This window comes from Drosophila bipectinata, chromosome 2R, assembly GCF_030179905.1.
Source record: "Drosophila bipectinata strain 14024-0381.07 chromosome 2R, DbipHiC1v2, whole genome shotgun sequence".
NCBI classification, from domain to species: domain Eukaryota; kingdom Metazoa; phylum Arthropoda; class Insecta; order Diptera; family Drosophilidae; genus Drosophila; species Drosophila bipectinata.
In genome coordinates this window covers 14684297-14802376 of record NC_091737.1, presented here as the reverse complement: position 1 = coordinate 14802376, position 118080 = coordinate 14684297, and the positions used below count along the sequence as shown (strand labels likewise).

Here is a 118080-nt window from a genome sequence, read left to right as displayed (position 1 = left end):
CTTGTTGTTATTGTTGTTATTGCTGTATTTGCCATTGCGGCGGTTGTTGCAATGCCTAAAACCATCGGAAAATGTTTTTATCCGGCTAACACAACCATTTTCAAATTGGAAACAAGTTTACTGAACCCTGCCGAGTGCTCGCTAAGTTGGCTTTTCCACCAAGAGCACTGACACTCGATGTCTAATTGAAAAACACTTGTCTTTTTTGGTTGCAAGCTAAGTTTAAGACTTGCAGTAGAAGCAACAGTCCATAATACTCCAAAAGCCTATGTATAAATGCCAATAAAAGGGCATCCGTAATAGCATCTGATTTTTCAGAATCATTACCAAAATCATTGGTCTATATTTCTTCAAAACGGCTACCGACCAACCAGAACGTTACGGTTTGAAAGTCTGGCGGCTCGAGGTGCCGTGTAAGTCAAAAATAACCTCGTTAAAGAGGTAAAAAAAGAACTTACAGGTGAGAGAAAAACCTGTTTTACATTTTATTCTCACCGCCAAGATAACACTAAAGTTAAGAATATTTCACTGGCCTAATATAGATCATATAATTTTAAATAACTTCGACATACTATTCGCCGTCACATTCGGCACGTTCCAATTTTCTCTTCAAGTCGTAGTTCCTCTTGTGAAATCGCGTTTTCATAGTGTGGAACGCCGCCTTTATATCCTTAATATAATCTGTCTGGGTGTATCCACTGGTTTTTTGGATTTCTAAATTTGAGAAAAGTACTACGTTTAGCTATTGAAGAAAAATAAAGGTAAATACGCCTTGAAAACTTACCGAAAATTGTTCTGTTTATGTTTTTAAACTTTTTAAACGACTCCTTATTGCATACCCCGTCATAGTTGAAAGCTATCAGGATTTCGTAGTCAAAGAGCTTTGACCAATTCTTCTTCAGAGGCTCTACTTGGCCGTTTGGCCTCAAAATGCGTTTCATCATTAAAGCCTGCAATATAGGTTTGCTTTGATAACAAGTTAGGGAAAATGTTTGAAAAACCTACGTATATATTATCCTTGTGGGCCAATTCGGCGTCAAGGTTGTGCAGCTCCGTGGCATCTGTCAGCGGAAAGTAGTCCGACTCGTACTCTGATGGATCAACGCGTTGCTTCATTTTTGAAACCTGGTTTAGCAATGAAAGGATCTCGTCCTGATTTGCTAGGATCTCATGGAGTTTTGCCTGCAACTCCCTAACGTTGTGCTCCAAGAAATCGTCACCGGTAGAATGCAATGGATCGTTCATGTTTAGAAACTCTGACACGTCGACGTTTGCCATCGTGTCCTGCAGGAAGTATAAGCTCATATTTTATCTAATGACATTTCCTTAAAATCCAAATATTTTGTTTTAAAAGGCTACGGAAAAACAAACCTAATGTTTTTGTTGACACTAGAGATGTGTGGTAACGAGGCGCTTAAGCCGATAAATATCGAAGTGTAAATGTGTTTTGAAATTAATTTTATTTATTTACATAAACAGTATTAATATTTATTTTCAGTAAGATAATTGGTACTTATACTGACAGGAATGCTACATTTTAATATTTTTATTAATTAAGACATTTAAAATATTACTTCCGATAATCGAGAGAAGACAGGGTGATTCGCTACAAAAATAACAATCGTAGGATGTTCCATTTTTTCAACACTGATCAAATATTCCATATTTTTTCAACACTGCTAATAAGAGCATTTGAGGTACTGTGTGTGGCTCTGGTTAAAAAATTTGTTTACACCACTAAATCCCGTGATCGACATCTAGTTTTTGTGTAAAAATGTGCCTAAAGTGCCTCTGTACTAATGTGTAGTGTTTTTTTGATGGTCGTCATTCGTTTGACAGCGAAAAAATCTGTTGAAAATTCAATAGTCGGCCGCTGTCTGGAGCGGCAGTGTCGCCGTCAATATAATTGCTAGGTCCCTTGATTTACATAAGAGTGAGAGAGTCAGCTAGTGTAGTGATTGCAGAAATGGCGTCGAGTATGTGCACATGGCCAAGAACAGACTGTGATTATAGGTTGCGGATTAGAAACGTTTTGAAAGTGCTTGCCATTGTGTGAATTCGAAATACATTTAGGTCCCAAAATCGGTCAGTGATTAATCTCCATTAACTGAAGGACATACACTCCGTTCTTTGGCAAAGTGTACACCATTTTGTCCGGTTTTCCATTCCTCTTTGTGCGCTTCATTCGTTTCGGCCCTCGCATTTAGTGTTGCCAAGTTCTCAAAAGCGTGGCTAGTGATGTGAGCAGGCGGAATCCTATTGGAAATTAAGGGTTTTCCCAAAAGTGGCTTAACTATATCCGCTGACATTATCCAAGACACATGACCACATTTACTTGTCCAAGGTAGTCATCGAAAATAATGGTTAATTCGCAAAGTTCTCTTATGTCTAGCACCTGGCAACACTAAGTCTCCGGCGTTGCGGGTGCGAACGAGACGCTTGTATGTCAATTGCAGAAGAGCGAGCACAAAAGCGAAAGCGGAAAACCGAAGCGAAGAGGCCAAGGAGTTTATAAACCAATTTTTGTGTATGCCAGGTCTTTTAATTCCCATTGCAATTGTTATAATTTTTTTGAATATGCCCCGAGAGCGGTCAAGTCAGGAAATCCCATTACATTTAGTCATAGCCCTTGACAGACGTGCGAACCTTGGAGGATGAGTGTATGCGGTACAAAGCATGTGCATGTGTGCGCGCGGGTTAAAGTGTGTGCTTGTATGAATAATGTATGGAAAGGCGTTATTCACGAGAAAAAAAAATTGATAAAAGTGTTTTGACAACAAATTTGAGTGATTCAGAATGCAATTGGTATCGGGGTCGACTCACTTTGCCACCCTCCCTTCCCCTCTGACCCACCCCCGATGGAAATCGGCTTGATGCGCCTCGGTCACGTACCCCGGCGCCACCCCTGTGCCCCGGACTTACCTGTTTTGCCAATACACACGCCGCTATCACTTTGCACCCCCCCTTGCCAGCCCGCTTGCATTAATTTTGTTATTTCTGAACGGTCGCTTTGTTTGTGCGTGTGCCGCTCTCTGCTGGCCCTCTGGCCCGCCTCTCGCGCCGCCTGCACTGGTGTGCGTGTTTGTTCACGTTCTTTCATTCTCTTTTATTAAATGTACATTGAACTCTCATCTTGCCAGCTTTTCTTTTGTGGCGCTCTTCGGCCACTTGTTTTAGCAATATCCACAGATAAAATCTGTCTGGGTTTTAGGAAAAGTCCGTGGGACTCTCGCAACCACCCCAGTAACTTATGTTCGGTTTCAAGTTCTACTAAGTTCGTTACTCAAAGTGAAAAGTAAGCTAACCAAATAGTGTTCAGCTTTCATTCCTCTCTCGTAACCCAGTCAGCAGAGCATTAGAAATTATCAGTCAGAGTGTTACTATTTATCTAAGCCAGGTTCTGATTTCATTTTGCCTCCCATTATTTTCTTCTAGATTGTATATACAGTGTACATAGAGATGAGCACACAAACTCGTTCAGGCGGCGGAGGCGGAGGCGGCGGCCATAGTCGCAACCAGAAAAAGTCAAATGCCAGCAACTCCGGCGGAGGAGGGCCCGGGTCTGGGCACGATTCAGTCTCACATGCCGCAGCAGCTGGTAAGAAAGGCGGCCAGGATGCCAGCAAGACAGACAAACCAGAGAAGGCCCAGCCAAAGGCCACCACCGAACAGCTGCGCATTGCCCAGATCACCAACAGCACCATAGAGGATCCGCAGATCTTCGAGAAGGTTACCCTTCTATTGACCATGACCCAACGTTCCGAAGAAGAGGTCTGCTGCGCCCTCAATGAGTGCGACTACGACCTTGAAGCAGCTGCTAATTTCTTGATCGAGGAGCTACCCCAGGTCAGTACCACAGGTCTTAATATTCTTGCAGCTATCCAGTGCTTACTCACAATTACTTGCAGGGTGCTTTTGCCAAGTACGAGAAAAAGCGCAAGAACAAGGCTGCAGCTACGGGTGAGGGCGGCGCCGGCGACGGAGACTGGGCTGATGGCAATGGGAATGCGGACAAGCGTGAAAAGTCGCGCAACCGTAGCTCAAATCGTGGAGGAGGACGTGGCTCCACCGACAGTCGAGGCTGTAAGTCATTCCACCTATTCTTATAAGCTTCTGAAAAAGATATTATCATTGAAATAGTTCTAAGGTTCTTTAATATTTAAAGTTCTATCAAATACTAATTAAGATTTTTCGTTTAATTACAGGGCGCGGAAGAGAGACCCGTGAGAACGAGCGCAATCAGCGCGAATCTCGTGAGCCCCGAGCTGGTGGTGATCGTGGCGAGGATCGCATCAATGACAATTACCGCGGACAGCGCAACGGCGGAGGTCGCAACGGCCCCGGTGGCGGAGGACGCGGTGGTGGTTTCGTCTCACGCTCCGGCCGCGGTGGTGGACGCATGGGCGGACGAGGTGGTGGTCCACGCGGCGATCGCGGCACTGGTGGAGCTGGCTACGGTCCTGGCCGCAGCGGAAATGCCAACGATGATCACCACGAGGTCGAGCTGTGGGACAACACCATCGCTCAGAATGCCGAGAAACAGCAGCAAGCCCATGACGATGCCTGGGGAGATTGGAATAACGAGGAGTATGAGGGCTCGCTGAAGGACAGCAAGGTGTTCACCACCAGCAACCTGGGCACGCAGACTGCAGCCAGCGTTGTGAGCGCTGGAGCAGGCAACACCACGGAGTTGGCAGCGCCGCCAGGTCTCGAACACCATTTGGTGCAGCAGGGATCTCATTTGGACGACGGCCCAAGCAGTGGACCAGCGGCTGTTACGCCGCCAGCAACGCTTACCGGCTCGGCGGCCACGCCGCTGCTGCAGTACAGCGCAGCTGTTAGCAATCCACCGCCCCAGCTGCAGTCGCAGTCACAGGGCAGCACACAATCCGGAAATGGATCTGGTGCTGGTACAGCTGCCAGCGGCGGTGCCGGCAGCACTGCAACTTCGTTTGGATCCGCCGCCCCCGACACATTCTCAAGCGCCGCTTCGGCAGCCGCTACGTTGGTGCAACAAGCTCAGCAGCAGCAGCAACTCCAGCAGCAGCAGACGACGCCCATCAAGCCGTCGGCTACGCTGTCGGCGGAGCAATCTCAGTATTTCAACTCGCTGTCCAGCCAGGGTGCTAGTCCCGGAACCGCAGCGGTGCCGCCGTCATCGGCGAGCTATCCGCAGAATCCGGTGGCAGCTTATTCGCAAACGAGCTCCAGCGGGAATCTTAGTCAGTATGCAACGTACGCACACGCTTTCACTTCGGGAACGGGGACGACCAGCGAGCAGGGCCAGCAACAGCCACAGGTGCGAAGGGCTCGCGTCAAGCTGCCGCCTCCCTCGAAGATTCCCGCCAGCGCCGTGGAAATGCCTGGAGACAATGCGCTCAACAACATTGGCTATCTGGACGTGCAGTTCGGCGCTCTGGACTTTGGCACGGACGATAGCTTCGAGGCCCTGCCCGAGAAGATCAGCTCCGGCGTTAGCTTTGACGGCCAGCAGCAGCAGGCGGACGACTACCAGAGCAAGTCCCAGCAGCAACAGCAGTCGACCCTGTCCTCGAGTCTGCAGAGCTCGCAAATTGTAAGTAATCGAATCTATCTAGGACAAGTTATAAGTCTCGGTTTGCAAGTCATATTGTCTTTTCGTGTCCTTTAGGGCGACGCCTTGACGGCAGCAGCCTATGCGAGCCGGTCGACGACGCAGCAGCAGCAGCAGGGCGGCAGCTCGGCAGTTAATGTCGGAACGAACGCCCTGGACCAGCTCACCAAGAGCGATCCCTATGGCCAGACGGCTAGCGCTGGAAGTGCCTACCAAAATGCGTATCAAAGCACCGGAGCGGCCAAAGGGGCAAGTGGGTATCCCACGGCAGCACCTGGCTTCGCCAGCTCTAGCTACGCGAACGTGCAGAGCTCGGTGGCCAGCAGCTACCAACAGCAGGGCTACGGATATCAGCCGAGCGGTGTTAACTCGTACCAGCAACAGGGTAGCACGGGAGCGCAGAGTGGCTCCGGCGTGAGTGGCGGTACGGGAGCGGTAATCATTCCGGCGGGTGGCAGCAGCAGCCAAAACAGCACCAGGTGAGATCCCAGCCACCTATGAAAAATGCTTAAATGTTTCATGTTTCTTGTATGCGAATTAAGTCTAACATCTTGCACCCCTCTTGTCACCCAACTGGAATATAATATTCATCTCTTGTTATCGTTCTCTTTTCTTCTAACACGTTACGTTCAATGCTCGCTCATGCCCTAAAACCAATCCAAATGACAACTAAATCCGACTTGCCACCGCACTCCGCACTTAACAGCGGCAATGCGAGCTCTGCCTACCTCACATCCGGCTACTCGACACCACAAAGTGCTTACCAGTCCAGTCAGAGTGTCTATGGCAACACCGGGCTGTCAAACAGCAGCGGGTAAGTACTGTTTCTTGTTTCCCCATCCCCATTCCCTCCCGAATCTCTGGAGGGCAAATCCTTGCGGGAACGTAGTCCACTAAGCCTAATTGCGGAATTCTTGACCGTTCAGGTTTGCTAGCAGCGCAAGCAACGCGTCGTCACAGTACGCCAACTTTAGTGCCAGCGCCAAGCTCAAGGATGCGACAACGACCAGCGGTGCCACGCACTACGACAGGTAAGATCGATACTCAGTGCCCAGCATGCTGCTCCTCCTCCGCCCTCATTCCGTTACTACTAACGCATGCCCAGACAGGAGCCACTTGAGAGGCAGTTAAAAATTGGCATCTATTAATCTTTCAGTGTCTCCACCAGCAGCGGCGTAAGCAGCAGCAGCGGTAGCACTGGCAACGGTGCGACGGGAGCAGTGAGCGGACAAACAGGTGCTAACCAGGCGGCCGTTTCAAACAGTAAGTTGTTCTTACTGAGATTCCTTCGAGAAACTCATTACTTTGATGACCAGAAAGGATTTAGTTCTAACATTGGCTTGCTTTTCAGATAATGTGAGCGGCAGCAGCTCGGCCAGCAACGTGACGACGGGCGGTTCGAGCGGTGTCAGCCAGAGCGGCGTAAGTAGCGCCGGCGGCGTTGGCGTCGGCGTGGCCGGTGGCAGCGTCAGCGGTAGCTCCAGTGCTACCAACGTCGGTGTGAGTGTGAACAACAACAACAACAGCAGCAGCAGCAACGCCGGCTCTGTGGGAGCAGCGGCTGCCGTCGCCGCCGCCGCCGCCCAGACAGCTGCGGGAACCACCGCTGCAGTGCTGGCATCGCTGACCAGCAAGAACAGCAGCAGTAGCAGCAGCAGCGGTGGAAGCGGCAGTGTCGCCACGACGACGGGCAGCGCCGGCGGTGCAGGCACAGTTTCGGGATCGGGAACGGGCACTGGCAGCGTTGGCGCGTCGAGTGCTGGTGGTGCTGGTAGTGGTGGTGGCAGCGGCAGCGGCAGCGGCTTGGTGCCCACCAACATCCAAATGGTTAGTCAATATATTCAGACTGGATTGCCATACTATCAGCAACCAGTGTATTCCTACGAGGAATTACAAATGATGCAACAGAGAGTGCAACATGTGGTGAGTTCATGGAGAAAAGAAAAGCAAATACTCGTACCAAACCAACATCTACAAATGCAACAAAAATACGACCAATCAATCAATCAATCGAATCGAATCTAATCAATTCAATCAGTAATCGTATCCGTATCGAAATAAATATCCTCCCATAATAATGTTCGCTACAATGTTCGCTAATTCGCATAAATCAGTCTAAATTTTATTAACGCATTCGCTAACGATAACGATACCGACAACGACAACGACAACCGCAACCGCTCAGCGCATCCCAGATCGTCTCCCGCTGCTCTCTCAGGCAGGCGCTGGATCCAGATTCAGATTCAGATTCAGATCCAGATTCGGATTCAATATTAAATGCGAATCCTGGCTCGTTGACGTTGCGGCCTACCATTTCTAACCGTTTCTCAGCGTGCATTGTATATAGATAACATTCTCGCGATGGTCTGTGACCGAGTCTATCAATAACACCCGCCATCTCTGTGTGATTGTGATTGTCTGAATATAAGTTCACACCTTCTCTTGCCATTCTTGCCATTCCACCCTGCACCCATCCATCCGCTACCGACTTCATCCATACTCCAACAATGTTATATATCCTTGTGTATTGCTTATCCTCCTCCAGGCTCTGCTTTAAGTTCTAAATTAACCTTAACTACTCTTTTGTTTGGTTATCAGGAATGCAAACCTTCAAAACACGTCAATCAAATCAGCGTTTGCACTCCTGATAGGCAACCCTCTTCTCCCTCTGCCATCCTAATCCCCAGATTTGTTTCATTCCCCCCCATCAAACTAATCTCACATCCAACATTTCCACTCATATATGTGTTCTTCATTTCATTGCCTTTGAATGAAGCAGAAGCTTTACCGGATTTTGTACATTTTTGTGGTGGTTCTCGTTAACCAAAGATCTGGCAAAGCTCCGCCTCTTAATTTCACAGCCATCGCAACCACAAGCGCTGCTCCCTTGCCGGCAACTCAACATTCTCTTCTTTACAGCAAGGATACTACGATCTGAACTACCCGCCAGCCAGCCTGGGCGCCGGTCGGGACAACCTTGGCTCCGTGGCCTACTCGGCAATGACTGACGGACGCTTTGCCCGCACAGACAATAACTCCAGTCCGGTAGGCAATGTAAGTGTCCATTCCTTCGCCACCAAGGAAGCACGATTAATTGGTTTTGTGTTCAGCAGGTTTCCAACACAATGTCTCAACAGGCGGGCTCCAGTGCGCCCATGCTGAATGTTCCTTATGCCTATTTCTACGGCGGTAATGTGATGCCTGGTAGTTTCCAATATGGCACCCCGGCTATTTATCCAGTAAGTACCCTGCTGATCAACTTGAAACATATTTCTAATCTCTCTCCCTGTACTTGGAACCAATAGCAACAGATACAGACGGCAAATACTGCCTCCAGCGGACAGTTCCCGAAGCCGTCGTACAGCGCGGGCTACGGATCGACTAGCTACGACACCCTCTCGCAGACCACACAGGACTACGGCAAGGGCGGCTACTCGTCGAACGTCAACCAGCAGAACAAGACGCAGACAGTATCCAACCAGTCGCAGGCCGGCACGGGATCCGACTTGACCTCGTCCATGTACGGCAAGGGTCATGTTGCGCTGAACAAAGTGAACGTAAGTATGATCGTGCATGTCGTGCAGAACTGAACAAACATTTTGCTAGAGTTTTTTGAATGATTTGGCGCACTTGTTACATTATTATTTATATGCATCTACCCTTCCATTTACAGTCATACGACAAGCAGAGTTTCCACTCAGGCACACCGCCGCCATTCAATATGGCCAACACACAAACGGCTGGTGGCACCTCGGCCCAGCCTTACGGCATGTACCTGCCGATGCCAGCGGCCGGACACCACAACATGATCCATCAACCCATTCATCAGGTAGAGTCTGAATTACACCCGCAGGTTGTTGTAGGCAGAATAAGGGAGGCGGAGAACCGGGTCCATGTCCATGCTACCGCAACACAAGTGACATTTCGGCAGATATGGCACAATAACAACAACACCCACACCCACATCGATGATGATGATGATTATAATGATGAGCAGAGTCTGTATCAGAATCCGGTACTGGATCAGGATCAGGGTGCCGCCTCTCAAGAGGACAACTTCGAGCAGAATGTCCCCAACTATGTTAAGGACGACGTCAGCGGCATTTCCTTCTTTGCCGACTGACCAGAGGCCTAGGGCAATCATCATCTCCACCCCAAAAGAGCATAAATTTCAGTTATATACCACATTAGTAGCTCGCAACAATCGGCACGACCACCACTACCACCATCTATGCATTTGGCCTTTTATACAGTTTATTTTTGTCTCCACATATATCCACGCCTAACACCCAAATCCTGGCTGCACTTCCCCATTTACCTTGGTTTGTTACTTTGCAGCTTAAGGGCTTGTTATGTAAAAAAAATATGGCATGGATTTGTAATATTTGTAAACAGAAACCACACTCACTGTAAAAGTCTAACACGAAGCTAACTTTTTGTACCAAATAATGCTGTTCACTAACCCATAACCCACTAGAAGCCGGAAAATTATGCACCACCCTCACCCAAAAAAAAGACTAAAGTATTGTTTGTGTTAACCATTAAAGACATTTTTTTTTTTATTTTTACACCTGAAAGCCACACTAATAATTAAACATCATGCATTTTTCATGCTATTTGGAGATTGTGTTTCAAAAACCATCTGCATTTAAACGAGAGTAGACTTCTTTTGAGGTTTGAAGAGAAAAATTATAGTAGCGACTGGTAGACTGATAGAGATTTGTAAAATGCATGAAAATGTTCTATTGTTTGACTTTCTTTATAATTTCTTTTGATTTTTTTATGGGACAACAATTAGATGGACGGCAGGATTCATAGCTCATCCCGCCGGGTAAGTTCCTTTGTTGTAATCACACGTAAGAGTTGCCTTATTCTTTGGTGAATTGTTTTTCTTAACCCAAGCACGCATGCTACCTACACGTAACCTTCGATCTCATTAATTGTATCCACATGTTCATTTAGTCACTAGTTGCATGAGTTCCTCATCCATAGAGGTGGCATCGAAAGAGAAGGAATCCGCAGCATCATCATTCATGAGCCTTTAATACTTACTACTTGCCGTGTACATAATACATAATCAGCGACTATATAATATATATACATACATATATAATTGCGTGTGTGCTCTATATGTTAACCCACATTTTGTGTATGGATGGCCGAGTGGAACCGTGAGAGGCGATCTGTTCTGCTGGCAGAAGGCAGCATCAAAAGATTAAAAATGTCTTTATAGTCGTACTGATTTCCGTTTCAATCCGATTGCAGGACTCGAACAGTGCCGGACAGCGACAGCAGTCAAGCAGCCAGTCCAAGTCGGCTGGAAAGCAGGGCTACTCTCCCTCGTACTGGACCGGCCAGAACTAGCTTTTGGAGCACACGATCTGGCGGCCCCTGCAGATTGCCCGCGCCAGCGAGTTCTACAGCCTACGCAGCATCAACTCTAGCACCACAACCACCACGCCTATTCACCACATCTATAGCCGGTGCGGCAGCCATCCAAGAACGCTGCCCATCACACACACCACCACCACGATAGTAAATGCGGTGGCGGCAACCGGATCCCTGGATGCCACACCGTCACCATCATCATCATCAGCAGCAGAAGCAATAGTAACGACCACATCGGCGGCGGCCACTCCCAGCCATTTGTTGATGCTCGTAAAGGATACACCGCAACAACAGAAACTGCATCCACAGCATGCCCCACAACAAAAACCACACCCCCTCCACATTGCCGACGGGGCGGGGAGCGAGAATTCCTCGCCAGCTTCGGAGGAGGATTATCTAATATACGAAGATAAGCGATCATACTTTACTTAATAAGAAACGTTTTTACTACGAACGCACTGTAAAGGCGCCGCCCAGCAGCGTCCTGACCACGCCTCCCCTCCCCCTCACACATACGAACACAAGAACAGACACACACACACACACAGCATAGAGAGGTTTCAGGTGGTTTTCAGGAAGGAAACTTCCCCAATCCACACCAATAGACACTCTCCAACAATAAAACAAAGTAAAACATACAGCAACATCCGCATAAATATACCAAGTACCATTTTCACATTGCATACAAATAAATTTACAAAGATAAAGAGTAACAATTATTAATTATTAAAGGCGTAAAACGATTTAACAGATTAAGAGCGTAAGAATGAAACCGGAAATAGCAACAGTAAATTAAAAGAATACAAGTATATATTAAAAGGAAACAAAACCACAAACATAACGTGAATGAGAAAAAACAAAACAAACAAAATTAATTATTGTAATCGGTTTAAACTTATATGTATAATTATAACCTTAATATTTAAACTAAATACAAAAAAGAAGATACGATTAAATCCAAACAAATGCAAAAAAAAGAAACCAAAATGATTGTAGTTTTATTTTAACCTTGGGAGAACCTATTTTATTAATTAAAAAAAAAAAAACAGCAGTTTAGGCATATATAAAATTTTTTTTTAATTCGGAATATACTATTTAAATATAATGCTACATGTACACAATGAGAAACGAGTAACGGCAGCTACTGGCTGTGCAGCAGCTTGTTGAAATCAGCGTAGGACGACTCCAGGTCGAAGAGGAACTGACGGACCTGACTCTCGCTCAGCTCGTCGGAGGCCTGCATCTCGTTGAGAGTGCCCAGCCACTTCTCAACCTTCAACTTGGCGTCAAAGTCCTCGGGAATGAGCGAAAGACGGATCATGTTGTCGGCCAGATCCTTGACATCCGGCTGCAGGGCGTCCATTGTGTTGATCTGCAAGCGAAGCTTGTCCATGATAGTGATAAAAAGCGACACGATCTCGGCAATGCACTTGGAGGTGTTGCCCTTGTCGTCTCGGATGGTAATGGGTCTGTCCTCTTTGATTCGTTCCAGCGCTGCTGGGCAGTCCAGGCGGAACTTTTTCACAAAGGACTCCACTGTGGGGAACTCATCACACTGCACCTGCTTGAAGGCCACCTTGTACTGCACCAGGTACTTGGAGCAGGCTGCCGTGTATTCCTGCGGCGTAATACAATCCCTGATGTAGGCCTTCTCCAGTTGCTGGATTGTGTTCGTGATAGCGTACAGATCAGCCATGTTGTCGTACTTCTCGCGTTCCCGCGCGTTGCGAAAGAGCTTCACCTCCTCGTACAGCTCAGCGCTATTCTCCTGCATCTTGTAGTTTAATAAAACTTCTTTGTATAAAAATAAAAACGAAAATGTTTTCACAACGATTCCTATGACGAATTCGTCTATCGATAATATAGTGATGACACAGAGCCTTCGATTTTACAAGCCCAGTGTTGGTAAGGAATCCCAGTTTAACGGTAGCTATTTTTCAAATCCACATCTTGCCCGCAACAATGTTTAATCTCTATTATAATCTTTTCTCAACAAAAACCTTATCGCAGTTATAGGGCTTTGCATTTTTGGTAGTCAATAAAGATTATAACTTTATCTGATTGATCCGACATAGGTTAACTTTCCGCATTATGATAAGGAAGTTATTGAATTAAAACAGGAGGTATTCATTGATTAGAACACCCCCCTGGCCCAGAGGGAAAATTCATTAAATCAGGGACACAAAACGCCAATACACGTTCAATTAATTTGACAGTTTATGGCCCCGGAATATCAGCATATCAACCTTATCGGTACCGTTGACCGCAGCCCAGCAGAGTGCACCAAGTTCAGTTATTACCCACCCAGTTAGCAAGTCGTTCTCAATCGGCACAGACCTGGTCAAAACGAACGCGTAACATTCGTTGTGGTTATCCGGATTTAGCAAAGCGAACTGCTCTTTTAATCATTTACGAAAAGATTTGTGACTCAGTTATTTAGGACATATATTGTACAGGATATATTCCAATGGGCAGAACAAATCCACAAGATAAAGTAAGTACCAGATGTGACAAATTTGGGATGTTTAATAAATATTTTACAATAAATATAGGCTTACGTATTTCTATAGTAAATAAGCTTGGCGTCTAAGCGAGAAGCATGTTCGACCATAAAGTTATACTAAAATATATATCCTGTATGCGACACACTTGAATACCGTAGCAAAATGCGTGGCTGTATCAAATCAGTCCCCTAAAATGGCACCGCTTGTTCAACAAGCTTGTAGCCATGGCCGGAATAGCTACGCGGCGGGTAAATAACAAACAGTCCCAGCTGCAACAGGGACAATAGGCAGCCCAGAAAGTTTGGTATCTGAAATTGAGCAAATATTTGCCACCGTTAGTAATTAGCCAGTCTGATGGCGTGGGAATTAGGCACCTGGATAAACGAATCCGATATCAGTATGCCGTAGATTAGCCACTGCAGGCTGACCAAAAAGGACGTGGCAATCAGGGGCAGTGGCAGGCTCTCTGAGTTCTTGGCCCGAATGACATGCAGTAGGCTGGCGAGCGGGGCGGCGAAGAAGCACACGGTTACAACACAACAAACGATTCCTGAAAACAATTTTCATATATTATGATTTATGAGCCTTATGAATGATTTATTTTTTTACCCGTCACGTGTATCATCTGTTCCCGCTTATCTTCCAGTCCATTGGTGTACCAGATGACCGAAATCAGTACGGTCAGCGCAAAGCCAAACTGTTTTATAAAGGCACGTTTGTTCACGGTGAACACATAGTATACCAGCGTGTAGATCAGAAACAGCGTTGAGCCAATTATGTTGACCAAGACAATGCTCTGCTCGTTCGTTAAAACCCCGTAGCGCAGCCAAAAGCTACAGCTGTTTAAATAAAATAAAAAAGTTGTTGTTTAAGCGGTTTCAGTAAATGCCAACCAGGCAGGAGGATCCTTTTGGAAATTTTAGCCTTGAAATAAAGTTTCTACTAAGCATGGATAACCGAGGGTACATATGTCAACCAAGTTTGCTAATATCTGCAACACATGTTGAAGGGCTTTATCATTCTACTATTTATCAGAAGTCGCAAGCCCAACACCCCACCAAGACCAATTCAAACTTATCTTGGGAGAAGTGTCACGTCGGCAGTTTGTACTTACGATAAAAAGCCGCATACGAATGGAACTCCAGATGAGTCGCCGGTGCTCTTCTTTTGGATGTACTTTCGGCAAATCATACTATTAACAAAAATGTTCAAAATTTAATTTACCGGACCAGATCAGTTTTGGGAGTACTTACGCGCCAGACAGGAACTGGAAGACGGTGCTTATCACCGCCGTCGTTGACAGCAGGGAATCGTAGGCCACCGTCGACATAGCGCTTTCTTAGTTCCTAGTACCTATTCTAAAGTATAATTAACTAACGGTGGTAAATAAATACGCTTCTTAATACGACGTCAACAAAAATTGAACAGCTGGCGATGCACGTAGTGGTGCCACAACGACACTCGATATGTATCGATAAGTTTATTGCGTGCGCGGTAGGTTTGAAAGCTGAGAGAAAGAAGAGAGAGCTTTCTAGCGCCAAAAATTTACCGGCAAATAAAAATACCTCGTTATTTCTCGAAAGTATTTTCAATTTCTTTTCACATTATTAATCTGCAGATTTAAATGCTAAACTAAAGTGTTTTTCATTCACACTTAAATTAATGATTTATTTAATAAGAAGACTCGTTTTAGTACAAGGTATCTTAAGGTCGGGTGACTCGACCATACTTAAGGAGAGCTTTTTCCCATAGCAGCGAGCGCCAACCGTGCTCTTGGCTCCAACACATTTCGGTCCCCACACATTTCGGCGTGCACTGCTGGCGGTGCGCATTGTTTTTACTCAGTTTTTATTCTAAAATTGTTGAATCGGAAATGTAAGAATTAGCATTTTAGTACTGATTACTAAGACCGGAATTGTGTTATACAACACTGCTTAAACGATCGCCGGCATCCGAATCCGAATTCGGTTAATGGTTTCAAGTTGTTAACACGCACAGTGCCTTAAAAGTGTTCTGACATTATTGTTAGTACGTGCAAAGTTCAGCTAAGCATACGCTCCATAAATATGGCCAGCAAAAGTCACCAGGCGGAGGCCCAGCAGTTGTACCCCCAACCAACAAGAGTGGAACTGCTAGCAGTTCAAACGGAAAGCAACCAGGTGAGGCGAGAGCGTTAAAGATCACCCAACTCAACCACCCAACCCAACCAGTCTTGATGCTATTGTTCTTGTCCAGCTGTATCGGCATGCACATTTTCTTTGTTTTGATTTGACGCAGTTTCTCTTTCTTCTCGGATGCTGTTTTTCTGAATTTTATCTTTTATTTTACTGCCAAGAGTGTGTCTGGTGTACGCATTTTATTTTTATTTTCCTCTCTGCTATTTATTTTTGTTTATATATGCACAAGTTTTTTATGTTAAATATATACTTAGAAATGCTACTCTGTGCGACATTGGGTGCGACAGTATTTACATACAGTCCCGATCACAAATATAATGGCGTGCCCTAACAGTAGCCATAATTTATATCTAAAGAAATTCCCTTTATGAATCATCGATTCAGTCCAGTTTTATATATACTTTTTTCAGTATTCAAGTTTAGGGTTTATATCTTTATTGCTTATACTGTGGAAATAGTCTGATAAGATAAGTCAGCTAGTTGAATATTTAGCCAAATAAATGGATAAATAAATATATATGATTCTTGCTTTATAATATTTGTATTGTTTTGATGATTCTATTAAAAATCGTCGAATTTTGTTCCTCACTGTACTCAAGAGCTATAGAATGTTTTAGTTCCTCTACATATTTTTGGCAAACAAACCGATCTCATTGGGTTTACTATCAGCTGAATTTTTCGGTCAAAAGCTTATCAGCTTTAAAGAGACACCGCCTGAGGGCGTTTAAAGATAAGACCAATCCAACTAAGTAATCTCTTAGTTAATAAATAGTTTAAAATACTTAATCGCAGCTGACCCACACTGCCCCTGAAAACGAAATGGAAAGTTTTGACCCTGTGTCAAGATTCGCCATAATTAGCGCCAATTATTCAGATTCATTCTAAAAGTTGCGATAATCCAGCCCCCAAACGAATCAAAATGTGACGCACTCAACTGTAAACAGAGTCCAACTTTCGAAACACGCAGAAAGCAAATGATTTTTGAAATACAAACTGTTAATTACGCTTTAAATGCCTACTTTTTAGAAACCAAAATGGACCTATCTCTTGTTACTGGTGTCCCTGGCAACGACATTTGGCGGAGCAGTGTCGACGGGCTACTGCATAGGCGTTATCAACGCCCCCTCCAAGGTGAGAATCAGCGATTCGGCGCTAAGATTGTCGATCGATTTCGGTTAAATAATCCGGACGCCTCTGCCCTTATCTTTACAGCTGATGAAGGTCTGGTGCAATCAGACCCTGCACGACACCTATGGCAGCAACCTGAGCGAGAGCGGCTTGGATCTGTTGTGGTCGTGCGTGGTTTCTGTGTTCCTGGTCGGTGGCGCCATCGGCTCGCTGGGCGGTGCCGGAGCAGCCAATAAGTTTGGCCGGTAAGTTATTAATCAAGGCGATAAGCTCAGTCGAGTGCTTCTAATCCGCAAGCTAATTCGCATATCTTGGAAACCACTAAATTTTATAGTACTTTCCGTTTGGTTTATCATCATTTATAAATCATTTTAAACGTTTAGAATTTAAAAGAAAATTTTAATACTAAGATGACATTACACTACTACCTTGCAGGAAAGCATGTTTCCTCATTTGTGGCGCCTTGTTCACCATTGGAGCCGTGCTCTTCTTTTTCTGCCGCGCCGCAGGCTCAGTGGAGATGCTGATCATTGGCCGTTTCATCGTGGGCCTGGCCTCTGGCCTCGTCACCGCCACCCTGCCCATGTACCTGTCCGAAGTGGCTCCCATGGCGCTGCGTGGTACTCTGGGTGTGTTCTGTGCCGTTGGCGTCACAGGTGGAGTGGTCGTGGGTCAAGTGTGCAGTCTAGGCGATGCCTTTGGAACTGAGGATCTCTGGCACTATGCTCTGACCGCGTACATGGGTCTCATCCTGATTTGCTATCTGCCATCGTACCTGTATCCCGAGAGCCCGAAATTCTTGTACATCGTCAAGGGTAACCATGCGGCGGCCAGGCGGGAGCTGCAGCGCCTGAGGGGTGAGAATTCCGAGGACTTGATTGCCCAGGAGATTGCCGAGATGGAGGCGGAGGCCAATGCCAAAGTGCAGACGAGCAGCTTCTGCGATGTTCTTCGCGATCCGCGTCTGACTCTTCCTCTGATCATTGTCTGCTGCTTCCATGGAGGTCAGCAGCTCTCAGGAATCAATGCGGTTGGTATAGACTTTTATGTTTTTAAATGGAATTTTAATGATGTTTTGTTTTTTAGATATTCTACTACTCGGTGTCCATCTTCGAGAAGGCTGGTCTGTCCACAGTGAACGCCCAATGGGCTAATTTGGGTGCTGGTTGCCTGAACTTGTGCATCTCCTTGTTGGGACCCTGGCTAATGGCTTATTGCAAGAGACGCACCCTGATGATGTTCTCCTGCGCCCTCTGCTCTGTCTTCCTGTTCACCATCGCCTTTGTATTGTACTATATTGTAAGTCCTAAAGGGATTCTGTAGTGTACCCCCTCTTACTAAGATTATTTCTTCCTTCAGGACTTTGTCAGCTGGTTCGCCATTGCCTGCATCTTCTGCATCATGGGCTACATATTCTTCTACCAGTTCGGGCTGGGCCCCATCCCCTACTTTATTGGAGCAGGTAATTGGAAGTCGCGTGACTATTATTTATACGCATTCTTTGGGCTCCAGTGCTCGTGACTGGCCCAGCTGATCAAGTTTCGGCGAAGTGGGTCTGCAACTGGACCCGATATAGAATGGGGTTCATTGGCACGCCGTCTCCAGACAGACTGTCGTATTGCTGACGCAATATAATTGGACGATTGGCTCTATTTATATCACACAAACTAACTTTGATTATGCTTTTCAATTTGCAGAACTTTTCGAAGTGGCCCCCCGCTCCGTGGCCATGTCGATGGGCAGTCTGTCCTCGTGGACGTGCAATTTCATAATTGGCATCTCGTTCCCCAGCCTGCAGAACGCCTGGGGCGCCTTTGTCTTCCTGCCATTCTCCATTACCTGTGTGCTGCTCTGCCTGCTAACGAAATTCTATCTGCCGGAAACCCACGGACGAGATCCGTCCGAGGTGGCGCCCCTCGTATCGAAGGGCTTCCGCTCGAAGGTCAAATAGGACCTGGGCTCCTCTTACAATTAGATTTAAGTAATTGCCAATGTGAGGCGGGCATCTTACCTCGTCCAAAAGTGTGCCTTTCTCGACAATAAGCCGAGGGCAAGTTGTAATTTCTTTTTTAGTTTGTAAGTGCTTTTTGTATAAATCCAATAAATGATAAAATGAAAGTATTTTTAAGGCGGGACACCCTGTAAGAGAGCTTTGAGAACTCTGTTCTATTATCACGCCTGCACAAGTTCAATTAAAAAGCCTTTTGGGGGACAAAGCGGCAACTAATACTCGGTTAATTAGATTTATTGTTGTAGACACTAGGTCTCAGAATAGATGATACTTCCCTGAATGCTCTTTCCATTGAAATGCCTTCAAGACACAATTAATAAATAAACTATGGTATGCTATAAAAAGCTTTATTGTTATATGACTGATGGATAAGAAATATTTTTAAGATGTTTTCCATTTTAAATCTTATGTTTTTTTGCACAACTTTAGAAGAGTATAAAAGCGAAGAAGTAACCCCAACGCAAACAAGCGCTCCCCGTGTCAATGATAAGAAAACAAGCACTCGACAGACAAATACGTTAATTTTATCTACGCCGGGTTCTGGGCTGTAAACGTAGTATGTGGCTGCTTCTCCTCATGTAACTAGAGAGTGTGTATGTGATTGATATATTTACGGCTCTTTGATGAATCACTGACTTGTTTGATGGCCCTCTGTTTTTACGGCTGGATGCGAATCACTTTCGGTTTGGCTCTTGGCTCGACAGCATCGTCGATCCCATCGATTCCACCATGGTTGTCGTTATGGTAATATTTCTGCTCTCGACGCACGTTTTTTTCGCAATCACTTTCTCGCTCGGACTCCAAAACAAGTTTGTTGCTTAAGTCTTTTGTTTTTATCGAGAAATTCGTGGTAATTGTGTGTCTTCCTGTGCTATCGTTGCAGCATGTGAATCCGGGTAGAAGCAATGGTTGGACGCCGCTCCTCCTACTTGTGTGTCTAACAGTTACGCTGGGCACAACGATTCCCGTGGGTTACTTCTTCGGCGTCCTCAACGCCCCGGCCGAGATTATCAAGAAATGGTGCCAGGACATCCTGGCCAGTGAGTACGACACTATCGTCACGAGTGGCCAGTTGGACATCCTCTGGACTAGTATAGTGTCCATCTACCTGATCGGTGGCATATGCGGATCCTGCTTCAGTGCTTTGTGCAGCGACAAATATGGCCGGTAATGGATGCCTGACTTTCTAAATTATTTAAAAATATTTCTTATCAGAAGCCTCTCAAACCCCCAGCAAGGGCTGTCTCTTGATAAGCTGTGTGATTCTGGTGATCTCTGGCATTCTGTTCAACTGGTGCCGTGCCGCCAAATCCCTGGAGATGATAATGGTGGGCCGCTTCCTAGGCGGCATAGCTTCCGCTTTAATCTTCACTGCCCAGCCCATGTATCTCCTGGAGGCCGCTCCTTCGGAACTGAGCGGCAGCGTTGGCGTCTTCACCTGCATTGGAGTGACGGGTGGCATATTGCTGGCTCAAGTCTTCACCTTGTCCCATTTACTGGGTAACGAGCGGCTATGGCCATACGCTCTGAGTGCCTACTCCTTGCTGGTGATGGCATCGATGGTGCTCATTTGGTGGTTCCCGGAGAGTCCTCGCTGGCTTTACCTCCAGAAAGGGGACACGTCAGGCAGTGAGAATGCTCTGCGTCGTCTGAGGGGTAACGATGCCGAGGAGGAAGTGCAGCGGGAACTGCAGGAGCTGAAAGCCACGCTGGAGGCCAAGGACACCAACAAAGCCAGTTCCCTATGTTGTGTTCTAAAGAACAGGGAGCTGTGGATGCCTCTCATACTGGTGTGCTCCTTCCAGGCCACTCAACAACTCAGTGGAATCAACGCGGTAAACTATATGACTTTTATCTTTGGGATGTGACTTTAACATCCTTTTTTTCTTGCAGATCTTTTTCTACTCCCTGGCGATCCTGACGGATGCTGGGTTCTCCTCGGGAGCAGCCACTTGGTTGAATCTGGGAATAGGTGGCTTCAATCTGTGCACCTCGCTCCTGGGACCCTTCCTCATACGGCGTTACCCCCGTCGTCCTCTGATGATGCTTTCGTGCTCCGTTTGTGGAATTTCCCTGTTTGCCATGTCCTTTGGCCTCTTTTACCTAAGTTCCTCAGGCAGTACGGTGTTGACCTATTTCTGTGCCGGCTTCATCCTGACCTTCATTCTGGGCTTTCAGCTTGGTCTGGGCCCTATAGCGTACTTTATTGGATCTGGTAAGTATAAGAATTATTCTTATTATATGAAAATTATTAACACATCTGTTACAGAGCTTTTAGAGGATCAGCCTCGTCCTGTGGCCATGTCAATGGGCAGTCTCTTTTCCTGGATTGGTAATTTCCTGGTTGGGATGTGCTTTCCCCTACTCCAGAGTGTCTGGAGCTCCTTTGCCTTTATTCCGTGCATGTGTGTGTGCTTCTACTGCCTATTCCTCACGTGGCGATATCTACCGGAAACCCGAGGACGAGATCCAAAGGACGTAAAGCCTCTAATGAGCCAAGGATTCGCCTCGAAGTTGAAGTAAATTTTTTCAATTTATAATGTCAAAATAAAGTTAATAAAATATTAACGAAAATTATTCTAAAAAAGGTTTGCATTTAACTTTTAATAACTTTTTTTTTAATATCATTTTAGATGTTATAAATAATTTTTATTCAAAATTAACCAATTTTCTGCGTTAACTGTTTGAGTTTAACGGTGGTCTTCCTAAAAATATAAACAGAATTTTCAACGCTGTTTGCGTAGCCATTTAAAGCTTATTCTTATCAAGGAAAAAACACACAAGTAATTTATTATTTTTAAATTATGAAAACACTCACTGTGGCAGTTCCAGATAAAATTCTTTAAGTCCCATTTATTAATGCCGATTAACCCAGTTTATTTTCAAAAGTATTTTATTTTTAAACATGGAGATACAAATATACGAATCGTTTCAGGAATACCTTCAGTGGCGGATTTAACAGGTGGGCAAAGGCGCGCTTGCCCACTGGGCCCCCCTCCCGACGAAGGGCTATCAGGGCCCCCCGAGCTGAAAGTTACACCTTCGATTTCTTTTCCACAAATTTGCCTCAAAATCTGGGAACAAAATATTTTTAAGATATTTTGTCAAATGTTCTGGGCTGTCCCCTTCAAAATGTGCAAAATGCATGGGGAGCCCCATATGACCCACTGCGAAGGCCATATCTTAGGAAATATTCATCCGATTCTTGAACGGAATACCTTTAACGATTTGTGGATCGATTCTCCATAAATCTGCATCAAAATCTGGGAACAAAATATTTTTAAGATTTTTTGTCAAATTTTCTGGGCTGTCCCCTTCAAAATGTGCAGAATGCATGGGGAGCCCCATATGACCCACTGCGAAGGCCATATCTTAGGAAATATTCATCCGATTCTTGAACGGAATACCTTAAACGATTTGTGGATCGATTCTTCATAAATCTGCATCAAAATCTGGGAACAAAATATTTTTAAGATTTTTTGTCAAATTTTCTGGGCTGTCCCCTTCAAAATGTGCAAAATGCATGGGGAGCCCCATATGACCCACTGCGAAGGCCATATCTTAGGAAATATTCATCCGATTCTTGAACGGAATACCTTAAACGATTTGTGGATCGATTCTTCATAAATCTGCATCAAAATCTGGGAACAAAATATTTTTAAGATATTTAGTCAAATTTTCTGGGCTGTCTCCTTCAAAATGTGCAAAATGCATGGGGAACCCCATATGACCCACTGCGAAGGCCATATCTTAGGAAATATTCATCCGATTCTTGAATGGAATACCTTTAACGATTTGTGGATCGATTCTCCATAAATCTGCATCAAAATCTGGGAACAAAATATTTTTAAGATTTTTTGTCAAATTTTCTGGGCTGTCCCTTCAAAATGTGCAGAATGCATGGGGAGCCCCATATGACCCACTGCGAAGGCCATATCTTAGGAAATATTCATCCGATTCTTGAACGGAATACCTTAAACGATTTGTGGATCGATTCTTCATAAATCTGCATCAAAATCTGGGAACAAAATATTTTTAAGATTTTTTGTCAAATTTTCTGGGCTGTCCCCTTCAAAATGTGCAAAATGCATGGGGAGCCCCATATGACCCACTGCGAAGGCCATATCTTAGGAAATATTCATCCGATTCTTGAACGGAATACCTTAAACGATTTGTGAATCGATTCTTCATAAATCTGCATCAAAATCTGGGAACAAAATATTTTTAAGATTTTTTGTCAAATTTTCTGGGCTGTCCCCTTCAAAATGTGCAAAATGCATGGGGAGCCCCATATGACCCACTGCGAAGGCCATATCTTAGGAAATATTCATCCGATTCTTGAACGGAATACCTTAAACGATTTGTGGATCGATTCTCCATAAATCTGCAGCAAAATCTGGGAACAAAATTTTTTTAAGATTTTTTGTTAAATTTTCTGGGCCCTTCAAAATATTCTTCAATGTACCCTGAAAAAATTTTGCCAACTGGGCCTTTTTCCTTAAATCCGCCACTGAATACCTTATATGAATAAGATGATTATTGGAATTAAACAATCCTCCCCATTCTTTCTACAACATTTTAAGAGAATCTTAAAAAGATTTTAAGGGGAAATCGTGTTTCAATAATGCTCAAGGATCGAATGGAAATTGGGCAAGATATGGGCTTAAAAATAGTCAGAGAAAAATTTAAAAATCCGGATCGAAAATTTTAATTTAAGATTTTAATGCAGATTTAAGATAATGCAGTTGTTTCGCGCAAAGATTGAATAGAAATTGGCAAAGATATGGATTTATGTTAGTTTGGGAGGGAAATCAACATCCTGGATTTCCATCAGAAGGGGTTCCATCAGAAAAATTTAAATAAAAAAGCGGGTCGAAATTTTTGACCAATTGAAGGGGAATGGAAAAGGTGTTTCGATATGGGCTTGGTTTGGGGCTGAAATAGAAATCATGGGTATTCATAAATCACAAAAACAACTAAACTTCTCCAAAAATGTCAGTTTTAATTATAAAAAATTAATATCTATCAAGATAACAAGTCAGGAAAGACCAACATGGCTGAGGGCCGACAGGGATGGACTCTCATGCTGATGTGCATCTGCATTTGCGTCACCCTGGGCAGCGTCATTCCCGTTGGCTACGCATTTGGAGTCATCAATGCCCCAGCGGCGGTGGGTGGTTGGATCATAGGATTAAATAGTATATCTTCCTGTATTGATTTAACGGTTTCCTAGTTTATAAGAAAATGGGTGGAAGGTTCCTTCCAAAGACGATACTCCTCTTCTCCGGGCGAATCTCAGCTCACGGCTGTTATGGCCACCGTGGTGTCCATGTTCGTGATAGGGGGCACATTGGGCACCCCCTTCGCTCCAATGTTCAATTCGTGGCTGGGTCGCCGTAACTGCCTGGTGCTCAGTGGCGTTATCATGGTGGTGGCCGCTCTTTTGCAGATGGGCTGCAAGCTACTTGACTCCATTGAGATGCTGATGGTGGGCCGGCTGCTAGGTGGTATAGCTGCCGCCCTGGTCTACGCCACGCAACCGATGTACCTCGTGGAACTGGCACCCGCGGAGCTAAGCGGCAGTGTGGGCGTATTCACCTGCATCGGCATCACTGGCGGCATTGTGGTGGGCCAGATCTTTAGCTTTGACTTTGCTTTGGGCACCGACAGTCTCTGGCCTTATGCTCTGGCCGGATCGGGTATCTTTGTCGTCCTTGGACTTGTGACTATTGTGTTCTTCCCGGAAAGTCCCCGGTTCCTGATCGCCAAGGGCAGGAAGGAGCAGGCCAAGAGCGCTCTGATGCGGCTGCGTGGCGATGAGGCTCGGGTCAATATGGAGCTGGCCCAGATTGAGGCTGCCGCCAATTCCGAGGGTCCTCTTACCATGAAGCAGGTGATCTGCGAAAAGAAGTACTTGCTGCCACTATTCATAGTGGGTTCTTTTCATTTCGTCCAGCAAATGAGTGGAATCAACGCGGTGAGTGTAAGAGATCCTCGGCATCGGCCTCAAACTAATCCTTTCCCTCTCATCCAGATCTGGTTCTATTCCGTGGGCATATTTACTGATGCCGGGTTCACTCTCCAAGTGGCCCTTTGGTTAAACTTTATCGAGGGTTTCCTCAATTTTGTAGTCGCCCTAATGGGTCCCTTTCTAATGGCCAGATTCAACCGAAGAATAATGATGATGTTGTCTTGTTTGGGATCATACATCTTCCTTACACTGCTCGTTGTGGGTCTGATATTTATGGTGAGTTGGGCGACTTCCTCGGGCTCTAACTAATATTCCCATATCCCAGAAATCCTTCAAGGAAGCATCCTATGGCTGCATTGCTTTTTTGTCCTTGTATATCATTGCCTTCAACCTGGCTCTGGGACCTTTGCCGTATTTCATTGGTGCAGGTTAGTTCACTTATTTAATACTCTATCCAGATTTAAGATTTAAAGACCCTCCACCTCTAGAGATCTTCGAGTCGGCTCCACGTCCTGCCGGGATGGCGTTCGGCAGCTTCTTCAATTGGCTGGCTAATGTCATCCTGAGCATGGGCTTCCCCAGTGTCAACGAAGCAATCGGACCATATGCCTTCTTGTTTTGTGCTTTTATCTGCATCTGTGGTTTCTTCATAACCCTCTGCTACTTGCCAGAGACAAGGAATCGACAGCCGCAGGAAGTGGCTCCCTTGATGGAGAACGGCTTCAAATCCAAAGTAAAGTCTTCCCCATAGTGGCCTTTTTAGAGGGGAGTTTTTTACGTGCCATTCTTGGTCAGTCAGGCATTCTGAAATCCTAATAAAACTAAAATTATTCACAGAGTATAGATGCGCCGGTGTGGAGATGCTCCTGGGCTCTTGGGAGAGCGGCATTCCCGCGATTATGGCTCTCGCAGCCTCCCATGTATTCCGAGTCCAACAATGGAGGCGGCGACGTCACAGGTAGAGCGTCAAGATTAGCGCAGTGCTTTGTGTACGCCGTCTATAAATACGGGCCGCCAGTGGGCAGCAGAACGTCGAGCAGCGCACACGTCGAGGCGAACGAGGATGCGGCACTTGCTCTGGGATCGGAATAGGAATCGGTAACGGTAGCGGGGCATAGTGTCGGGAGTGGAGTGATGCGAATCGTGGAACCGCGGCCAGAGGTGAACAAGTGAGATGAAGTGAAGTGTGGTGTTGTGCGGTTAAAAATAAACAAGGCACACAAGCCAAAAAGGCAAATAAAGGCAAGAAGTTCTTCGGTGCCTTTAGCCGGAATCCGAAATATTCGAAAAACTCGGACAAAAATCTAAAAAACTCTTTCGAGACGCGACGGAGGAGTTAGGGCGTGTGTCGTGGCGTGCGTTGAATAATACTGATAAAAACAATATACAGAGCGCGCAGCGCAAACATAAATAATATTCCACATGCATAGTTCGGAAATACATCAGCTGCTAAAATAAACGGAGCAACCGAAGCACCAAAAACAACACCAACAAAAACTATCCAGTCAGCCAGCCAGCCAGCCGATCCAATCCGATCTGATACGATTTGGAATAAAACATACCCCTTCTACCCTGGGCTACAGTCTCCCGTCTCCGTTCATGACGTCACGGGTGAGCATCTGGCAAGGAGCATCAGTATCAGCCACACAATAACAAATCTCTTGGGGGCAACTAATATACGAAATAAAGGTTTGTTTTTCTTTCAAAAGAACCATATAGGAATAGAATATTTTGTTGAAAAACTCTTCAAAGAAATATATTCCTAAAATATGCGTTTGGAAAATGAAATACTTTCAGTATCCAATTCCTAAAATCATTGAAAAATATGAATATTAAAAAAATTAACTAATATAAGTAATAGTTTTTAGTTTTTTGTAGTTTTTAGTAATAGTTTTTTTTTTCTTTCAAAAAGGATCATAGTTGTTGGAAGTTTTTCAAAACTATTGAAAGTGTGTGGTTTAACTCCAACATATTTTTAAAAAAGGAAATAAAATAAAATTATCCAAAAGTATGGGTACAAATTAGTTATGTTATTCATTTAAAAAAGTATAAAAAAATCGGGAAAAGTTTAGAAATCTAAAAAAGAAATTCAAATATCACTCATACGCCACATAGGCCAGCAATTTTTTGCTTAAAGAGTATGTAGAAACTTTTATAGAACTCTAAGAACCAAAACAATATAGAATCTATAAACAAACTTCAATAAACTATAGCCTATATAGATACATATATAGTTTTCATTGACAAATTGTATATTTTTAACCCGAACCTGTACAGGTGTGGAAACAGCAACTCGATACGCAACCAATTCACTCGTCTGCGGTCAATGCACGAAAATTAGTTTTTGGCTCACACACGTTCCCGAGTAGTGTGTCCGTCCGTATGACTATACATCCGTACTGCTCCGCCCGACCTCCGGTCCTCCCTCTCCGTACGGATCTGTCATTTCAGCTGGGCCGCTGACCACGGACTCTGGCCATCAATTGTGTGTTGATGTCGTCGCCGTAATTTCTTATTTTCCATGCCACGTTGCCGCGTCCTCCTGCCCCGGCAGCTAGTTTGGCCCCGAATTGTCACCGAATTTTCACTGTAATTAAATTTTAAAGTCTCCTCTCGTGTAGCCGCTGACACTTAACATTCTGTGGCTGTCAGTCATATTTAAGCAATGCCTGCTCTCTCCTCCATGCCAAGCCTCTTGGCGTGGCAAATTAAATGTTGAAAATTAATTGTGCATGTGTGCTGGCCGAAGGACCTGCCCGAAAGCCAGGTGCCTCCTTGCGATGACGAATGATTGACAAATGCCACTTCAGATCGGGCAACTATATATGTGTATATATATTTAAAAAGGGGTCTATCCACCTGAAACCGATGTAAACATAGACGGCAAGCACATTTCAAAAGAATCATCTCACGGATAAACAATCTTTCCCCTCAGGTATGACGCAATTTAGTTGCTAACTAAAAAGCATTCTCAATTGGCCAAGTTAAAAAATATAAAAGCCAAAAGAGCCACTTCTGTGAATTTTTTGGGGATTGCTCGACCTGTGAGAATTCCGATTATATTGTGAAATATATGGAATTATTGGCAAATTTTCGCTAGTCTTGTATACCCTGGCCAAAGCCAAATGGGAATAATATACATTAGTAATTCCTGTGCCTGTTGCTTTGATCTTTTCGGTAATCTTCGGATTTGGGTTAACATAAATGCTTTTGGAAATTTTCAGAGCAATTATAATTAAAATTTTTATGCTTTGAGAAACAGACATTTCGGTCGAAATGATGAGTGTGTACGGACGAAAAGAAAAATTGCTTTATGGCCAATTCCTGCCAAAAATATCTCGACAAACTCACCATAATTGCATTTTAATTGCCGGCCGCCAAGTGCAGCCAAAAAAAAGCTCGTTATTCTGCCCAAACACTCAATGATTGCTTAATTGCACCCTAGAACTGGCCAGGAGGGGGTCATGTTTTTAATATCATCCCCTCCGAATCACCCTGCAACAACTAACCATCCACTAATGTGTTTTCCTTCCGCGGCCTGTGTGTATTTTCATTGGAAACACATTTTTGGCCAAGCTGGCGGGCATCGTCATCGCCATCTCCATCGGCAGCAGTTTTTAGTTTGGTGTTTGTTTTGTGTTTGGATTTTTTAATTAGGTATGTACACAATATGTTTCGGCTTGTAAATAAGGCAGACATCAATTGCAAATTGATTTTAATTTATGCCCCCCTCGACCATCACTCTCACCAGCCGAGTGCCTCCAACTTTTGTGCTGATCAATAAAAATATACAAATTCTAGAAATGCGTAAGGTGGTGGTGTTGTTGCGATATGTTCCAAGGCTATGTACCAGAGATATCTTGGCCAGTGCCGCCACAAATCAACCAAATGACTGCCGGACCCGTCCAGAACAGAAGTTTATAAAAATAATCCCCAATGAACTCGTATTTCACACCCACTAAATAAAACCCTAAAAAAAGATTGAAAACCAAACAAATACAGACAGCCAGTGGCAAAGGCTGTGGCAGGGGCGTGGACCGAGGGGGATCCCGCATTTGGCAACCGCAGACAGCGCATCGCATCGTTAGGAACTCTCCAATTTGACGCCACGGCTACGCCATCAATTCTCGAATCTAGACGAGTGTCATCCGCCGGCCACGCGAGAAAATTGAAATACCACACACAAGCGGCGCATCCATGGGGAGAGATCGGTCGAGATGAGATGCGGATGATGTGACTGTTCCATAGGCCAGCTGCCAAGATTGTAGTCTAATAATTCATGTTCATGTTGGTCATTTATTTGAAAGCATATAGAACACACGGCATTAAAAATAAAATCCCATTCATGCTGCCTGCCGAATGTATTCGAATTCTCTCTAAAAACTATCCGAAAACTGTCAAGCCGAATGAGTTACATGCAGTTCTTAATTTTAAAGCATCCAAGTGCGAAATCGGATTCAATCTGGCTGAAAAATAAATATAATCAATTATCTTAATGGGCTAGAAATGACATAAAATATTTACATTTGTGTGAAAATTGGTTTTTCGAATATTTATTCATTTGCGGTTTCTGATTCTGCCCACAAATTTGTCAAATGAATAAATAGTTTAAATAAATTAGTTTGTTTTTTAAATTTGATTAGATTATTGTTTGGCGTATCTCTCTGAATTTAGAATATCTATTGCAGCAACATTGTAGCCATAGTAAAGAATCGTATATTCCGCGATAATCCCAAACCATGAAAATAAACCACCCACACACATCACCGCAAAAGCACATCCATTTCCCGGCAAGATTTATGCCGCCAAACACTTTGATAAAGTAGAGATGGTTTTGTTTATTTGGGAATGATTCCACACTATTGGGGAAGCAACTAATCACGTATATTTTTAGCCAGAAAGGTAGCTGCAAGTCCTTCGAGTCGTCCATCTATGCGAGTGTTCAAAATTAGAGGACCCGAGCATGTCCAGGCGAACGCCAGTGGAACGCCAACCGAACCCGAAACGGAAGAAAGCTTCTAAGTCATGTCCTCGCGACGAAGCTCCTTCCGCCGGAAGGAGAAGCCGGCCTTCGACCGATTCAAGGATCACTGCCGCCACTTCACGGCCTTTATGTTCAGCAATGTGGGCATTATCCTGCTAGTCACCTTCTACACCATCGGGGGAGCCTTCATTTTCCAGGCCATTGAGATCTTTGAATACGAGCGACTCAAGTTGGAGAAACCACATCGGTTTATAGCCCGAAATTTCAGTGGAGAAGCTCTCACACGCATCTGGGATCTGACGTCTGAGAATATTAGCTTTTTTGACCGCAGGGTGTACAGAAGACGGTTAGTATATAAACTCATTTATTTTATTCTAAAATGTTTAATAAATTCTCGATTTTAGGGTCAACGATGTACTGCTCGAGTATCAGAGAGCTATTGTAAAGAAACAACTGAAAGGACCCGACGTGGAGCAGTGGAGCTTCTCCGGCGCCTTTCTCTACTCCCTGACAGTGATCACCACCATCGGTTACGGCAACATTACACCCCAATCCGAGTGGGGCAAGCTGGTCACCATTCTGTACGCCATAATCGGCATGCCCTTGTTCTTGCTCTATCTGTCCAACATTGGTGATGTGCTGGCCAAGTCCTTCAAGTGGATATACTCCAAGGTGTGCCTGTGCCGCATATGTCCTGGTGTGGCCAAGCGTCGCATTATCCGGGAAAGGCGCAAGATGCGCCAGCTGGCCAGAGCAGTGAGTAGGAGCTACAATTGGCTGGGATCGCAAATAATTAAATTTTTATACAAATTACAGCTGCAGTTGCATGACATGGAGAACGCCCGTGGCAGCAGCAGCTACTCCAGCAGCAATAGCACCAGCACCTCCAACAGCAGCAGCAGCGGAGACTACAGCAGGAGTTCGAAGCACAGCTCCAGCCTGGTGGATGTTCCCTTTAGTGGCTCGGACTCCGATATCGAGCGGGAGATTCGTGGCAGCACTGACGAAATTACGGTTCCAGTAACAGTCTGCATATTCGTTATGGTTGGGTAAGATATAGCTTTCCAGATATGAAACCATAACTTATACAAGTATTTGCCTCCTTCAGTTACATCCTCTGGGGTGCCCTGCTGTTTGGAAGATGGGAGGATTGGAACTATCTCGATGGGAGCTACTTCTGTCTTATATCGCTGAGCAGCATTGGTTTCGGGGATCTGGTGCCAGGTGATCGTGTGGTGAGAAAGATGCCCTTCTATATTCTAAACTAATATGTAAAAATAATTAAAATTTTTTTCATTCAGATAACCGCCGATAGGGATAAGGTTGAAGTTAGTTTCATTCTCTGCGCCGTGTATTTGCTGCTTGGCATGGCCGTGATTGCCATGTGCTTTAACCTCATGCAGGTAAATATCTATCTAAATAAATAGTCCCCGCATACAAGTAACTTCCTGTTCCATTACAGGAGCAAGTCGTCCACAATATTCGAGCTGTCAAGCGCGGATTCAAGGCCTGTTTTCGATGCAGAAGCTCCTAGGAGCTGCCACCAACTACAAACATGTTTTGTCGTACAAAAGAAACTTATTACTATTCACTGTTGTAGGAGTCTAGCTTAAGGTAGAATTGTAAATATGTATAAATAGGCAGAATGTGTTCCTTTTTGTTAAAAGTATGATTGTAAACATAAACATTAAATTCGACTAGCAGAAATTGTATATAAAAGTGGCATTTCATTGATAGAGTTTTATATTTAATGGACTACAATAAGTAGTTCATTTGACGATTGTAAATATTACACTTTCAAGTACATTGCATGTGCCAGCATAATTAAATTCAGAGAATCACGCCTCTTAAAGAAATCCGCTGCAGGTACACCTTAAATTAGTTTGCCTATCATGGACGTCATACTCTTGGGAATCCGCTCTTTCCGATCCAATCGCTTTTGCTTGGCCATCAGCGACTTCACCTGACGGTCTAGTTCCAGCGGGGAGGTTACAGCCACCTCGGCGTAGTTGGGCAGCGTGGTGGCGCACTTGTCCATACATGCCAACTGAAACTGTTTGCGCAGATCCAAGGACATATGATTTAGTGATGGATTCGTCAATAAATCATATGCAGTCGCCTTGAGAGCCTCAAACTGTTTCCGCGTCTTCCCCGTCACCTGCTTGCGGATGATTTTCTTTTTTGAGATCGGCATAGAAAGCATCTTATTGGAATCGTGAGGGGCTATTGTTTTCTTGGCGTCCACTATAAGTTTACGCTTTGGCTTCAACTCAACTTTCATGGTGGGACTAGGTGCCTTAGTTAAAGATACCTTTTCCTTCTTTTTCATGTGTAGAGGGGACCAGACAGTGGGCTTGGTTTTCCCAGGTGATCCCCCTTTTTTGCGGGAGTAAGTGCGCAGCGTATGCTCCTTTTTGGGGCTGTTGCTGATAGACTCTTTTAGCTGGGCCGCGACAATATTGTAGCTGGGAGCAGCTGGCGGGGATAGCCTTGATTCGGGTAGGCTAGGGCTTTGGTATGTAGATGGCAACCCAGCCTCAGGGGACGGCAAGCTGGCGGTGGACACTTCCAAGTCCGGCGGCATATGCATCACTCCCAAATCCAGATCGACCTCGCCCAGCGAGGTAAGCTGTATGGGACGACATCGTACTAGCTCCGGCGTCGCATGAAGACTTTTTTCTCGGCTGGCTCGTGTGTTCAGACTTGTTACACTAGACGGCGTACTCCTTGCCAGCGGTGAGGCAATATTGGATGCCTGGGAGGAACGCAGGGGAGTGCCGGCCAATTGCCTGGTCCCGGCGCCCACTTCGCCACGAAGGACGAATTGATCAGATAGTAGGATGCTCTCCGGGCAACATCTGCGGTTCGGTATGATGTTTTGGAAGGTGATGCGCCCCTTGACAATCTGCGGCATGAAAAGTTCACTCTCGTAGCCAGGACATTCGACCATCACAACGGTCTTGCCGGACAGCAGCTTGATATCGAACTTCACCTCTGGTCTTGGTTCGGACGCCATGGTATGTGACGAATTTCTGAGATTTATTAAGATTTGGTACCGAAAATGCAGAAAAAACGTATTTGAAATATGTGAACAAATTGTGTGTTGAGGCTGTGAAAATCAATGTTACAAACTAGAGAGGAAGTTTTGAAAAAGTTTTGACATACCTTATACAAACCGTCAACTACTCCTTCGTATATAGTTCGGATGCATTTTCCTAATGGATTTATACTCCGCTATTTAAATAAGGCGTCTTATTTGTGCATAAACTTACCAACACTAAACAGTATTTCGAATAAAATCCTGAGGGAGAAAATTCAATTTTTCCATCACTAGAAAGAGAGCGTGAAGAGAAGGCGTGTAAGGTCCACCCTTTAAATTTTATTCATATCATCTAGGGCTTAAAAAAAATAGTTACACTAGACTTAAAAAAATATCAAATAACTCTTTAAAATATGCTTATCATGTAGGTAAAATTTGTATATTTTTTTTAAATTAGGTACTTCATATATTTGAAACCAATAAAACATGGTTTAGAACAGTGTGATTTTGGTATTGAAAAATAAAAAATGGAATCGATAATAGCCATTAAAAGGAAGATCAATAACAACTTAGTAGCTATTATTCCCCAGACTTTTATTAAATTAAGATATTTTTAAATCTACGCGGACTGCGGTATTTTTTAGTGAATTTTCACGCCCGCTGAGGAGGTTGGTTTAAATTCCAATTCAATCATCTGGTAACACTTAATTTTTACGACACACACAAAAGCTGTTTTGATTGATGTAATTTTGAAATAATTTAGATTGAAAAGGTGTAGTTTAATTTAATGCAGACGTAAAAGGAGGCCAACTGGGATTACACATTTCAACCGACAAGGTATGAACCCTAGCAAACCGTGGTGAAAGTTTTTTTCTAAGCCAAAGAAAGTGGACTGCAATACCAGCACACAAAAAAGACTGCTGTTTAAACTCTGAAAATTAATTAAATAAGTACACTGGCTAGCAGTCATCCAGTGCAGTATGGCTATTGTAATGGATTGGCCAATTTGCCACGCGACAGGCCAAGGTGGAAATGAATTCGATGATTCATGGCCCAAACCAAACGTAGAGGAAGAGAAATGGTGTCCAATCTGACGTACTACGTCTCGGACACCCCCTAACGCCTCTCCACATCCACCCCTTTCTAGTTTGCTTAGCTCATGCCCATTAAAACATGTTTGAAGCAACCATTATCTCATTTTTAAAATCCCCTTTCAATGGCGTTCGTAGATTTCGACTTATTTTTGCTTGTCTTATTTATTTTTGCAAATAAAGATAAAAGTAGTCACACTTTTTATTAGACAGGCAGCTATGTCGCCCAGCATAATTAATTCATTCTCTGTGGTTATCTTATGTCGCGGACTTTGCTTAGACTAACCGACTGACCCAGAAAGATGTATTTGTCTGGGCCCCAGACTCTGGGGCATGGAAAGTCACCCGAGATCTGTTGCCCCCGGGGAAATGCTTGCTCAGTTAGAACCTTATCAGCTTAGTGGTTTTGGTTTTCACACAAGCGCAGAACAGAAGCCTTATCAATTCAGAAAAACCACAATAACTCCAGAAAATGAGTTACGACTTTCTTTGTGTTTTTCAGTGATTCACCTGGCAACCATGTCGGATCCGAACAATTCCTACTGTCTGGTGGTGGGGAACCGGACTTCGTTCTTCACAAGCGCCTATAATGGCATACCGGAAACTCTAATTCTGAACACAATCTTTTGGGTGCTTCTTATTATGTTATTCACGACGCTGCGTCACCAGGCCGGAGACTTTGGACGCCTGGCACTTGTTAATAGCAACGGAAATAAGAAGCGCTGGACGGAGATCTTCTACTCGCGGGCAGCCAGTGTGGTGGAACCTCAACCGAGCACGAGTCAAGTTTCGCCTCGGCCCAGCACCGCCTCACAGCCCTCCGCCGACTCGACACCTCTCTCGCCAGTCCAGCCTCCCGAGGAAAGTATCTTCGGGTGGATCAAGATCACGCTTAAGCTGCGCAAGGAGACGATACTGCTGCACACAGGCCCTGATGCAGTCCACTACCTTTCCTTCCAGCAGCATCTGATGGCTGTTATGGCTCTTGTTACCCTCATTTCGCTGGCAATCATCTTACCGGTGAACTTTTTAAACGGACCCACTTCAACGGCGTTTGATGTCAACTCATTTGGCCGGACCACAATGGCGAACCTCGCGGTCGACTCCCCATGGCTGTGGGTGCATACGATAATAACCATTTTATACGTGCCGCTCGTGGTACTTATTATGCGACGGTCTTCTGGTCGGAATGCTTTCAAAAAGGCCGCCACCCGCACTATCATGATATCAAATATTTCGTCTAGCGATCGCAACAAGACGGTGGTGCGGAACTATATGCAAGAGCTTTTCCCCGATGTGACCATCGAGAACGTTACCATAGCCTATAACATTTCCCGATTGCACGTTAGAAACGCTGAGTTTGAGAGGGTTCACGAAGCTCGACTCTACTGCGAACATCACAGGGACAAGGACACATTGATGGTAAGTACCAAGAATACCATTTTAAATCCTTCATTAATGTCAAATCTACTTCCAGGCCAAACCCGAAATGTGTTCCTGTAAAAAGGAAAACGCGTATGAGTACTATCAGCGAGAGGAGCGCAAGCTATCCGGCGATGTGGCTCGCCTCCGCGCTTCAACCATGAACGAGCCACTAGACATTGCCTTTTTGACCGTTTCCACTGTCCAGGAGGCGCAGAACATCGTGACACACTTCACACCGGGCACCTACCGGCAATGGCACATGATGTTTGCTCCCTCGCCCGACGACATCTTCTGGGAAAATCTGAATGTCAATAAGAGCCACTGGTACCTGAAGTTTTTCTGCGTAAACGTGGTACTATTCCTGTTTCTGTTTTTCCTCACCACTCCGGCCATTGTGGTAAACCTACTAAACAACAAGCCCTGGCTAAAGGATACGGAGGGAAAAATCTCCCCCTTGATTTCTGAATTTTTGCCCACCCTAATGCTGTGGACGTTGTCAGCTCTGATGCCCGTGATAGTGGCCGTTTCGGACAAGTGGATGGGTCACTACACAAGATCGAAACAAAACTATTCGATCATGACCAAGTGCTTTGGATATCTGCTGTTGATGATCCTTATTCTTCCATCCTTGGGATTGACCTCAGCGCAAGCTTTACTGGAATGGGGATTCAAGAATGAGACTGGACGATGGCAATGCATCTTCCTACCGGAACGCGGCTCTTTCTACGTAAACTACATAATCACTGCTGCCTTCATTGGTACCGCTCTGGAGCTCCTGCGGTTCCCAGAACTGATTGTCTACATATGGCAGCTACTAAAAGCCAACTCGAAGGCGGAGACGCCCTATATCCGAAAATCAATCCTGATCGAGTTTCCTTTCGGCACGCACTACGCCTGGACTACCCTCGTTTTTACAATCTCTATTGTGTACAGCGTGTTCTGCCCGATGATTATGCCCTTCGCCATGATCTACATCTGCCTCAAGCACTTTGTGGATCGTCACAACCTGTACTTCGCCTATGGACCCTCGAATATGATTTCTCGAAAAGGAGGCAAGATCCACTCGACAGCTGTCACAATGACCAAGTTCTCCGTTGTGATTCTAGTAATTGTCATGAGCGTGTTTGCATATTTCCGCGGCGAATCTGGAGTGCCCCGTTTCATTCTGCTGATCATCACCCTGGCCATTACCCTGACGCTTTTCACTTTTATGTCGCCCATAAAGCGGTGTGCTGCCACTCGACGACCCAGCATAGTGGAGATTGCTGGCCCGGCGCCAATCTATGTGCCCGACGTTCTTCGGGATCATGCGGTGCGGAACAGCAGCACTGTGAGGCCTTCGGTAGCTGGGTTTGGTGGCTACGGATCAGACAGCGTGTCTGACTACGATAGCTCGCAGTACAGCGTGAACAGCGTGGAGGCGTAGATGGTATTACCGGTCTCTGACGGTCTGAGACATCGATTAACATTTTGAAAATGTATTTTTAAGAGCCAATGAGAACTTTGCAAGTTAATGGCTTTGATTTGCATATGAGAGAGACGAACGGGGATACCGGAGGAAGAAATTGTGATACCTAAACCAGCCTCATTGTCGTTTTTGATATTAAATTGCACGGAATCGCGACCGAAATATTTATTACCAAATTGTAAATAGAACTAATTTTATCTGTAACAACTGTATATAAACTATTCATTTGCTGAATGCTATTCTTTCTGGGCATCTATGCTTGTATAATTTTATAATTAAGGCAATGAAACAGTGTGCATTATTATATTTTCACGTAATTTTTTTTTTATTTATGGTAAATAAAAAAACTATTTAGTTTATGCGTATCCGTTTTACATACAGAGTTACGAGTACGATTTATAATTATTTAAATATTTCCATTAAAAAATTAGCCTGCAAGTGTCTCTTCTATTGTTAATTGAACGCGAATTATTATCAATTACAAATAAACGAGATACGATTAGTCCAATCGGTTCATTGAACTTTTGGTTCTTTATATACGACGTTTTTGCTCAAGGACCTCCATATTGCTGCCGATTTTCTATTTCCAATGATAATGACATCGTCGATGTGGCATGGCTTGTAAATAAAACGCTTAATTTATTGGTTGATAAGGTAACTTACAAAAAAGAATTGTAGCATCTAGACTACCATTAGCTGGGGCGTGTACAACGGATCTAGTTATAAAAGTTATAGTAACGCAACTAGCGCCGACTAACTCGCAGACCAATACCAACCGGCCAAGAAATACTTCCAAACATTTCATTGGACTCTTAGTAAGTATGCATATGGTAATTGAAAAGAAAATTACAATCGGTGTTCACAGAGTCTGGGGCAGCTTATGCCACATAGTTGTATTGATTTTGATTATCCTTATCCCGCTCCATGTAGTCGCGATCGATGAGCGACTCGATGCGTTTCTTTAAGTCAGCAGGCTACAAGTAGAGAATGTATTTTTAATCCAAAATCCAAGTATTTTAAATGAAAAAGTTACTCACCTTAACAGGGAAGGTCAGCTGGTTGAACAATTCGGTGATGAGTAGGTTGTGGCTCAGCGTTTTGCGCATTTTCATAATGCGCACAATGGCAGCATCAATTTGATACTGGCGATCTTGGAAAACACGCTCCTCCGTTGCCTTTTGTTCCTCGTTCTGCGCAGTAAAAATAAATCATTGGAATAGAAGTCACCCGATTACACTATCATCTACTTACCGTTTCCTTCATCTGAATTTGGTTGATCTTGATTCTGAACAACTTGTTGGTGAACTCGTTGTTGAAATCAAATTGATCACCATCCTCAATATCCCGACCTTTCGGTGTTTTCGTTATAACGCGGGCACGACCGCACGCCAGCGACTGCAATGTCCGACGGAGCTCTCCATCCTCGATGCTGGTGGCGGCCAATATCTCTTCGTAGCTTAAAGCTTTCTTGTCGTTGAACAGAAGAAGGACCAGAGCTTGAAACAGCGACACCAGTAACTCTTTTGAACCCTATTGTAAATAAATATTTAAAATTCGAAATAATCCATCAAGTTATATATTTCGTTATAATTACCGCATCAAACTGTGCCCGCAGCATGCAATTTCCCAACGTTGGCTGCCACTGCAGCTTGCGACCGCTGTGCTTTTCCAGATAGAACTTATTGAAGATCTGCTGGGGATTGATAAACTGTGGCGGCATAGTGACTTCTGTGGGCGCATACGTTGGCCAATAGCCCATGGTCAGAATGCTGACGGACAAGTCTAGGTTGTGGACGTCGCGATTATTGCTCAGCGCATGTCCACGGAACGCTATATTGATGTCTCGACTCAGCTCCATGTCCTTGAACATGCCCTCCAACTTCGAGGTGAACCCTCCACCACACTCCTGCTTCAGTTTGGATAGCATACTCTTTTCAGAGTCTACAGAAGCAGATTTTCCCACCAGCAAACGCTTGGCCAAATCCTGCGAAAAACAAAAAGCATTTCTTTAATGCGAAAAAAGGAAACCTTAAATTAATTCTCACCTTTTTGTAGAAGGCTTCGAACACATCCTTGCCGTGAATGAAGCGAAACAGAACCATGATCTTGTCCAAAGTCTTTTCCAGCTCCTCGTCGGTGGTGCCCTTGTTGCCGGATCGAAGTTTCATGTCAACATATTTGGCTAATGGAGAATGGATATTAGAGAGCGAACTTTGATCAGTTGGAAGCAAGATCGAGTACTTACCAATGAGTTCGGCCGGCTTGTTGGCGCGCTGATTGATAAAGAACTCGAAGGCCTCGCGCAACGAATTTGTGAACTTTTCATTGTGCTCAAAGCAATTACGGACGATGATGTCCATTTTGTCTTTGAAATCAAGCAGGTCTTGGACCATGCTCTTATCCTTCTCGGGATCGATGACAATGGTGCGTCCCTTTTTCTAAAGTGCATGCGAATAAATAATTATGTCAGTTAACTCCTAAAATATTGTTTAAATGTATTAATGATACCTTTATGTATCCGTTGAAGTTTCCACACAGCTCGGAAGTACCGTTCTTGACGCGGCTTAAAAGACCATACAACAGTGTAAGGTCGTTCAGTCTGTTATCCTCAAGCAGAGCATCTAACCCCTTCTGCAAAATGGTCGTTAGATGCTCTGCTAACAACTCTTTCTCCACATTGTATATCAGGGGGTGTCTGTCGAAAAAAAAAATAGTTTCTGTTTGGAAGAGCAATGCTACAAATCATATTCATTAAACCTACTTTGTGCTTGAGTCCAAATAGTGCAACAACCGTTCGTTCTCCTCGGCCAGCCGCTTGTTGACGTGCTGCAAGTACTCGGGCACTTCCAACTCTTGCATCTTTCGTTGACTTTCAGCCTTGTACAACTGATTGGTGGCGTCGAGAAACTTTTCTTCAAACGAGCTGGTATAGATCTGTAAGTCGCATAGCATGCGCACCAGGCTCTTTAGAAGTCCGCGGTCTACGGTCGAGCCCTGGCGCTCCTTCTCTATCAAGGTCAGCAGACCGTCGACAGTCCGCTTCTGGACGACATTGTTCTGAGCAAAGTGAATGCGGAAGAGGTCCAGCCCCATGTCCCAGATCGAGTGGATGGAGGAGTTCTGCAGCACATAGGTGCGATCCATGTAAAGAAAAATGCTACGAATCATGATCATTTGCTGGCAAAATGACAGCCACCAGTGGTTTATCTTTTCCAGCAATACCTGAAAAACGATAGTATTTAATATTAGGAATTAATATCATTCAATCCTATTTTTTCACTCACCAGCTTGTCCAAGCTGCCGCCGGTTAGTTCCTTGAGTTTAATATTGCGCTTCACATGCTGTTCTGTCAATTCCTTGAGCTTCGCATACAACTGCGCGTCCATCTTATGGCTACACATGTTCACCACGGCTTGGTAGAGTTCCTCCAGCGAATATTTGATGGGTTTTGACAGTTGAATGGCAATAACCGCTTCCTCGAGCTTCACATAAGTGTCCTCGGAGTAGTTATCGGGCAGTGTAGGCTTAGCTATGAATATTAAAAAAATTTATAAGTAACAATGAAGATTCGGAACAACTTCTCATTAGACCCAACTTACCCTTAAAGTTCTTAATCACTATTTTCTTAACATCGCCTGGCTTGCTGTTGTGAATGGCTCCCATGCGATTAAGGAGGTTTGAGGTAGTTGATGCTGTTCGAATCTCCCCATGGTGGCCGCCAAGCTTGGAGAAGTTTGGCAAGCGCTCGCCATTTGTAGATGCGGCCGAGTTCATGTTCTGGGCGGCGAAGGCGCTGCGTCCCTGGGTCGAGGCGGCGGCAGCGGCTGCGGTTTCCGCCTTTTTCAAGCAGGCGGTAATGTTCTCAGTGTTTTCGTTCGGCTCTGTTGTGTCCATGGGCTTATACTTCTTTGCAGCACTCATAGCTCGGGCCAAGGCAGCCTGTAGCCGTTACTGCTTCCTGCTCCTGCTGGTGCCGGTCTGTCCTTTTTCTGCCCGCAGATACACGAGGTTATTTCTTGCCGAAGTCAAATATATAAGCTAGCATCAAATTTATTACTTACCTTCGCAGGGACTTTTCAAAATCAGCAGAGGTGTTTTTTTTCGACTTTCGCACACGGCTGACACAAATTTTGCAGGGCTCAGCCAAAGTCAAAGGCACTGTTTGACTTCTATCGTTCGTGACGGAGGCGGAGAGGGCTTCTCCGAACAGTTGTGGATCCTGCTGCTACTGTGGGGCTACCCAAATAGAATCGGCTTGGCAATTATAAGTTCTATGCTTGCATTTTTTGGTTGCATGCGGAAAATATTGCCTTGTAGTAGGAATTAGTGGTGGAGAAGCATCGATATCACCATCGATGGTAGGTGGTTTACAAATTTCACAAACAACAATCGATCTTTACAATGTAACAAGAATTCGATAAATTCATGCGTTGAAAGCCAAATTTCACAAAATTGTAATATTTGAAGTAGAGAATTCTGAATTGAATGTACATACAAATTAACTTGTTTTTCTGTGAGCTGTTTTTGACATCTAAGTCTAAGTTTTCTTTGGCTGGGATCTTTCATCCAATACCTTAATATAACTTTTTGAACAAAATTAATTATTAATTTATATTGATATTATCATTAAAATTGAATTTAGAATACGACTTTTATATTTTTAAATTTGTTTTGTTTGTTGATATCGAATATCGTAAAATTTTAATTTCCTCCCCACATATATCGATATTCCAAAAGAAAAAACTATCGATTGTCTCACAGCTAGAACATATGTTAAAATAACGCTTAAATTTTGGTAAATGCAATTTTAAAATATTCTTTTAAATTCTTTACAATAAAATAAGTTTCAGGATAGACGTACAAAATGAAGACCAAAACAAAGGAGTCGAAGAAGAAGGCTCGTCAACTAGCCCAACGAAAAGTATCCGCCAAATCAAAGGAAGTGAAGAAGATGCCTAAAGAAGTTGGAGGAAAATTATCCGCCCAACACTTTCCCCCAGCCAGGATACCAAAAAATGTCCTGCAGCGAACTCTGACCATCGCCAACGACTCCACTGACGCTTTTTGGCTGAACATAAATGTGGGGTGTACTCCCTCGGTCAGCTATGAGATGACGGTCGAGTCTGAATTTAGGCGTTCCCTCACCTACGACAAGTTGCACCTGGCCCGAAGTTGTCTACTGCAACGGGACTACAAGAACCTGGCCAAGCTGCTCACCTCAAATCTTTACGGCGAAACCGCTCTGCAAAAAAATGGATACCAGGTTTTCTCCGAATACGCGTCTCTGCTACAAAAATTCACCAAAATTAAACAATCAGCGCAGGGCATAACGCCATCACCCGACATCTTTAAGGACTTGGAATAATAAAAGAGCACTGCTTATTTTTTTGGTAAAAACACAACCTTATAATATGTATATATGTAATAAGCGTTATGTTTTTCCTTTTATTCGACTTAAATATAATATCAATATGTTTTAAGGTTTTGCTAAATAAATACTGAAACGTGTGTACAAAATGTGTGAAAAGAAAAAAAAGGTGTGTGGTGTGGTGTCTTAAAAAAATTATGTACAGTTCAGAATTTGTATGACCATAAGTGTGTTCTTGTAATACATATGTATGTATGTACGTATACAACGTAATCGATCAAGTCTAAATAAGTGGGTATACCTTGGTTAGTTCTTCGACAGGGCGATATCTTGTAATATGCATATAAGTTAATATATTGGGTACTTAATTGGTAACAACTCTAGGTACAAAGGGGCTTATATATGTTGTTCTATTTGCAGAATTTTGCGCGAATTCCTTTATAATAGCATTGGGGCTCGTCATTATTACGTTCGCCATTGGTTTTGTTTTGTTTTTTTTTTTTTGGGTATTTCGTTCAACGTTGTTTTATAAACTTTCTCGTCAATCTATCAACAACAGATTTAGAATACTTGAGTACGAGTGTAAGCTAAGAAGCCGACCAGGTCGGCCATCTCATGGATATCGTTAGTATCTGTATATGGCAGCATATAGTATAAGCAATCATTACATAATTTCATGTTGAGTAACTTTTGTTACGCTAAGTTAAGGATAGATTTAGTTATGGTACGAATTACAGCATTTTCAGGACATTCTCGTTATTAAAGCAAGTCATTAAGTCATTAAGGAGCTAACTTTTGAACATGGAAAGGAAGCTATCGGGATATGCACAGCAAAACCATCATCTACTTTCTGATTCTGATAAAAGTCGAAATAATTAGAGTAGTAGTTCAAATTCGAAGCCAAAAGTAGCTTTACTTGTGACGGTCACGTTTAGTCTTAGGCAAATAAATAGTCGCACGCTTTGTGATAAAATGGTTGTAATAAATTAAAAACTTATGCTTCAATTATGTTTAAAAGACGCATGCACACACACAAATATATATAGCTATATACAATCACGCGCAGCCCATACATTCAGGCCGGATATTTATGGATAGAATCTTAATCGGGCAGCATGTGCACGAAGCTGACGGGAAACATGCCCCTCCTAGCGGGCTGGCCCTCGATAATGCCCTCCATCCAGTTCTCGTCGTCAGTGCGCTCGTTCAGCACAATCAGGATCTCGCCCTCCTTGAACTCCAGCTCGTCATCATTGTCCGCAACGCAGTCATACAGGGCTCGGCACCGCCGCTGACCGTTCTGCAAAATACAAAAAGCAATAAGTCGCTTCTGTCTCCTAGAGGAACTCCAACTTACATAGTGAAACTTGCCACCAGGGCCTGGTCCTCCGCTTTTTGATGGATTGTCTGGCGAAGAGTTAAGTCGATCATTGTCACTGGAGGAGACATTCGACTCAGCGGAATGATCCAAGCCTCCACCGGAGCTGTCCATGTCTGTGTGCCAGGACTCGTACTCGGTGAAGTTGGCCGACTGGTTGATCAACTAAAACAATTCGAAAATTAAGCAAAGTGAAGGCCAAACATAGATGCAAGTGTAATCGATTTAGAGAAACAAAAGTCAACACATAGAAATTGGATTCGAAAGAGTTTTGGAGTATTTTGTGGGTGAGTGAGGCGCATAGGGGTTAGAGCTGTTGGGAGATGCACAGAACGAGACACTTAGTAGAGGAACGACAACAGCAACAGCAATGACAACCACAACAATAGTCTGGTGCAGTTCGCTTGTCAAAATAATGAAAATGCAAACGAGCAGTGTGCTAGCCATTTACCGTCTCCTCGCTGGACTGACATCTGAGTGCGTTTTTTTGTTGCTTGCGCTGCAAATTGTGCACCGAGTGCGGATCAGATCAAATACATAGAGATCGGGTACAGGGTTTGAGTTACAGGTCCTTACAATCCCCAATAATCGGTTTGACAAGACTTACCTTGCGAGGAGGTGCCACTGGGCCCTCGTCCATGGAGCTAATGCTCTCGTTCGACTGCCCGTTGGATATCTCCCGCTCTGGAAAAAGGATTAGGATTCAAAATAAACACTTTAATAAAGCTGTCAGAGTACAAACCTGATGGCGGTCCTGGTGGTGGAATCTTTGGTCGCGTCAACGCTGATTTGTCCACATGCTTCAGCGTGGGCAGCTCCCCTGTAGGTGGTAGTACCAGCTTGGCTCCAGCCAAGTGGATGTTTCGATTCAGCGACTCGCCGCTGGGTGAACGCTTGTGCCCGAAAGTGGTCATGGCAGGCATGAGGCTGTTGCTGCTGCCGTTGCCTGACCCGCCAGGATCCTGCGAAACACCGTATCCATATCCCCCACCGCCTCGCGGGCTGTTATCAACGCTGCGCAGGTGCGGCAGAGTTCCGTAGGCCACGTCCAGGGACTGGTTCTTGTGGTTGATGGCGCGTATGTCGTTGGCATCAAAGTTTTGTGAGTGCCGCGGCGGGTGGGGCAAGGTGCCGTAAAATGAGCTGGACGAGGCGTTGCCCAAAGTACCTGGCGGCGGTGCCGGAGCTGTGCGCTTCTTCAAAGAGTTCATATTGGCCGTGGACGTTGACTTCCGGGCGCCGGTAACATGCCCGCTGAGTTCGTTCTGCATGTTAAGGCTGTTTCGCGCGGCCCGCACGCTCTGGCTGGACACGGAGCTGGGGCTGGAGCCTCCGTTTCCGGCGGACGATCCACCCACGTTGCTGGCACTTCCCAGGTACTGGCCCACACTAATGTGCTGCTTGGGCGAAGTGCCCGCCGACTGGGTGTAGCTGGGCAAGCCCGAGGGCAGGGTGAACTGACGACTGGGGCAGTTCGCGATTGGACTAGAACTGGACTGAATGGAGTCGCATGTGGAGGAACGAGAGCGCAGAACGGGCGAGTCCCCGCCAGCAAAACTGGGGGGACGCGAACGGGATTTCTGCAACAAGCCAAGCGGGAATCAGTATGGGAAATGGTTGGAGTTGAAGCCTAACTTACGCGTTCGTCGATGACAGTGTCGTCGTCGCTGAAGTCCGTTGATCCGTCCTCGTTGGGAAGGTTCCAATCGGTGTTGATGTGGTCGAAGGCGCTCTTCTCTCGCTTTATGGCACATTCAATCTTCAAAGAACCGAGTGGGTCAGTATGAGGGTTTAGGAAACCAGACTAAGGCAATCTTACCAGCTCCTTGCAGCCATTGTGTCCCATCTCTTTGGCAATATCCAGTGCTGTTTTATTTTGTGAGTTCTTCAGCTCGTAGTCTGCTCCGGAGCGAAGCAGCAGCTTCATGCACTCTCGGCGATCGTGGAGAGCACACAGATGCAGCGCCGTATTCTTTCCGGTCACATCCAGCAGGCCCGCCGGATTCGTCGCCTTGTTGAGTCCCTTGGGCGGCATGTTCTGAATAAGGAAGTCGACTATATGCAGCGTGGAGCCCATCTCGCGGAGCACGGCCAAGTGCAGAGCAGTCTCGCCGTCGTCCGAGCTGGGCAGGCAGCAGGTGAGGTCCGCTCCCTCGGCCCAGACTTGTAGCAGTTGGCTCATATCCGCGTTCACCACCGCCTGTTCCAAATCGCACCTCAAGTCGTTATCGTCCGCGCAAGTACGCATCACATAGCGCTTTGCCACATATTTGGCGCGAATGAACTCGTAACGATCCTCCCTGAAAAGCCAGCAAGACAATCAGTTGCAGCCCCTTTACACTTGGAAGGATAACTTACATGGAGCTCTCATGCTGGAGCCTTCCCCTTCCCAGCTTTGCCTCCATAATGTCGTTTAACGTGCTGTTGCCCATGGCACGTGCTATCAGCAGATTAGCTGTAGTAAGATTGTCTAGCGTGAGACTTTGGATACGCGAATGGTGTACGCCGAGGTCGCGATGAACGCCCGAGCACTGGATGCACACGAGAATGCCAAAGTTGAGGCTGATCCAGGTCACATCGTTGCGCGATCCACAATCGCAGCAGCGATCATTGCCCGGCAGCTGTTGGACGTAGCGGATCACAGTCTTCTGCAGCTCCACGAGGCTGGGGCTCATCTGCGGATTGACATGCTGGAATGCCTTTGTTAAAGCCTTCTCCTTGCAGTTGACCAGCACGGCCATCCAGGCCTTCTGATCGCCCTCGTCTTCCGCCTGAAAATGATACGGACGATTGTCTGAAAGAAAGGATATTGAATATCAGAATACTATTGCTTTTTAGGGATATATTCAAGCTTACAGCTTATCAGATCGAAGCCGCGCTTGTCATCCGGCACTGGCTTAATCTGGCAGGTGAGCAAGTTGACGCGCGTCGGCGGCTTGGACTCATCCGCGTGAAAAATATCCAGAAAGCCATCGCTAGTAACCCGGCAGCGCCGCTTCTGCCAAACGCGGCGAACCTTGCCCTCGCTCTTCTTGAGAAGATGGCCCTGCCTGGTGACGCCGTGATGCTTGTCGCCTTGCAGCTGGTGCAGCGAGTAGCCAGCTCCCGCTCCGGCGCTGCGGTTCTCCGAGGCAGAAGCATTGTCCAATCGCTCAAAGTCCGGGGTGCTGCGCAGCAGGGTTCGGAGCTCCAGCAAGCTGCGACGGTCGTCATCCTGCTTCTGCTTGATTTCATGCAGCTTCTCACTGAGGTCGCCGATGTAGTTGCCAAAGTGCTCGATTGTCTGCAAGCCGTCCTTAAAGTAGCTGGAGAGAAAAATAAAGATTTTAAGATTCTATCCAGCATATCAATGGAGGAGGGTTCACTCACTTGCTCAGGGCGTGGTAATACTCGATAAAGTGCTGCAGCAGCTCGATGCCCGTCTTGGTCTTGATGTCCTTGTACTTGAGCAAGTACTCGCATGTCTGGAGCTGGTAGAGCCGTCGCTCCTTCTCCATTTCGTCGGCCACCACGGCGGCGTCGATCTCCGTTCGCACCATGCCCGCCTCCTTGGCCTGGGCCTTCTTCTCCTTCTCGATCTTTATGAACTTTGCCTCATAGTCCTTGGCCGCCTTGTCGAACGGCCGCTTCATATCGCCCTTCACGCCCCGCAGCTCGCTCTTCAGCATCGAGTCCACCGGAAACATGACGATGTTGTTAATGTTTTGCATCTGTGGGTGGGTTATCAAGTAAACAATGTGATAACGTTTTATCGTAAAAGCCAGCGATAGTTACCAATGTCTTCATCAGGGCACTGAGCTCCTTGGTCACCACACTGAACTTGAGGAAGGCGGCCCCAATGTCCGGCTCATCCTGGTCGATAACCTTGCCGCCCAGCCGCTCCAGGGCCCGCACCATGAACATCTCATTGTCGACATGAGCTGAAAGATAATGGAAGTTGGAGGCGAATCTGAGGCGAATCTATATCCAGAGCTGGAACTTACTGTTTCCGGAGTTGTGAATGGCCTTGACCGCCTTTTTCAGCTTGGTGAGTCCCTCGCGATCGAATTCCAGACGCTGCAAGTGATAAAGTCCATTAAAGTCATGCTATTCTTTGTTATTATAGATATAGGAATAATAAAAGGCAATGCAGGGGCGGCACCTTCTCGTTCTCTGTAGAGCCAGAACATCCACAATGCATTCCGCGGATGAGCCAAAAAGGGGAAACCAAATAGAGGAAACGCCTTGCTTGGGCGCCGAATGAACAATATTCTCTGATTGAGTCCGCGTCAATACCGGCATTAGGTATTCCGTGCGCCTCTCCGCCCACCCTCCACCCCTCCAGCTAATTGAAAATGTACGACAAGGTCACTTCTATTATTAAACTTAATAACTGAACCAGCCCCATTCCGAATGCAGTCCAGCCATCGTCGCATGCAACAAAAATCCAAAAAGACTCTAGAGTCTAGCCCCCCTTTTCCGGGTATAGGTGATTTGGAAACCGGCTCCAATCCGGGTCTGGGTCTGGAGTTCGTCTCCCCCATTGACCCATTGACTCTGCCCAATTGCTTCCAATTCAAAAGGTTGTTCGGGAAATTGAATTACCCGACAAGAAGTAAGGGTGGCGCATAGGAACTTCACTCCTGGCTGCACATCTTCCAGCTAATTTTGAAATATGAACTACATAGAGTGCCGGGCAGGCACTGGCCAATAAATACTGTAGATTAGATTGGGCGCAAATAATTTACAATCGATTCGGGGTAACCAGAACCGTAACCAGCTAGAAGGAAATCCGAATATTTTCGCTATTGCAACTCGATACCAGCCACTAGGCAAACATCTGCGGATCATTGGCTCGCGGGGATTAGTCATGACGGAGTCGGGGCAGGAGCAGTACGCCTAGAAAAAATAAACAAATACACGAACTGGCCCAAAGTTGGATCAACTTGTTTGGCTGGTGAGTCTGTTGTTTCGGCTTTGATAACAAAAGATGCTAATTTATAAACAAGTCAAAGCCCGAAACCGCAACACTTTGTTCCAGAAGCGAATTGCCGAGAAACTCATACATATCTGTATCTGTATCTCTGTATCTGTATCTGAATCACTTAGAGTTGGCTTTAGAAACAGTTTACAGTTGCTCCAAATATGGCTACCAAAACACGCAATGGGAGAGGCAGGCGGCAGCAGGCCAAAAAGAAATAAAACTAATTTAACTGGCCGGAATGGAGGTCACTGGGCTGGTGTCCGTCCGCCGGCTACACCAAAAATCCATCAGCGAAATTAAATATTAAACTTTTGATGGGAGTCCAAGAAGGCGGTGTGTGTGAATGACGTGAGTCTCGTGGTCTCCCGGTCTCGCGGTCTCTTGGATCCAATAAATTGTCTAATTTTGTGTGTTTCTTTGGGAGCTGCATTTGGGTAGCAAGGGACGCCACTGCGGGAATTGGAGCGCATATATGTACATTGCATAATTATAGTCTAAAAGGAGGCCCCATCGAGGGGTTGTCAAATGACAGAATAGATGATCTTTCCAAAATTTTCCTTTTCCCGACTGACTAAATGTCACTCTAGTAAAGCACATTCCATGCGGGACTAGCTGGAGCTTTTGATTCTCTTATCACGGGCCTTTTCCGGCCCCAACACTATGTTCTTTGTGTGTTTTATCGGCGGTGGCAAAGGGTGGGCAGGGGGCGTGTATTAGTAGAGGGTGACATAGCCACAGCTGCTACCGTGACTAAAAATAAAAATTTCAGCATGTTAGTGTGGCAACTCCCCACTCCCAGCTACCAGCTACCAGCTCCCAGCTCCATTCTCCCCGCATTTGCATTGATTTAGCCAAGAATGCACTTTGTGGAACCACAGAAACCACCTTGCATTCGGCTGGGGAGATCTCGCAATGGGAGAGTGAGTAAGTGGCAGGCGGTGGCTCATTTTTGGCGTCGGGCCAATTTTTGAATCTTTCAGATGCTTTCCCAATGGAAGAAATCTTTGCTTGCGCCGGGGGCGTAGCCTAACCAACCACGTTTACTGCAGTGCAAATATCGCACCTTGAACTTTTGTTTTGGTCATCGACAGAGTATAGATAAGTGTATAGATACAGCCTGCGAAAAATGGTATAAAATGGTTGCAGGTATAGGTTTACCTACAGCAAACCCTCGCTGATAGGTAGAACCCGGCTACCTGACCTGGACCTGGGGCGCAAAACTCACCTCTTCCAGTATGGCTATCGTCTGGCGGCAATCGGGCATCCGGGAGGCGAAAGTGGAGGTGGTGGGCGAGTTGTAATCGGAGCGTGTCTCCTCCACGAACTCGGATACGGCTATCAAAGCTGGCGGCATTTTGCCCAGGACACGAATACCTCACTTACACTGGCACACTTACAGACACACTCACAACACAAACACACACACACACACCAGCTCGCGCCCAAGGCCGTACGAGTGGGAGAGGGAGCAGGAGCAGGAGAGCAGGGGCAAGCGTATAGAAACGAAGCAAGGATAACGCCTCTGCACTGTACGTGTCTGTGGTTGTGGTGCACTTTTATATGGCCCCGATCCGGATCGGGTTGTTATTGTTGCTCGTCGCACTGCAATCCGCACACTTAATTCCACGCACTAACGTTCTCATCCTCTCGCGATTATTTGGGGTTTTTTGTTCCACCTTTTTTTTTCACTTTTTATTTGTTGGTTCTGCGAGCAGCGCAATTAACGCTGGCAGAGGGAAGTAGAAGTGCGCAATGCCCGGGCTGCAGATAAATAGCGGACCGCATCACCGTCACTTTAGGCACAGGAGCAAGCATTCAGTTCCGCGCACGATCTCGGATTCCCGGACACGGTCATCTCCAGTTAGGCGTGATTAAATACTTTTTGTTTTATTGCGATTTTGTGCTGCTGGCGTCGCTGTACAGTGGATTGTTGTTGCGCTATCGATAACTAATCGTGCCGATAGGTCCATCGATAATGCAGCTCATAAGTGCGCGTGATGTAGGAATCCGATAACACCAAAGCGGCGAGGTTGCAACGCGGTGTGAGATTTTATTCGTTTTCACCTTGGTGCATTTTTCCATTTGCTATTGAATTAAGGATACCATGGCTGGCAAGCGGCAAGCGACCTCTAACCTAAACCACGACAACTGGGACCATGAAGAGGAGCCCGAGGAGCGTGGCACCTTCCGCACGGCCACCGAGGACGAGCTGAAGACACGCGTTATCAAGAAGGCGCGCCGTAAGGCTGCCGGCACCTCCGCCTCCTCTACCGCTGCTGAGACTGGCGAAGAAGACTCCTCAAAGTCGAAGAGCCTATTTTCGGGATTTTCAGGTGAGCTGTAATGTCTGTTATAAGCCCAGGATCTTTTTTTAAAGAGTTTGTTTACTTGCAGGTTTTGGTAAGCCGGCTACCAGTACAGCGGCAGCTGGATCCCCTTTCGCATTTCTGGCCAAGATACCAAAAGCATCTACTGATACTGCAGCCACATCCCCCCCAAGTGCATCCACTTTTTCGTTCCTGCCGAGTTCTACTAGTGTGGGAGACAAGCCGGCTGCTAAGAGTGCACCAGAAAGTGCTTTTCCAAAGCCGACCACCTCGATATTTGGCTCCAGTTCTGTCAGCAGCACAGAAACGATTCCAAAAGCATCTACTTCTGTTTTCGGTACAAGTTTGGCCGACGGTGCCATCCCAAAACTATCCCCGTCGATATTCGGCAACACAGCAGCCGACAAAAAAGAAAGCGTCAAGTCGCCCATCTCTTTGAAGACGCCGGCGACTAGCAGCTCAAGTTCTGGCTCCAAGCCAGGCAATGCCAGCGTTTCAGCCGAGCCTCGTGAGACCGTTTCAGCCGATTTTCGTGAGGGCGTTGCTGAGCTTAACCGCGCCATCATGAAATTCCTTCAGGAGCATATGGATAAGAACCCCTACGTCATATTTACGCCCGTGTTCAAACACTATGATAAGCATTTGAAGGATCTACGCACCGAAGATGCGGCGAATGCCACGAAGCCCACACCATCCACGCCACCGACAGTACCCAAGTTACCGACATTGCCTACTTTCTCCCCGCCACCAGTAGCTCCGGCTGCTGCACCAACTTTTTCATTGGGAACCGAAACGCGAGACGTTGCAGCTTCCACAGCTAAGCCGGCCGCTACATTTTCTTTCGGCAAGCCCAACACTCCCATCGGCGGCACCTCGACGCTGTTCGCCAAAAAGCCCAACTGCACCGTGACCAGCGGTGGGACGACCACCACCACCACCACACCGCTGTTCGCCGCTTCAACCAGCACCAGCAGCTTCGTTGGATTCGGCTCTGTGCCAGAGCCTTCGGCTAGTTCCGAAGCTAAGACTGATGATGCCATTAAGCCGGGTTTCTTTTCGTTTGGAACCAGTAAAAAGGATGAGCCCGTGTCATCACCTCCGAAGACAAATGGCTTCAGTTTTGGGACGAAGACCGATGAGAAACCTAGTGGCTCACTGTTTACTGGTTTTGGCAAAGCATCCGAAGGAGCGGCACCTTCAACAGGATTCAGCTTCACCCCGGGCAGCACACCTTTCTCTTTCGGGAACATACAGCCTCCAGCGGCCGCACCATCAGCAGCCACTGGTGCTGGTGAAGACGCGGAGGAGTCTGACGAACCACCCAAAGTGGAGTTCACACAGGTACGCTGGTCATATATCTATTCCCATTGAGTCTATCGAAGTTTATCCCCCATTGTAGGTAGTTGAGGATGGAGCAGTGTATTCCAAGCGCTGCAAGGTGTTCGTAAAGAAAGATAAGGACTATGCTGATCGCGGCGTGGGCACAATATATTTGAAGCCAGTCAAGGAGTCGGGAAAAACACAGTTGCTGGTTCGCGCCGACACAAACCTCGGAAACATTCTGGTAAACCTCATCCTGAGCGATGGCATTCCTTGCCAGCGATTGGGGAAGAACAACGTAATGATGGTCTGCATCCCCACGCCAGAGGAGAAGAAGGCCACCACGATGCTGTTGCGTGTTAAGACGAGCGAAGAGGCCGATGAACTGCTCAAGGAAGTACAGAAGCACATCAAGTAGGAGAGGAAGAAGCTGGAGAGCGGAAATGGAAATTACTCGTACATCTGAATGTTGTTTAATCGTTTATAATCTTTACAATCTACAAAGTGTGGAAATAGAAGAATCAAAAGCGTCCACAAATTTAATCGACTGGGGATATAACTAGTTTGGCTTCGCCTAGGTCAGGAAAATGAATGTTTATGGATTGGACTGGACTGGTAGAGTCGTCCAAGCTGTTTGCATACTGGCGCAGGACGCGGTTAAGGTCGGACGGGGATGCTGTAACAAAATCATTATATCATTTCTTTTCACCAAACATAAGGCTATAGCTTCTCACATAAGATATCCACTGTGATCATTTTGGTGCGGCGGTTGACGTATTTGCACTGGGCGGCGATGTACTCAGTATAACCAGAGCTTGCTTGTCCCTTGACCTTTGGCAACTTAAAGACGATGGTATCTCCCTTGACCGGTAGACTGTCAAGTTTTTTGGCGGTAGACAACAAGTCCGAAATGATTTCAGACTCTTGGGCGGATTCGACTTCTGTAAAAAGTATAGTATAAGTAAGAGTATAGTTTAAACGATATTTTTAAATGTCTATTAAGATCTGACCGATAATGGGAACTGCCTCCACATCGGAGTCCGACTCATCAATAGTATCATCCACCACCATAACGTCATCATCGGAATCGGAGTTTGAGCTATCGTCGCAAACAACTGAATTTTCTTGAAGTTTCTTTCCTTTTTTGTCCTCAACAGTCTTTTGATTTTTAGTTTTTCGAGTGCTAGTTTCAAGCTTCTCTACATTTTCTCCTCCCAGGATATCTTCCTCCGAAGATTCGGCATCAAGTTTCTTATCCAAGGATTTGCTTGGCTCAGGTTCCTTGCCCTTATTAATATCAGTAGGCTCTATAATCTTTTCACCTTTCTTCCTTGATTTATTTTCCTCGCACTCGACCAACTGAATATTTGTTTGAGATTCTTGAGCAGCGACTAAGTCAGTTTCTTCTGATGTTTCATCTTTCATCTCAATAGCTTCCTCTGCAACTAAATCCTTGTTTGTGTCTTCAGGAGCCAATGGAGCTCCCTTAACAGCATCACTCAAGTTGTCCAGCACAGATTCTTCTTTATTTTCTAGGGTTTCCTCTCCTGGATTAGGAGGTGGGTCTAGAATTTTATGGGGCGTTTTGATTGTAATATTTTCCAGTATTTGAATCTTATTTTTCTTAGGAGGAAGTTCAAAAATGCGCGGCGTATTGGAGTCCAGCTCCAGGAGAGGGGCGCGAAACACGGTCTCTTGCATTTCCTCTGGAACGCTTTGGTCCAAATCCATCTCCAACGTAGAGACAATTGTTTTCTTGGAATTTCTTGTCGATTTTCGTTCGTGTGGCTTTTCCACATCCTTATGTTTTGGAGAGTTGGATTTTCCATTCAGAGATTGAGAGAAAGAAGACTCTTCTCGCGAGAGGGTTACAGATTTCGTGCTCAAATCTGAAGAAAAATCTTCAACTAATGGCAGGTGTATGGTCTCGCATTGTTCTTCTGTTTCCTGGTTAGATCCAGAGGGTCCTGCATCAGTTGCATTGGTGCTCTTTGATTTGGAACGCTTCAAGGGGCGACATGGTGTGGAATGCGAGCTGATTTCGCCTTCTTCGGATCGGTTTTTACGCTTTTTGCTTGACTTGGAAACTGGAGCCGGGGCCAAAAACGAATCCTCGTCAACCGGCTGGAACCGAAACGCCCTGGAATATACCAATTGTTAAAATAAAGGCATCCTTCAACTCAGAAAACTCACTTCAATCCTTTGGCAGCCCTTAGAACCTCTATAGATTCCCTAGGAGGCAGGAAGCACCCATCTTCAGTTAGTAAGCTAATACCCCTCTAAAAGTATAAGATTTAAGTAAAATATTTATTTTAATGAAAGGCGGACCTATGTTTTAATTTGCGTACCAGCTCGAATAGGCTTTGAATGTGATCCTGGACATCCTTGATGTTACTCCACTCTGCATTGATTAATACTAATGCCTGACTTCGTTGGTCTTTGAAGAAGTTAGAAAGGTCCAATTTCATTGAGAAATTGTTCATTTTGGAAACACTACGGAAACGTCGTCAAGCATTAAAAAAATAATTTAAGTTTAATAATAAGTGTGTCGAACTGTAAATGTGCCGGCAAAAGAGGTCCTAACGCGTGGACTGTAATCGTGCTAAAGCGTTCGCCGTGCACTCACGCTCACGCTCACGGGCGTGCGTGATAGTCAGGTCTATCGTTTCATGTACACAAAAAAACAACGAAAACAAATACTTCTTATCATTAAAGTTGGTAGCATTAATCACGGCTCCGATTTAGACCAATGATGTGATACCGCCACGCGGAGCCCGCACTAATCCCAATCCAATATGAGCTACGGCGACCAGAGCAGCCGGAGGAACCAGGAGCAGCGAGGTGCTGGAGATCCCTCAAAGGAGAGGGAGAAGAAGGGTTGGTTCCACTCTCTGACCAGGCACAAAAAGTCCAACTCGTCGCTGGCGATCTCCTCCAGCAGCAGTGGCGGCCAAAACAACAACAACGAGGTGTGCGTCCTTGAGGCATCTGCCATGGACTCCTCCATGGCCAGCTGCAGCAACGGGTCAGGGACATTGGGCGCGGGGGGCACGCTGCGCAGGAGACGTGAGAAGCGGGACAGGAACGTGTTCGCACGACTGCGCCGGAAGGTGGGCCAGGGCCTCAGCTCGCTCCGCAACTGGCACTCCATGGGTGACAACGACTGCGATGGTGGTACCACGGACGCCACCTATGAATTCCTCACACCACCCATCCGCAGCGAACCCACGCTGCCGTTCACCCATGACTACTTGCGATTTATCCGGAAGAAGTGGCTGGAACGCGAGGACGCCCACTGCCCCAACCAGGTCATGTTCAAGGCCTGTTCGGAGATGCTCAAGTAAGCGATCAGTTCGATCAGTCATCAATCGATGACTCATGACCCCGTTTGTCTTTGTTTGCAGCCAAGTCTGGTACTGGGGTGAGATCTCCAGGCGCGACTCACAGCGCCAGCTGAGTGACAAGCCGACGGGCTCTTTCCTTGTTCGCGACTCGGAAACGAGTGGATCCCAGTTTACCCTTAGCTTCCGGATTGTGAATGTGACTCTACACTATCGGCTAGAGTTCCGCGACGATTTCTGGCACTTCGAGGAACTAAAGTACGAGTCCATTGTGGATATGATAGAGGACATCCTGCACCGCTGCACCAACGACAACTTTGTATGCTTCGTAAAGGTACCCAACGAGATGCAACCGCCGTTCCCGGTGATTCTCAAGTACCCGTTGAGTCGATACGCGCAAATGCCCAAGCTGCAAGATCTATGCCGCCGAGTGCTGCAGCGGCAGATGACTCGCGAGCAGCTGGCCCATCTGCCGGTTCCGGCCCAAATGCTGGAGTATTTGTCAGTGGAGCGGGAATTGGTCTTCCAGAGTTAAACAACGCCTATTGCCCGAGTCCCGCTGCGGAGCATCCGCTGGTCAAAGCTTTAATAAGGAAGTAATCGTAAGCACGTACACCAAAGAGGTCCCTGTTGATATTTGTTAGACTACGGGCCCTGCCAAAGTGTGGCCATAAGTATGTTTTCGATGCCCCAGTAACTAAACGCACAGTTTCTCACCACGTACTCGCCTATGTGTACGTTTTTACTGTATTCTATCGCTAAGTACCATTAGTACTAGTTTTTTGTCTAGGATGAATAACTGTTATTATTAGCCAGAGTTGACCGCTGGCCCTTGGCGTGTTTTCCAAAGGCACTGGTCAAGTCTATATCCTTAAATTTTTTGTAAAAAATCAAAGTATTGCATATATGTACTAACGCTAGTCCTAAGCCAGATGTATTGTACGACTATTTACGTTGTTCGCATTTTGTATTCCTAACTTGAACACTAACTTTTGCTAACCTAGATTGCATGAAATTACGCAGCTTTACGGCAAACGAAACTGTTCAATGCCAATTACTCTTGTTGCAATGTGTATGTATTTTATTTAAATTTATCTCAAAATATTTTACAATAAAATACGAGGGTCGTTCAATAGGTATTTTACCTAAACTATATGATATAAAATGTTTTTTTTTTTCTGAGAAGTGGTTGGTGTCTTTCGAAGCCCAATTCAGTTCAAAAGGATCCCATTGTCGTTGTCATTTTCATCAACTTCATTTCCAGATACATGCTCCTCCTTGTCGTCCTCACTTTTCTCTTCGGAATGATCATATATACGATAAGCCTTGAAGTGACCCACTTTTTGTCCATCCACATAGTGAAAACTGAGAAAGCAGCTGCGACACAGGTAGGAGGGATCGTGCAGCTGTCGTCGCGACTGTTCGACAATGAAGTGGTAGCTTCGTAAGCCGCACATGTAGCAGGTCCGTCGGTTGAACACGTTAATGGAACGCGGATAAGGATAAGCACTGCGATCCGGACGTTTTCTGCTTGGCGTTAGTACTTCCACCTGCGACACAACAAAGAGATGTTCGCAGTTTCCGTGATGCAGGTAGTGGAGTGGAGATCCAGGAGTCACGGTCAGATCGATGAAACGCTTTCCCTCCATATGCTCTACTTTGAAAGGTTCGCGCTGAACGACATCTGCCACGCCTGCCCAGTTTATCACCGCAGCCGAGTAGTCGCAGTTTTCGGGATTTCGCATGTCATTGTAGAAAGTGTTGTTGATAAAGAAGTACCCGGAATTCGTTGTGATGGTTGGAAGCGGAGCGTCGGGATTACTGCTGATGTCCACGAAGCGTTTGCCATTACAAATGCAGCTTATTTTGTCGCGAAACTCAGTTAAGAAATTACTCCCCAGGCATACGTACTCCTCTGCGAAGACGGGACTTTCCACCTTATAGCCCCTGTGAGAAGCCCGCGGTGGTCTGTACAGGCGAATCGTAAGCTCTAGCTCCCAGTTATTTTCCTGGCCAAGATCACTTTCCCCCATAGGTACGGTGTTTAACTTGTATGTGTAGGGTGTGCGGCCAAAAGCGCATTTCCTAGTTCTACATTTTTGCTGGGCCAGTGCAGTATATGTTCTTGGCAACTTTTGACCCTCTTGGGGTTGAAAGGTGGGACGTGAAAACTCGGCACCCGGTTGAAATATGGAAATGGCGGTATCCTCCGGTGATGCAATCTGATCCAGAGAACAACTTTCGCTTACGTCTATGAGCACAGGATGAGATTCCAGGAAGAAAGGCGTTTCGGTTGCTGTGCCTGACAAAGTCTTTTGGTAATCCTCTAGAAAATTGTGAAGATTTATGGGTGTTTTTGCTACCGAAAATTCACCTTCCATGACGCTGAAAGAATCATATTATACCATGATTTTATTTATGTTGATAGACATTTGATTTACCAGCTTAAGTCTCCTCCCCAAACTTGTTGATAGCTTCTTTGTAGTTTATGTTCAACTTGAGAGATTGTTTTTCTGCGTTTGTCTGATCACCTTCCTCGGGTTTAGACGGTTTGCCGGCCTCCAAGGGCCAGTTCTCGATGTATATACGTTCAAAGGTTATAATCTTTGTAGACTTGTCGACGTATTTGAACCGCTGGCGACAAGTGGACTCGTACAAAGGATCACTGACCACGTTATCCTTTTCTTTATCGAAAAATAATAGAGTTCCCACAGACTGCTCGTAGTGACCCTTGTAAAAGTTTCCATTTACTTCCGCCATGGGAGTGTCGCTCTCGATGCCAATGACCTTTATAGCCGCATTCTCATGCTTGAGCTGCTGCGACGGAATGTTGTTTTTGAAGTCTCCATAAACCAGATATTCCGTATCCTCGTATTCCGAATCAGAGGAGTCGTTCATGGCTAGTCTTTCACGTTTTTAAAACATCGCAAATCGATAAAGCCTAGTACTGAGTTGACGAAAATCCGCTGTCCAACGAGTGACAGCTGTCAAACTCCATATAAAAAAAACGGTGGAAAAAAGGAAAGAAGAAGAAATTTTTGCCTTCTAGATTTTGCGGGTACTGAGTTGACGAAAATTTTTGTTATCGATGTTTATCGTGTTGCCGGATCAAAAAAAATAAACAGCTGCTCTCGGGGAGGTAAAATAAATAGTTCAAATTATTTGTATAGGAGCGACATGGAGGGTCAATTGACCAAACAAAAAAATAGTCGGCCCGAAAAATTTTCGGCGCGCCAGGACAAATTAAAATGAATTTCTGCGGTCAAAACGAAGCCCATAATATGAGATTTGACCCACAAGGGGCATTTTTTTTTTTTTTTTTTTTGTATTAAGTTACTTCTATCCAGGAAATTGGGGAAGATTTATTTGGCCGTCCCGAAGGGGCATTTTAATGCCATAAAATGGCATTGAAATGATTTGTGATTGATTTGGATTTTGATTTTGACCCAGTTTTCTATTTCTTAATCAGCTCCTTAGCGGCGAAATACATAAACAAAACACCAACATCCAATCGTTTTGAATTCATTTTTGCTTATTTGTTTTTTGTTTACAAACAACAGCTGTTCAGTATTACCTTATTTCTTCATTGTTTTGGTCACACTACCTCGGCAGCCGAATAAAGTGCAATTTCGCAAGCGGAATTTCAAGAGCGGATTTTCGTCAACTCAGTACTAGGCTTTAGAAAAAAAAACATTACCGTGTTTACCAGCACTGTTTTGCTATCGTCTCTAATAGAAATATTGAGGGGGGGATTACTGTCTGTCTGGCAACACTGGGAGAGTACAATTTTCTTTTCGGTGGCAAAATTTACGAGCATATTCGTAATTTTCTAAATATTAGCTTAGAATACGCACTTTAATTAAGTGATATTAATAAGAAGTGTGCGAGTTAACCCAGCACTCTAGGTTACGGCTGTCGTTAGGGCAGGAAAGTCAAATTCAAAAACTAGTATCGGCGTGGCTGAGCAGCGGCCATTTTGAGCAAAGGCGAAAACGTCAGCACCCCTCTATTCTGTACATATTTTAAGGTGAGCTCTTGCAAATTCTGCGTGAATTCAAATATGGATACTGTGTACTATTTTTGGAATATAAATAACTGCAGTCGTTTTCGTTTATTTTAAATTTAAATGCTTTGTGTTTTTTCCTCATTTTTATTCCCCTTTTATCTACCATCGCTTTTAACCGCTCTCTCTCTTTGTCCTCGTTTTTGCCGCGCTCTCTCAATGACAGATATCTACCGTACTTCGGACTTCGGTGGAAGCTTTTACTACAAAACCCAAGCTTTAGCGGTAAACCCAAACGTAAACAAAACCATCCACAATAATGGCCGATGAAGATATCACACTGAATGAGGATCAGCTCTTGGAGTCGTTGGAGGAGACAAACGGCGAGCAGGAGACAGAGATCATCACAGAGACCGAGGTGAGTAGCAAACCAGTTTAACCTCCCCAATGCCGCCAAAGCTTACTGAGTTCCCTGGAAAAGCTCGCGAGTGCTAAGCTTGCGCCATACACAAAGCGGCAGCCATTTTCAAAGCGTCGCTTCACATCGCCGCCAATACTTGGGGCGTCGTTTCCTACCAATTTAAACATCTTAATTCCTATTTCAAGGAGGAGGGCAGCATGCAAATCGATCCCGAACTGGAGGCCATCAAGGCGCGCGTCAAGGAGATGGAGGAGGAGGCCGAGAAGATAAAGCAAATGCAGTCAGAGGTGGACAAACAAATGGCCGGCGGCTCCACCACCGGCTTGGCCACAGTCCCTCTGTCGCTAGAGGAGAAACAGGAAATAGACACAAGGTCCGTTTATGTGGGCAACGTGGACTACGGAGCCTCCGCTGAGGAGCTAGAGGCCCACTTCCACGGCTGCGGCACCATCAACCGCGTCACCATTCTCTGCAACAAGGCTGACGGCCATCCCAAGGGCTTCGCATACATCGAGTTCGGATCAAAGGAGTTTGTCGAGACTGCTCTGGCCATGAACGAAACCCTCTTCCGCGGACGGCAAATAAAGGTAGGAAGTGGTTTTGAATCTTAAAAGCAGCAAGCTTTAAATGTATTCTCTGACGATTCCAGGTGATGTCGAAACGCACAAACCGACCCGGCCTGTCTACCACAAACCGCTTTGCCCGCGGCACCTTCCGCGGCCGAGGGGCACGAGTATCCCGGGCGTGCTGTCACTCCACCTTCCGTGGCGCCAGACGCGCAATGTACGTAGCTTAAAGACCAATCTCTGTCGGGTAGGCCTAATCCCGGTCTGTTTTTCGTTTCAGCAGGGGTTACCGTGGACGCGCCAATTACTACGCTCCCTACTGATTATTGTTTTATTAAAAGATTAGTAAGGTAAGTTCGTAAAGTCAGAGGTATTTTGACTTTTTTCGGACGTGACTGATTAGATCTCTGTCTGCAAAGACTTGAGTCTAGCAACGAAAAGACTGACCCATTTTGGATATGATCTAGAGATTATTTTGTCCTCCGTGCCTAGCTCTGGGACCAAAAATAATGCCTTCATTTCATTTGGCGACACTTTTCTTTAATCCAATAACTATTTGATTTCAGATTTTTTTACAATATTATTTCAAAAAACATTATTTTATTGCCAAACTTCTTTAATAAATAAAAGAACAAAAAAAAATAGAAAAAAAAAACAAGTAACAAGGAAACCGCCAGAAAAATTATCGTTTTTTAAAAAAAATTATATCATCCAGAAGAAATAAAAAAACAGGCGAAAAAACAAGAGAACTTCAAAATAAATACAAAAAAAAATCATCATGGAAAATAACGAGTATCTTGGCTATAATGTTTTTTGAAGCACCCAACACCAAACACCCCTCTTTTCACACATTTTAAGTTTCAAATAAAAAATCAATAAAAAATAATATTTGAAAAAGAAGAAGAGTAGAAAAACAAGAGTATATTAAATAAAATATATGAAAAGAAACGCAAAAGGAAAAAAGCCTAAAAAAAAAAAGAAGTTAAAAGATGGCAAAATCGATTAAAAGAAGGATGAAAATAATATTTAAAAAACTTAAAAAAGAAGACAGAGCTCTTGGAAAAGAAGTAAAGCAACAAAACTAGATAAAAAAAAAAGAAAACAAATGAACTGTGCGTAATTTATATATATTCAAAAAAAAATATATAGAGTGAAGAAAAGAAGTTGAATTTTACTGAACTGAAAAGATGACAAATATAATCGAATTAAATAAGCGTTCAATGCCTTTCCTTTGGGCGGGACGAGGTTGGGAATGACGGCAGGAAGAGCAGACGGCAGGCGGAACCTCCTCCCCATTGGTCATCGGATCCGGTCCAGCAGGTCCAGCACTTTCCAGTGCGAATCCCCTCCACCCATACTAGGTCTTTTTTACTTATGATGTGGCACATGTGACAGCGAAATAAATGGAACACCTTCCTTCAAGCACTATTATATGGTTTTATTTTCAATTTTAGGAATGCAGAGCCATAGCGGTGTTTTCTCTAAAAGAATATTCCGCACTGCCCGGTGGCGACATGTTCTTGCGGTTCTAGAATTGATTCAACCGGAACTGGGAGGCCGGACAGCGCCTAGTTCGGCTTCTGGATGGCCGACTGGACGAGGGGCAGGTTCTTGCCGAGGATGCACTTGAAACCGCGGAAGGCCCAGGCGTCGGCAGCTGTCTTCTGCTCGTTCTTGTCCGCGCACTTTTCGATGTCGGCCTTCACGGCGGCCTTGTCCTCGGCGGCCTGGCCCAGCTGGGCCACCAGGTTGTCGATGTTGAATCCCTTGGCGTCGTCGAAGAGCTCGAACTTGAGGAAGATGCAGTGGATGTAGCTGCGGGTGATCTCATCGTCCGGATACTCGAAGGTCCTGTACTTGGCGATCAGAGCTTCGGTCACCTTGCTGGAGGCTCCACACTCCTTGCGAGCGGTCTGCAGGTCTTCGACGGAGCGAATCTTGTACTCGGCAGCGGAGGCCTATGATCATTAGTGGATGGAGTGGGGGTTACTAGATGGTCTCAGGCCTGTCCTGTGGATGAACACTCACCAGGCCGAGGAGGGCGCACAGCAGGATGGCGACGGCGTTCTTCATACTGAGAGAGTAGATTTGTTTAGCACTTGGACTTGGATTGCTAGCTCGGTGAATGCCCGGAGGAAACTGTTGGCTCTGGGCTGGGATACTTCTGCTTTTATACGCTTCTGCTCCGAGCTCGGCTCAATGTGAATGCGAATGCGAAGCACTCAATTGTGGGGCGATTCCGAGTGTCGCCCAATTGAGTTGCACTCGGCGGGTGTAATTTAAGCCTCATTATGGAATCGCTTGACGAGATTATGTGAATAGGAATGTTATCCTTTTTGTTTTTTATTTAACGGAGATGCTCAAATAAATCAAACTGAACTTTAGTTGAAATTATTTAATATTTTCATCACTTATAAGGTAGACTATGCTCTAAAGCAGGGGTCTGTTTTGAATTTTCTATTAAAAGTTCTTAATAATCTCGCTTGAGTGGAGGGTACTTGGCTTGAAAATATATCTCAGGTTATCAGGGAAGTTTTAAAAGATAAGGCTAAATAGTAATAATAAATAGAAAAACTTCAAAACCACTTAAATGTCCTAGTCAGGCATCTACTAAGAGAGTGCAGGTATCCATAAGACCCGAGAAGGTACCCAGAAGACTGAGAAGATGTCACCCCAAAGATCCTCAAAAAGATATATTTAATGTAAATATGATACCAGGAAATAATTTAAAAAAACCTTATATTTATATTAGAAATGTCTGTATAGAACTAGTAACATCCAAAATCCTTAAATTAATGTAACAGATTAACTTTAACAGATCATAGGTAGTGCTCGAGCGAGGGCAGAGATTTCAGATATATCCCCACTTCATTATCTGATATTTTTTAGTTTTATTTTTCAGATAAATGGCCAAGGTTTATAGGAATATTTTAAAATCTGAAATAGGCTTCAATTAAAATCGGTGGTGGTGCTCCCCCTCATTTGGGAGAGTTTCAGAAAGCACAGCCCCTAGAGAAAGCAATTGTGGTCCGACCTGCCACTGAGTTTGGACGGCAGACCCCCGACCATTTGTGGTCACTTAAGCTGACCACTTCGTTGTCGTGGGCCTTTGTATGCCAATGTGTATGGTGTATGGTGTTCTGAGGCTGGGCTGAGGCCCGTCTGCTCTGCATTAAATGAGCATTAATTGAATTGGCAAAATTACGTTGACAAATGAAATGCCCCGCCAACGCACAGCCCACCGGTGGCAGGTCATAGATGTGCCCCCTCATCAGATGGGCCCACCGCGATCGCAAAATTTTCCACTGTAACATGGGAATCCGAATCCGAATCCGAATCCGAATCCGAGTGTACCACAACACCAGTGTCTCGCCCCGATGTCGTCAGTTAGAAGAGCCGGTGACTTTCCATTGTAAACAAAACACAAGATCGGATTTTATTTCAGCTTTCGTTGAATTTCTAAGCATTTAATTTTATTGAAAAACTATGAATTAAGTAAACATAGGTCTAGAGCACAGATTTCAGAATAACTTCAAATAAAACCTCAATCACATTAAACTAAATTTAAATGATCACATACTATACGAAATCGAAAAGTAATTAAATCGAAATACGAAAAATCACAACATCCTTGCATGGTCCAGCTTCTGCTTCTTCTAAGAACATGCAGGAGTCTCAAAGGAACTAACTACTACCAGTAGTACTAACTCAATTTTGATTATAACTAAAAAGGTCCGCCCATTTAACTACAAGATGTTACGATATAAGGAAACGAAATGAAATGAAACCAAGGCTAAGAATGGAATCCTGGCTAAGCTATGCACGTTACAGATATTGCATTTTTGGTAAGCACATCTAGATGGTTCAAAAGCTAAGCAACCAAGTCTGGAAAGCTCTAACCGCTATATGTATATATAGAGAGGGAGGGGGGGCTGCATATCCGTGTTAATATGTGGTTATAGTACGCGAGAGGTAGCTTCACTTCTCGGGAATGGGGCGCAGGGTGGCCACGTCCGTTTTGTTGCTCGGCGGCACCAGGGCCGTCTCCAGTTCGGGTATGTCCAGGTCCGGGATGGGGTCGCGCCAGTAGTTGAAGTTGGAGAACTCGGCGGAGGCTTCGTCGTGCTTCACCGGCGGGAACAGTTGATCCACAATGTACGTCATGCTGCAGTATCTAAATAAAGAAAAAAAACAATTATTATGGAAGTTCAATATCTAAAGGGCTGCGCCTTTGAGGTAGGCTATGATCTCGGCCCCCCTAGGGTATGCAACACAATTTGTAGGACCATGAAAAGACGCCCTGCAGTATGCTACATGATTGAATGGAGGGATACCAGGGTACTACTCCAATAAATAGATCATTCTACTTAATAATACTATAGAATACCGCTCAGAACTCATGCCACATTCGGGGATTATAGGATTATAGATCAAGAAATAAAACACCCACATAACAGCGAATCGATCTGTACTTTATTAGGACTCAGGTATAAAATGTGGGGAGCCTTGCTCCCATCGGAGGTCTCTAACCCCCTGCACCATGTGCTCTTCTCACTATCGACTTAAAGCTAACAACATGAAGACCTGCTCGGAGCAGAATACTTTTCAAACATAACTGATCGGCACAGACAACAACAAACAGGACATACTCCTCCTAACTAACTTATCACATTTCACTTGTCAGCTGCACAACCTTCTTGGGCTGGGGAGACTTGCTTGGGCTGGAACTGGGCCTAGGAATTTGACCATTTGGGGGGCGAGGCGAGGACCACCTCGGTCTTGGTCGAGACCCTCCGGACGGGCATTATGAGGCCCTCATCGTCGGAGGTGTCCTCCGCCTGGACTTGGTCATCATTGTAAAAATCATCATTGTAGACGGCGTCATCGTCGTCGTCGTCGTCGTCGCTGTTCCCACTGCCCTCGTGCTGCACATCCACGTCGTAGTCGTCGCTGAACTGCAGCTCCTCCTCCGACTCCTCGTCGTCATAGACGTCGGTCCGGTAGTCGTAATCTTCGTGGTGGGTCAGCAGGGGAAAGTACTCGTCGACCTCGAGCGACTGATTGATGTAGCCACTGTGTAAATTTGACAACCATTGATAGAGTGCTTGAATTGGATTGGCGGGCTAACTAGTTTGGTTCGGTGAGGTGCGATTGGGTAGTACAATGGACAGGTACTATCCACAGAAGGAAGTACCATACATTCAGCGCGACTTGATAACACGACACCTAGCGTTACGTGATGAAGTTAATTCGACTTGGGCCAATTAGCGTTTGTTTATTTGGTTGCTTGGTTGGATTGGTTTGGTTTGGTTTGGTTTGGCTTGGTTAACGTTGACGTTAATCGGAGGATGTGGCATGAGTTCAGTAATGAGCGACACCGGAACCATTGACATGGGCGATACATGGGTGCGGATACAGCTAAGACACTAGGATACAAAATAGAGAGGCTACTTACGAGGACTGGAATGTTTGGGTCAGCTCGTGCTTCAGTTCGCCCTTCGTGTTGATGGTGAAGATGCGCATGATGGGAATGCCCACGGCACGATAGGCCCACACATCCTGCAAGACAAAGACATATATATTTCAAAGGAGGAATTAATGAGCCACTGTGGAGATGCTCACATTGATCCGATTGCCGTAGCCGGCGTAGAAGGGCTCCTTGTCGGGGAACAGATCCCTGATGTCCGACAGACAGGCAATCTTGAACTGTTCCGGCTTCTTCTCGATCACCTCGCGATGGAAGGCCGAGATCAGGGACGTGGGGTTAAGCAGCAGTGGCCCGTCCGGCAGCATCACATTGCCTTGCCGAATGGAGCGCAGATACTCCCGGGTCACCCGGCTCTGGCCGATGGCGCGGGCCGATAGATACAACAGCTTGTAGCCGTTCTGCTCGATCTTCGAGAACAGCTGAGCCACGCCCAGCTGGGCCCAGTCCTTGCCCACCATGGGCAGGATGTGGCCCAGGACGTCGGACTTGGTGATGGTGCCGTCAATGTCCGAGATCACCACCTTGTCGTTGTGCTTCCAGCGGAACAGATAGCACTTGCAGCGCGTTGTGCCCTGGTAGGCGGTGGTTACGCTGAACTCGATTTCGTTCATGCCCTCCTTCAGGTTCAGTTTTTTCTGTCCAAGCGAGAGAATCGTTAAAGTCTCGACTATTTTTTACAGTGTACTCATAGCACTACTTACAATGGCAGCGGAGCTGAGGCGCAGTGACTTCTTGTAGCGCTCCTTGGGCTCATCGCTCTTGTTGGATGCCATGGTCAGCTCTTCCAGATTGTCCACCAGGGCCGAGGTGTTCTCCGCATTCGCCAGCGAGTCGCTCTTGCTCAGTGTGGGATCCGTGATGTCTGGAGAGGTGGGGCGCGAGGTTTGTGTGGCCACAGCCGCCTGGTCACCATCTGAAATGGCCACATGGATGGATGGATGAGAACAACAGCTTGAAGGAAGGTTTGAGTTTGCAACTATACCTTTTTCATCCTTGCCCGTTGGTATTCCATGGGCATTGGCCACATGGCTGGGGGCAGCATCCTGCGAACGCCGCCAGCTCCACCAGTAGCGCTTGGTCTGACCAGCATTGTCCGCTTGGGCGGCTGTTTCCGGCTTGTTGCCGCCCTCCACGTTCTGCGACATCAGCTGCTCAATGGCATCCTATACAGAGAGTGGACACAATTCGAAGATTAGGACACTTCTGGCAATGTGGACTGGCGGCAGAAAACACAAGGGCCTGTACAGAACAGTGTACACTTGGTGGCCAACTTACATGGGTTAGTGGCTTCTGGAAGGTTATCATTGTCATGACAATGGGGCATGCAGCCATCCAGGTGTAGTATTTGCCATTCAGCCGTACGACTAGGTTAGGCGATGAGAATATGCTGGGGCTTTTGCACACCTGAGCGATCGAGGGGCGAACAGGCGCAACAATGAGGGCGTGGCATGAGCGAAAGAGACTGGTTAACAAGGCGGGATGCAGTGCATTGAGGTGCAGTAAGGTGCGTGGGACTCAAACATACACAGAGCACAGCGCTAGACCGTGTGCGGCAATACTTACGTCCGGATAGCTGACCAGGTTGCGGTCGAACTCCTCGTCCGATGGGGCGGCTCCATGCTCGGGCATTCCACACGTCGACATGGCCACAAAGTCCAAATACCTTCGGAATCGATTCAGATTAGGATTACCAGGATGGGAGGACTTCTCCGAGATACTCACTTGGCTCCGCCTGGCTGCTGCTTGCTCTCATCAAAGTCCGAGTCGATACTCTTCTGACCCTCCTCCAGGGAGCTGGGCGAGTGGGGCAGGCTGGTCCCGTTTCCGCTCTCCCGATCCTCCTCCGGCTGGACGAACTTCTTGGGCTTGGGCGTGGGGAAGTAGAGGGCCGCCATTTCCGGGTCCATGCTGCCGGCCTCCAAGTCGGACAGGTAGATGTCGCCGGCCTTGTCGTTGAACACCTTGCGCATCTTCATGAAGCTGAACATGTTGCTGAGCATGGAGTGGCGCTCACTCTGCTGGGCCTCCGCGGCGCTCATGGCCTCGTTCTTGGCCTGCTCCGGCGTGGGCAGCTCGCCCCACTTCCAGGATGCGGCATTGTCGTCGTCGGTCACATGGCGCTTATCCCGCATAGTCGTCTCCAGCTCGCTGTCGCTCTGGATGGGGGTCGAGGGGCGTCCGCCGGCGGCGCGTCCCGATCCCCTGACTCCACCGCCCACTGGGCTGGTGATCTCCGTGTCGCTGAAGAAATGGATGTCCAAGTCCAGGCGTTGGTTTGTCGTGGGAGTGTGGGGCAGCTCGCTCAGCGGACTGTCGTCTCCGGTGTGAGCGGTTAGCAGGGGAGCAGAGGGCTGTTCGTCGTTGGACGAGGAGGTGTTGTTGTTGTTAGTGGCACTGGACAAGGGAGCTTCGCCCTCATCGATATTGGTCACACCCAGGGAGGGGGTTTCGCCCGATGCCAAGTCCGCGCCACCAGCACTGCCCACCGAGCTGCTGGAGGAAGTCTTGCGCTGGACATTCTTCTTCATCTGGGACTTCTTACGGCGCTTCTTGGTCTTGCTCTTGGACACATCCTTGGTGGCCTCACTGTTGGTCGTGACAGGGGTCATGATTACCTCCAGCTTTGGCGGCTCCTTGGCCGCCGATTTGGCCTGCCGATCTGCCTCCTTTACCTTTTCCGGCTCAGTCTCGGTCACCGACTTGCTTTGGCTCTCCAGCTCCGACTCTGTTGGCTTCTTCTCGCCCTGGAAGAGCTCTTCGTGCTCGGCCCACTCTTGGCGAATCTTCTGGGTGGTGAACTCCTTGAGCTTGTCGCTCAAGTTGCGCCGCTCCAGGGTGTTGTCCGTGTGCCTAAAAATTACCAAAAATAATGGGTCAGCAAGGACTAGATGGGAAGATGGAGGTGGGTACTGGGTACCTGCGCTGTGTATAGTCCGAAACCTGGTTCTCGAACTTGCCGCCCTCGACAGCGGCTTCCTTGGGCTCCTCCTTGGAGAAGTCGATGGAGTTGCGACGCGGCAACGGCAATGAAATTGGCAAATCCTCACTAGCGTTTCTAAAATGATCGAGCCAAGCGAAAGGGATGAGTGTCGGCTGGAGTTGGGATCTGACGACATAACTTACTTGTCGGCGGCCACTCCACTGATGTCCTCCATGGTGTCGTTGGCCTTGTCACGCGACTGCAGGAAGCTATTGGGGATCGGCGAGGTGGCCAAGTTGGCCGGCAACTCCTCGTCCTCGTCGTCCAGGCACTCCTCCACAAAGAAGGCCTCGCCGGAGTCGCCCAACTTCATCTGTATGTCCACCGGGGCGCCATTGATTTCAATATCAACCTAACGAGATACGAATTATGATTAATCCAAGTGACTACTAAGTGTAAGTGACTACTTACCACCTTCTCCCGACTGCGCAGCACTCCCAGCTTCCCGAAGCGGACGTGGAAGGGCGAGCACTGGAACTCGCCGTCCTTCTGCTCCACCACGATGACATCGATGGCGCCCGTGAGCGTGGCCGCGTTGATGTCGTTGTAGAAGTCGCGGAAGTTACTGAAGACACGCGCCAGGCTGTTCATCTTTGGTCTGTTTTGGGTACTCCTTGTGGGAATAGTTACTTGCTAGTGTGCTTGTCTAATCGCAATACCAGTGCGAGGTGCTCGTATCCGCCGTGGCTGGTTATATGGCGGCCATGTTTATTGGCAGGCGGTCAAATGCGCCGCTTATTGGCGGCGAAGAATCGTCGAAATTGTGGGCTCCGGTCTACAACTTGGGACCCGTGCGTCTCAGATACGGGGGGAACTGTAACGGGGCAGAACGGAAATGGGTATGAGTAATCTGTATGGGCCATAAACCATCGATGTTTTCGGGGCTGGCAACGGAAAAATGGGCAACGGTTATGCAGAAAATAGACGAATTGCATCAGTGGGCACGTCCTGTGCTTCGAAGCCCCAACAATGCCCATGTCCACTTATTTTTAACCTTTTCCCCATAGCTCTTTGTGTTCTCTTCTGAAAGTCAAGGTGGGTTGTTGCCCAGCGCCCCTCTTGTGTTGCTGGCCACCGGCAACATCCCCGCGCCAGCAACATGGCAACGGCAACGGGAATGTTGCCAAGCGGCGGACGTGACGTCGAAAATTATAAACAAAGCCAGCTGGCTATATATGCGGTATATACTGCAGTTGAGGTCGGAATAGCACAGCAATCTAGAATAATTCTCGACAAAAATAACAAGCCAAGGAGGTTGGCTTTGAGGTTTTCGGCCAGTTAGTGAAAGATTATTGGTGTGAAAGTCATATTATCATGCCCTGATAGCGGTTGGCAGGTTCAAGGCGCCTTTTGAGAGATTTATCTGGGGGATAAAACTATTTACGAGTGTTCCCAATAAATTACGGCGATAAAATCATCGAACGCAGCTTATCAAAGGCGGCCTGCCTCGGCCAGTGGCGTGTTCTACTGTTTGTGAATGATAAAACACGGTATCACCCACACACCACCATCGCAATACCCCCCGAATTAATCGTAGAGCCCCGAAAGACATCACGCGATATCGTCCGAGAGTCGTGCTCTTTACAACTCGCTGGACACACAACAGCAACAAAAACAAAAATAAAAAATAAAATAAAACTCAAACAAATGAACAAGTTCGCCAATAAATAGCCCCCCGAGTTCAATGTCCAACATTGCACAATAATTAAGCGTTTATAGATTCTTGTTTTTCGGCCACAATATCTACACTTTATGTACTCCATGTACTCCACTATCTGGCTAGATTAGTTGGAATTCCAAGTAATCGATCTGCATAACCAAATAACATTATCAGCCTCCTCCTATCACTTGTGATTAGAAAAGTGGAATTTCATTTTCGATTTTTGGCAATAAATACCTATTCTAAATATTTACAATCAAGGCCCTTCTAATCTGAGAGTTTATGGCATTTGATAGAGGATGATTAGTTAGTTATACTAGCTTGTAACTAAATCAAGTTTTCATTTTGGGCTCTGAGAGAAGACCTAATCAGGAGCTAAACAATTACACTCGAATCACACCACACATCACGCCATCTGTCACGCGTTCCGGCCACGCCGCTCTGCCCTCCACTTCACTTCACTTTCACCTGCGAAGCTGCGAATCAGCTGGCCCGGGTGGTATAACAGGGGGCGGGGCGGTGGCTTGGGAGTATCAGTATCAGGCCATTACAATGACATTACAAAGAAACCCCAGAATGGGGCCAACTTCGCTTGGAAGCGACATATCGAGACAAAGGCACAAAGATCATGGATAAGTCGGGTTTCCAAACACCCAACCAACCACACAGCGATAAGGTTTCTTGAAACCGTCACCCGCACAACATTATAGAATATAAAATAAAAATCGGGTTTGGACTCTGATTCGCGACGAGTTTAGTGGGGGGGTGGTCTGGGGGCAGCAGATTGTGTGCATTTTAATAGGTCTGGCTGGCTGGCTGGCTGGCTGACTGGCTGGATGGTTGCCCATTACTGTTGAGTCACGATCAAAGTCCAGACAGGGAATGGGGGGAATGCGAATGAAAAATAAACCAAACGGCCGAACAAACAATTAAAAACCCGGGGCACAAAGTCTAACCAAAATGCTTGCCAAAAAGTGAATAGATAGAGAGACTGTGCAGACGACGGATCTCGACAGATCTCAACAGATCTCCCTCTAGTATAATGGAAATTTTCAATTCGAATATAATTCGGTTGGGTCCACTACCTGGCACTGAATCTTGCACTGCTTCCGTTCGTCCGGGTTGGGGTTGGGGTTCGCCCTTGAAAACACTAGCGAAACTATCGCGCCTCACTCTGTTTCTCCGGCACTCGATCGCTGGTCTTTATTGTTAGTTTTCTGTATTTTCACAATGTTGGCAAAGTGTGTTCTTGCTTGGCTCTGTATATGGCTTGGCCGTTTTAGTTTTTTAGTTTCTTGCGTTGCGTTCCGTTCGGCACTTGTTGTTCCGTCGAGTTCTCTTTGAAAACTGAGCGTCGCGCTGGCTCGAAGAAGCGATTCAGCTAATCGCATTAAGCACCTGTCCCTGTGTGTGTGTGCCACTCTCTCTCTCTCAGATCGCAAAGAGAGAGTGAAAAAAGCTTGGCAACAACAAAACCTGTAAAACCGGAAAGTCATGTAACTTTTAGTTGTTGCCATGGCACACACATACACATGTCCTATATATGTGTGTATGCATTAGTATGCATGCAATGCATGTGCCTTTTGCAGCTGCCCCATTCACTCTCTCCCTTCGGTGGCGTGCCCACTCTCTCCTTAACTGTGCTTATCAGCTGCTCGCTCTCAAGTAGCAGCTGTTTATGCGCAATCGAAAGCTCTATTTTTTTTGCATGTAATAAATGAATTAACGGTGTTTGGACACGATCTGATCGTCAGAAGAGTCGGATGTTGCGATCTACATACGTCACTGGAGTGAGGGAGACGTGTTCTGGGTGATTCTTTCGCTACAGGAAGCCACTACATACGTACAGTCTATCGTCCATGGCAAATTGTAGAAGAAAAAACAATAAAAACGAGGGGGGAGGCGGGGCTAGAGGGGACTAATGTAGTCCCCAGGCGAAAGATTCGTCACACTTTCAGGGGGACTGTGGAATATTTTCCGAATGCCACTCGAAAAATGCCAATGGGTGCCAACAAAAGATAACGACGCCTACGAACTAAACAGATCGTATTTATGAATCAAATAGCAAATAGCACTTTTAGGACCTGAACAAATAAACAAAAAAAAAACTTACCAAATTATATAAGAAATCAAAAGAAAACAAGCGTGTTTTTAAATAATTTAAGTGTGTATTATCGTTTAAATAGTAAAACTAAAGAAATACATTAGATATATATTTGTATGTATGTACATCGAACAAATTGTACCAAAATATGTATGTAGCTGGGATGCCTCATCGCTTCCGCTCCCGTCTATAGAGACGGTTCAAATAAATATGTATGTATGTAGGTAGGTCCACCGTGAAGGATACAAATAACTAAATAATTGGCAAAGTCGACATACGCTTGTAGAGATAGTGTATAAGTATGGTAGGAATATAGGCTAATCTAAAACAAAACATAATGAAATAATAGACAGTAGCAGTTACTACGAACAACTCATCAATGCCGAACTTTTATTTGTCTCTCCGACGAATGCCTCGGGGGTAACGGGGTTCTGGGGAAGGCTACTCCAACTACTGGGATGGGAGCCAACTACTTGGGACTGGTGGCGGTCTTGCGCCGGGCATCCGTTATGGCACCCCACAGCTCGATAATGAAGTCGTCCGTGAACCCAAACGACTCCAGATCAGAGTTGTCAATGGCCTCGGCAAAGTCCATCGAGTTGGTCTTGTTGTCGCCCAGTTCCCAGATCTGCGACGCCAGCTCCGTGTCGTTGATGCCCATGAAGGACTCTAGCAGGTTGTTGATGGCCTCGATACCGGCCTCGGTCGCCTCGTCGAACTGCGGCTCGATCTGGGCATTGCCGTTGGCCTTGAACCGCAGCGTCTCCTTGCCGCTGCCGTAGTTCCGTCCTCCAGCCCCACCGCTGCCGGAGGCTCGCGACTGGCTGCGCGGTCCGATGCCCTGGAAGCCGCTCCTGACCGGCTCCACCAGACGCAGGGTGAAGGTGCCGCCCGTCGGAATGTCCTTGAGCATGCGCGCCACCTCGTAGTGCCGCTTGCCCACCATGTTCTGGCCGTTCAGCTTCTCGATGTGATCGCCCACGCAGATGTGCTCGATGTGGTCGATGATCGAGTCCTCCTTGATCCGCTTGATGAACGCGTAGCCGGCTCCGTTGTCCGTGATGGTCAGGCCCAGGGCGTCCTGCGACTTGATGATCTCGATCTCCTTGGGCCGGCCCTTGCGGTGGGCGAAGATGAAGTCGTCCAGGCCGATCTGGCCGCCCAGCAGGCGCGTCATGTCCACCTTGTGCGAGTTGAGGGTACAGAAGAGGATGTCCTTCTCGGAGATGTCGAAGCACTCGGCTATCTTCTGGTACAGCTCTCGCACGCTGGAGAAGTCGTGGATCAGTCCGGTGGGACTTCCATGCGCCAGCTGGCAGTGGAAGACGAGCGGTGGCTTTGACTTTTCTGGCACACCATTGTTATTGTTGTTGTTGTTGTTATTGGTAAGGTGACTGCCCTGGGAGGAGGCGGAGTTCATGGAGGAGCGACTGCCGAACTGACCGGCGTCCGTGGTGGGTCCCTGCTTGTTGTTCTTCCTCGTGAAGAGCGGCATGATGGTGGGATGATGAAGACCGGATGGAGGTGCGACGTCTAGTTGTGGGTCATGTAGCAACAGTGACCGCCGGTTACCTTGCTCTTGATCCCGATCTGTATGCGTAGAAGAAATGGGGATGCTCTTGCGATTAGGAGGCGATTACACTCGGGGTTAGGCGTGGCGTTTAGTAGAAGATCGTGGGGTTATTACATTGAGTTATGGGGTGTTCTTTGGTTGGGATGGTGAGTGAGTTAATAGCTGGACTTGGGGAGGTACAGAGGGTGAAGTGAGTCCGCCACCAGCCTACGGCTTTATCTAATCGGCCAGTCGGTTCAAATCGGTCGTAAATTGCCAACGGGAAATGGAAATACCAATTCTGAAGGCTAACTCTGGTGATTCAGAAGTCAATCTGGGCAGATTCGGATTATGGGCGATCTGAGGTACCCTTCGATTACACCTTATCACCACGGGGGTCGCTTTTTTAGGCTTTTTCCTAAGAACTTTGGGTCTTTTTTGAGGTTAGACACGAGACGGAGCTACACATATAGACATAGGAGCTCTTTCTAGGGTCCCGGGTCTGCAAACTAAGTAAACACTCTTACTAACCACTAGTTAATTAAACAGCTGATCGAACGATGAGCTAATTAGCCTACTAACGAAAACAGAGCACCGAAGAGCGCGGAAAAACACATTGAATTCAAACCAATTTTTGTCACACTGAGCTGGCTGCTTTCCACGACTTTTTCCGCCGAGTTTCTGGGGTTTCTGGTGGCACAGCGATAAGATTGACGGTTGCCTGATAAGACAGCTCCGGAAGATAAGAGCCGCGGTCGGCAGGAGATAGGGGTGGTTGGGCGGCCGAGGGTTTATCGTAGAGTTCCGCCCGGAGGACTGAATTCTGGAGGACTACGTACATGGATGCAGTTTCCCTGGCAGATTGATGATGGTTTGGTTTCGAATCTGGTAGCACGATCTCTCACACACTGACAATTTTGATAAACTAAAGGAGAAAGTTCTTCAAATGAAAGACAAATAAAAGCCGGAGACAGGCATGCTCTGTTCTCACATTGTAGATCATCTAACATAGTTTATTTAATTAAATCTAATAGAGGGCATCATAAGTTGATTGAATTAAGCAATCTGAACAGAATACCTCCCTCCCCCCAGTCTGAAGAAATCTTCAGCAAACAGGTTTCTGAAAACAAGTTACATCAATGAAGAAAAACATCATGAGACGAGCCCCTTCATTCCCATATACATATATGTATCTCCAATCCCATATTCGAGCATGTGCGGTTCTAGATACATACATATAGACATTGTAATATATTCAGTGCTGATCAGAAAAAGCAAAACAACTGCCCTGCCGAGTGGTCGGATGGATGATAATGCCGCTCCGCTGCTAGTCCCCCCCATCAAGGTCGAAATAGTTGAGAGCGCGTGTGGTGCTCGCGCCTTAACCAAGCATACATATAAATATATATATCTGAGAACATACTATTATATATATTATAGAGGTTTATGGCACCGGTAAGTGGAATTACGACGCAGTTGGGGTGTAGCATAGAAATCTTAAGAGGCGGAAACCGGCAGAGAGTCAGGCCCCCTTGGAAAGAACCGGTGCGATCAATGAATCTTTCTATGTGTGTATCTCTGACCAGCTAATAAAAAAGATACATATTTAGCAAAAGATACATAGCTACGTCCAAATGGCATCGTAAATTATCACAACCAGGGTCGTTCTTTGGCTAGGAAGAGTGAACTTCCCTCCAAGCCAGTTAATCTCTGAACTTTCCTATATGGTAAGGAACTCCTATATAGTTTACTGATGTTGGTCCGATCTCTAATTGCTGCTTGGGATAAAGACGTAAACAAATTCGCTTCCGCGTTGATGTTGTTGTTGTTTTTTGGTTTAGCCCGCAGCTTGTTTACTTGCCTCCCATTGGCCACAATCTGTGGGCTCGACACTCCGAGCTAGCTGGTGGGTGTGGGTGTGGGTGTGGATGTGGGGTTGGGGTATGGGTAGTGGGATATGTAAAAGAGCTTAAATTGGTTGTAAACAACACACAGTGCACATGGCTTTTTTTTCAGAAATTACAGAATGTGCTTTTGAAAACAAAAACAGCAAGTGCTTGGGATATGCCAGAAGGTGTAAACAACAATACGTGCAATTTGTTTACTGCAACTGGTAATGGATACCTGCGATGCAGGTTATATGAGGGCAGGGAATTATGATCAAAGTATGTTCCATATATCACGGCTATGGGGAGGGTATTTTATCGTTAAGAACCCTACTCGCTTGTAAGGGGGTCTATTGTTTTCGTTTCGGTTTTATTTTATTTTTGTTTATCAATTAATGAACTTACAAAAAAAACAACGTCCCACAAACACACTCGCATGGCTGACACGCGCGTGGGGAATTGGATAGCTCCCCAGATAGTTCCCCAGAGAACTGCCAAGTTTTCAGTTTCTATTTTTTACACCCCAAGCGAGATAACACGCCGATTAGAAAGTACTACTAATGGATCATTCAAGCCATTTTACTTAGAAAACAATAATAGGAAGTATTCTTTCATTTATTCAGTATTCTTTCAACGATATTGGAGAAGATGTAGATATAGAAAGGATTCCTTCAAAAAAAAAAAACAAGAATATGAACTAGGACAAAGATTAAATCGATAGGTTTTAGACAACACAGATATCATAGATCTATAGATCGATAGATTACAACAATTTTAAAGCTGATTAAATCAAACTTTAAAAGTAATCCGTTCACGGATCTTAAGAAAATTGGAATAGATATAGGCATTATCTATAGGCATCTATATATCTATAGGATATAAGCATTTCTGAACAGGCATGTTATAACATTTCAAGACTTTAAGGATGTTTCGAATAAGAAACCAACCGCCAAATCAAATAAATTAAGGACTTTCGTTTGAAAATTAAAAATATTGTTTAAATCCTAAATGTAATAGGTATTTTCAGGATTTTACAAATATTTGAAAGTAGTAGTCATGGCTCAAAATAGGTTTTTAGATAGGTTTCGGTTAGGTTAGAGCTGCCGCAAGGGGAAGAGCCTTTCCGACCTGCCCTTTGAATCAGCCCTTTGAAGTAGCCTTGGTTGACCAAGTCCTTATAACAATCCCTTAAAGAAAGGTTTCCTTTAGAAAAATGTTGAATCAGAAACTGTTAACAATGTTTTTTATGAACATTGATAGGGAATCGAATCAAATAAATCTGTTAATATTTCGAAGTATTTCTTTCAAAAGTCGGGTGCCTATTGGCCAAATCAGATACAATTTTAGGAACCATGCGTATATAATAATGATCATACTACAGGTTCCTTTACGAGTTATACCAAAAAGATCTGTATTAAAAGATCGACAGGGAATCGATCCATGAAATGGTAGGCTTTTTAGATGATATTTGCCATTGGTGCATTATAAGGATTATAATAAAATCATGTTTTAAGGGATTCCCTAACATATTTTGGGAAAAATTGTATATCTCATTTTTTTTTTAAATATCTTACTATTTATCGATGGGGAATGGATCTTTAAAGGTATTCCTTTCCTAATGTAAACAAGCCCAAGAGCCCCAAGTCTGTTTCGGATTACAAACCATAAACATTTTGTTTAAAAACAATCGCGTCATCAAACCCCAACAGTTTTGATAAGAATTTGAAATCAAGGCTTCATATTTTCCATTACGCCTTTCCCTCGATGCGATTCCTACTATCAGGCTAGTTCTATTCCCTTCTTTTCCAATTATTACACATTGTGGTGATCTGAAGGTACTGTCACCTAGACATTGTATGGAAATATTGTGCTGTTTACTTGCGCAAGTCTGTTTACAGCCTAAGTACTACTACTAGTGGTAGTTAATGAGACATTTGGATGGCGAGGGAACCAAATCGCAGGTGGGGGGAAACAACAGGTGAGACAACAGGTGAGCTGGCACTGACACAAAGGTGAACTTTAATTGAAATTCACTTGTCTATTCCAATTACGTGAAAATCGTACTTTGGACATTATCTAGTTTGGCAGGGTTTTGGGTTCGAATCGTATTCCCTCGGGCCTGGATGGAGGAACCTTGAAAGCCCAAAGGTTAGGTGTTGTTTTTCTTTTTTTTTTTTTTGAAATGTTTATAATATCAACAATACCCCAAGTCAATGCCAAAAACAAAAGGTTTGAGAAGAGAAAACGCCTCCATGTTCTAAGAGAGCCTACTCTTAAGGAAGAGAACACAAAAAGCTTTCTCGCAAAGCTCATTGAAAGCTTTGGAAAACTAGTTTTCCTCTCCCAGAGAGAGAGAGATCGGGGATCTCGCATTTCGTTGACTAGGTCAATTTTTGTTGCCCCAACTGAAATGCGAAAATCGCCGGCAACGGTCGCCGCCAGGGGAGACCATAGCATCTCGGCATCTCGAATGCGGCCCCCGATCTGTGCTAACGGTGAAACTTAATGCGAAAAGTCAACATTTTGTGGGCAAAGGCAGACGGAGACGGAGACGTAGACAGAGACAGCCAGAAAATTGAGTTGCCGTATCTGTCAGAGTGCACATCCAAAATACTTACATTGTGAGAAAAGTTTATAAATTATGGTTATCTAAGACTTTTTTCTCAGTGTAAGAGATGCTAACAAACTAAACCAACCCTGTGGGCGGTTAGTTTCTGAGAAAAGCAAAAGGCTATCTCTTTCCAGAGATATCATATCATATGATTCATTTTCTCAAACCGCTCAACTGAAAAAGTCTTAAATGTCGTTTCACCCTGACTGATAATACATATAATTTATACACTCGGTTTTTTTTTTTTGCGGCCTTCTCTGATCACGTTTTTCTGTAGTTCCTGTATTTTTCACTACATTATTCATAATTTGCTGACATTTTCCATTTTCCATTGGTTATGGGCGGTTTTTTTTTTGTTTGTGTTTTCGGACCTGCACTAGGGTTTAAAACACGACGAATGTCGTTGATCTATAAGTACTGCTGGGGTGATCCAGTGCAATGAACCCGCACTTTGAAACCCGATGCAAATGCAGCCCTGGAGGGAATATATCGAATGGGGCCTCTTTATGGAGAAAAGCGTATACGATGCGATACGCTAATGTAGAGCACTCGAAACACAGCACAGGCCCACCGACATTAGGGTCTAGTTAGCATAATATAATGCACACCGCCACCGGAGGGCGGCACACCAAAATAACAATGAACACACACGCAAGGGGGATACATACATATACATACATACTTATTTTGGGGAAAGGAAAGGAAAACAGTGGGGGCAGTTTTGAAAACATTTAACCGTTTCACCTCGCTGAACCCTGAGCACGAAAAAGGCAAATTAAGCAAACGAATTAAAGCCGAAATACCGTGGCAGAATGTTTGTTTTGGGCCACAAAATAAACCCAAATATGTATGAGCTTTATAGGAATATACTTTAAACAAGAGCAGGCGATACTACATATATGCAGATTCATTAACGCTAATTCAAAGTACATCGAGGCATACTTATTGGAAAAACGCTATTGCAATGATATTGCACATGTGCGACCATGAGTGCGCATAAAAAACGAGCCAAGTGCGGCCATAAAAAAGCACAGTTAAGCTGATTGGCGGCCGGGGGGGGGGAATAGACGCCCTGACAACCCTGGCGCATGATGGCATGGCGGAGATCTGCTGGTCCACGTCCGTCCACGACCAACAATGGAGTCGGTTCTTTGGCTCTAGCTTTTCATAAAACGCCCGACGTATTGAAATGTCACGCAAGCAATTTACATAAATGGAGTTGCTTCCGCTTGGATAGAAGAGAGGAGAAAGGAGAGAGCAGAGAGGAGAAGAAAAAAAAATAGCAAACAACAATGCATCTGAGAAAAGTATCTGTATCTGCGTATCTGAGCGCAGCACACGTACGAAAACAACTGTTAGCAAGTGGCGAATGGCAGGGCAAAAGCTACCAGCCGATAGCTGGCTGAGCGGAAGCAGACGAAGGAATCGAATCGATCAAACAATTTCCGAGCTGCTCGTCTGCCGAAACAACAAACTACACAGAAAAAAAAATAGATAATCTTTTTTTTTTATTAAATAAAAATAATAATAAACAGTTATAAAGAGAGTATCTTTAGAAAAGATCTTTAAAGATAGGGCCATTTTAAGTTTAAATTCAAAACATTTCGGCTGGATCTCCCACTGACCAACTTCACGGTTAGTTAACACCTTAATTTGGCTACAAATGGCTCAAGTTTTGAATTTCTTCTGCTTCTTTCTTTGGAGGGCGAGCTGGGTGGGAAAAGCCGACGAGACGAAAACCCCAATGCGTGGACGCACGTGGTGGCCGCCAAGCATGCTCTTGCAAGAAAAAAAACAGTTATAATTATTGCGATGTGCGTGCTGGCTGCGAAAATGAAAAGGCGCTTTTATTATCGTCATTGCTGTGTGAAATATTTTGTAATGTTTCGAGTTCGAGTTGGAAAATCAATTTGGCCGTGAAATTGGGCGCACTACGAAAAACGTGCTTTCCGCACACCCCAAAACATGATACTTTGCGACGACGCAAAGGAAATCCTGACATTGAGCAGGACCCCTGTACCTAACCTCAATAGCCCGAAAACCCAAAACTGTCGAAAAACGAGGAAAACTCTGTCAGACAACTTGGGGCAGGCAATGGCCAGTGAGCACGGCCTCCGACGGTGGTGGGTTCCGAGGTATGAAATCATTTCCGCTAACGCTTTTCCTCCGCTGACATAAGTGGGTGTGGTGCCTGGGGACTGTGGCAACACTTGTCGCACACTCTCGAAAAATAATAATTAACGGCGGCAGGCTGAGCCCGGGCTGAGCAGCTGCACAAAATCAATAAAATATTCGTTGGGAGTGCACCGATTTATGGAGTATGTTGATTCTAAGCCTGTTGCCAGGCGGGCAGGAGAGGGCTCTTCCGACTGAACCACCCCCTGAAAATCCCGATGACTAAGAACGATTTCGCTTTCCTTGGCGGAGACATAAATGAATTCAAGAGGAGCACAAAAGATGGGAAAACGCGTGCCCGACACCTTTCACTTTATTTGTTAGCCGCTGAAAAATATGTGTGTTAAGCTAATGAATGAGTGACTGAATGCCAAAGATGCTGCACGACTTTAACAATAACCCATACTATAAGTTGTGTGTGTCCACGCACCAGAGGGAGACAGATAATAGCCAAGACCAGACACGGGGACCAAACACATATGTATATCGACGATATCGAAAGTTGGCAAGGAAAGGCGTACGCACCTGATTTTTAGCCAAGATGCTGTCGGTGCACTTGCATACACTATATTAATATCAATTTGCGGGCAAAGCCAAGTGATGTAGCCCGGTTATAGGTCTCCCCGCCGATTTCCAGTCGCTGGCTGGCTGAAGGAAAGCGCCGCTAATGAGTGAGGAAAGGAAAGCGGACTCGTATCACCAACTGGTTGTTGCTGTTGCTGTTGGCGTTGCACACACTCCAAAACAATTTGTTCTTTTTTTCCCCAACAACACGTTATTGAATCTCTTTCACTAACTGGTTTTCACTGCTCGCCAATACACACACACAGACACACACACCGACCACTTTCCAGGGTTCTCTTTTTCGGCGATTACTGCGATTGCACCAAATCCGTGTCCGGCGCTAGAAATGGAATGTAAGGGCCACTCGACGGCGAACAATTGGCTAACTAAGCTAGACGCGGCGTTTAACTAACTCCCGGGCACGACAACACAGAGCAAGACTAATTTTCTAGTTGTTTCCTCTCCACGGCTCTACTGCGTTATGTTCAAAATTTCGACTCAGCTGGTCTCTGTAGGCTCCCAGCTGCCTGGTCTCACTCTTTTCAGTGTAACCAGGCTTGGATATAGATAGTGATACCGTTAAATTAAGCAGCGAAAAATTTACTTTTTTCTGTAATTATGATTTTTAAATATTTAAATTATTTATTAAATATAAATTTTAGAAAAGATTCGCCTTTAAGCAATTGACATTAAATAAAATTAATCAAAATTAAAAAACATATTTATGTATTTAATAAAAGTAGAAAACCCGGTTTTATTTGTAAAATTTTTATTTGAAAAACTTAAACTATTACAGATCCTGAAACTTTCAAAATGGCGCAATATACGTTTTTCGTTTATTAAAAATAGACATATTTATTGGTATTATTATCATTAATTTCAACCGCTGGGCAACTTGCTCACGCTGCTCTGCATGGGGAGCGACTTAACATATCAGTAGACAAAAATTAACAGCAGATATAACGGAAGAAAACATAGAAATCGGAATCAATGTGTCCACAGAGAAGTTAGCATAGAGAAATAAACGTGGCCCGCCTAGCAATGGAGCGCGCCTAATCAATCGGCCGCGCCCGCGACATCACAGATGGATCGGTGACATGGCCAACCAGGGTGTGATCCTCCACAAGATCATCGTCGTCCTGATCAATATTCTCGAGCTGCTTCTGGCGCTTGAGCCGCAACTCGAATACCTTGCTAATGGCATCACGGAAGCAGATAAAGTTGTAGTCGATCACGCCCTGACGGTTAAAGTTCTCCTCTCGCAGGATACAGACCAATGCCAGAAACTTATTCACCTCTCGCAAGTATAGTATCGTGTTGTTGTTCAGCTTTATGAGACTAGAACTGCCGCTGTCGAATGCGGTTTCCTCAGAGCTGTAAAACCCCTTATCAGTTTAACGGAATATTTTAATAAAAAGCATATTTGACTTGCCTATATATGCTGGACAGATCGATGACTACGTCAATCATGTCGCAGCACAGCTCGTAGGTCTGCATATCCACCGGCGAGGAGTCTGTGGCTATGTAAATCTTGGAGACAACATCAAACAAGAAAGCCTTTTCTATACCAGAGTTCTGTGGGGAGTAACTGATTAATTTTATGCTCAAATTAGGAAATACTATTGGAACTTACTGGTATAAAAATGTTTAGGAGGTTCTCAAGCGTGGGCAGCTGGGGAATGAGTTTCTGCACCACTTTGGAGAATGCCTCGAAGATCGAGTGGTCATATATGGAGGTGAGGTGAAAACTCAGGTGGATCTGGTTGAGGCCTGCCTCGCTGAGGTCGTCCGACGTCCTCTGATGAATGTCGCGCTGCGATTCCATTTTAGAGTCGTCGCTGATTCCATCAACCTGTGTGGGAAACCGCCAGATGCACGATTAGTTCAGATAAACAATTCTGGCCCTATGAAACCTACCTTATGGATAAACACTTCAAACTTGATGCGCTGGTTTACCTTGTACGCTTTTATCACTGTATTTTTGAACTTGGTCAGAGCTTCATTATAATCATCCTTCGCATCTATAACAAAAACCAGCGCTCCGCAGCCACCAAAGATCATGTCAGAGTCAAAGGTCGGCTCGATAAAGTCAATCTGACCCGGAAAATCCCATATCTGAAACTGCACAAAGCTGGAATTGTTTATGTCGTCCTTGACGATCTTGCTAGTGGACTCCAGAAAGAGTGTTTCGTTCGGCGACATCTTGTGGAAGACCACCTTTTGGATGGAACTCTTGCCCGATCTGCGCAGTCCCATCAGCAAGATCCTGGGCTTGGTCTCGCTGCTGCCTGTGGCATTCGGCTCCATTTCAAGACCATCCTGGTTGTACGCTCTGTAGCCAAAGTCCTTGGGGAACGTGTCCGCCGGATAGTCATCGTCATCGTAGCTCTACATCGTATAAATGCAAATCAGTTAGCTGCATGGCGCATCATGGGCGGGGACGGAAGCGATATGGCTTCTTTGTTTGCATACCATTGTACTGTTCTTGCTCAGATTTCGCTGGTGTCCAATTATGAATAGTCTACCGGCACGATATAGGCGGGTAGGTGCATAAAACGCACAAATAATGAATAAAGCAGATGGTTAGTTTACTTTTTAGACTTTTGCTGCAGGTTTCCGTGGGTGGGTCATCAGCTGACTATCGATAGCGAACAGCTGGGGCGATTGTTTGCTGCTTGATGCGGTGATGACAACTTAGCTTTTTTTTATAAATTATAATTTTGCGAATGGTATTTAAAACTACTATGATTAGTTGCTAAGAATATTGTTTAATCAATGTCAACTTATGAAACAAAACACGTAAAGATAACCAATTCTATGACTATTGAGCGGCCAATTTAGCGTTCAACTGGCCCAAGTCCACGCCCAGTTCTACGAGTCGCTTCTCCTGCTCTTTAGTATCCAGACCGTGTTCCTTGTTGTATTTGTAGTTGACTGTCAGTTGGACTTCTTCCAGGCCGCTCACATGGTCGTAAAGGTTTCCCTCCAGCCGCTGGTCGATGTCACTCTCCTCCCGCAAGCAGCAGAAGTACAGGAGGAATATGGCCAAGCTGGCCGAGATCACGTAGGGCTGGTACCAAAGCGACTCATCGCTTCCGCCACTTCGCGTATCCTTAGCTCTCCAGGAGGCTGCCTGGCTTCCAAAGAACTGAATCGGCTCGTTGTTGATAACTTCCTCGTCCAACTTTTTGTTTTCCTTTTTCTGTTGTGCAAAAAAGCGTGGCGAAGAGGAGGAAATTCCTGTGGCTGGCACAATTTGCCTGCAATTCATATTTTCTTAATTGTCGTTTCTTTAATATCTTATAGTGTTTGCTTACCTGACGAGCCGAGTTTTTGTCATTAAACGCAGCATTTTTAATGAGAACCTTCCGAAAATTTCATAACAAAATGTACAAACAGCTGTATGAGAAATGCGAGATGAGCGATAAACGTTGCCGGCACTAAGCTATCGAATACTTGTAGTTGTTTTAATCAGAATATTTTGATTTGTGAGAAGTTTAATGTACTTTAATTATGTTGTTAACTATGCGAAAATAGCAACTTCAAATGAAAATTTAATTTTTTTCATCCTTATGGAAACTTAATTTATTCTATTTAAATTTCGTTATTATCGAATTTCGATTACTTAAATAGCTACCACCACTAACCGCTGCTGCACACGTGCGTTTGATTTGTAAACACGCGCTGCATTTGATCATTGATTTTTGAAGATAAAATGGGTGCAACCAAGAATCTGGACTTGATTGGCACCATCGAGGATGATGCAGAGGTTGAGAACCTATCCGAGGACTCCGATGCCGAAGTGGAGGTGAGACAAATCATCTGTTACAAATCAAAACTCATTACCACTTGTTGTTCATCTTTTACATATTTTATTTGCAGTACCAACCCACTAAATTGAGGCATAAAAAAGTCACAGAGTTCGAGAAGGGCTTTGAGTTTGTGTCCTCTGTAAAGGAATACAACCAAGACACATGGGACGATTTGATGAAGTATGTGAAGAGGAAGGCACGCACCAAGACCGATGACAAGATTGCTGCGCGTCTTCAAAAAAGAGGTGGCGCAGAGGTTGTAGCTGCCGAGCAGAGCGACGGAAGCGAAATTGACCTTTCAGAGGATGAACTGAAGCACGACAACTTACGGCTACGTGAAAAGAAACTGTCTAAAAACAAAAAGAAAAAGGCTGCAGAGGAGGACGAGGAGGATGAAGGCGAAAAGATGCAATTTGACGACTCGATTGAAGCCAATGACCAGATTACCTCGTTCTACCAGATGAATCTGTCCCGTCCTCTGATGCGGGCCATCGGCGTGCTCGGTTACATATATCCCACGCCTATCCAGGCATCCACTATTCCAGTGGCCTTATTGGGTCGTGATATTTGTGGCTGTGCTGCAACTGGTACAGGAAAAACTGCTGCTTACATGCTACCCACTCTGGAACGACTTCTTTACCGACCGCTTAACAACAAGGCTATAACCAGAGTCTTGGTTTTGGTGCCCACTCGTGAGCTGGGTGCTCAGGTCTATCAGGTTACCAAGCAACTGTGTCAGTTCACAAGCATCGACGTTGGTCTGGCCATCGGTGGTTTGGATGTAAAGGCCCAGGAGGCGGTACTGCGTCAAAATCCAGATATAGTTATTGCCACTCCCGGTCGTCTAATTGACCACATTAAGAACACTCCGAGCTTTACCCTGGATTCGATTGAGGTAAGTGAATCGTGAGGAATTTCGTTATCCTTCGATTGAAAGTGATGATTCTCCATCCTTGCGCTCCGAGTTCTTTTCTAGAGCAAAGACGAAACTCTTGGTACTTGTCTCTGCGAGGCAGAGGCAAGCTGATTTTAGAAATATAAAAATAAAAATTTCGTGGTATTCCAAAATTTCGAAATGAAGCTATTTACATTTTTAGGTTCTCATCCTTGACGAGGCTGACAGGATGTTGGACGAGTACTTTGCGGAACAGATGAAAGAGATTATCAACTCTTGCTGCAAGACGCGCCAGACTATGCTCTTCTCCGCCACGATGAGCGAGCAAGTCAAAGATCTAGCTGCCGTTTCTTTGGACAAGCCTGTAAAGGTGTTCGTAAACAACAACCAACAGGTGGCTTTCAACCTCCGTCAGGAATTCATTCGTATTCGGGAAGATAAGGAAGGTGATAGGGAGCCCATTTTGGCCAGCTTGATCTGCCGCACGTTCCACGACCACTGCATGGTATTTGTGCAGACCAAAAAACAGGCCCATCGCCTCCACATTCTGTTGGGCCTTCTTGGCGTCCGGGCAGGCGAACTTCATGGAAATCTTACCCAGCAACAGCGCCTTGAATCGCTCAAGAAGTTCAAGGAAGAACAGATCGACGTGCTAATAGCCACCGACGTGGCCGCTCGAGGTCTGGATATCGTTGGCGTCAAGACGGTCATCAATTTTGTAATGCCCATTACAACAGAGCATTACATCCATCGTGTGGGTCGTACAGCTCGTGCCGGACGTGCTGGTATTTCCGTGTCGCTTGCTGGAGAAAAGGAGCGAAAGATAGTCAAGGATATCATAAAGAATGCAGAAAGCACAATCAAGAATCGGATTATACCTCCAGAGATTATTGAAAAGTACCGAAACAAACTAACTGCTTTGGAACCAGAAATTCGTAAGTGCTGTTAAATTAATTTTTAATCAATTAAGTATACTAATTTTTATATTTCAATAGAAAACATTCTTGAAGAAGAACAGGCAGAACGTCAGTTGGCCAAGACCGAGCAGCAGTTGTCCAAAACGGAGCGGAAACTGCTGGGCCAGTCTAACGAGCGACGTGGCTGGTTCCAAACCAAAAAGCAGCGCGAGGATGAGAAGGCACGCTTGGCACTGACGCCGGCAGATGAGGAAAAGCCGGCCGGTGCCAAGGGTAAGGGAAAAGCAGCAGTCAAGCGGAAGAGGCCTGAGTATGGTGGCGATGGCGAAGATGGACCGCCAGTAAAGGAGCTTGAGGCAAAGCGCAACAAAAAGAAGAAAGAGGAGCCGAAAAAGAAAACGCCCGAACAACTGGCCAAAGAGCGGGCAATGAAGGAGATCGAGAAAGTGTCCCTGGTGCGGGCAAAGATGGCCAAGCTGCGCAAACGCCCTGGCAAGCTGGGAGCAGCCACCGAAAATCATAAAGGTAGTGCAGCCAGCAGCCGGCAGCCCAAGCGGCGTGGCCCTCAGTCGGCGTTTACCAATGATCTAACAGACGTTAGTCGCAGTGGTGCCCTACGTCTAAGATCTGAAGCTAATCGTCATAAGAAACTGACTAAGATTGCCGCCAAGAAGAAGGCCAGCAACGTTAAAATAACAAACAAGGCGGGCAAAAACAAGTTCAACAAGGGAAAGAGTTTCGGAGGCCCAAGATTCGCCAAGAAGGATAAAAAGAAATAAATTTTGATGAATAGTTATATGCAATGTTAATTTTTAATTTTGTAAAATAAATAATTTACTCTTCCAAAGTATTTATTTTTTGTAGAGCTTTTAAAAAGGTCGAAAGCGCGCCAATAATTTATCGGCTTAAGCTTGCAGTGCTGTAAGTTTCGCGAAAATCCCTGTTTGACGTTTTTCATCACTGATTACCTCCTGCGCATTTTGTTTTCACAACACAATGTGCTAGAATCTTATCAAATCCTCACAAGAAATCCAACCCTTTTCCAGAAAGATGAGCAACTGCACCTATGGTCCTCCCATGGATTCCGATGATTCGGACAGTAGCTACGATGGCTTTTACTTCTCAGATAAGGTAAACGGTTTTGGTTGTCTTCCCATATCCTTGGCTTTCATTATGATTATTTTACTGTAGATGAACCGCCCAAAACCAGCCCCATATGTGCACCCCGAGCAGAAGCTCTACGATGCAGTTTTGGATGGTGATTTCGAGGCTGTGGTTAGGGAGATAAAAGCTTTGCTATTTCATGTTGACGATAGCCTTAAGGACGGCCCCACCATCTTGATGTACGCTTGTATGAACGGACAATATGAACTAGCCGAGTATCTTGTAGAGAAGTTATCCGCCAATGTCAATAGACATGTAGACTCTGTGATGCCTTTGATGCTGGCATGTGATTGCCAAAAAAAAGACGCTCATTTGGTGGACAAATTGGTGCGTCTACTCCTAAGGAATGGAGCCGTCATCAACGTGTCAGACAAGTACGGCATGACGCCTTTTATGTTCGCCTGCCGGAACGGCTTTACGAGCGTTGTTCGCATGATGATCAAGGAAGTGAGCTTCGACGCCGTAGATAATAAAGGGTGTACACCAATCTTCCACGCCATCGAGCACAACCATATTGAGGTGGTCAAGATTTTGGTGGAAGCTGGCGTCAATGTCACAATAGCCAATAACAAAGGATACACTCCAACTCAGGTAGCTGAATGTCATGGCTACTATGATCTCATACAGCTTTTGCCCCAAGCACCATCTGCGTACCTAGTGCCATCCCATTTCTTGGGCTACAGTACCCTACGAGATCAGATACCGCGCCTTTTCTTAAAAAGCGATTGCCCGGAGTACTTTCAGGAATTGAACTGCATTCTCCAATCAATGGAAGTGCAAAACACGCTGCGGTACTTTGCCGAGGCGAGAATATCATTGGCTGAGTTTCTGGTCATGGATGAGCAATCTCTTAAAGAAATAGGCATTGAATTTCCAATTTACCGAAACAAAATCATGAAGGGCATTCTGGAGTGAGTTATTTTCAAAACATGGTTAAAACTTGCCTTAAAAATGTGTTTTCTTCCAGCTTTCATCTTCATCACTGGTCCAAGAAGTCTATAGCTCGCGTAAAAAAGGATGGCATGGACAAGTACGTTTTCTACTTGGCTTGAACTTAATTTTTAATATTTTTTGTCATTAATTTCTCTTTAGCTTTTATGAGATTCTGATGATTGCCGCTAATCATCTGCAGCAGTTGGTTATCCTTCAGGCTTCTCTGCAATTCGTTTTAAAGAATCAGAAGGCACAAAAACTGGGACAGCCTTCCGAGACGCAGCTAACTATTTTGCAGAGCAACCTCCAAGGCTACAGGGATGTGATCAACGAAATGTCAAGAACTGTTAAATATGTAAGTTTTTACAGACCCCATTTATGATATTTTCTTACACTTTTTTTTTCTCCAAATTTTTAGTTGGGTTCTTTTAGTCCTCACAAAAATCCACTGTACATCGATTTCAACGATATCATCGCCGAACGAAAGCGCAAAAAAGTGCGGAACTACTTCAAGTATACTACTATTTTACTTGGAATCTCTGTTTTCATTTGCCTAAAGTGCAAATGGTTCCAATAGTATTAATTTTACATATCATTGAGGTACACATTCCCAATTTTGGAATATAGCTTCGTTTTTGTAGAGAGCTTTGAATCAAATCGTTTATGTTGGAAAATCTAAAGAGATATTTAGAAATCTCATGTAAAATATACCAGACTTCTCTATGTTTAACTGTTACTAAATTAACTGTTGAATACTTTCAAGTATAATTAAGTTAAAAAGTTCACAAAATATATTAAATAAATCTAAAGACAATATGTAAGGAAAAAACGAATAAACGAGAATACCTGAATCTCATGAGGTTACCTGATGAAGAATATCAAATATAATACTATATATTAAAGAATATTACAAACTATTATCTATATAAAAGTTATAAAAATTGAAACCACTTAGAGAAACATTGTTAACATGTATATTTTCTAAATAAACAAATCGTTTGATTGAATTAAATCTTTTATTTTTTTTTATTACTATTTCTATGGCTAACATCATAATTTCTATCAGACTTTCAGGCTAGTTTTGGGGAATAAACTAAGAGGTTTGTAGGAAGAAAATAAATTTAAATTGTTATGACTTAAAATTTAAATATAGGCCTCCAAGTATGTGACCATATCGACTATCTTATATAAAAAACCCGGCCACACTAAACTATTATTTACCATTGAATTAAGATAAAACCTTCCCGCCATGTCCGACCTGGAGCCTGGGGTCATCCGGAAATTGGATGAAGTGGTGGTCAATCGAATCGCTGCCGGTGAGATTATCCAGCGACCTGCCAACGCACTCAAGGAGCTGCTGGAGAACAGCCTGGACGCACAGTCAAGCCACATTCAAGTCCAGGTCAAAGCGGGAGGCCTGAAACTACTCCAAATCCAGGACAACGGCACTGGCATACGAAAAGAAGATCTTGGCATTGTCTGTGAACGCTTTACCACATCGAAGCTATCGAAGTTTGAGGACCTTACTCATATAGCAACGTTCGGCTTCAGGGGTGAAGCTCTGGCCAGTATCAGCCATGTTGCTCACTTGAGTATCCAAACTAAGACAGCGAAGGAGAGGTGTGGCTATAAGGCCACCTATGCGGATGGCAAGCTCCAAGGGCAGCCGAAACCCTGCGCCGGTAACCAGGGCACTATCATATCCATCGAGGATCTCTTTTACAATATGCCGCAACGTCGCCAGGCCCTGAGGTCGCCGGCAGAAGAGTTCCAGAAGCTATCGGAAGTGTTGGCGAGGTACGCCGTCCATAATCCTCGGGTCGGTTTCACTCTTCGCAAGCAGGGAGAAGCTCAGCCAAGTCTAAGAACTCCAGTCGACAGCTCTCGTTCCGAGAACATTCGAATCATCTATGGCGCAGCAATATCCAAAGAGCTGTTGGAATTCAGCCATCGGGACGAAGTATTTAAGTTCGACGCCGAATGCTTGGTTACCCAAGTCAACTACTCTGCCAAAAAGAGTCAGATGCTTTTGTTCATCAATCATCGGTTAGTAGAATCTACTTGTAAGTGTGTCCATATCCACCACCTTTCGGTTTCTAAAAAATCCATTTTTAGCATTAAAGACCGCCGTTGAGTCCGTATACTCGACATATCTGCCGCGGGGCCAACATCCCTTCATATACATGAGCCTCACCTTGCCAGCCCAAAATGTGGACGTCAATGTACATCCCACGAAACACGAGGTGCACTTCCTCTATCAGGACGAGATTGTGGAGCGGCTAAAAGAGCAGTTGGAAGCCAGGCTCTTGGGAAGCAACTCGACACGAACCTTTTATAAGCAACTTCGCTTACCAGGCGCTCCGGACTTGGATGAAACGCAGCCAGGTGATAAAACACAGCGAATCTATCCCAAGGAACTGGTCCGCACCGATGCTAGCGAACAGAAGCTGGAGAAGTTCTTCACTTCTTTGGTTAAAAGCGACTCTGGGATTTCGTCCACCTCCTCCGAGGGAGCTCCACCATTGCCAGAAGAAAGTTTTCGACAGACAGCAGCACGAAAGTCGCGCGAAGTGCGGTTGAGCAGCGTACTGGACATGCGTCAACGAGTGGAGAGAAATTGCAGTGTCCAGCTTCGGGGCATTCTCAAGAACCTAGTATATGTGGGTTGTGTGGACGAGCGAAGAGCTCTTTTTCAATATGAAACGCATCTGTACCTATGCAACACGCGCGCTTTTGCTGAGGAACTATTCTATCAGCGGCTATTGTACGAATTTCAAAATTGTCCAGAAATAAGCTTGAATCCACCGCTTTCTGTCCAGGAACTAATAATGTTGGCACTGGAGAGCGAGGCAGCTGGTTGGACCCCTGAGGACGGTCCTAAAAAAGAATTAGCTGAAAGCGCCGTGGAAATTCTTCAGCAAAAGGCCCCGATTATGCGCGAATATTTTAGCCTTCGGATTTCTGACGACGGACTTTTGGAATCGCTGCCTACTTTGGTACCGCAACACCAACCCAATGTGGCCCATCTGCCAGTCTATTTGCTACGTTTGGCCACCGAAGTAGACTGGGAAGAAGAGGTTCGCTGCTTTAAGACTTTTTGCCGGGAAACAGCTCGGTTTTACTCGCAGATGGAGTGTCAAAGTGGCTCAATGTCGGGACATCCGAGGTGGATCATGGAACATGTTCTTTTTCCAGCCTTTAAAAAATATCTGCTGCCACCTCCGCGCCTTAAGGAACAAATCTACGAGTTAACCAACTTGCCCACACTTTATAAAGTATTTGAAAGATGTTAATAGGGCTTGCATTTTATTTTTTTGTTTTCTAAAAACTAAATACTACATAATATTTAAAGCTTTGAATAAGGTTTTTCATTGGTTTTTTATTCTTTTGGAATTATTGAAAGAGAAAGATGTTTAAACTTCTTTGGGAGTATATTTTTCCCATTTTTGTGTTTCAAAAAAATATATGTGTTAAGTTGCCAACAGAGATCATATTCCGAATCAATGGGAAATTTTGGTTAAGCATTATATCTAGGATTCACTGGAGTACAAATCCGGCTGACGAATGCGAGTGACTCGCTCCGCGTTCTTCACATGCTCTTTGAGCAGCTTCATAATCTCGGTATCGTATTCCTTAGGCGTGGGCTTTACATCGGTGGCCCAGTAGTAGATGTCCCAGTCATTGCTCACTCCGTTGATTAGTTGGTCATACAGGGCTGTCTGCTCGGCGTTAAAGTTCTCTAGGTATTTAGCTGCAAATGTGCTAAGAAGCAAGTCGTTCTCCAACATACCCCGCTTGCGCGATTGGTACAAAAGTCTGTAGAGGATTAGAGTATTACTACTATTTAGTTAAACTATTCACTCAAACCCACCGCTGCTTGCGAGTGTCCAGGGGTTCATTTGGTCGTACAGGATACTCCGGCAGAGGCAAATAATCCGGATCGTCGTAGTCCACAATCACGTCATTAATAGTGCTGGTCAGCGGCGGTGCCGGAGGACTCTGCTTATTGCAGAGGTTGCGTCTCCATGGCATAAAGATCCAACCCGAAATATCCAGTGTCATCTTACGAAATTTAAAAATAGAAGGAAGAAATGCAGTCAGGTGCATCTTACGCAACCAAGTGGGATGAAACTATTTAACTTACTCGCAGTTGTCGAAACATTTTGAAGCCAAAAACCTATAAATATAAAATTTTTTAAGACTATTTTTGAAGTATGTCTTGGAACCTTTCTATTAGGTTTCAAGACAATTTAAAAACCGAAATGTTTTGACAACGGTTGCAAATGGATTTGTGACTAAAAAACACTAAACGCTCTAACAGGGCAGGACTCGGTGAAAGTAATGATTTTTAAAGCTAATCTCTCGATATTTATTTAATGTTAATTATGAAAAAAATAATATCAAAGATTATTTTATTAAACATTATCCAAAACTCTTAATACATATAAGAAATGTATTTTTGAAATTTTAATTTTTAGAAGAATTTTTTAATAATTCTCAAATAATAATTTTTTGTATTAAACAATTAAGTGAATAAAGTTTAATAATTTAATGTGGAAGTAATTTTAAGAAACAAGAAAAAGAAGGGCTCCAAAAACTTGGTTATATAAAAAAACTTGGATATATAGTAAATAATTTCACATTATATAAATAATTATTTTTAATTAAAAAAACATATATAGAAGAATAAAAAACAAAGTAATTCCAATGATTGGTAGTGCTTAAATTTAAAAACCCCACCAATAGACACTACACCAGTGTTGGAAAATCCTGAGCATGATCGGCTTCCCGCCAAAACAAAAAAAACAGGCGGCAAGCTGATCGTTGAAGAGCAAGAGAACAAATATAAGTAGAACACCCAAATTGAGATTAACTGCTGACTTTGGAGAATTGTTGAATTAACAGGCCAATCATTTGGCTTTGCAATGGTTAATAAAGAAAATGAATTCAGTGCGGGACAGCAGGTGAAATGGATCGGCGGCCACGATTCATCTAAAAGTGTTAAAGGCTTGGAGCACAAAAACGTGTACTTCTACGAAAAGTGTATCTACGGACCTTTGACTCTGACGGTAGGTGACTACATCTTGGTGTCGAATGCCGATGCAGCTGAACCCGATACTGTGGACGGATGCGACGTGGCCAAGATCCTGCATATGTACGATCTCCGCGAACAAACTGATCGTGATCCCTGCCGCGCCGTTGTCCAGTGGTACTCCCGCCCCCAGGCTATCCCACAACAGAATTACGACGACGACAGCATCGCTATTGATTTCGACCTAGAGGTCATCGAGGAACATAGGCCGTACGACAACGACGTCGCTCTAGGAGCCATCTATCGCAAGTGCATTGTTTTAGAGGGTACCTCTCAAAAATCAGCGCAGGAGATTATCAGTAGTAAGGCCCACAAACTGAAGACCACGGCCTGCCCCATGTTTGTGAGCCGCTACAAGTTCGTCAAGGTGAAGCGGCGTTATTGCCTGATTCCCTTGGAGATACACCTGGAACAACCTGAACCAAAGTCTGCTTCACGCTCTGCGCGCAAAAGCAAGGCTTCCAATGAGTCAACTGTGGAGAAGAAAAGACGCTCCGTGGTGGCGGCCAACTCTCTGGAATTCGTCGACGTCAACTACTTTAACTGCGAGAACAAGGTGTCGCCCATTAAGATTGTGGGCGGGCGCAGTGTGGTGCGCCTTTCGGAGAAGAAGAAGTCGGCCCACAAGGACGAGGAGATCAATGCTAACTATCTACCAGCCTCGCCGCTAACAGAAAAAAATGCGAAGGTGGAAACGCCTAAGTCGCGTGCCTCAGCTGCGCGACGCAATCTTAATCTCAGCCTGGACAGAGGAGCTGACTCCACGGCCGATTCGGAATGTCTAAACTACTCTATTGTCCAGCAAACGCCGGATCCAAAGACGCCGTCCAATGACATGAAAATAAAGCTGCGCCTATCGGAGAGACGGCGTTCTGTAAGATTGGCTTCCATGGATCACGATCCTCTGGCTATTGAGGAGCCAACAGAGACAACCAAAACCCCGTCGCGCAAACGCTTAGGTGTGACCAATGGAGATATTTACCACACGCCTACTAAGAAGGTTAAGGAACCAGTTGCTGGGGCGGAACTAACGCCATCGACAAGACGCAAGAGCATCTTGAAGTCAACCACCAGTAGATTAGGTAGGTATACTTAGTAAATTAATAAAAATAAAACTGATAATGGTCCTTTCCAGCTGAGGGAACCCCCAGAAGAAGTATTCAACTATCCAATATTGTGGAGAAACGCGTCTTCAAGGAGGACGAAATCATATCCACGCCGAAAAGAAGCCGCGCCAAGAAAGTCTCAGAAGATGAGCGCGAGGATGAAGACTACACACCTAAGAAAGCGACCCAAAAAACTCCCACCCGGCCACGCCGAATGAGCACCACTACAAAGACTTCAACTACTCCTAGCAAAGCAACAGCCACTCCAAGTAAGGGAGCTGCTGCCCCCATGACACCCTCACAGAAAATGAATAAAATCCGTTCCGGCGAATTGAGTCCTAGTATGCAGCAGCGCACAGATCGTCCGATGGAAGACTCCAGTAAGTCACAGCTGCAGTTGGCCCGGGAACAGCTCCACGTTTCCGTGGTGCCCACGAGCCTGCCCTGCCGCGAACGGGAGTTTGAGAACATTTACGCTTTCCTTGAGGGAAAGATCCAGGACCAGTGCGGCGGATGCATGTATGTGTCTGGTGTGCCGGGCACAGGTAAAACTGCTACTGTCACTGGAGTTATACGTACACTACAGCGCCTGGCCAAGAAGAACGAGCTTCCAGCTTTCGAGTTTTTGGAGATTAATGGAATGCGCCTAACAGAACCGCGTCAGGCTTACGTTCAGATTTACAAGCAGCTGACTGGAAAGACCGTGTCCTGGGAGCACGCCCACTCGCTGCTGGAGAAGCGATTTACCACACCTGCTCCACGCAGAGTTACTACCGTTTTGTTGGTGGACGAGCTGGATATTCTATGCAACCGTCGGCAGGACGTGGTCTACAATCTGCTAGACTGGCCCACAAAGTCGGCTGCCAAGCTTGTGGTAGTAACGATTGCCAACACCATGGATCTGCCAGAGAGGTTGCTAATGGGTAAGATTGTTTTTAAACCATCCCTCTGCAAAAATGTTACCTATATATTTTATTTCAGGCAAGGTTACCTCACGTCTTGGGCTAACCCGACTCACGTTCCAGCCGTACTCACACAAGCAGCTACAGGAGATTGTTACTGCTCGACTGGGTGGCTCGCAGGCGTTCAAGGGTGAGGCCGTGCAGTTAGTGGCGCGTAAGGTGGCTGCTGTGTCCGGAGATGCCCGCCGAGCCCTTGACATTTGCAGGAGATCCACAGAAATCGCTGACGCCGACAGTGCAACTGTTAAGTGCGTGACCATGCTGCATGTGCAGCAAGCCCTGGCGGAAATGATTGCCAGTGCCAAGGTGCAAGCTATTAAGAACTGTTCCCGCTTAGAGCAGATCTTCCTACAGGCGGTGGCTGCAGAGGTCACGCGTACTGGCGTCGAGGAGACTACTTTCATGGGCGTCTACACGCAGGTGGAGACGATTGCTGCCTTCATGGGCGCAGCCGTCCCAGCGCCAGGCCGCGCCTTACGACTGTGCGCCAAGTTAGGTGCTGAGCGTCTCATTATCAGCGAACACTCTCGCAATGATCTTTTCCAGAAAATCTTACTAAACGTCAGCGCCGATGACATTCATTACGCTCTTCGCGTCGGCGAAGTAGCATCCTAAATTTAAGTTAAAGATAATAGTTAATTTTAAAATAATCTACATTTATCTAAACCAATTCAAACTACTAACCACATTTCTGTATTAGCTTAAGCGTTTTTAAATTATTTCTTATTTAAGCGTCATTTTTAAACAATTTAAAGTACAAACTCGTTACTAAAAATACCAAATAAAAAACCAGTACAGTGTAACAGTCGTAGAGGACCTTTGGGGAAAATACGGAATATATAAATAGATGGTAGCGGAATCCCACCATCAGACAGAGGTAGAAGGCTGCTGGTAGCATAACGAGAGCAGCGTAGAGTGGAACTATAAGCGAGTCCGCTGCAATTGAGTACGGCGGCTGTAATTGCATGATACCCACGTTGCGGAGATCCGCACGCAGAGTGTGAACGATTAGGTAAAGAAATGCGTGAATTTCGGCACTATAGGTATTTAAAGTTACAAAGAGTCCTACGATCACAGGGTTGTAGCTTGTTTGTCCGATATATCCGGGCGTTAGATCGATGGTGGATAGGCTGTTTGAATTGCCTTGGTAAAAATAGAACATCCTGGCCAAAAATATGGTCAGGATGATTTTATACACGTGCACCAATCGCACGGAAAACTTGCGCGCACTAGTCGCAAATACATCGCATAGTTTGTAGGACTGCTGCAGGGCTACAAGAAGAACCGGCAGCAGGATTATGTTTTGCACCTTTTGCAATAGGGCTGACAGTATCAAGGAACAGGTGAGGTTTGTCTGCAGCAGCTGAAGTAACACTTGCCTTGGCGGCAAATCCCCAAACCTTTTCGTCTGAGGAAATGCCGCTGAATATCCTAAGACAAGAACCAGAGCCAAGCAGCACCAGAACATCACCAGAGTGGGCACCATGATTCGAGATCTATAAATATATTAAGATTCTTTATCTTTAAAAGTTTGGGGTGCTAAACAGATACTCACATTAAATAGGGAGCCAATTCAAAGAACTGCACCTGACCATTAAGACCTCTATAGCAGTACACCAAAAACAAAGCTGCTCCACTGGCCACAGACTGCAGACGCTGATTGTGATGATGCAGACGCGCCCAAAGTAGCAGAAGCGAAAATATTGTGATTGTGCTCCGAATGGCCTGAAGCCTGTGAAGGTATCGCATCAAAGTAAGCAGCATAAGCATGACAAAAACCTTGCGGAGCTGCCAGAGACATGTCGAGGCAACGGTGTACAGATGTCGGCCATCCAGCTCTACATTAGCCTTAGTAATACGACGACGAAGGGTCCGGAAGGCTGTTAACAGGATAAGGCTATTTCCCAAGTAATACCACGTCTTGTACTCGGTCTCAATAAACGAGGAAGACCCAAGAGTCAATGTCCGTATAGCAAAACAGGCCAGCAGCGGTAGCGGTAATGGAATAGAAAGTTTCAAACGGCGGGTGTATATAGGTGGAAGGGCAATCTTAAGTAGCGCCTGCGCCACATCGATAGTTAGATAAACCGCCACACTTATTGGAATGGTTAGGAAAATACTGTGCCAAATGGAGCTGATTAGAATTAGATCCAATCCATGACTAGTTAAGTTTAGGAGGATACCCGTGGCCACGGAAATGAACAGCTGTCCCGCATTGATGCTTTCCAACTTAAGTTGTTTCGTGAGATCCAGGTACAAGACACTAATAACAATGTGAAGAGAAGTCTAGGGAATAAAATCAGTAAAATATTACTGTGACAATTACACATCTTTAAAGAAGACCTCACCACTGTGGTTAAAGCAAGTCCCAGAGCAATGAAACCATAGTCAAACTTGACCAGTGACTCTGAGAGTAAACTGGAAATTTCGCGCGCCACCCGCATATAGTTAAGCTTGGCATTTTGGTAGTGCACCTTGCTGGCTCCACTGCCGTCTCCTTCTCTTAAAGGATGCAGCAATTTTTTATGGAGTAGTGTGGCGTTTTGATACCATGTATAGTAATCTAGAAACAAGAATTTATTAAAATAAATAAGTTAAAAACAAAACTGTAACATAATTACCACTTCGTCGGACTCGGTCGTGGCCAAACTTTACGCGTGCCTTGTTAAGCAAATGGTGGGCATTGTAAAAGTAAGCATACATCTGGTGCTCCAACGACATTGATTCGAGCATTTCTGGTATAAGGCACCCAATGGAAGGCGTAGGAATTTCCACGGACATGAGCACCGAAAGCGTAGGTGTTAAATCAATTTGATTGTAGCGTTTCGTACCAGCTCTAAAAATAAAAGAACTCAGTAAAAAGCCATGTGAAATATTTAAGAGCCTACGTGGGTTTGCTGCAATTCCTTGAATAAAGATAAAGGGGGACCACAGTTTCGGCTGGAGTGTTTCCGCCATGTCCACCTCCATCGGCCATCCCATGATCACCAGATAACATGAGCAGATAGTTTGAAGTTTTCTATAAAAAAGTATTGCTATAAAAACATAAATAAAAATAAAAAAGCACCACTACTTTATGCTCCAATATCTTTTGCACAGCTTCGTCCATTTCCCTCAGCTTAAGCTGTACCCTTGGACTGGTATTCCCTTCGACATGGCCGATGTGATCAAGTCCCAGATAGTGTAGAATCAACAGAAACCAATCATCCTGCACTAGCTCTGAGTCCAATACTTTTGAGACACTTTTGTCACCCTGAAAAATCAAAACAATTTGTTATGTTTTCTTTTGCGGAAATTATTTTGTTTACCTCATAAAAATCATTTACGAAAAAGGAATCATTATTAGCTGCATGGCGTGTGAACTCACTGGGGAACAGTTGTACCCAAGTATGGTCACCAGCAAAGGAAACCACCCTATTCTGTTTTTTTAGGCGGTGCAGCAAGGAATCCTCTACTTGCTCTGTGTGTCCAATGTTTAGAGCAATGTCTATAAAGTTTGAGAGCGTGCCAGTGGTTAGGCTTTTCAGACGCGGCATTGTCACAGTGGGAATGTCTACATGAAGGCTTAGCTTCTCACAGGCAGTGGAATGTGATATGGGCATTGACGTGGCATTCGGGAAATCATCACGCAAGGCATCGACTAGAAACAGTATGAAGGAATCATAGCTCGGCGGTGGAGGCTCCAATCTAAAAGTTGTACAATTATTATCAATGTCTTATCGAACAACTGCTGAACTTACTTGACGCCATGGAGCAAAGTGGGACGTCCACCTGGAACGCTACTGTCTTCCTCCGCCACCGAGTACGAGGCCGGAAAGAAACCGATTAGAAAGAAGACGGCGCCACAGAGGAAGAGACTCAGCATGCCTAGGGTGTACCCCAGCCGACTCTTGTGCTGTTCCATGGTCGCGATCTCATCGAAATTTACCTATTCCACTAACAACACCTTTCCAAAAAGTGCGGCCCTGTCAGCTGTGTTTACATTTAGAAACATTTGCTTAACAGTTTATTTAACAGCTGGTTAACATCGATTTATCGATATTTGTCAGAGGTGTAGATAAGGGGAACTTCTTAGGGGGGCTAGGCAAAAACCAAAAATAAAAGCCACATACAATTTTAAAAATATTTAAAGATGCTTGTAATAGTGGATTCATAATAGTGGATTTTTTTTTCAATCTATTTTTTGATCCCCTTTAAGAATTTTAACTGTGCCCGTGTATTCAGCTGATCTGGACATAAACAAACTTTGGGGATTTTGTATTCAGTTCCTTTTCACTAAAAATGGAGACTTGCGGACTTATTTATGTTAGTAACGACTACGATAAATTCCTAATGCGATGTTCCTTCTGCCCCAAGGACGTGGAGATGGCCCAGTGGCAGCAGTTTGTACTCCACTTTAGGAACATGCACACACCCCAGGAGAAGGGACAATATGATGAAACCTTCAACAATGATATGGGTTTTGCAGAGAAATGCGCTGTTGAAGAAGCTAAAGAAGAAAATAATCATTCGGCAATGGAAGGTCAGATTGATGTAGAGCTGGAGATCGAGACAGTTGAATCTCTACTCAGCGAGGCTGAGGAGGATGATGTGACTGATCAGGAAGCTGAGCTGGAACCAGGACAGGAGCAAGCGTCAGAAGAACAACCTGCAGATGATGTGAATGTCCTAGCTACACCTATATACAAAGTATACTCTCATCCGCCATCTAAGCGTACTTTTATATACACATTTATATTTTTTAGTTCCAACCTTCCTTTTTTCGAAGAGACCCACGAACACCAAAGTTTATTGAGATCTATAAGGCATATCCGTGCCTCTGGAATCCGAGCCACAGCCAATACAAAGATCCCAGTGCTTGCCAGGAAGCTCTTAAACAGATGGTCGTTGAACTGGAGGCAAAGGTTGCAGTCTTTCTTAACGAAAGAAGCCTTAGGGGAGCCATTAAGAAGATTCACCAACAATATAACACCGTCCACAAGCGAGTGCTTTTTGGCAACCAAAAACCGCATTCATTAGCATTTAACAACTACACTCTATGCAGCTTTCTTAAGGCCATTAAGGATTATGACCCATCTAAAACAAGGGATAAAATTCAGGTTTTAAAACAATTTGAGTTTCTTAGTTCAGTATTTTCATTTATACAATTCCACAGCTGGATTTCTCGAGGAAGAATAAGCTGACCACCGAGTTGATAGAGCTGTATGCCAATTTTCCGCAACTCTACGATCCCATGCACAAGGAGTTCTCCAATATGCATTCCCGCAAACAGGCCTATGAAAGTTTGGCAGCGGAAATTTCAATACCCAATACAGATATTAGCAGTGATGACATCTACCGTGCAATCCAGAATCTGCGACAATGGTATTACAAAAGCACCAAGCACGCAATAAACGCTGGAAAGGGTGCCGAAAAGTTTTATCAGGACGTGTGCCGTTTTATGCCCCCAAAAATGTTCAAGCAGCGTCTCGTCTGCGAGATCTGTCAGCAAGTGACGTCCTCTGATCACGTCCTCCAATCGCACATCTTTAAGGTCCACAACATCGGTGACCTGCCATTCAAATGTACCTTGTGCGAGCGCAGTTTTATAGGTCGCGGAGAACTGGCTAATCATACCCAGAGAGTTCACATTGGCAAAACGCTTAAATGTGACCATTGCGAGCGGACTTTTGCGGTGATCGCCGATTTGGAGCTTCACAATCGCACCCACACGGGGCATAAGCCCTATGTTTGTGAACATTGTGGAAAAGCGTTTCGCCTTCGTTCTCAAATGAAGCTCCACGTTACTGCAATCCACACAAAGATAAGAGCCTTCAAGTGCGACATGTGCCCCAAGGACTTTGTGAAAAAGGTCGACTTAACAGACCACATCAAGAGCCACCTCAACATTCGCGACAAGATCTGTAACGACTGTGGCAAGGGTTTCACGAGCTGTCATTCCCTCATCCGCCATCGTCAGATTCACTCCGAAGTGAAAAAGTTCGTGTGCAAACTCTGCGAGGCCAGGTTTTCTCAGTTTGTAGGATTAAATTCGCATATGAAGCGTACCCACAATATAGTTCGTAACCATGGGCAAAAAGGTACCACATCCCTTCCTGCAGAGAACTAAATAAATTGTAATAATATATATAATTGTGTCTTGCCTTTAATTACGAATAAGTAATGAATTTATTTCTGAAGGGTAAGCCCTTAAAAATTGTACAACCCTAAGTTAATTTATAAAAATCGGTAGGTCTACAATATTTATTTTCAATATGTAAATTGTACCGCCGATAACTAGTTTCGATAGCTTTTGTTATCGATAGACCTTGAACAGCTCTGGTTATTGAGCAGTGCTAAATGGCGTATACAAAATTAAAGCAACGATTGGGAAACATTATATATTTTTAAAGAAAAATGGAAGTTTGCGGCAGCGTGCTGGTGAATACGAATTACCAGCAGTTCCGGCTGAAGTGCATTTACTGCCCGACAGAGAGCGAACTTCATGATTGGAAGCTGTTCATAAACCATGTGCGGACATCACATTATTCCGAGGAGGACGAAGCCTCTGCCAATGCCCCAATCAAAGAAACCACAGATTCATTAGATCCTGAAATCGAATACGATGGAAATGATTTTTATGATATCATTGAAACGGTTGAGGAAGAGGACCAATGGCTAAAATCTGAAAACATGGAAGTGAGTATTTTGACAGTTCGCTTTTTTTTTAATTATGAAACCCCTTTAATTCTATTTCGGCCAAAATCAGGAGGATGACGGTGAATACCTTCCTGAATCCAATGAAGTGTCAGCTACATCAGAAGGTGATGCAGTCAGCTCCCACAATGACTTGGCTGATGTAAAGCCAGAAGGTTCTACGAGGTATGATAGTGGTAGCGAATATGATTCCTATGAGGAAGGAGCACCGCAACGACGGCGTCCAGGACGCCCACCAATACGTACCAGACCGGATCAAGTTTTCAAAGTATGTGCGAATTGCAAGGTCCTGAGTCATTTTTGTTTCACTATTGTTTCAACTATTTTAGTTCAAAGTGTCGTTTATACGAAGCAATCCCCGTGTGCTGCATTTGATCCAGGTGTATAGGGAACACCCTTGTCTATGGAATCCATCAGATGATTTTTATGAAGATGAGAACGTGCGGAAACAGGCGTACCAATCGATAATAAGTCGTATGGAACTAAAAACTGACGTCCTTTTGACTGTGGCCGAGCTAAAACGCACTCTTGTGCAGCTGCACACGCAATATGCCCTTGCAGGAGAAATGAAAGCAAAGGGTAAGCTGGTCGGACTCGCATCACGTTACTATGCCAAATGCGAATTCCTCAGCGTGTCGCCTCCCGTAAAAGTAAGGCGAATTGAAGAGGACAGTAACATTATTACAATTAAGGTAATCTAACATTGTGTGGACTATGGAATCAGTAATGAAATGATTTTGTTCCAGCTCGATTTTAAGGAGGATAATTTAGTGACTAGCTCTTTTATTGAGACGTATGCCAACTACCCGATGCTATACAATCCTTCACATCCCGATTTCTCTTCGATAGATATACGAGCCGACGCCTATGTTAAGTTTGCGGAGGAGTTCCAGCCTGTCGTGAAGGCGAATGAAACGGACGTCTACATAGCCGTGAATAAGCTAAGGCGTTGGGCTTATGAGGCTATGAGACGTCTCAAAGCCAAAGAGCTCATTGAGTCTTGCAATAAGCAAGAGGTGCAGTACTTGCGTATGTGTAGTTTCTTACCCGCTAAAGGATCGGAAAGTGCTGTATTATATTGCGATACCTGCAACAGGCGATTTCATGGCGATTACAACCTGCGCGTGCATATGTTTAAAGCGCACATGTTGGGCGATCTACCTTATCTGTGTTCTATGTGCCCAAGGCGCTTTGACAGGCAAGTGGACATGGAACGACACAAACAACGCTCCCATTTCGATAAAGGGTTGAAGTGCGAATATTGCGAAAAAACCTTTGCTGTTGCCCATGATTTAAAAGTGCACACCCTTATCCATACCGGCGAGAGGCCGCATGTGTGCGAAGTTTGTGGAAAATCGTTCCGTCTGAAACTGCTTTTGGATCATCACATAAACGGCGTTCACCTAAACATTCGGCCCCATGCCTGCCACTTGTGTGATAAAAGTTTCCGCAAAAAGTTCGAGTTGTCCAACCACATTAAAGGACATTATAATATTCGTGATAAAAAATGCGAGATATGTGGAGCTTCTTTTTACGACCATTCTTCCCTGTCCAGACATCGTCGAGGGCATAGAGAAAAACAATAAATTTTTAATTGATAATACAACGATTTTTGACGATGCAAGAGAAAAAATTATGTTTTCATTTAAGACTCTACCAGTCAGCTACAAGAATTTGTTTTCAAACTTTCGGTCAAAAGATTACCGCTTCAGATAGTCTTATTATTGCGTCAACTTTTAATTGCGTTAAATAGGGCTCTGTTATTAAAGAAATTAACTATAATTTAATTAACGAAATGTATCATATCGGTGATAAGTAATTTCGTAATAAATAGAAATATATTTTAAAGAAAAGAGTCTAAACTATTACATTTTATGGAATCGTTTTGTAGAAGATAAACACGTTTGTATTTCGCGGTTGGGGGCTTAAACCTCTTTGGATCTTGTTTGCCTTTACAACACTGGTCAACAGCTGCGGGTTTTTGTTTTGTCTGTTCGGTTTAGTTTGTTATTATGGTAATCTGCGGAAATATATTGGTTCGGAGCGACTACGAGCACTTTGTGCTGACCTGTGCTGTGGACAATGACTGCTCCGTGGAGATGGAAATAGAGCGATGGCAGGACTTCATCCGACACATCAAAGAGCACAATTTTATAAAGCCCGAATCATTAGACACCGAAGACGAGAAGGTAGATATCAGGAGTGACTGTGGAGAGAATTTGTCAGCATCTGTGAAGGAAGAGGAGTCTCAGAATGAGGAGCTGGAAGACTGCTTAGCTGAGGCCATGTTCGTCGACTTCCCAGTTTCCTCGGAAGAAGACGACATCGAAGATGAAGACGAGGTTGACAATCCATCAATACCGTTCGACTATGAAGTGGAAAGCAGCAATACCAATGACTTTCCGGCCCTTACAAAAGTATAGTTATATCCTGAACATTCGATTTGTATGTAAATCTATATTTTTAATAGTTCAATCCAACTTTTTACCGCCGAAGTCCTCGGATCACCAAGTTTATCGAGCTCTATAAACAGCACACTTGCCTGTGGGATCCAGCTGATGACGAGTACAAGAACAAAGAGAAACGCTCTGCTGCCTACGTGGAACTGGCTCAGCAGCTAAAGGGCTCGGTTAATATCCATCTTACTTTATACAAACTGAAAAAATGCATAGCTAGCCTGCATACCCAGTACGCGGCCATCACCAGACAGAAAAAGACCCAGCGGTTGTCCAAGGTACCTCTCTACTACCATGCCAAATACAGTTTTCTATCGCATCGGGGAAATGTGGAGGAGGTCGAGAGCGACGACGACGAAGGAGACTGCAAAATTAAGGTGGGTTGTATATTAGGGCTAAGCTAAAAGTTGATTTCTGACTGTTTTCTGACACGCAGCTGGTGTTTACGGAGGAGAACCGGCTAACCACCCTTTTTATAGAACTTTACTCGAAGTTTCCCCATTTATACGACCCGAAGCACAAGAATTTTGCGAATTTAAGCGAACGGAAATCGGCATTTATGGAGATGACAGATCTGATTACGTCTGAAATTCCTATGGGTATCATCACACACTACGATGTGTACGACAGTATTCTAAGCCTACGGCGCTGGTATTCACGCAGAATTAAGACGCTCACCGATGTCCAGACAGTTGGCCTCTCTCTAGCCGAGAATTTGTATATCGAAAGGTGCAAGAAATTCATGCCTACAAAGACATTCCGGCAGAAGTTGAAATGCGAGGTTTGTGACCAGGCATACAGCACGGATCACGCTTTGCAGGCCCACCAGTTTCGGGATCATAAGATGGGCGAAGGCGGTTGGTTTCGGTGCACGCTATGCGAGCTAAACTTTGACCGGCGATGCCACCTGCAGCAGCACATACAGAGGGTGCACATGAGCAAGGCTTTCGCCTGTGACCTCTGCACGCGGACCTTCGCTTTTTCCAGCCAGTTGGCCATACACAAGCAAACGCACGACGAGAAGCACGTAGCCAAGCCGTTTGTGTGTGAGTTCTGCGGTAAATCGTTCAAGCAAAAGATCCAAATGACGACCCATGTGACAGCTGTGCACACCAAGATCCGGGCGTTTAAATGCCACATCTGCCCAAAAGACTTTTTGACCAAGCGTGATCTCAAAGATCATGTAAAGGCCCACCTAAATATTCGCGACAAGGTTTGTGAGATCTGTCAGAAGGCTTTTACCAATGCCAACGCCCTAGTCAAACACCGGCACATCCACAAGGAGAAGACTCTGCAGTGCTCGCTCTGCACAACCCGTTTTGCGGAGAGGGTCAGCCTCGGCGTTCATATGCGACGAACCCATAAAATCATCAAGAGTACAGCGAAAGTGGCCGAGACGGTGGGAGATCCGATTTTTAGCTCCACGTTTCCAGAACACCAAGACATTTCCAAGCAATGAAGACTTCAAAAGACAAGTATTGATATTATTATTAGTATTAATTAGTATTAAACTTAAAATCATTCTATTTCTAAGGTAAAAATAATGTCTAAATAAAGTTCATTATTATTAAAATGATAATATACAATATTAGATCCAGGCTGATCCTGAGAACAGTGGACTTTGCGTTAACAATATTTATGGTGCATTTGAAAAATAAGAAAGGTTAATATTTGAATATTAAAATCTTAGAAAATCAAACTTTTCTGGAGTATTTTTTAAACTTTTTATCTTTAAATTTCGAAGAAAAGTTTAATTTAAAATTCTTTTTGACTCTTCAATCAGCTATTTAAAACGAAAATTATCAAAATTATGTTCACTTTTTTAAAATTATTTTAAATATTAAACCACAACATATTAAAGATATTTGAATTTATAAATTAAGTTTTAAACTGAAAGACTCTTTCACAAAGCTTTCTCCACAAAATTGACAGACAGCTGAGAAACAAAAATTTTTTATTAGTTTGAATCGTTTGCTACAAATTTTAAATAAAACAACGAAAACCGAAATCTTTTTTCGGCTTGAGAGACTCTTGAAGTCAATATTTCTTCGGCTGAGAGACTCTTGCAGTCAAAATTTCAGTTGGAGCTTTGCGCTTAGGTGGACGTTGTGCAGCACTGGTGGATCAGCTGTTCTTGTTGTGGTTTTTTACGGCGTGAGCTGCGTTACGTGCTATCCTCCGGGTTGAGGATTGGAAGAGATGCAGGGAGCTAGAGTTCTGAGAGGTTTGCTTCCTAAGTTATGGTCCCACGGTGAAGTACTGCTCCGCCAAAGGGTCACGCGGGCAACAGCCAGTGCCGGAATAGTACCAAGATTTTTGGCCACCAGTCCAGACAAAAAGCCGGAGAGTGGATTGCGTGAACTGCCGCACTGCAATGTAGGCACCATCGGCCATGTGGACCATGGGAAGACCACTCTCACTGCCGCCATCACCAAGATTCAGTCGAAGAAGGGTATGGCGGAGTACCTGTCCTACGATCAAATTGACAGGGCTCCTGAGGAAAAGGCACGGGGTATAACCATAAACGCTTGCCATATCGGCTATGCCACAAGCCAGCGCACCTACGCCCACACCGATTGCCCAGGGCATGCGGATTATATAAAGGTGAGCAGTTGGAGGAAACTACAGAGGGATAATCTAATTTTTTTATTCTTCAATATTACAGAACATGATTTCGGGTGCATCGCAAATGGATGGTGCTATCCTGGTTGTGGCAGCCACCGACGGGCAAATGCCTCAGACACGAGAGCATCTTTTGCTGGCCAAACAAGTGGGCATCCAACGTATTGTCGTCTTTATCAACAAAGCCGATCTGGTCGACCAGGAGGTTCTTGAACTGGTAGAGATTGAGATGCGCGAGATGCTCAGCGACTTTGGCTTTGATGGTGTTAATAGTCCGGTCATTTGTGGATCAGCTTTGTTAGCCCTTCGAGAGGACCCATCGGTGTTCGGTGTACCAGCTATCGAAAAGCTTTTGGAGCAATGTGATTCCTACATACCAACGCCACAAAGGGATTTCACGGCGCCGTTCATTCTGCCCATCGACAATGCCTTTACTGTTCCCGGACGAGGTACAGTAGTTGTGGGTACCATTAAGCGGGGTACCATTCCCCGGAATGCAGAGGCCGATCTTCTGGGCTTTAACCAGAACCTAAAGACTAGCATAAGCGACATTCAGATCTTCCGCAAAAGCGTACCCCAGGCGATTGCCGGAGAGAATGTGGGTGCTCTATTACGCGGAATTAAGATTTCCGCTGTGGAGCGTGGCATGCTGCTCTGTGCCACGGGTTCGGAGGATATTTCAAACCATTTTGAAGCCTCAATGTACCTACTGTCGCGCGCCGAAGGTGGTCGCGTGAAACCTATGCTTTCCAAGTATATTCAGCAGCTTTTTAGTCAAACATGGAATGTTCCGGCTCGTATCGATATTGGTAAGTATATCTCTTAATAAAACAATTCAACTATTAAGGTAAACTATTTTTTAGATCCCAGTGAAGCTATGCTTATGCCTGGCGAGCATGGTCAGGTGCGCGTCACTCTGTTGAGAAAAATGGTGATGACCCCAGGCCAGGCTTTCACGATACGAGAGAATGGAGCCACGGTGGCCACGGGAATGGTAACACAACGACTGCCGTCGCTGGACCTGCCCAAAAACAAGCTCTCCAAAGCGCTGGTGGATTGTTAACGTCTGGCAATTATATTTGTACAAAACTCATAAATTGCTGCTCATTATACATTCTTGTTTCGTTAATATATATTTATACGTGTGTATTTCATAGGTATTTTGTATCGGAATACTTAAATTGTTTTTAACAAATGCCAACGTATATTGGGTTTGCTCACTTTTTTCTTGATTACTTTTTACGTCTGAGACAAACAAATAGGTAACAAACTAGACAGACAATGATAATACATAAATATGTCGATGAAAAGCAATGCTTCTTGATTCTTAATCTTAATCTATACGCCGCAAGAAGCAGGCACAAGCTTTACTTTAAGGCAACAAATCGGCCTTCGTGAAATACATCCATTGTATATAATATATTATATGATCTAAGGTACAAGGTTCAGGCAAGGAATGATCGTTTTCATTGTCGGAGTTTCACTCCCGGCACTTATTGCATCTCACATTACAAGGTTGGTTCAAAACCTTCAAAAAATTTAACTACAAACTATTTCGCACAACAGAAAGCTAAACTTGACAACTTGGTATAGTTGCCACTGGACACGAGAGGAATGTTAAAGGTGGGTAATTAAACTAAACAGGAACTACATACATTTTAACCACTTCTTAAGCATCGTTTCATTAGCTAATAGATTTTCTAAAAATCTGAACAATAATTTCTACAATCGTTATACTCGTATAATACACAAAAAGAAAACGTTCTCATGTCATCCCCAATGACAAGGTACTTCGGCCAAAAATGGACAATGGTTTAGATTTTTTCAAGAAACTCGTCGAGATTTAGATGCGATGGTAGGTCAATATCCTCCAGTTTTATGTCGCTATATCGAAAAACCACTTTGAAAGGCTGGATGAACTTCTGGTCGATAGTAAATTCGTCGCTGTTGCTCGCCGGCTGAAAGGAAAATGGAAAATATGGTAGGAAGTTTATAAGTTTTTAAAAATCCCACGCTTACCATTTGTCTGGCGTTAAGTTCCTTGGTTAACTTGTCCAGGAAAACGTTTGTAATCTCACTCTCGTAGTCATCCAGTTTGTAGGACTTCATCACCTTCAAGACCTGTGCGGTGCTCAGTGAAGTGCACAGATCGCAAATGGTTTGGACATCCTGCTCGCTCTTCCGCGACTGGAGCAGTTGGGATACTTGGTTAAGCGGCGCCAATGGCAGCAGAACATCATTTGACTAAAAGAAACCAACATTACTTTGTGAACTTTCCGATGAGGCTCATAACGTACCATTTTCTTGCTTCGCACCCAATCCTCGATACAGCCAAGGTTGTATCGGATTATCATACCAGTCTCCCACATGCATATATCCCCACGAAGCATCAGATAATTTAGGGCCACGGCACACACAAAGTAGAGCAGCTGCCGGAATATTTGTTCCGCATAGCAGCTGTCCAGACCGAAGTGTTGGAACTGCTTGTAAAAGTGCTCAAACTGCCCAATGAGTTGCTTCCACGCTGGTCCACCTCCGTGCTCCGGTGAGGAGCTGGCTCCAATCGAGGTGGCCCTACTGCGCATTCCGTGGGCTGAGCGGCCGCGTTGAATTTCATCATTGCTCAGGATTGCCGGCACTATTTTGGCGTCAAGCAGGCCCTGGATCTGCATGATCAGAGCCTGGTACAGATTTACAATCAGGTCGAGGATAACCCGCCGATACTCAAAGAGATTAAAGTTTTTCAACTGCTGCTGCTTCTGTTTCTCACTGTTGAACTGGACATACTCCTCGACATCGCCATACTGCTTTAGGAGATTCAGCAAACTGAAATAGAGGGAAACTATAGTAGAACCACAAAGTAGTGTTTCATGGACCTACGTTATGGAGTTAACGAGCCAAATGACGCGATTTTCAATAGGATGAGGGGTTCTGTGCATTTTCTTGACCTGGATCACGAACTTGCTCAACAGTTCGCGAACGTCATCGTCGGCATTGGTCAGATCAGTGTAACTAAAGAGAAGAAAGGTTAGTCCAAGCTTAAATATAATACCAGGAGGAAGCTTACCGGATGCACATAAAAATGAGATACGCAGGGAAACCGGGGAGGAGTCCAACCACAGTTCGAGGTGTCAATGCATTTAGGAGGCGCTGGAGGATCTTGTCCAAATCGCTACTATGGAACTTCATAAGCCCTTGTGGGTTTTGAGACTTTTGCTTAGTCACATTGGCGCCAACGTCGCTCGTCGGGCCGTTCGCCTTGTTGCGAATCATTTCTTCTTCCAACTTGTGTTCTAGTTGACCACCATCCTGGCGATAGGCCTTGAGCTTAGCATTGGCCAGTTTGAGCTCCTCCTGGACTATCAGGTATTGCGAGACGGCCTTCTGCAGTTCCCGTCGCAGGTAGCGGTCGTTCTGCCTGAGAGCTTCCATGTTGGCAGACTCCTCTGGCTCGTCGATGCTTTCGAAGATCACCTTTTGAAGCTCTTCTTTTTCGTTGTTGAGTCGCTCGATGTCCTGCGTCATCTCCACCAGCTTGCTGTTGTGCTCCTCCGTTATGGCCTTGAGTTCTGACTCCAGTTGTCTGAACATTTTTAGTTTTATGTAAGCTTCGTTCTGATTATAAAAGCAAGACTACTGCTTACCGATTTATTAATTTCTGAGAATGGAACGCCTCCATGAGCTCGTTGACATCATTTCCACGCAGTTGTAGGCTCTCAGGCTCGAGAGATCGCATGCTCTGGCTTTGCTGCAGCAGCACTGCCTTCAACTGGATGCACTCTTCGCGCCTCCTACGCACCTCTTCCTGTAGAGCGGCATGCTGAGCTGCAATGGCAAAGAGGGATGGAAGGAAAAGTGGGGAAGTGGGTCAGTAGGACGTCTGCGGGGTTCGCTCTGCGTGTGCAGCGGTTACCATTGAGTTCGTTGATCTCAACACCGTGTTTAATGCTCGTTCGCAGCTGATCGTACTCGCTGCGCAGCTTCTCGTTTTCTACCTCTAGCTCGGAGACGCTGTGTGAGTGGAGTGGCAAGCAGTGTGTGGCAAACAATACATAGATGTAGACATAGACGTAGTTCTTGTTGTAGTGACGTAAGTAGTAGGAGTTGTGGTGGTGGTGGAGACGATCTTGGAGGAGAGCGATCTCGGCACTCATACGAAGGGAATTAGATACTTACCGGAATGAGTCCTCGGTGGGCTTGTTACGGCTGGCCAACTTAAGGTACTGCTCCTGTAAGTACTTGTGCTTCTGCTTCTCCTCCTCGAGTATAGCGCGCAGCTTTACAACCAAACTGGTACAGTCAGTGTAGGAATCTATGGAGAGGCAACCTATTCGTTTAGAATTCATAGAATCCAGTCCAAAAACCTACAGTTCTTGTTCAACAGATCCGGTGGGCGATTTATATCCAGCGTGTTCTTGGCCGAGGCGTAGCCGACGTCCTCCTCATTTTGGCTGGAGGCATTACTCGCAGTCCTCCCATGTAAGCTGAAGTTTCCGGCCGTTATGCGGCTTAACTCCTCCTTCAAGGTGAAGTTTTCGTTTTCAATGACTTCCTTGTCCTTGATGGCTCGCTGGTAGGCCTCGTTGAGCTCCTTGTTGTCGATCTCGGCCAGCATTCGATCCTCCTGCGTGCGCTGGCTAACCTCAGCGTTCTTGGCCAGCTCGATCATTTGATCGATTTGTCGGCGCAGTTCCTCGTTCTCTCCAAGCCATTGCTGCTTTTGGCTCACCCACTCCTCCTGGGCATGGCCGTTTTCTTCTAGCAGCTGCATCTTTTCGTCGCGCTCCGCTTCCAGTTGTTTGTTGAGAGCCTCTATCAGTTTATCCTTGTCTTGGCAGGCTGCTTTCACGTTTTTGAACTCGCCTTCCAAATTCTTCTTCAACTCCAGTTTCATTCTGAAAACAATATATGTTAAATTTTTGAATATTAAAAAATAAGTCATAAATACTTACTTAAGAACGCTGATCTCGCTTGTCTTATGCTTCAGATTGCTGTTGTCCCGGTTCAGTTCATCGATTCGCTGCTGCATAGAGATGATCTTGTTTTCCAGGCCCATGTACTTCTTCTCCATGTGCGAGATGGTCTTCGCCTCGGTCTTCATCTTCCTGAACTTGCGGCGAGCAAGGAACCGACGAACAGCTGCCTGGCAAATGATGATGTCTCGCCTACGCTTCTGGTAGGCTCTTCGTGCGAGAACTCCACGAACGAAACGTTGGATCTGCACCGCCCGGTAATGATCGCGCATAGCGTGGAACTTGGTTCGAGCCATCATGCCGCGAGCATAGGTCTGTATGCCGGAAATAGAGTGGCGCAGGCGCAAATATCGACGACGACACAGCCATCCTTTGGCATACTTCGAAAGGATCAGCGCGGCCCGGTCCTCACGCATTTTCTGGACGCGCTGGCGGGCTAGGAAGCCGCGCGCATGACGCTGGATTCCACTAATAACCATCTGGAGACGCAAGAAGCGGCGGCGATGAATGAATCGCCTCACTACCGACTGCACCACCGTTATGTACTTCTTGCGCAGATTGGCCCGCACCTGTTCGAGGAAGGCCACCTGGCCGGCGCGAAAGAATATTTGGGTATTGCCAAAACGATACTTGTCCTCGTCCTGAATCCATTTCGTTACGATGTTGCGACACGATTGCTTCATATCGTTTTTGTCTATCTTGGAGCGATGGGCCAGAAGCTGGTAGCGCATATAGAAGTCCAGATACAGCCAACGCGAAGGGAATCCTGCCGCAGAAATGCGCACTGTTTCTAAGACACCGCAAGCCCGCAGTTGCTGAATTATCTTGGCAGTCTCCCATTTGAATGCGATCTTGTCGTCGTTTGGCTGGAAAAGATTAAACCATTATAGTGAATGCTACAAAGTTAATATAGTTGATTCCTACCTTGATGCAACGCACATAGTGCGGGGTTGTGGCATGCAACGTTGAGATTAGCGAGGCCAAGCTCTCCTGGAACTGCGAGCCCACAGTTTTCTTATGTTGCTTCGATGGCACCACCTGGTACAGGGCATATTCATTATTAAAACACATTTAAAATTATATCAAAATAACATTTACACAAATAGGTATTATAAAATTAATGATTTTTTATAACTACGGTTATTAAAAGCAACAAAGCAAAAAACTGAATGGTAAAACCCAACTTCCCACTTAATTCCGGTGTGAAAAAAACGTTAAGGCGGGTTTCAAATTAGGGCGCCAAACTAAAGGTAAACATAAATGTCTGTAGGTTAGTTGTTTGCACAGAAGTTATGATCAAAATATGTTGGTAACTAACTCTTCGACGTGTCTCATTCAATTGCTGTTTGGGCATTCCGAGCGAAGTTGGCGGTTCACGGACCATAAGCGTATGGAAAATACAAATTAGCAATAAGACAAAGGTTTACAAATGGAAAAGTCTGGAAATGTTTTAAAATTCTGGCTCCATTTGGGTAACCACAAACCTGTTTACGACCAGCACTGATTACAACACGGCCGCCCAAGGTGGAGGCTTTGGCGGAATCCACACTCAAGGTGTCAATCTCCTCTAGAACCATCACCTGTTTTACCAGCTGCATATTGGACTCGCAGAGCACCTGAGTTAGCTCCTTGGAGACTGTGTCACGATTCTTTTCCAAGAATCCGTTCACGTCATACTCAACCGTATCTGAAAAATGTTTTATGAAAAAGCCTAAAAATGTGAGATAGTTATTTTGGATCTGACAACAAAATATGCAAATGAGGTACTTGTGGTGCCAAAGCGTGGCTTCTCGAAATGCGGAAATTTACTGCACTTTCCGATGAGTTTTCCCGCCCAGCTTTCGTCCGAACCTCTGGGCATCTGTGGTAATAAAATATAGATTTTAAAAAAGAACAAAGAATATAAATATTTAACTCACTCGACACTCTTCGTCGAGAAGATCCAGCACACCCAATCGAGATTCAATCAAATCGATACACGGTTGGTTGTCGTAAAAGTCAATCATCGTCCAAGTGATACCCTCTTTGAGGTACTCCTCCTGCTCCAACTTGAAGACATGCTGGTTGAACTGCTGCTGTAGCTTTTCGTTCGCATAGTTTATGCAAAACTGCTCGAACGAGTTCACTTCAAACGTTTCGAAGCCGTAGATATCGAGGACGCCAATGAAGCTGCACTGCTTGCTACCGTTGTTGAGGCTCTTGTTCAGCACACCCACGATGTACTGAAATAGCTTCGCATAAATATGCTTGGCCAGGGCGTCACGTGCCGCCTCCGCCGCCTCAATGCTGTTCGGTATCAGCACATATTCATTGACCGACTCTATCTTACGCATCAATAGCCACCGACGCAGATCCTCGGCTTTCAACCGTAGCAGATCGCCGGTAATCTGCAGGTGGATGTCATTAGGCTGAAAGATTGTTAATTGAAACAATTAATTAAAAAGAGCAAACCAAATTGGGAAATAGCCTTAGACATACGAAAATTTCACAGGAATCTGTGTCCTCCTCCTCGGTACCCTCATTGTATTTTTTGGACACATTGATATTCCCCAGATGGAGAATACCCGCCAGAATCTTAACAATGTCGGCTATTTGATTTATGGAGAATCCCAGGACAGTCATTGCTTGCACCGTCTCATTGAATTGGTCCGCGTCCGAAACGCGATCAATGTCTGGGGCTCCACCCATGTTCAGGAACTGGAACTTGTCCTGGTGATCTAAAACGAAAATATATTTGTAATTATGTGGCCAAACAAGAATATCCACTGCTTCCACTTACCCAGCACCAGTTCCGGGTATTTAGCCCTCGCTGCGCAAAGTTGGTAGAATATGTGGTAGTTACGTTCGCCCTGCGCCTGATACACCACACGCGACTTTTCCAGCAGATAGGTGTGCATGGTGGCCCCTTGCAGGTACATGACCCCCATCTGGTTGCGGAATAGAAGCTTGGTAAACTTGCCGAAACGGGAGCTGTTGTCGTTGCGGGTTGTTTTGGCGTTGCCGAACGCCTCCATGATTGGTGAAGATGCCAGCACCTTGCGCTCGACTTGCGTCTCCGACTCGGATCCACCGACAGCGGCAAAGTATCGCATCGCATACTTGGCGGAAACAGTCTTTCCGGCACCCGACTCGCCACTGACGATAATGCTTAGATTGCAGTTCTCGCGCTCCAGCTTGGTGTAGGCCTCCTCTGCCAGGGCGAATATGTGGGGCTCCAGATCACCCATGGCGTGGCCCCGGTACGCCCGTATGATGCTCGGCCCGTACAGCGGCATTTCCGCGTATGGGTTAATGGCCACCAGGATGATGCCGCAATAGGTGTAGATAATCTGACGCTCGCAAAAGCGGACACGTAGATTGTACAACACCCCCGGCTCATGCAGGTAGGACAGGGTGGTCAGGTCGTTCTGTCCCACCAGAATAGCCGGATTACGTAGGGGTGGGAGGTCGCTGCCGTCGGCTTTTAGCTTGACCTCCCTGAGACTCCCCGATTCGGTGACAATCTTGAGAAATCCGGCACCCTTGCGGTAGCTCTCCTCCAGGGTGGCACTCTCCCAAACCTGCTCCGTGTGCGGCACCCATATTTTTGCGCCCTATATTGGAATATGTAAAGCGGATTAGCAATCAATGACATGACCTGGGCCACACGCCAATTGGCATTTAAGCCGATTCCCTGACTCGTAAATGGGAAATCTTTCACCCACTCCCATTTCTTATCAGTCGCGCTTATCAGACACCCCGTTCCGATAAGAACCGTGATTCATTTCCAAACACTTTGGGACTGTGATGCAGTCATCAATGGGTAATCACCTGCCATGGGCCAAGCTAAGCCAGGGCTAACAACTAAAAGAAGAATCGGAGAAATGCAGAAGTGGCGCAAATAAAAATGACCAGCAGCGGCGGAGGGAAATTTTAAAAGGGGGCTTAATCAATGGGGTTGTACACCACTTGACATATTTGTAATAATATTTTTAGTGGTTCAACGTATTCTGTTTCCTAATCGCGATAATGGCTTGTTTTAACTGATGATATTTTTAGCCCCAAGGAACCCTTTTGCGATCTGCCTCTGTCCCAGCCCACATACACCCACAATAACACGTACACCGACACCAATCACGCTATGGGTGCACTTTATATTGGCACCATTGCTGGCGTCCAAGAGCGCGACACCGACACCGCCGCAATCTGCCAACGATGCACTTGTGGGGCATCCGCAGCAATATATCATTAAAGATGTGGAATACCTGCGCGTACAACATCTCCTCGCTCGACATGGTTTCTCCTCCTGGGCTACTCCTGATCTTCCGCTACTCCACACAACAACTGTTAACAGCGGGCATAAATCCCGTTGGCTTTTATCCCTTCGATGTCCACCGACAATATTCTCCTTATCTTTTATTCGTTGTTTTTTGTTTTCCTCCAGCGGAATGTCCCTAAATGACCATTTTTGCAATTCTTTTTGTGTGGTTTACTCTAAAATTTTGGTCCGAAAGTAGTTAAAATAACGTGGCCTAATTCACAACTTCTTCATTGGTAATTTAGGAACACAACTTTTTTGTGTGAAAAAACAAACAAAACCGTATTTGCCTTTCGTCTGTCACTGTTCTGACTGTTGTTTTGTTGCTGCCAAAAGGGCAGGGTTGCCAAAGGGTTCGCAGTTATAGCCAATTAATAAGTGTATTTTTTAAAGCCATATTTTTAATTTAAAATAAAAACAGCCGCCTAAAAGGTACCCTAAAATTACTATTTTTGTTTATTTTAATTTAAAACTGTGTCTATTACAGCACATAAATTTGGGGCGCTTGTTTGGCGCGCAGTGCTGAAACGAGAGTTTACCAACACTAGTACATACCCAATGGTGTTTGACAACACTCTGGGTGGCATCTGTCATAATTTCCCGCGCTTTTCTGGAGCAGCGATCCAGCGAGGCATCGTTTATATACACAAATATTTTAGTACTCATCG

At 45.2% G+C, this 118080-nt stretch overlaps 35 protein-coding genes across 64 annotated transcripts; 18 read left to right on the top strand and 17 right to left on the bottom strand.

The window, feature by feature from the left end:
* Nucleotides 1-461: 461 nt before the first annotated feature.
* On the bottom strand, nt 462-1512 carry LOC138926122 (uncharacterized). 2 transcript variants are annotated; one of them, XM_070278924.1, is made up of 4 exons: nt 1372-1512; nt 1006-1284; nt 785-950; nt 462-714 (listed from the first exon to the last, which is right to left on the bottom strand). In XM_070278924.1, the coding sequence occupies exons 2-4, from the start codon at nt 1276-1278 to the stop codon at nt 572-574; spliced, it is 582 nt and encodes a 193-aa protein (XP_070135025.1). In that variant the 5' UTR covers nt 1279-1284; nt 1372-1512; the 3' UTR covers nt 462-571. The 2 variants fall into 2 exon arrangements, with proteins under 2 accessions (XP_070135025.1, XP_070135024.1); XM_070278923.1 differs by having other exon boundaries at nt 1006-1408.
* Nucleotides 1513-1659: 147 nt separating this feature from the next.
* On the top strand, nt 1660-11968 carry lig (ubiquitin-associated protein-like lingerer). Of its 10 annotated transcripts, none has more exons than XM_017232255.3 (15): nt 1660-1697; nt 3436-3846; nt 3909-4083; nt 4206-5575; nt 5651-6072; nt 6300-6407; nt 6520-6624; nt 6765-6856; nt 6945-7516; nt 8513-8647; nt 8704-8832; nt 8899-9150; nt 9267-9422; nt 10392-10424; nt 10859-11968. In XM_017232255.3, the coding sequence occupies exons 2-15, from the start codon at nt 3460-3462 to the stop codon at nt 10955-10957; spliced, it is 4035 nt and encodes a 1344-aa protein (XP_017087744.2). In that variant the 5' UTR covers nt 1660-1697; nt 3436-3459; the 3' UTR covers nt 10958-11968. The 10 variants fall into 10 exon arrangements, with proteins under 10 accessions (XP_017087744.2, XP_017087743.2, XP_017087747.2 ...); XM_017232254.3 differs by having other exon boundaries at nt 6762-6856; XM_017232258.3 differs by having other exon boundaries at nt 6750-6856; nt 6945-7420.
* Nucleotides 11969-12033: 65 nt separating this feature from the next.
* On the bottom strand, nt 12034-12846 carry Vps28 (vacuolar protein sorting 28). Its single transcript, XM_017232263.3, has one exon. The coding sequence runs from the start codon at nt 12753-12755 to the stop codon at nt 12123-12125; it is 633 nt and encodes a 210-aa protein (XP_017087752.1). The 5' UTR covers nt 12756-12846; the 3' UTR covers nt 12034-12122.
* A 445-nt stretch (nt 12847-13291) lies between these two features.
* Nucleotides 13292-18911, top strand: sut1 (sugar transporter 1). 2 transcript variants are annotated; one of them, XM_070278279.1, is made up of 7 exons: nt 13292-13475; nt 16689-16793; nt 16875-17035; nt 17226-17820; nt 17877-18089; nt 18150-18252; nt 18488-18911. In XM_070278279.1, the coding sequence occupies exons 1-7, from the start codon at nt 13449-13451 to the stop codon at nt 18739-18741; spliced, it is 1458 nt and encodes a 485-aa protein (XP_070134380.1). In that variant the 5' UTR covers nt 13292-13448; the 3' UTR covers nt 18742-18911. The 2 variants fall into 2 exon arrangements, with proteins under 2 accessions (XP_070134380.1, XP_017087757.1); XM_017232268.3 differs by lacking the exon at nt 13292-13475 and adding an exon at nt 15266-15644.
* Nucleotides 13481-14926, bottom strand: slv (sugar transporter SWEET1). The gene is made up of 5 exons (XM_017232277.3): nt 14739-14926; nt 14600-14677; nt 14095-14324; nt 13860-14035; nt 13481-13793 (listed from the first exon to the last, which is right to left on the bottom strand). Exons 1-5 carry the CDS (start codon nt 14813-14815, stop codon nt 13674-13676), a joined length of 681 nt encoding a protein of 226 aa, XP_017087766.2. The 5' UTR covers nt 14816-14926; the 3' UTR covers nt 13481-13673.
* A 385-nt stretch (nt 18912-19296) lies between the features above and the next one.
* sut2 (sugar transporter 2) lies at nt 19297-21324 on the top strand. Its single transcript, XM_017232226.3, has 5 exons — nt 19297-19545; nt 19685-19968; nt 20036-20636; nt 20695-21016; nt 21071-21324. The coding sequence occupies exons 1-5, from the start codon at nt 19531-19533 to the stop codon at nt 21322-21324; spliced, it is 1476 nt and encodes a 491-aa protein (XP_017087715.2). The 5' UTR covers nt 19297-19530.
* A 2450-nt stretch (nt 21325-23774) lies between these two features.
* sut3 (sugar transporter 3) lies at nt 23775-25623 on the top strand. 2 transcript variants are annotated; one of them, XM_017232269.3, is made up of 5 exons: nt 23775-23971; nt 24035-24778; nt 24836-25048; nt 25098-25200; nt 25261-25615. In XM_017232269.3, the coding sequence occupies exons 1-5, from the start codon at nt 23855-23857 to the stop codon at nt 25521-25523; spliced, it is 1440 nt and encodes a 479-aa protein (XP_017087758.2). In that variant the 5' UTR covers nt 23775-23854; the 3' UTR covers nt 25524-25615. The 2 variants fall into 2 exon arrangements, with proteins under 2 accessions (XP_017087758.2, XP_017087759.2); XM_017232270.3 differs by having other exon boundaries at nt 23806-23978; nt 25261-25623.
* Nucleotides 25624-25644: 21 nt separating this feature from the next.
* On the top strand, nt 25645-31454 carry sand (sandman). The gene is made up of 7 exons (XM_070278499.1): nt 25645-26461; nt 29667-30102; nt 30161-30512; nt 30573-30805; nt 30865-30991; nt 31058-31159; nt 31219-31454. The coding sequence occupies exons 2-7, from the start codon at nt 29798-29800 to the stop codon at nt 31288-31290; spliced, it is 1191 nt and encodes a 396-aa protein (XP_070134600.1). The 5' UTR covers nt 25645-26461; nt 29667-29797; the 3' UTR covers nt 31291-31454.
* A 27-nt stretch (nt 31455-31481) lies between these two features.
* uno (univalents only) lies at nt 31482-32999 on the bottom strand. Its single transcript, XM_017232276.3, has 2 exons — nt 32922-32999; nt 31482-32788 (listed from the first exon to the last, which is right to left on the bottom strand). Exon 2 carries the CDS (start codon nt 32770-32772, stop codon nt 31630-31632), a length of 1143 nt encoding a protein of 380 aa, XP_017087765.2. The 5' UTR covers nt 32773-32788; nt 32922-32999; the 3' UTR covers nt 31482-31629.
* Nucleotides 33000-33499: 500 nt separating this feature from the next.
* Nucleotides 33500-37139, top strand: Tmem63 (transmembrane protein 63). The gene is made up of 3 exons (XM_017232288.3): nt 33500-33633; nt 34390-35309; nt 35365-37139. The coding sequence occupies exons 2-3, from the start codon at nt 34407-34409 to the stop codon at nt 36736-36738; spliced, it is 2277 nt and encodes a 758-aa protein (XP_017087777.2). The 5' UTR covers nt 33500-33633; nt 34390-34406; the 3' UTR covers nt 36739-37139.
* Nucleotides 37140-37395: 256 nt separating this feature from the next.
* On the bottom strand, nt 37396-41171 carry Cul4 (cullin 4). The gene is made up of 11 exons (XM_017232287.3): nt 40842-41171; nt 40380-40769; nt 40065-40309; nt 39542-40002; nt 39289-39475; nt 39026-39218; nt 38826-38962; nt 38375-38764; nt 38032-38310; nt 37818-37970; nt 37396-37754 (listed from the first exon to the last, which is right to left on the bottom strand). The coding sequence occupies exons 2-11, from the start codon at nt 40699-40701 to the stop codon at nt 37659-37661; spliced, it is 2463 nt and encodes an 820-aa protein (XP_017087776.2). The 5' UTR covers nt 40702-40769; nt 40842-41171; the 3' UTR covers nt 37396-37658.
* Nucleotides 41172-41436: 265 nt separating this feature from the next.
* On the top strand, nt 41437-42297 carry udd (under-developed). Of its 3 annotated transcripts, none has more exons than XM_017232240.3 (2): nt 41437-41575; nt 41636-42297. In XM_017232240.3, the coding sequence occupies exon 2, from the start codon at nt 41645-41647 to the stop codon at nt 42143-42145; it is 501 nt and encodes a 166-aa protein (XP_017087729.2). In that variant the 5' UTR covers nt 41437-41575; nt 41636-41644; the 3' UTR covers nt 42146-42297. The 3 variants fall into 3 exon arrangements, with proteins under 3 accessions (XP_017087729.2, XP_017087728.2, XP_017087727.2); XM_017232239.3 differs by having other exon boundaries at nt 41451-41575; nt 41631-42297; XM_017232238.3 differs by having other exon boundaries at nt 41464-41575; nt 41625-42297.
* Asap (ArfGAP domain of ASAP) lies at nt 42160-49849 on the bottom strand. Of its 4 annotated transcripts, XM_017232230.3 has the most exons (13): nt 49715-49849; nt 47510-47582; nt 47301-47446; nt 46896-47236; nt 46383-46831; nt 45885-46320; nt 45346-45826; nt 45166-45285; nt 44269-45022; nt 44134-44210; nt 43978-44025; nt 43506-43691; nt 42160-43448 (listed from the first exon to the last, which is right to left on the bottom strand). In XM_017232230.3, the coding sequence occupies exons 1-13, from the start codon at nt 49841-49843 to the stop codon at nt 43251-43253; spliced, it is 3438 nt and encodes a 1145-aa protein (XP_017087719.1). In that variant the 5' UTR covers nt 49844-49849; the 3' UTR covers nt 42160-43250. The 4 variants fall into 4 exon arrangements, with proteins under 4 accessions (XP_017087719.1, XP_017087718.1, XP_017087721.1 ...); XM_017232229.3 differs by lacking the exon at nt 43978-44025 and having other exon boundaries at nt 44269-45106; XM_017232232.3 differs by lacking the exon at nt 43978-44025.
* A 702-nt stretch (nt 49850-50551) lies between these two features.
* Nup50 (nuclear pore complex protein Nup50) lies at nt 50552-52554 on the top strand. Its single transcript, XM_017232233.3, has 3 exons — nt 50552-50822; nt 50884-52157; nt 52216-52554. The coding sequence occupies exons 1-3, from the start codon at nt 50594-50596 to the stop codon at nt 52552-52554; spliced, it is 1842 nt and encodes a 613-aa protein (XP_017087722.2). The 5' UTR covers nt 50552-50593.
* A 39-nt stretch (nt 52555-52593) lies between these two features.
* Nucleotides 52594-54623, bottom strand: coil (coilin). The gene is made up of 5 exons (XM_017232234.3): nt 54485-54623; nt 54330-54415; nt 53147-54276; nt 52871-53077; nt 52594-52812 (listed from the first exon to the last, which is right to left on the bottom strand). Exons 1-5 carry the CDS (start codon nt 54617-54619, stop codon nt 52676-52678), a joined length of 1695 nt encoding a protein of 564 aa, XP_017087723.2. The 5' UTR covers nt 54620-54623; the 3' UTR covers nt 52594-52675.
* Nucleotides 54624-54789: 166 nt separating this feature from the next.
* Socs44A (Suppressor of Cytokine Signaling at 44A) lies at nt 54790-56642 on the top strand. Its single transcript, XM_017232236.3, has 2 exons — nt 54790-55476; nt 55541-56642. Exons 1-2 carry the CDS (start codon nt 54932-54934, stop codon nt 56010-56012), a joined length of 1017 nt encoding a protein of 338 aa, XP_017087725.1. The 5' UTR covers nt 54790-54931; the 3' UTR covers nt 56013-56642.
* On the bottom strand, nt 56538-57858 carry Pbp49 (proximal sequence element A Pbp49). The gene has a single exon (XM_017232235.3). It carries the CDS (start codon nt 57856-57858, stop codon nt 56689-56691), a length of 1170 nt encoding a protein of 389 aa, XP_017087724.2. The 3' UTR covers nt 56538-56688.
* A 64-nt stretch (nt 57859-57922) lies between these two features.
* Nucleotides 57923-58480, bottom strand: LOC108119187 (uncharacterized). The gene has a single exon (XM_017232241.3). It carries the CDS (start codon nt 58373-58375, stop codon nt 57923-57925), a length of 453 nt encoding a protein of 150 aa, XP_017087730.2. The 5' UTR covers nt 58376-58480.
* A 737-nt stretch (nt 58481-59217) lies between these two features.
* Nucleotides 59218-61109, top strand: Pabp2 (poly(A) binding protein nuclear 1). Its single transcript, XM_017232237.3, has 6 exons — nt 59218-59504; nt 59707-59898; nt 60087-60488; nt 60551-60684; nt 60751-60817; nt 61034-61109. The coding sequence occupies exons 2-5, from the start codon at nt 59800-59802 to the stop codon at nt 60788-60790; spliced, it is 675 nt and encodes a 224-aa protein (XP_017087726.1). The 5' UTR covers nt 59218-59504; nt 59707-59799; the 3' UTR covers nt 60791-60817; nt 61034-61109.
* A 775-nt stretch (nt 61110-61884) lies between these two features.
* On the bottom strand, nt 61885-62654 carry Obp44a (Odorant-binding protein 44a). The gene is made up of 2 exons (XM_017232242.3): nt 62496-62654; nt 61885-62425 (listed from the first exon to the last, which is right to left on the bottom strand). The coding sequence occupies exons 1-2, from the start codon at nt 62538-62540 to the stop codon at nt 62036-62038; spliced, it is 435 nt and encodes a 144-aa protein (XP_017087731.2). The 5' UTR covers nt 62541-62654; the 3' UTR covers nt 61885-62035.
* A 1247-nt stretch (nt 62655-63901) lies between these two features.
* On the bottom strand, nt 63902-81589 carry Lpin (phosphatidate phosphatase LPIN). Of its 5 annotated transcripts, none has more exons than XM_017232247.3 (12): nt 71681-71939; nt 69347-69749; nt 69079-69287; nt 68873-69010; nt 67678-68805; nt 67519-67618; nt 67231-67359; nt 66938-67118; nt 66657-66868; nt 66090-66590; nt 65923-66026; nt 63902-64641 (listed from the first exon to the last, which is right to left on the bottom strand). In XM_017232247.3, the coding sequence occupies exons 2-12, from the start codon at nt 69524-69526 to the stop codon at nt 64446-64448; spliced, it is 3078 nt and encodes a 1025-aa protein (XP_017087736.2). In that variant the 5' UTR covers nt 69527-69749; nt 71681-71939; the 3' UTR covers nt 63902-64445. The 5 variants fall into 5 exon arrangements, with proteins under 5 accessions (XP_017087736.2, XP_017087737.2, XP_017087733.2 ...); XM_017232244.3 differs by lacking the exons at nt 63902-64641; nt 71681-71939 and adding exons at nt 64919-65540; nt 81449-81589; XM_017232243.3 differs by lacking the exon at nt 63902-64641 and adding an exon at nt 64919-65540.
* Nucleotides 72744-81590, bottom strand: kermit (PDZ domain-containing protein GIPC-like protein kermit). 4 transcript variants are annotated; one of them, XM_017232249.3, is made up of 2 exons: nt 81449-81590; nt 72744-74289 (listed from the first exon to the last, which is right to left on the bottom strand). In XM_017232249.3, exon 2 carries the CDS (start codon nt 74192-74194, stop codon nt 73169-73171), a length of 1026 nt encoding a protein of 341 aa, XP_017087738.2. In that variant the 5' UTR covers nt 74195-74289; nt 81449-81590; the 3' UTR covers nt 72744-73168. The 4 variants fall into 4 exon arrangements, with proteins under 4 accessions (XP_017087738.2, XP_070135188.1, XP_070135187.1 ...); XM_070279087.1 differs by lacking the exon at nt 81449-81590 and adding an exon at nt 76543-76627; XM_070279086.1 differs by lacking the exon at nt 81449-81590 and adding an exon at nt 75091-75249.
* Nucleotides 81591-82311: 721 nt separating this feature from the next.
* On the bottom strand, nt 82312-84131 carry RagC-D (Ras-related GTP binding C/D). The gene is made up of 5 exons (XM_017232292.3): nt 83960-84131; nt 83405-83875; nt 83121-83339; nt 82920-83062; nt 82312-82861 (listed from the first exon to the last, which is right to left on the bottom strand). The coding sequence occupies exons 1-5, from the start codon at nt 83960-83962 to the stop codon at nt 82540-82542; spliced, it is 1158 nt and encodes a 385-aa protein (XP_017087781.1). The 5' UTR covers nt 83963-84131; the 3' UTR covers nt 82312-82539.
* Nucleotides 84132-84235: 104 nt separating this feature from the next.
* LOC108119214 (uncharacterized) lies at nt 84236-84959 on the bottom strand. The gene is made up of 2 exons (XM_017232293.3): nt 84805-84959; nt 84236-84747 (listed from the first exon to the last, which is right to left on the bottom strand). The coding sequence occupies exons 1-2, from the start codon at nt 84837-84839 to the stop codon at nt 84309-84311; spliced, it is 474 nt and encodes a 157-aa protein (XP_017087782.2). The 5' UTR covers nt 84840-84959; the 3' UTR covers nt 84236-84308.
* Nucleotides 84960-85117: 158 nt separating this feature from the next.
* Rs1 (Dead-box helicase Rs1) lies at nt 85118-87961 on the top strand. Its single transcript, XM_017232291.3, has 4 exons — nt 85118-85295; nt 85370-86194; nt 86397-87129; nt 87190-87961. Exons 1-4 carry the CDS (start codon nt 85203-85205, stop codon nt 87888-87890), a joined length of 2352 nt encoding a protein of 783 aa, XP_017087780.2. The 5' UTR covers nt 85118-85202; the 3' UTR covers nt 87891-87961.
* Nucleotides 87962-88076: 115 nt separating this feature from the next.
* Nucleotides 88077-90220, top strand: Gasz (ankyrin repeat, SAM and basic leucine zipper domain-containing protein 1). The gene is made up of 5 exons (XM_017232227.3): nt 88077-88242; nt 88303-89186; nt 89243-89305; nt 89368-89563; nt 89627-90220. Exons 1-5 carry the CDS (start codon nt 88162-88164, stop codon nt 89783-89785), a joined length of 1383 nt encoding a protein of 460 aa, XP_017087716.2. The 5' UTR covers nt 88077-88161; the 3' UTR covers nt 89786-90220.
* Nucleotides 90221-90404: 184 nt separating this feature from the next.
* On the top strand, nt 90405-92529 carry Mlh1 (DNA mismatch repair ATPase Mlh1). Its single transcript, XM_017232299.3, has 2 exons — nt 90405-91271; nt 91324-92529. Exons 1-2 carry the CDS (start codon nt 90458-90460, stop codon nt 92499-92501), a joined length of 1992 nt encoding a protein of 663 aa, XP_017087788.2. The 5' UTR covers nt 90405-90457; the 3' UTR covers nt 92502-92529.
* Nucleotides 92530-92567: 38 nt separating this feature from the next.
* LOC108119219 (succinate dehydrogenase assembly factor 2-B, mitochondrial) lies at nt 92568-93511 on the bottom strand. The gene is made up of 3 exons (XM_017232300.3): nt 93353-93511; nt 93080-93270; nt 92568-93024 (listed from the first exon to the last, which is right to left on the bottom strand). Exons 1-3 carry the CDS (start codon nt 93368-93370, stop codon nt 92739-92741), a joined length of 495 nt encoding a protein of 164 aa, XP_017087789.1. The 5' UTR covers nt 93371-93511; the 3' UTR covers nt 92568-92738.
* A 494-nt stretch (nt 93512-94005) lies between these two features.
* Orc1 (origin recognition complex subunit 1) lies at nt 94006-97171 on the top strand. Its single transcript, XM_017232290.3, has 3 exons — nt 94006-95382; nt 95436-96329; nt 96388-97171. Exons 1-3 carry the CDS (start codon nt 94134-94136, stop codon nt 96981-96983), a joined length of 2739 nt encoding a protein of 912 aa, XP_017087779.2. The 5' UTR covers nt 94006-94133; the 3' UTR covers nt 96984-97171.
* Nucleotides 97057-100361, bottom strand: PIG-G (phosphatidylinositol glycan anchor biosynthesis class G). Its single transcript, XM_017232289.3, has 8 exons — nt 100109-100361; nt 99677-100055; nt 99442-99621; nt 99257-99387; nt 98990-99204; nt 98717-98931; nt 97924-98654; nt 97057-97864 (listed from the first exon to the last, which is right to left on the bottom strand). The coding sequence occupies exons 1-8, from the start codon at nt 100270-100272 to the stop codon at nt 97096-97098; spliced, it is 2784 nt and encodes a 927-aa protein (XP_017087778.2). The 5' UTR covers nt 100273-100361; the 3' UTR covers nt 97057-97095.
* A 169-nt stretch (nt 100362-100530) lies between these two features.
* LOC108119177 (uncharacterized) lies at nt 100531-102495 on the top strand. The gene is made up of 3 exons (XM_017232225.3): nt 100531-101057; nt 101114-101467; nt 101524-102495. Exons 1-3 carry the CDS (start codon nt 100650-100652, stop codon nt 102475-102477), a joined length of 1716 nt encoding a protein of 571 aa, XP_017087714.2. The 5' UTR covers nt 100531-100649; the 3' UTR covers nt 102478-102495.
* A 178-nt stretch (nt 102496-102673) lies between these two features.
* Nucleotides 102674-104796, top strand: LOC108119216 (uncharacterized). The gene is made up of 4 exons (XM_017232296.3): nt 102674-103046; nt 103117-103332; nt 103394-103756; nt 103811-104796. Exons 1-4 carry the CDS (start codon nt 102765-102767, stop codon nt 104648-104650), a joined length of 1701 nt encoding a protein of 566 aa, XP_017087785.2. The 5' UTR covers nt 102674-102764; the 3' UTR covers nt 104651-104796.
* Nucleotides 104797-104964: 168 nt separating this feature from the next.
* Nucleotides 104965-107057, top strand: az2. Its single transcript, XM_043210726.2, has 3 exons — nt 104965-105481; nt 105535-105897; nt 105957-107057. The coding sequence occupies exons 1-3, from the start codon at nt 105077-105079 to the stop codon at nt 106977-106979; spliced, it is 1791 nt and encodes a 596-aa protein (XP_043066661.1). The 5' UTR covers nt 104965-105076; the 3' UTR covers nt 106980-107057.
* A 378-nt stretch (nt 107058-107435) lies between these two features.
* Nucleotides 107436-109291, top strand: mEFTu2 (mitochondrial translation elongation factor Tu 2). The gene is made up of 3 exons (XM_017232285.3): nt 107436-108124; nt 108186-108951; nt 109006-109291. Exons 1-3 carry the CDS (start codon nt 107720-107722, stop codon nt 109203-109205), a joined length of 1371 nt encoding a protein of 456 aa, XP_017087774.1. The 5' UTR covers nt 107436-107719; the 3' UTR covers nt 109206-109291.
* On the bottom strand, nt 109195-117740 carry didum (dilute class unconventional myosin). 6 transcript variants are annotated; one of them, XM_017232281.3, is made up of 18 exons: nt 117360-117739; nt 115895-116708; nt 115594-115832; nt 115035-115523; nt 114883-114976; nt 114600-114826; nt 114434-114457; nt 114040-114153; nt 113095-113981; nt 112511-113037; nt 112319-112454; nt 112056-112153; nt 111787-111967; nt 111210-111725; nt 111023-111154; nt 110440-110968; nt 110162-110386; nt 109195-110100 (listed from the first exon to the last, which is right to left on the bottom strand). In XM_017232281.3, exons 1-18 carry the CDS (start codon nt 117387-117389, stop codon nt 109957-109959), a joined length of 5406 nt encoding a protein of 1801 aa, XP_017087770.2. In that variant the 5' UTR covers nt 117390-117739; the 3' UTR covers nt 109195-109956. The 6 variants fall into 6 exon arrangements, with proteins under 6 accessions (XP_017087770.2, XP_070135223.1, XP_017087771.2 ...); XM_070279122.1 differs by lacking the exon at nt 117360-117739 and adding an exon at nt 117218-117353; XM_017232282.3 differs by lacking the exon at nt 114434-114457.
* Nucleotides 117741-118080: the final 340 nt, after the last annotated feature.

Bases quoted from the DNA above. Each gene is read 5' to 3' on its own strand.
- lig (XM_017232252.3), top strand. From the start codon at position 3,460: ATGAGCACACAAACTCGTTCAGGCGGCGGAGGCGGAGGCGGCGGCCAT. The intron at 8,648-8,703 runs GTAAGTGTCCAT...TTTTGTGTTCAG, and splicing joins ACTCCAGTCCGGTAGGCAAT to CAGGTTTCCAACACAATGTC. The intron at 8,833-8,898 runs GTAAGTACCCTG...TGGAACCAATAG, and splicing joins GCACCCCGGCTATTTATCCA to CAACAGATACAGACGGCAAA.
- Obp44a (XM_017232242.3), bottom strand. From the start codon at position 62,540: ATGAAGAACGCCGTCGCCATCCTGCTGTGCGCCCTCCTCGGCCTG. The intron at 62,426-62,495 runs GTGAGTGTTCAT...TAATGATCATAG, and splicing joins TGTGCGCCCTCCTCGGCCTG to GCCTCCGCTGCCGAGTACAA.
- LOC108119214 (XM_017232293.3), bottom strand. From the start codon at position 84,839: ATGCTGCGTTTAATGACAAAAACTCGGCTCGTCAG. The intron at 84,748-84,804 runs GTAAGCAAACAC...TATGAATTGCAG, and splicing joins ACAAAAACTCGGCTCGTCAG to GCAAATTGTGCCAGCCACAG.
- az2 (XM_043210726.2), top strand. From the start codon at position 105,077: ATGGTAATCTGCGGAAATATATTGGTTCGGAGCGACTACGAGCACTTT. The intron at 105,482-105,534 runs GTATAGTTATAT...TATTTTTAATAG, and splicing joins ACTTTCCGGCCCTTACAAAA to TTCAATCCAACTTTTTACCG. The intron at 105,898-105,956 runs GTGGGTTGTATA...TCTGACACGCAG, and splicing joins AAGGAGACTGCAAAATTAAG to CTGGTGTTTACGGAGGAGAA.
- RagC-D (XM_017232292.3), bottom strand. The intron at 83,340-83,404 runs GTAGGTTTCATA...TTTCCCACACAG, and splicing joins TTGAAGTGTTTATCCATAAG to GTTGATGGAATCAGCGACGA. The intron at 83,063-83,120 runs GTAAGTTCCAAT...TACTCCCCACAG, and splicing joins TCCTAAACATTTTTATACCA to AACTCTGGTATAGAAAAGGC.
- Orc1 (XM_017232290.3), top strand. From the start codon at position 94,134: ATGGTTAATAAAGAAAATGAATTCAGTGCGGGACAGCAGGTGAAATGG. The intron at 95,383-95,435 runs GTAGGTATACTT...GGTCCTTTCCAG, and splicing joins GTCAACCACCAGTAGATTAG to CTGAGGGAACCCCCAGAAGA. The intron at 96,330-96,387 runs GTAAGATTGTTT...ATTTTATTTCAG, and splicing joins GCCAGAGAGGTTGCTAATGG to GCAAGGTTACCTCACGTCTT.
- LOC108119177 (XM_017232225.3), top strand. From the start codon at position 100,650: ATGGAGACTTGCGGACTTATTTATGTTAGTAACGACTACGATAAATTC. The intron at 101,058-101,113 runs GTATACTCTCAT...TATATTTTTTAG, and splicing joins TAGCTACACCTATATACAAA to TTCCAACCTTCCTTTTTTCG. The intron at 101,468-101,523 runs GTTTTAAAACAA...ACAATTCCACAG, and splicing joins AAACAAGGGATAAAATTCAG to CTGGATTTCTCGAGGAAGAA.
- Mlh1 (XM_017232299.3), top strand. From the start codon at position 90,458: ATGTCCGACCTGGAGCCTGGGGTCATCCGGAAATTGGATGAAGTGGTG. The intron at 91,272-91,323 runs GTAAGTGTGTCC...ATCCATTTTTAG, and splicing joins TCGGTTAGTAGAATCTACTT to CATTAAAGACCGCCGTTGAG.
- sut3 (XM_017232269.3), top strand. From the start codon at position 23,855: ATGGCTGAGGGCCGACAGGGATGGACTCTCATGCTGATGTGCATCTGC. The intron at 23,972-24,034 runs GTGGGTGGTTGG...ACGGTTTCCTAG, and splicing joins TCATCAATGCCCCAGCGGCG to TTTATAAGAAAATGGGTGGA. The intron at 24,779-24,835 runs GTGAGTGTAAGA...CCTCTCATCCAG, and splicing joins AAATGAGTGGAATCAACGCG to ATCTGGTTCTATTCCGTGGG.
- LOC108119187 (XM_017232241.3), bottom strand. From the start codon at position 58,375: ATGAACGACTCCTCTGATTCGGAATACGAGGATACGGAATATCTGGTT.
- Rs1 (XM_017232291.3), top strand. From the start codon at position 85,203: ATGGGTGCAACCAAGAATCTGGACTTGATTGGCACCATCGAGGATGAT. The intron at 85,296-85,369 runs GTGAGACAAATC...TTTTATTTGCAG, and splicing joins ACTCCGATGCCGAAGTGGAG to TACCAACCCACTAAATTGAG. The intron at 86,195-86,396 runs GTAAGTGAATCG...TTACATTTTTAG, and splicing joins TTACCCTGGATTCGATTGAG to GTTCTCATCCTTGACGAGGC.
- Pabp2 (XM_017232237.3), top strand. From the start codon at position 59,800: ATGGCCGATGAAGATATCACACTGAATGAGGATCAGCTCTTGGAGTCG. The intron at 59,899-60,086 runs GTGAGTAGCAAA...TCCTATTTCAAG, and splicing joins AGATCATCACAGAGACCGAG to GAGGAGGGCAGCATGCAAAT. The intron at 60,685-60,750 runs GTACGTAGCTTA...TCGTTTCAGCAG, and splicing joins CGTGGCGCCAGACGCGCAAT to GGGTTACCGTGGACGCGCCA.
- coil (XM_017232234.3), bottom strand. From the start codon at position 54,619: ATGAACAATTTCTCAATGAAATTGGACCTTTCTAACTTCTTCAAAGAC. The intron at 54,277-54,329 runs GTGAGTTTTCTG...GGTATATTCCAG, and splicing joins AGGGCTGCCAAAGGATTGAA to GGCGTTTCGGTTCCAGCCGG. The intron at 52,813-52,870 runs GTGAGAAGCTAT...ATTTTGTTACAG, and splicing joins GATCACAGTGGATATCTTAT to CATCCCCGTCCGACCTTAAC.
- sut1 (XM_017232268.3), top strand. From the start codon at position 15,552: ATGGCCAGCAAAAGTCACCAGGCGGAGGCCCAGCAGTTGTACCCCCAA. The intron at 17,821-17,876 runs GTTGGTATAGAC...TTTGTTTTTTAG, and splicing joins AGCTCTCAGGAATCAATGCG to ATATTCTACTACTCGGTGTC. The intron at 18,090-18,149 runs GTAAGTCCTAAA...TTCTTCCTTCAG, and splicing joins CCTTTGTATTGTACTATATT to GACTTTGTCAGCTGGTTCGC.
- sand (XM_070278499.1), top strand. From the start codon at position 29,798: ATGTCCTCGCGACGAAGCTCCTTCCGCCGGAAGGAGAAGCCGGCCTTC. The intron at 30,806-30,864 runs GTAAGATATAGC...TGCCTCCTTCAG, and splicing joins TGCATATTCGTTATGGTTGG to TTACATCCTCTGGGGTGCCC. The intron at 31,160-31,218 runs GTAAATATCTAT...GTTCCATTACAG, and splicing joins TGTGCTTTAACCTCATGCAG to GAGCAAGTCGTCCACAATAT.
- kermit (XM_017232249.3), bottom strand. From the start codon at position 74,194: ATGCCGCTCTTCACGAGGAAGAACAACAAGCAGGGACCCACCACGGAC.
- Asap (XM_017232229.3), bottom strand. From the start codon at position 49,843: ATGCCGCCAGCTTTGATAGCCGTATCCGAGTTCGTGGAGGAGACACGC. The intron at 46,321-46,382 runs GTAAGCTTGAAT...CCTTTCTTTCAG, and splicing joins CGGCTTCGATCTGATAAGCT to ACAATCGTCCGTATCATTTT. The intron at 43,449-43,505 runs GTAAGTTGGAGT...TGTATTTTGCAG, and splicing joins CTGGTGGCAAGTTTCACTAT to AACGGTCAGCGGCGGTGCCG.
- Tmem63 (XM_017232288.3), top strand. From the start codon at position 34,407: ATGTCGGATCCGAACAATTCCTACTGTCTGGTGGTGGGGAACCGGACT. The intron at 35,310-35,364 runs GTAAGTACCAAG...ATCTACTTCCAG, and splicing joins GGGACAAGGACACATTGATG to GCCAAACCCGAAATGTGTTC.
- didum (XM_070279122.1), bottom strand. From the start codon at position 117,343: ATGATATATTGCTGCGGATGCCCCACAAGTGCATCGTTGGCAGATTGC. The intron at 114,154-114,433 runs GTTAGTTACCAA...GCCCTGTACCAG, and splicing joins TGAATGAGACACGTCGAAGA to GTGGTGCCATCGAAGCAACA. The intron at 111,968-112,055 runs GTAACCGCTGCA...TTGCCATTGCAG, and splicing joins TGAGATCAACGAACTCAATG to CTCAGCATGCCGCTCTACAG.
- sut2 (XM_017232226.3), top strand. The intron at 19,969-20,035 runs GTAATGGATGCC...TCAAACCCCCAG, and splicing joins TGCAGCGACAAATATGGCCG to CAAGGGCTGTCTCTTGATAA. The intron at 21,017-21,070 runs GTAAGTATAAGA...CATCTGTTACAG, and splicing joins AGCGTACTTTATTGGATCTG to AGCTTTTAGAGGATCAGCCT.
- udd (XM_017232240.3), top strand. From the start codon at position 41,645: ATGAAGACCAAAACAAAGGAGTCGAAGAAGAAGGCTCGTCAACTAGCC.
- LOC138926122 (XM_070278923.1), bottom strand. From the start codon at position 1,305: ATGAGCTTATACTTCCTGCAGGACACGATGGCAAACGTCGACGTGTCA. The intron at 951-1,005 runs GTAGGTTTTTCA...CCTATATTGCAG, and splicing joins CCCACAAGGATAATATATAC to GCTTTAATGATGAAACGCAT. The intron at 715-784 runs GTAAGTTTTCAA...TCTCAAATTTAG, and splicing joins CATAAACAGAACAATTTTCG to AAATCCAAAAAACCAGTGGA.
- LOC108119216 (XM_017232296.3), top strand. From the start codon at position 102,765: ATGGAAGTTTGCGGCAGCGTGCTGGTGAATACGAATTACCAGCAGTTC. The intron at 103,047-103,116 runs GTGAGTATTTTG...GGCCAAAATCAG, and splicing joins TAAAATCTGAAAACATGGAA to GAGGATGACGGTGAATACCT. The intron at 103,757-103,810 runs GTAATCTAACAT...ATTTTGTTCCAG, and splicing joins GTAACATTATTACAATTAAG to CTCGATTTTAAGGAGGATAA.
- Gasz (XM_017232227.3), top strand. From the start codon at position 88,162: ATGAGCAACTGCACCTATGGTCCTCCCATGGATTCCGATGATTCGGAC. The intron at 89,187-89,242 runs GTGAGTTATTTT...GTTTTCTTCCAG, and splicing joins ATCATGAAGGGCATTCTGGA to CTTTCATCTTCATCACTGGT. The intron at 89,306-89,367 runs GTACGTTTTCTA...ATTTCTCTTTAG, and splicing joins AAAAAGGATGGCATGGACAA to CTTTTATGAGATTCTGATGA.
- LOC108119219 (XM_017232300.3), bottom strand. The intron at 93,025-93,079 runs GTGGGTTTGAGT...AATCCTCTACAG, and splicing joins CTGGACACTCGCAAGCAGCG to ACTTTTGTACCAATCGCGCA.
- PIG-G (XM_017232289.3), bottom strand. From the start codon at position 100,272: ATGGAACAGCACAAGAGTCGGCTGGGGTACACCCTAGGCATGCTGAGT. The intron at 99,205-99,256 runs GTAGGCTCTTAA...TTTTATTTTTAG, and splicing joins AGGAATTGCAGCAAACCCAC to AGCTGGTACGAAACGCTACA. The intron at 97,865-97,923 runs GTGAGTATCTGT...ATATATTTATAG, and splicing joins GAATTGGCTCCCTATTTAAT to ATCTCGAATCATGGTGCCCA.
- Nup50 (XM_017232233.3), top strand. From the start codon at position 50,594: ATGGCTGGCAAGCGGCAAGCGACCTCTAACCTAAACCACGACAACTGG. The intron at 50,823-50,883 runs GTGAGCTGTAAT...GTTTACTTGCAG, and splicing joins CCTATTTTCGGGATTTTCAG to GTTTTGGTAAGCCGGCTACC. The intron at 52,158-52,215 runs GTACGCTGGTCA...CCCCCATTGTAG, and splicing joins CCAAAGTGGAGTTCACACAG to GTAGTTGAGGATGGAGCAGT.
- Pbp49 (XM_017232235.3), bottom strand. From the start codon at position 57,858: ATGGAAGGTGAATTTTCGGTAGCAAAAACACCCATAAATCTTCACAAT.
- uno (XM_017232276.3), bottom strand. From the start codon at position 32,772: ATGGCGTCCGAACCAAGACCAGAGGTGAAGTTCGATATCAAGCTGCTG.
- Socs44A (XM_017232236.3), top strand. From the start codon at position 54,932: ATGAGCTACGGCGACCAGAGCAGCCGGAGGAACCAGGAGCAGCGAGGT. The intron at 55,477-55,540 runs GTAAGCGATCAG...CTTTGTTTGCAG, and splicing joins GCCTGTTCGGAGATGCTCAA to CCAAGTCTGGTACTGGGGTG.
- slv (XM_017232277.3), bottom strand. From the start codon at position 14,815: ATGTCGACGGTGGCCTACGATTCCCTGCTGTCAACGACGGCGGTGATA. The intron at 14,325-14,599 runs GTAAGTACAAAC...TTATTTAAACAG, and splicing joins TTCGTATGCGGCTTTTTATC to CTGTAGCTTTTGGCTGCGCT. The intron at 14,036-14,094 runs GTAAAAAAATAA...AATTGTTTTCAG, and splicing joins ACAGATGATACACGTGACGG to GAATCGTTTGTTGTGTTGTA.
- Lpin (XM_017232244.3), bottom strand. From the start codon at position 69,526: ATGAACAGCCTGGCGCGTGTCTTCAGTAACTTCCGCGACTTCTACAAC. The intron at 69,011-69,078 runs GTAAGTTATGTC...CGATCATTTTAG, and splicing joins AGTGGAGTGGCCGCCGACAA to AAACGCTAGTGAGGATTTGC. The intron at 67,360-67,518 runs GTAAGTATTGCC...TCGATCGCTCAG, and splicing joins ACCTGGTCAGCTATCCGGAC to GTGTGCAAAAGCCCCAGCAT.
- mEFTu2 (XM_017232285.3), top strand. From the start codon at position 107,720: ATGCAGGGAGCTAGAGTTCTGAGAGGTTTGCTTCCTAAGTTATGGTCC. The intron at 108,125-108,185 runs GTGAGCAGTTGG...TCAATATTACAG, and splicing joins GGCATGCGGATTATATAAAG to AACATGATTTCGGGTGCATC. The intron at 108,952-109,005 runs GTAAGTATATCT...ACTATTTTTTAG, and splicing joins TCCGGCTCGTATCGATATTG to ATCCCAGTGAAGCTATGCTT.
- Vps28 (XM_017232263.3), bottom strand. From the start codon at position 12,755: ATGCAGGAGAATAGCGCTGAGCTGTACGAGGAGGTGAAGCTCTTTCGC.
- Cul4 (XM_017232287.3), bottom strand. From the start codon at position 40,701: ATGAGTGCTGCAAAGAAGTATAAGCCCATGGACACAACAGAGCCGAAC. The intron at 38,963-39,025 runs GTAAGTACTCGA...ATTCTCCATTAG, and splicing joins CAAGCCGGCCGAACTCATTG to CCAAATATGTTGACATGAAA. The intron at 37,755-37,817 runs GTGAGTAACTTT...CTCTACTTGTAG, and splicing joins AGCTGACCTTCCCTGTTAAG to CCTGCTGACTTAAAGAAACG.